The sequence below is a fragment of the Cryptomeria japonica genome, chromosome 8, assembly GCF_030272615.1.
Source record: "Cryptomeria japonica chromosome 8, Sugi_1.0, whole genome shotgun sequence".
Taxonomy (NCBI): Eukaryota; Viridiplantae; Streptophyta; class Pinopsida; order Cupressales; family Cupressaceae; genus Cryptomeria; species Cryptomeria japonica.
The window spans coordinates 672,783,166-672,927,344 of NC_081412.1; positions in this window are offsets into that span (position 1 = coordinate 672,783,166).

The window sequence follows — 144,179 nt, forward strand, 5'->3', positions numbered from 1 at the left end:
GAATACCTATGATGGTAGTGTTTAGAAGACTGAGTCAGCCTTTAGAGCATCTGTTGCACCATCCAGAAAAAGAAAAGAAATTAGTACCAGTTATAAATCCAGACAATGCAGAGATATGGATGATGAAGAGATTCTGATGGAGTTTGAAGCTCTTCTTTCTAAAAGACTTCCAAAGGGAACTGGAAAATATAGAGGTAAAATTCCTTTGCAATGTTTTTCTTGCAACAAGATAGGACATATAGCTATTAATTGTCCTAACAATAACAATAAGGATAAAACAGAGAGGTTTAGAAAGTATAAAGGAGGAAATAGAAGAAATTGTCTTGTTGATGTTGATGAAGGTGTCACTAATGAAGAATCAGAGGATGAAGAGAGTGAAGATATAGTGTTTGTAGATATAAAGGAAGAAGTGTCAGATAAGAAAGCACTTGTCTCTCACATTAACAACTCTAATTAGTGGATAATTGATTGTGGTTGCTCTGACCACATGATTGGTGACTAGAGAAAGTTTTTGTCTCTGGAGGAATATGAAGGAGGTATTGCTAGATTTAGTAATGATGCACCATGCTTAATGAAAGGTAAAGGATCCATCTCACTAAATGGAAAGAGCAGTGCAGATGATGTCTACTAGGTAGATTTGAGTGTTGCTTAGCTAAATGACAAAGGACTCATTTTGGATTTCAAAGGTGTAGTCTGCAGTATAATTGGGAAGAGTGGTGAACTTATTGCCACTGATAAGAAGACTAGAGGTAACCTATTTTAGTTGAATGCCAAGATCAGTCGGTGTCTAATGGCTAAGTTTGATTTAAATTAGATATGGCATAGGAGACTCTGTCATATGAACTTTGACAATATTATTAAAGCTAGTAAGATCAAGGAGGTAAGAGGATTACCTTTGCTGAACAAACTAGAGAATTCATTGTGGAGAGAATGTCAACTTGGGAAAATGTCTTCCTCAACTTTCAAAGGTAAGTCTTTTTCAGTAGAGAACTTACTTGACCTTGTGCAACTAATTTGTGTGGTCTTATGCAAACTAGAAGTATTCAGGGAGATAGGTATTTTATGATTCTTATTGATGACTGCTCAAGAATGATGTGGGTTACATTCTTAAAAGACAAGTCTGAAGCATTTGCAAAGTTCAAAGCCTTCAGAGCATTAGTAGAGAAAGAAAGTGGTAAAAAGATAAAATGCCTAAGAACTGATCAAGAAGGAGAATTCACTTCTGATGAATTCAACAAGTATTGTGAAGATAGTAGTATCAAGAGGCAGTTTTGTACTCCAAGGACATCACAATAGAATGGCATAGTAGAAAGAAATAACAGGACTGTAGTTGAAGCAGCTAGAACAATGTTGATCCAAGGAAAGGTTGCTCACACTTTTTGGAGAGAAGTGGTGAGCACTGTAGTCTATACTATGAACCAGGTACTTATCAAGAAAGGCAAAGATGAAACCCCTTATGAGTATTGGACTGGGAAAACTCCCACTATGAGTTACTTTAAATGTTTGGTAGTAAGTGCTATATCAAGAGAAGTGAGCATTTGAGTAAATTTGATGCTAGAAGTGATGAAGAAATATTTCTGGGATATTCCACTAAGAGAAAAGCTCTCATGTTCTACAACAATAGAACATAGAAGATTCTTGAGAGTATCAATATCAGGGTTGATGAATCCCCTAAGGAACCTGAGGAAACCTGTAGCAAAGAAGTGGAAGATGAACCAGGTATAGCCTTTTCGGAACCAGTTGAGAAAGACACTTTTAAATATCTTGATGTTCCTGTACTTGTAGAAGCTACAGTAGGAGTAGAAGAAGAGGTAAGTGAAGGAGAAGAAGAAAAGCTAGCAGATCAGGCTAGATTCATTCCTAGATATGTGAAACTATATCATAATCCAAATCAAATCATAGGAGATAAAGATGTAGGGATACTCACAAGAAGAAAAGTGAAGGAGAACTCTTGTAGGATTTTTGAATTTGAACCCAAGAATTCTAGAGAAGCACTTACAGATGAAGACTGGATTAAAGAAATGGAAGAGGAGCTAGACCAGATACAAAAGAATGCAACATGGTCTTTGGTGCTTATACTAGAACATACAAATGTCATAGGTACCAAATGGGTCTTTAGGAATAAGTTGAATGAAGTAGGCACAGTTGTAAGGAACAAGGCTAGGCTTGTATGCAAGGGATACGCTGAGGAGGAGGGAGAAGACTATGGAGAAACCTTTGCTCCTATAGCTAGACTAGAAGGTGTCTAAATGCTACTTGCATTTGCAGCATTTAAGGGATCTAAGGTTTATCAGATGGATGTGAAGTCTTCATTTTTTAATGGAATCCTAGAAGAGGAAGTATATATTGAGAAACCAGAAGGGTTTGCCTTATCAGAAGATAGTGACATGGTATGTAGATTACACAAAGCCCTGTATGGATTGAAACAAGCACCTAGGGCATGGTATGAAAGGTTACTCTCTCATCTTGTGAAGATTGGATTTCAAAGAACAAGTGAGAATAGCAACATCTACTTAAAATCTGAAGGTGATTAGATTCTGATCTGTGAAGTATTTGTAGATAACATAATCTTTGGAGGAGATGATAAACTGAGTCATGTGTTTGTAGATCAAATGAAGAAAGAGTTTGAGATGTCTTTGATTGGAGAGATAAAGTTCTTCATTAGTTTACAGATTCAGTAAATGAAAGAGGGTATCTTTATTACCTAGTCAAAGTATGTCAAAGAGGTATTGAAGGCCTTTGGCATGGAGGAGAGAAAACCATTTGGTACATAGATGGTGATCAGTTGTAAACTGACTAAGGAAGATGATTCAGGACTGGTAAATGAAAAGGAGTACCAGTCAATGATTGGTAAGCTGCACTATGTGGTGCACAAGAGACTAGATATTGCTCATGCAATAGGTATTGTAGCTCATTTTTAGACAAGTCCAAGAGAATCCCACTTGGTAGCTGTCAAAAGGATTCTTAGATACTTGAAAGGAATAGTTGACTATGGATTGTGGTATCCATATAATGGTGACTATAACCTCAAAGTATATATCGATGTTGATTGCTTAGATAATGTGGATGACCGGAAGAGCACAACCAATGGAGCATTATTTTTTGCTAGAAGATTAGTATCATGGAAAAGTAAGAAGTAGAGTTGTACTTCCCAATCTATAGCTGAAGTAGAATATGTGGCAGCAATTATAAACTGCACTCAAGCAATCTAGATGAAACATGTATTGGAAGGTTTCAATGTACCTATATCTGAACGAGTGAATATATTTTGTGACAACACAAGTGCAATAAATATTTCCAAGAATCCGATATTACATGCTAGAACTAAGAACATCAAGCTTAAATATCACATCTTGAGAGAGAAAGTTTAGAATAAGGAGGTTGTACTTCAACATGTTTCCATTAAGGAGCAGCTAGCAGATAATAGTCAGCCCTTACCGAAGACTACATTTACCTATTTGAGAGGTGAATTAGAGGTTCTGCCCCTTCATGAAGTCAACTAAAGTTGTGTGCTTTGCATCAGTCAAACACTACAGTGATAAATCTTTTAGGATTGATGTGTTGAAGGATGCTACTCCATAGGGGAGAAACATAGTAGAGTATGGAAGATTGTGCCTCCACTTTGGAAATGTTGTCAAAGGGGGAGAAGATATCTGATGCATGGGGGAGAACATATTTGATGTATTGAGAAGAAGATATATGATGATGAAGATACACTGGTCTATGATGTTTTCAATTGCAATGTTACACTGAGTATTGCCATCAATGCCAAATGGGGAGATTGTTGGATATTGTTGGAACATGATGAATCCGCATGTTGATATGATGATAATGTATGTTGTCATTGATGTCAATAAGTACAAGTAAAATGGTATGAAAATTAAAAGAAGTTGGTGAACTGGTATAAAGAGGTATGAAGAGATGTAGTGAACCGGTGTCAAGGTTTCACTAAGTGTGACTACTAGTTGGTAGTCTCAATTCTAGGGTTTCCGGTTTTGCAATCCAACTTATGTGATGCAATCGATGAGTTAGCTAAGAGATGAGGATGAGATCGAGGTGCCATGTCAATTTTATGCACGTGAAGTATTTCCTTGAGGATCTTGCATGAGAAGATCGACTGCATTAAATGTCTACCTCAAGAATGAACATTCTTCTTGGCGGTATGAGAAGAAAGCGTGATGAGTTACTGATTCCCATGTGCCATGAAGAATGAACAATGTAGATTGTCTTGTGATCTATTTGAAATTTTATTACTCTGTGCAATGTGTTTGGATGGTAGGATTGGACCACCTATATTGTAAACCTAAGATGCTTAGGGTTTAGGGTTTATGCTACCAACCTAACTATTGTTTGTAAGGTCGATGATGTTTGTTATTGTAAGTTGTTGGAAAATATTGTGTGTGTGTGTGTATCCGAGTGATGAGATACTTTCTAGAATAGGAAAATAAAACTATAGAGTATGATTATAGAGTAGAGGAACTAAAAAGGATCTACCTTAGCATGTAGTGCTATTATCATATCAGAGTATTTTACCTATTGTCTTCTAACCATTTCATTAATTGGAAAATCCCTTTATCGGGTAGCTTTAACAAGCTTATTGTAAATCCTTTCACTGGGTGACTCAAGGTCATTGAGTTCTTCAAATCCTCTAGTGGGGTAACCTTTAATAGGGTATATAGCCATCCCTTAATCAAGTGATCTCTAATAGGATCGGTTCCTAGCAGAACCTTATTGTAAAGTCTTTAACTGGACTAGGATCCTAACAGAACGAGCCTCAAAAGAGTTCAAAAACAAGCTTGTGGGTATTCATCCCCACCATGGTTTTTTCCATTTGGATTTCCATGTGAAAAATATGTGTGTCATGAGTTTTGCATTTTTCATGTGATGATTATGTATTCTTTGTTTGAAAGATTATGCATACAGAGTTAATAGGTTATGGTATTACTGGTATACCATATGCATATGTTTATGGGTGAAGTTGTTATCAAGTATTGAATGTATTTTAACTATTCAAACTTATTAGTTTATGGTGTCTAAGGTCTTATTGTTTTTAACTGGTATTGCCATAGTTAACTTCAATAATGATGACAACCTATTGGTATTGCTTTAACTTGATAAGTTGTTGAGAAAGTTTTTGTCTTTACTGATTCACCCCCCTCTCATTACCAGGTAGGGTATCTACTATTCATCATTATTTATCAAACTTGTCATATTAAATCCTTTAACAGAGTGACTCCTAACAGGGTTTGCTCCTAACACGACATCATTGTAAACTCCTAATCGGGATAGGATCCTAACAAGGCACATTCTGAAAGAGTGCACAAATTTTGTGGGTACCAATTCCCACCGTGTTTTTTCACCATTTGGGTTTCCGTGTGAAAAACATGATGTTCATATGGTGAATATTTTTATGTGTTATTATATTCTATTTTCAATTAATGTATGGTTAATGAACACTTAATGTGTAGAATTGATACATTTGATTAGAAGATGATTATCAACAGATATTGGTACTGGTAAATGGTCTTGTTGTTGGTTATTGTTTTATTTGGTAAAAGTTTTATATGGTTGAGTTTCAGATTTGAATTTGTTGTTAATACTAATTCACCCCCCTCTAAGTATTAACTGGATCCTCTCAAATTAACAATTGGTATCAGAGACTTTGTCCTCTATGTGAAAAAAGCTTAACATCTTGAGGGAAAGATCCTGAAGAAAGATGATGAAGGAGGGTCCCAAGTTTACCAAGGACAACTACTAGATATGGAAAGACTAGATGGAGATATACATTAAACGATTGGGTGCTTAGTATTGGAATCATGTGGTAAACAAGTATGTTGCTCCTACTACTATCCCCTTGACACTAGATGAGATTAAAGAAAAACAAGAAAACATTCAAGCCTTGGAAGCAATTGTAAGTACTTTATCTAATTATGAGTATATAGATGTTCATGGATTTGAAACTGCATTTGAGGTATGGGATAAATTTAACTCAATTTATGGAGGAGATGAACATGTACAGAGAGCAAAGGAATAAAGTTTAAGAGGCAAATTTGATGATATGAAAATAGTTGATGGTGAGAACTTAACACAATATGGCCAAATGATTAAGGAAGTTGTAGGTGGTATTAAGACTACTAGAGGTAAGATAGATGATGATTTTGTTGTTAGTAAAATGCTTAGAACTCTCCTACCACAATATGCTATTAGAGTTTTTTCAATTCAAAAACCGAGATCTATTTCTAAAGATAAAGTCACTCTTGATTCTCTTATTGGAAAGTTGATTGCATTTTAGTTAAATAGATTTGATAATAGTGTTTCAAAACCGTATGAATATGTTAGATACAATGTATCACTAAGAGGGGAGTGAATTAGTGGCTCTCAAACTTTTGTGTTTAATTGTCCTATGTGAGTATACTGGTTATTAGGTCTAACTCAATGTAGACTTACCGATTAGATGGGAGACCAACACAAATTCAATCACACACAAAGGATACATCACATAACACCAACATATACAAGGAAAACTCAAGATGGGAAAAACCTCTATGAGAAATGTTGCTGGAGTCTACTGCTCCAATCCAGCCTCACAATGAATCTCTGATTACAATGTTTAGGGCACCAACCCAAGGAGCTACAACCCCTCATTTTAGGGCACCAACTCAAGGAGCTACAACCCCTACACAAAGCTACAACTCAGTGATTACATAAACATGTTTTATACCAAAGTTATCTTCTTGTTACAAATGGATTTTGTAACTCTTCTGCAAATCTCTCTACTATATCTTCCATCTAGTTCACTGTCAGTTCTCTCTCTCACCCTCTCATTGCTGCAACCTTACTCTCTACTGCACCTACATTGGATCAACCTCTTCTTCTTCTCTACTGGTTCTTCTCTATGTCGGTTCATCTCTTTGTCGGTTCTCTTTTCTCTTTGCTACTCTCTACCATGGGTCTTGATAACTTAGTCAGATGTCTACCACTTGATACCTATTGGTTCTCAGCTTCCCTTCTCTATAATCTCCTATGGCTCTTCTCTACCAATTTGGTCACCACTGGTTTCCTCCTCTAACAGACTTAATGGCTGACTACTGGTTTCCTCACTTTTGTCAGTTCAACTCTTCAATCAATTTCTCTCACACACACTTAGTCTCTTTTTTGATACTCGTTGAGTACTTGATTGATTTTCTCTCACATGCAACATAACTCTATCATTCAACAACAACAACAATATCTTTGGCTTGCATACTTATAGCCAGATTTTCCCACCAAGATGTGAGTTTGAACATTGACACAGTTAGGGTTTCCACCACACACTAAATCTACATCCGAACTGATCTCTGATCATCATGACATATCAAATCCAATCTAAAATCATTTCCTTGATCAATGTTCAACACTCAATCAATGAGCATCACTCATATATCTACCCTGTGAAACATGTCTTCTCTCTTTAGCTGTTTGTAGAATATACCTTGGACCTATTTGCCAGTAATAGCAAATATGCAAATGTGAATATACCAATAACCAATTCTCCAAGACAAGATGTCAAAATGATGTATTTGACATTACCAAGTGTTTTCCATGCCATTCCAAGTGTTGGTGGTCATTATATCCTATCGGTGTACCATATACCGGTGACTGTGCAAAAGTCACTTGCTTGCCAGTGAATGTTGTTGGATCTCCAAAGTGCTAGAGTTTTAGTAGGTGTTGACATCAATGACAAAACCATACCAAAATACCAAAAATCTCCCCCTTTGGAATTGATGGCAAAATAAGATGGAAAAACCATCAAAGTGCCAAATACCAATAACCAATAATTTCCCAAAAGAAATTATAACCAGAATTCAGATATGAATAGTCTCTCCTTAAAATAACAGTTTCTCCCCTTGAGAGTAACATGTATATTTCTTGTGTTTTTCCATACCAATCTCTCCCCCTTTGACATCAAATGCCAAAGTAAGAAAATTTACAGAAAAACCAAGTTCTTATACAAAATACCAACCAATTAAATATACCAACTACTCCCCCTGAGAAGTAGCTTCCTCATCAAAGACCGGAGTAAAAGATTTTCACTTGTTAATTCTGTCGGTTGATGACAATCATCAACTTCCTAAGTCTCTACCGGTGGGGGTATAACCCCAAGCTAATCTTTGAGATATTCAAAAGTTGCCTTAGGTAGAGGTTTAGTAAAAATATTTGCAATCTACTCTTTTGTATTCACATAAACCAATTTTATCTCTTTTGCCTCAACTTTCTCCCTTAGAAAATTCAGCTTTATAGAAACATGTTTGGTTTTAGAGTGTAATACTGGGTTCTTAGATATATCAATTGCTATAGTATTATCACAATAGATAATTATAGGTTCCTTGCATTTTACCTTTATGTCCTTCAACATTTGTTTGAGCCATAATACTTGTGTACAGTTTGTTGCTGCTGCAATATATTCTAATTTGGCTATTGATAAAGATGTAGAGCTTTGTTTCTTGCTTAACCAAGAAATTAGTCTATTTCCAAGAAAAAATGCTCCACCTATGGTGCTTTTCCTATCATCCACATCTCCTGCCCAATTTACATCTATGTATGCATATAATTCAAAGTTTTCATCTCTAGGATACTATAATCCAAGATTTGTAGTGCCTTGTAAGTACCAGAAAATCCTTTTTACTGCTGATTCATGATTTTCTCTAGGATTACTTTGAAATCTTGAAACAATACATACTGCATTCATGATATCAGGTCTTGTTTGTGTCAAATACAGTAGACCTCCTATCATAGATTTATACCTAGTTGGATTAATAGGTGTACATTCATGTCTTAGTGATAATTTGTCATTTGTAGTCATAGGTGTGCTTACCAGTTTAGAGTTTTCCATTCCATATTTCTTTAGTAATTCCTTCAAGTACTTAGATTGACTCAAGAATATACCTTTATTAGTTTGTGAGATCTACAATCCTAAAAGGAATTTTATTTCTCCAATCATAGACATTTCAAATTCTTGCTGCATTTCAATAGAAAAGTCTTCACATAATCCATTTTCTCCTCCAAAGATTATATCATCAACAAAAACTTCTATAACCAAGATGTCATCATTTTTTACTTTATAATATAAATTGCTGTTTGTAATACCTTTAGAAAAACCAATCTTTAAAAGATACTTATCTAACCTTGCTTACTAAGCTCTTGGAGCTTGCTTCAATCCATACAAGGCTTTCCTTAACCTACAAACCATATCTTTGTCATTTGTCAAAGAAAATCCATTAGGTTGTTCAATGTAAACTTCTTCTTCAAGATCTCCATTCATAAATGCACATTTAATATCCTTTTGATAAACTTTGTAATTCTTGAGTACTGCAAAAGCCAAGAATAATCTGGTTGCCTCTATTCTAGCTACTGATGCAAAGGTTTCATTATAATCAATTCCTTCTTTCTAAGAATATCCCTTACATACTAGTCTTGCTTTATTTCTAATAACCTTACCATCTTCATTAAGTTTGTTTCTGAATACCCAATTTGTTCCAATAACATTTTTATCTTTAGGCTAGGGGACTAATGTCCAAGTATTATTCCTCTCAATTTGTTCTAATTCTTCTTCCATAGCTTTAATCCAGTGTTTATCTTCACATGCTTCATTAATAGATGATGGTTCAATTTGAGAAATAAGACATCCCTCTTCATTTGCCAATCTTCCCCTTGTCATATCTCCTTTGTGCTTGTTTCCAATTATCTGATCTTCAGAGTGATTTAGTCTTACATACAGGGGTGTCTTTGTTTGTTGTTGTTCCTCAGTCATAGTGGAATTTTCAGATGATACCGATGTACCTAGATCTTCATTCTGTACCAGTGGATTTTGTATAGATTCATTTTTCAATATTTTTTTTATTGGTTCAGAGTCTGTGTACCTTGAAGTTTCACTGAATTATTCATCAATCTTTACATTTGTACTCTCAACAATTTTCTGCAATCTTTTGTTAAAGCATCTATATGCCTTGCTTTTAGATGAATAACCAAGAAATATTCTTTCATCACTTCTAGGATCAAATTTTACAATATACTCATCTCTTCTAATATATCATTTACTTCCAAATATTCTAAAATACTTAAGTGTAGGAGTAATACCAAACCATAGTTCATGAGGGGTCTTCTCAGTTTCACCTTTGATGTGAACTTTTTTGAATGTATAGACTGTTGTATTTAATCCCTCTCTCCAATATACATGTGGTAGATTTTCTTCTGATAACATACTTCTAGTTGTATCCAAGATAGTTCTATTTTTCCTTTCAATAACTCCATTCTATTGTGGTGTTTGGGGTGCTGATAGCTATCTTCTGATTCCATTCACTTCACAGAATGTATTAAATTCCTTAGATGTAAATTCTCCTCCTTGATACGATCTTAGACATTTGATTTTCTTATCGGTTTCATTTTCTACCATTTCTTTGAACAGTTTGAACTTTCTAAGTGCTTCTGATTTTTCTCTGAGAAAAGTAACCCAGCACATTCTAGAATAGTCATCAATGATTAGCATAAAATATCTATCTCCTTGTAAACTTTTAGTTCTAGCTGGACCACATAAATTAGTATGAATTAAGTCAAGAGCATTATTATATTTTTCTAGAATGCTTTTGAAAGTAGCTCTAACTTGTTTTCCAAATTGACATTCCTTACATACCAGGTTGTGAGGTTTAACAATCTTAGGTAGATCTCTAACTGCCTTAGTGGTACTGATCTTCACCATGCAATCAAAATTTAGATGATAGAGTCTCTTATGCCATAGCCAACTTTCATCAATATGTGCAATCAAAAATGTTTTTTCATTGTTATTCGGATGAAAGATGTTACCTCTAGTTTGATTGCTAGTTGCAATTTCCAAACCAGTTCTTTTCATAATTTTGCATTTACCATTTTTGAACTATAATTGAAATCCTTTTTCAACTGATTGACCAACACTCAAAATATTATGCTTTAAACCTTCAACATAGTAAACATTGTCAGTATTATGCTTACCATCAAGAGATATGGAACCCTTACCTTTGATTGAACAAGCTTTATCATCTCCAAATTTTACTAGACCTCCATTATACTCCTGAAAAGTTAGGAACTTACTCTTATCACCAGTCATATGATGTGAGCATCCTGAATCAATGATCCATTCATCCTTTACTTCAATTTTAGCTGACAAGGCCTACTCTACCAGTTGAACAGTAGGTGTTGGTTGATCTTCTGTTATAGCCACAAAAACCCATCCATTGTCTGTCGGATCCTCATCAGAATCATCAATCACTCCTTCATCAGCAATATAACAAGATTTGTCCTTATTCTTCTTGAATCTATATCTCTGATATTCAAGGTTAGGCTTGTATGTCCTTCTAGCTTCTTCTCTTAACCTAGCATGTCTATCAGGGCATCTTGAGGCCATATGACCAATCTTATTATAGTTGAAACATTTAAAGGGTTATTTACCTTCATACTTACTTCCAATTGGACCTTTAGGCATTTTTCTTGCAAATAGTGCTTCAAGTTCTTCAAGTTCTTCATTTTCTTTCCTGCTTTCCTCAAGTTCTCTTGCATAAAAGGCTTTCCAATCAGACTTGTCAAATGATTGTGTAGATGATGTTGATGCTTTAAAAGCTAAGTCAGTTTTTATAGTGGCAACATGACCAAATTCCTCAATTTCAAATGCTAAAAGTTTTCCAATCAATATATCCCTAGTTACTGATGTGTTAGGTATTATTCTTAGTTCATTTATAGTAGTAACTTTCATTTTATATGCTGGTGGAAATCCTCTTAAAACTTTTGAAGCAATTTCATCTTCACTCAAGGTTTGTCCACAACATTTAATACCCAAAACAATCTCATTTACTCTTTCCATAAAAGCATAAATTCTTTCATCTTCTTCCATTTTTAGATTTTCATACCTGACCGGGAAGCTTTCAAGTTTTGCAATTTTGACTATGGAATCCCCTTCATTCAATGTTTCCAAATTATCCCAAATAGCTTTAGTAGTAGACCTATTTGATATTACCATGATTTGCTGTTTTGATAATGCGCTCAGGAATGCTTCTCTTGCCTTGCAATCATTTTCTTCATCTTTAGCTAGATTTGGTGGATTAGGCTGACTAGTAGAAGGAGCAGTATATCAATTCTTTGTAACCTCCTAGATATCTTTTCCAATGCAGTTCAGATGTGTTTCCATCCTGATCTTCCATATCCCATAGTTCCATCAAGCTTAGGATTGTCCTTCCTGAAATAGTTGCTAGACATTGGATCTCCTCAAGCTGTTAAACTTCTGCAAAAAGAGGACTAGGCTCTGATACCAATTGTTAGGTCCCAGAGACAACAGAGAGGGGGGAGGGGGTGAATCAGTTGTCAAATAAATTTAAACCAGAAAAAACTTAACCAATTTATTGCTTAATACTGGTGAACCAGTCTGTTATACTGGTGGACAGTTTTATTAGATAATTGTAATACCGGTAAAGAATAATGCATGAAACAAAAAGACAAAGTCATCCACAACACATAACACCAATATTTATATGTGGAAACCTTGTAAGGGGAAAAACCACGGTGGAAAACCTTACCTACAATCAAATGATACTACTGCAGATAGTAAGTGTATACAAATGGGGTCTGCACATGCAGAAAGGCCAAGCGCCTAGAGCTCATTGCTCAGTGGGAGTCACATTGACTACAGTTGGATGGTTAAATCCAATAAGAATGTACAGATTAAAATAGCATCTTCATATGCTGGATTCAGTACAAGTGTAGTTCTGATTGTCTTCACAAAAACCTAGCTTCACCTTCAAATGATGTCTGCATGTATAGCTCTACTTAATCTCGCATATACCTTATGACAATTTCTTTTCACATTCCACACCTGATCATACATTTATACCATAACCTAAGATCAATTTTAGTAGGTTGGCTCTACAAGGTATTACAATAAACATTTTACAAACAATCTCCAATGCAATAACCGATTGAACATGTCAGCTTAATGAAATTACAATAATAATTAATCACCAAAGTGTGCCATGCTGATCTGGAAAAGATAAACCTGCTGGTGTATACCTTGGACCTATTTGTTGGTAATAGCAAATATGCAAATATGAATATAACAATAACCAATTCTCCAAGACAAGATGTCAAAATGATGTCATTGATATTACCAAGTGTTTTCCATGCCATTCGAAGTGCCAGTGGTCATTATATCCTGCCGATATACCATATACCGGTGACTGTGCAAAAGTCACTTGCTTGCCAATGAATGTTGTTGGATCTCCAAAGTGCTAGAGTTTTAGTAGGTATTGACATCAATGACAAAACCATACCAAAATACCAACACCGGTATTGCTAATTATTGGAGAATTGAACCAATAAACCCTACCATTTGATTTGATAAACCCTAACCGATTAATTTTGATATATTGGTTTTTGATCTGATGATGAGTGGTAATGATTATGACACATATGCCTATTGTATGAGAAGAATTTCAAGGTGGTTTTTATCTTGGGAATGAGCAAGTATATTACATGTAATGCAAAACATGTGATGAGTTACTAATTTCGGTGAAGCGGTGATCAAGGAGTGGTTGAGGCTATCTTGAATAATATGCATAGATTTGTATGTAATCCAATGATCATACTTGAACCCACTTGTTTATAATCTCTATGAGAGAATTAGGTTTTTTTTGTGTTACCAACCTATTATTTTTTTATAAGGTCAATGAGATGTTTTGTTTAGAGTTGGCAAAGTTCTAGTTGAGTGTGTGGTTGCTGAACAAGATGATATATCTGCAGTTTGTGTAAAGGTAGATAGGAGCATGAAAAGGATCTGAACAAGAAAGTCTAGTGATATTCAAACAAATCAGTGCACTCTTGTTGGTTTCTAACAATTACAATAGCAAAATTCCCTAACCAGGTAATCTCTAACAAGATTAGTGTTATTCAAATCATCTAACCAGGTGGTCCATTAGCTTGGATTTAAAATCCTCTACCGAGGTTACTCCTCATAGGGTATTGCTTCTAACAAGGCATTATAGTCAATCCCTTAACTGGGTGGTCCCTAACAAGATCTGTTCTCAACATGAATTTTTGTAAAAGCTTTAATAGGCTTGGATCCTAGTAGGGTGAACTTCAGAAGAGTTCAAAATACTTGTGGGTATTCATCCCCGCCCTGGTTTTTCCCATTTGGGTTTCCATGTTGAAAATATTGTGTCAAGTGGTGAATTTTTTTGTGGTTATGTTTACTAAATGGCTTAACTACTTAAATCTACTTTTGATATGTTATGTTAACCGACAACAATCTGAAATGAGGTTTTACTTATGTCAGTAAAGTATTTGGATGTTTGTGAGTTTCAAGTTGTTTAATGTTAATCTGTTGTAAGAGTCAACCGGTTTAACTTGACAATTTATCTTGAAAGTGATATTGCATTCGTAGTTCATATGGTTTAATTTGTCAGTTTATAGTTTACTTTGAGAGGTTGATTTTGAGATTGGTGAAAGTTTATTATTACTTTTTTTATCTACTAATTCACCCCCCCTCCCCCTCAGTAGTTGACCGAACCCTTGTTCTTTCATCATACCATCAAGGTAATATTAAAACACCTAATGAATTGTTGCATGGCAAGACTCCTAATTTGAGTTACTTTAAAAAATTTAGGAGTAGATGTTTCATTAAACATGATGATTTCACTCGAAAGTTTGATGCAAAGTGTGATGAAGGTTTATTTCTTCGCAATTCTACAAAGAGTAAGACATTCAAATGTTATAACAAGAGAACTGAAAGGATCATTAAGAGTACAAATATGAAGGTAGATTAATTCTCTAAGAAATATGATGAGACCAACAAAGCTAAACCTGAGAAAGATGAAGAAAAACTTATGTTTATTGAACCCGAAGTGCAAAAGAATGATTAGGAGGACGATGTAGAAATAGGTGCTCAACTGGTAAATAAAGAAAGCGATGAAGAAAATGAAAAACATGAAGCAAAAGGCACATCATCAGAACCTGTAATACCAAGATATTTCATACTGAATCATTCAGAAGACCAAATTATTGGAGATAAAAATGCTGGTGTACAAACAAGAAAGAAAATCAAAGAAAACTCCTATCTGATTTCAACTATAGAGCCTAAAATAGTGAGAGAGGCATTGAAGAATGATGATTGAATTAATTATATGAATGAGGAATTGAATTAGATAGAGAAAAACAAGACTTGGACACTTATTCTTAGACCAGAAGACAAGAACGTTATAGGTACAAAATGGTTTTTTAGAAACAAATTGAATGAAGAAGGAAAGGTTGTAAGGAATAAAGAAAGACTTGTATGCAAAGGATATGCACAAGAAGGAGAATATTATGGTAAAACCTTTGGACCAGTCTAAATATTGGAAGGTGTAAGAATGTTACTTTCTTATGTTTCTTTTAAGGGCTTTAAAGTCTATCTGATGGATGTCAAATCAACTTTTCTTGATGGTATCCTTGAGGAAGTGTACATAGAACAACCATACGGATTTTCTTTGTCTGAGGATAAAGATATGGGTTGTAAGTTATACAAGGCACTATATGAATTGAAGAAGGAACCAAGAGCATGGTATGAAAGATTGCATGCACACCTGATTAGGATAGGATTCCAGCATACCAGTGAGGATAGTAACATATATCTTAAGACTGATGGAGATAGAGTGTTGATAGCTAAAGTATTTGTAGATGATATAATTTTTGGAGGTGATGATGATTCTGTATGGCTTTTGTTGAGGAGATGAAGAATAATTTGAGATGTCTCTTATTGGTGAGATTAAGTTTTTCATTGGGTTTCAGGTCCAGCAATTGGATGGTCGAATATTTATCTGTTAGAGTAAGTATGTAAAGGAATTGTTGAAAACATTTGACATGGAGGATTCTAAATCAGTTGGTACTCTAATGGTGATAGGATGTAAATTGTCTAAACATGATGATTCACCCTTTGTTGATGAAAAAGAATACAAGTCCATGATTGGTAAGTTGTATTATGTTGTTCATAGTAGGCCTGATATTGCACATGATGTTGGTTTGGTTGCTAGATTTCAGAAGGATCCCAAGGAGATTCATTTGGTAGTGGTCAAAAGGATATTCTAGTACTTGAAATATACATTAGATTATGGTGGTATCCTTATAAAGGTGATTTTTCATTAAATGTGCTTATTGATATAGATTGGCCAGGAAATGTTAATGACTCAGAAAGCACTATCAATGGAGTTTTTCTTCTTAGAGATAGATTCATTTCTTGGAAAAGTAAGAAGAAAAATTGTGTATCATAGTCAACAACATAAGTAGAGTATGTTGCAGCATCAATGAATTGTACACAAGTAATCTAGATGAGGCATGTGCTAGAAGGTTTTAAATTTGATATGTCTGAACTGGTAACTATTTATTGTGATAATACAAGTGCAATTAATATTTCAAAAAATCTTGTATTACATGCAAGAACTAAACACAGAATTGAAATATCACTTTTAGAGGGAGAGAGTACAGAAAAAACAAGTCAGAATGGAGTATGTGATAAGCAAAGAGTAGCTATTAGACATTTTCACAAAACCATTACCGAAGACTACCTTTGAGTTCCTCAAAGGTAAAATAGGGGTCAGACCCCTACACAAGAAAAACTAGGATACAAGAGATGCATCAATCCAGTGTGCTTATTGAAAACTTTTCACTATGGATTGATGAAATGATGGCTACTTTGCAAGGGAAGCAACTTAGATGAGATATGTAGGAATGATGAAGACAACAACAATAGATTTGATAACCGATGATGCATATGCACCTTTGGCATTTATGTCAAAGGGGGAGGAGAAATATGATTGGGGAGAAGATATATATATTAGCCTAAGGAGGAGAAGATGTGCAATAGAAAGGGGGAGAAGTAATGAAGATTTAGTTTCAGATGGAGAAGAGAAGAACCGACAAAAGAGTGAAGCACAATAGAGAAGTTCTGAAACCGAGCAGCATGATTTCAATTGAATATGTTGGTGTTGCCATCAATGCCAAAGGGGGAGTATGTTGACATGATTGGCCAAACTAATGCAGATGAAGAATGATGACTGAACCAGTATAGGACTGTTTGTGAAGGCATTGTGATGAAGAGATTGGGATTGCATGATTGGATGACTTTGATTGGTTATTTGTGTTGTCATTGATGGAAATTGATGTTTACTATGTTGTATTTTGTCATATTAGACTTTTGGGTCTTCCAGAAAGAGCTTACCAGTAAAGAAACATGAAATTGAGAATTAGGACCTTAATTGGTAAATGACAAAATGTTTTGATTAGATCTAGCGATTGGTGATGATTGAAGTGTTACAGTTTGGAATGTGATTTTTCATCATTGTAATATGTATCTGATCGGAACCGCATCATGTTTTGGTTACTAGAAATCATGTTTATGTTTTTTGTTGTATTTTTGCCATGGTTTAAGAAGGGTTTAAGGACCGGTAAAAGAATTCTCTTAACCAATAATGATTTTTGGTTTGATGGTGATCTACATCAAATTCAAATGTTGGAGGTGACGTGGCACAACTCACATAGATGGATGAATTGCTATTTTGGTGCATTTGAAGATTGAATTTATTGGGAAGTAGTGAAGCACTTAGAAGAGTGTTATAAGGATTTGACTTTATATCAGATCGAGTTGCTGTGATGAGTTACGATCACTCAATGCTTGATATTGTCTTGTAAAATATTGTAATGATCTGTATGATAATCTGATATGATCTAAGATGATCTATATTGTAAATTTTTGATGTATCTCAGGTTTAGTAACTGACCTAGTTGTAAAGGTTATTTATGTTGGTTTAGATGATGTTTGTTGTCTCGGTAGTTTTGAGAAAAGTGTGAAGTCAAACTAGAGTGTGTAGGATCTGCCAAAGTATAGCAGATTTGGAGTAGAATAGGATCTAATCAAGCAAGCAATTAAGTGTTATACCTAGATCATTCATTATTGTTCCCTAATAGTTGTAGTAGTCAAAATACCTTAACCGAGTATGTCCTAATAGGCCTTACATTGTAATTCCCCTAACAGGGTAGCTCAACATCTGCTTCTTAAATCCTCTTGCGAGGTTGATCCTAATAGGTCAAAGCTCCTAACAGGGTTCATCATATTAAATCCCTTAACCGAGTGACTCCTAACATAGTTTGCTCCTAATAGGGTGTCATTGTAAGCTCCTAACTAGGCTAGACTCCTAGCATGGTGTATTCCAAAAGAGTGCACAAATTTTGTGGGGACCAATTCCCACCGTGGCTTTTCCCCATTTAGGTTTCCACGTGAAAAACATGGTGTTCATATGGTGAATGTTTTTATGTGTTATTATGTTTTTTTTTCAGTCAATGCATGGTTAATGAATACTTAATGTGTATAATTGATAAATCTTATTATCAGATGATTATCAACAAATATCGATACTGGTAAATGGTGTTGTTGGTTGTTATTGTTTGATTTTGTGAAAGTTTAATAGGGTTGAGTTTCAGATTTGAATTTGTTGTTAATATTGATTCACCCCCCTCTCAGATTAACAACCTAAGGGGTCATAAGATGTGATTAGGAGTTGTATGGTGTCCTAAGAGGCCATAAGACACCATATGACCCCTTAGGACATGATATGATTCCTAACAACACCTAAGGGTTCGTATGGTTTCCTAAGGGGTCATAGGACACCATATAACCCCTTAGGACACCATACAACCCCTAACAAAATGATATGACTCCTTAGGTCTCCTTAGGGATCCTATGGTGTCCTACGGGATCATATGGTGTCCTATGACCACTTAGGACTCCTTATGACCCCTAATGACACCATATGACCCCTTAGGTGTTGTTAGGAATCATATCATATCTTAAGGGGTCATATGGTGTCCTATGACCCCTAAGGACATCATATGATCCCTTAGGACACCATATGGTGCTTTTAGGGGTCGTAAGGTGTCCTAAGGGGTCATATGGTGTCCTACAACCTCTTAGGACATGATATGACTTGTTAGGACACCATACAACCCCTAACAACACCTAAGATATCATATGGAGTAGTTAGGGGTCATATAGAGTCCTAAGAGGTCATAGGACATCATATGACCCCTTAGCACACCATATGACTCCTAACAACACCATATAGTGTCCTAAGGGCTCATATAGTGTCCTAAGGGGTCATAGGACACCATAAGACCCCTTAGAATACAATATGACCCCTAATGACACCTAAGCGGTCATATGTTGTTGTTAGGGGTCTTATGATGTCCTAAGGGGTCATAGGACACCTTATGACCCTTTAGAACACCATACGACCCCTAACGACATAACATAGTGTTCTAATGATTCATATGGTGTCCTAAGGGGTCATAGAACACCATATGACCGCTTAGGACACCATACAACCCCTACTGACACCTAAAGTGTCATATGGTGTCCTAAGAGGTTGTAAGACACCATATGACCCCTTAGGATACCATACGACTGCTAACAATAGCATATGGCATCTTAAGGGCTCATATGGTGTCTTAAGGGGTCATAGGACACTATATGAGCTCTTAGGACACCATATGACCCCTTAGGATAGCATATGAGCGCTAACCACACCATATGCTATCCTATGGGGTGTCATTATGGGTGTTATGGTGTCCTAAGGGGTCATAGGACACCATATGATCTCTTAGGACACCATACTACCCCTAATGACATCATATGGTGTCCTACGGGCTCATATGGTGTCCTCAGGGGTCATAAGACACCATATGACCCCTTAGGATAAAATATGACTCCTAACGACACTTAAAGGGTCATATGGAGTCGTTAGTGGCCGTATGGTGTCCTAAAGGGTCATAAGATACCATGTGACCCTTTAGGACACCATATGACACCTTACATGTCCTTAGGGGTCATATGGTGTCCTAAGGGGTCATAGGACACCATATGACCCATTAAGACACAATACGACCCCTGACAACACCATATGGTGTATTAAGGGGTCATATGGTTTCCTATGGGGTCATAAGACACCATATGCCCCTTTAGAATACAATATGAGCCTAACAACACTTTGTTGGCATTTGCATGAAGATTGCATTAATGATATGTTATGTTGTCATTGATGTCAATTGAATCGGTAATGGTATTTATGATATTGCTAATATTATTGTTATTATTGATATGGTCTTGCAACCGGTAGGAAGATATTTTGAGGAAGATGTTGCAAACCGGTATGTAAATATGTGAGTTGAACTAGTAACCTGTGTATGATGATAAATCCTATCTATCCCATGTAACCGGTAAACCCTACCAGTTGTTTTTGTTAAACCCCAACCAGCTAAGTTTGTTGAAATGGTTATGTTGGTTTAAGATCTAATGATAAGTAGTAATGGTGGTGACACGTGTGGTCATTGTATGAAGATAAGTTCAAATTGTTTTGGCATGTTTGTTTGATTGTCTAGGGAATGAGCAAAGTGGATTTCATCTAATGCAAAGTGTGTGATGAGTTACAAAGACCGATGAAGCAGTGATCAAGGAGTGGTTGGAATTTTTTTGAATAATGTGTACAAATTGCTATGTAAATCCAACGATCACACTTGGACTGATTTGTTAGTAATTTATATGAGAGAATTAGGTTTTTATTGTGATACCGACCTAATGGATTTGTATTTAAGGTTGATGAAGTTGTTTTATAAAAGGTGTTGGCTGAAATCAGTTGAGTGTGTGGTTGCCTAACCAAACAATGAATCTGCAGTTTGTGTAAAGGTAGATTGAAGCTTAAAAGGATTTGATTAAGAAAATGTAGTGCTATTTAGACAGATCAAGAAAAACCTATTGTCTTCTAACAATTACAAAATAATTGAAATCCCCTAACTGGGTACGCTCTAACAAGATTGGTTACTTATTAAATCCTCTAACAAGGTGGTCCATTAGTTTGGATTCTCAAATCCTCTACCGAGGTTACTCCTAACAAGGTATTTTCTCTTTATCAAGGCATTTGTAAATCCCTTATCTGAGTAATTCCTAACAAGATCAGTTGTTAATAGGGCTTATTTTAAAAGATTTAATAGGCTTGGCTCCTAACAGGGTGAACTTCAAAAGATTTCATATAGCTATCTTGTGAGTCTCATGTCACCGTGGTTTTTACCTATTTGGGTTTTCCAAGTATAAAAATTTGTGTCATGTGGTGAATGTTTTTGTGGTTATGTTTATTGATTTGATTAACTACTTAACTATTCTGATAAGGCATGATAACTAGAAGTATTGAGAGATGGAGTATGTTGACATATGATTAAGCATTTGGATGTTTACAATATTAAAGTTGTTTACTATTAAATAGTCAACCGGTAATGTTATGAGTACTGATCTTGACAATGGTATTTTATTGATAAGTTTACTTTGTGTGATTAAGTTTGAGTTTTGGAAGTTTGTATTAGTTTTACAGTTTGCTGATTCACCCCCCCTCTTAGTAATCTACTAGATAATTATTCTTTCATCGTAACATCAATTGGTATCAGAGTGTGTCAGGTCCACTTAAATCTAAATCCTAATAGCTATAGGAAAAGATCTTGTAGATCAGCATGAAGAAGGATGGTCCAAAGTTAAATAGAGAGAACTATAGAGCTTGGAGCAACAAAATGAAGATTTACATCAAGAGTTTGGGAGGTTAGTATTGGGATCATGTAGAAACTAAGTATATTGTACCTACTGGAACTCTGACTGATGATCCAAAGAAAGAACAAGAAGAAAATCATCAACCATTGGAGGCTATTATCAGTTCCCTATCTGATCTTGAATATGTAGATGTTCATGGTCTTGAAAGTGCATATGAACTATAGAAAAAACTTGAAGAGATTTATAGCGGTAATGAACATGTTAATACTGCTAAAGAGGAGAGTCTAAGAGGAAAGTTTGATGAAATGAGAATGTCCTAAGGTGAGAATATCTAGTAGTATGGTCAAAGGATAAAAGAGATAGTTGGTGAAATAAATAGTGCAAGAGGGAAAGTGGAAGATGCCACAGTGATCAGTAAGGTACTGAGAACCCTGCTACCGATCTATGCTATCTTAGTTGCAGCTATTCAGCAGCTGAAGTCCATTAACAAAAATAACGTGACTCTTGACTCTATCATTGGAAAACTTACTGCTATTGAATTAAATGGCTATGATGGTAGTGTACAGAAATTAGAATCTGTTAAGTTCTAATACTAAATGTAAAGTATAGATGCCAAGCTAACAAGATGAGAGCGGGGGGTGAATCATACAAACTTAAACTTCCATAAAAACAGCAGATTCAACCTTGGTAGCTTTAATAGATATATGTAACCAAAACTGTAAAACATGAAAACTCATAAGCAGATAACATCACAACACTTATAACACCAGATTTAACATGGAAACCCAAATAGGGAAAAACCACTATGGGATTTCGGACCCACTAAGAAATATACTCTTCTAGAGTATGCTTGGTTAAAAGAAAATCCTGTTAAAGATTACAAAACACATTGATAGACGTGACCTGATTAAGGGATTTCCCTCAGATCTGTTAGGATCTTCACTTTGTTAGAAGTGACCTTGTCAAAGGCTTTCAAACACTCAACTAGAATGTTACCTTGCTAGAGGGTTTTATAAATAAGACTGTTAAGTCCACTCGGTTAAGAGATTTTCTATCACTTTACAAAATAACAGTAATAAGAATATATATGCAACTTTACATCTAAAATGCTAAAGAAGATTCTTATTTGCTCAATACTTCCGAGTCATAGAACTTATCTTGTCCCTCTACTGGGCTCTTTACTCTGTTATTCAAACAGGTCTTCAAGCTTCTGTGCTTGGTAATCACTATGTAGCATCCATGTTCTTACACTTGCCCACATACATTGTTTATCAATAATTCCTTATTTATAAACAATTTGCTAACCGCTAAATCTCCTTGATCACATTTCCCATGATCAATCATAGCCATCAGATCTTCAAACTTGACCAGGTTCAATGTATCGTTTGATCTGGAAATGTTTTATCTCACCTAGGAACTTGCATACATTTCTTGGAACTTGTGCTAGTGTATTGCGGTTCAATCTGAGCTGTAGATCTTCCTGTCGATCTTCCATTGCCATAGATCCTTAACAAACTTCATGCACAACATACCAATCATTTAATCGACTCCAACTCATCACCTTCCTTCATTAAATAACGCTTTTATTCATCCAATGCATTCTGTTACTGCTCGGTTGTAACTTGGTAAATACTAAACCTCACTCAGTAGACATTCCTCCTTCATTAACACGATAGTGATAACCTTAGGGTTTACTGACTAGGTTCTTTGTTCAGTGACATAGTATAGTATTAACCTTACAATCAACAACATATGTAGGATATTAAAACAATCTAAACATCATGATCTCATCATTGTCTAACTCGGTAATAGTTGCCCATTGAATAACTTATTTCTCCCCTTATTCATCACATTCTTTCTGTGTCTTTTATCGACATCTTTATATTCATCAAATCATACTTCTTAAGATATGGCAACATCATACTGAATTAGAAAATCAATTTCTTGACATCAATGATAAAATAATGTTATTAAGACAGTAAACATCCTTAATCAGTTATATCCATAATCATCAACAACCTTCTCAATATCCTTATTGAAATGCCAACAATCTCTTATTGTAATTGGAATGCCAACAATCTCCCCCTTTGGCATTGATGGCAAAACCAATTGATTTGACCTAATTGATTCGGATTCAGATTGTTGTGAGATTCTAAAATGCTCTCCCCCTATCATTAGTCTTCTCCCCCATACATTAGTCTTCTCCCCCTTTGACAACAATGCCAAAAAGTAAAAAAACTAAAAGATGATTTCTTCCTCTGAGAAGTGAATTCATTGCTATTATGTATCAACTCAGTCTCGGTTAGGGCATTTTGTCTTCAATTCCGGTTCTGTATTTGTTTTCTACACACCTTTAGAAAACCTCCTAAAGTGTGTAAATAAGAATCAATCCACACATAATATTCTATAGATTCATCGAATTGATGCTTTTACTGAACTTTGTCAGTGAGTAGAAGATAGGGGTAGGACCCCTAACTTGCTTCTAAGATACTCAAAAGTGTCCCTTGGCAGTGGCTTGGTGAAGATATCTGCTATTTGTTCCTTTGTGCTAATATACTCCAACACCACTTTCTTCTCTTTAACTTCTTCTCTAAGATAATGATACTTGATAGAGATGTGCTTTGTCTTAGAGTGCATTATAGGATTCTTTGAAATGTTAATGGCACTAGTATTATCACAGAATATAGTTACTGGCTCGGTAATTTTCTCATTTATGCCTTCCAATAGTTGTTTGATCCATGCTATATTGGTACAATTTGATGCTGCACCAACATATTCAGCTTCTGTTGTTGACTATGAAACACATCCTTGTTTCTTGCTAAGCCAACTTACTAGTCTTTCTCCCAAAAAGAAAGCTCCTCCACTTGTGCTTTTCCTATCATCAATGTTGCCTACCCAATCAGCATCAGTATACACTTTTAAATCAAAATCATTTATCTTTTCATATACTAAGCCATAATCTTCAGTGCCTCTCAAATATCTGAAAATTCTTTTGATTGCTATCATATGTGTTTCTTTGGGATCTGCAGAAAATCTTGCAACTATACCTACTACATGTGCTATATCTGGTCTGCTGTGAACAACATATTGTAACTTTCCAATCATGGATCAGTAAAGTGTCTCATCAACAGATGCAGATTCATCATTCTTTGATAATTTATAGTTGGTAGTCATAGGAGTACTTACTAGTTTTGAGTCGTCCATCCAAATTTCTTCAAGATTTCCTTTATGTACTTGGATTGAGTAATGAAAATCTCATCTTTAATTTGTAGTATCTGTAAACCTATAAAATACTTTATCTCATCGATTATTGACATCTCAAATTCTTTGCACATTTCATTACCAAAGTTTTTGCATAGAGAATCATTTCCACAAAATATAATGTCATCAACAAACATGGCTGAGATCAGTATTCCATTATCTTCATCATTCTTCATGTATATATTGTTGTTTTCACTTGTTCTTATAAAACCAATCTTGATCAAATAAGAGTGCAATCTCTCATACCATGCTCTAGGTGCTTGTTTCAAACCATATAAAGCTTTGTTCAATTTACATACTTGATCTTTATTCTTGTCTTCAACAAATCCTTCAGGTTGTTCAATATAAACTTCTTCTTCTAATATACCATTCAAAAATGTAGATTTGACATCCATTTGATATACTTTGAAATTTTTGAAAGTAGCATATGCCAATAATGTTCTTACTCCTTCAAGTCTTGCCATAGGTGCAAAGGTCTCACCATAATGAATTCCTTCTTCTTGAGCATATCCTTTGCAAACTAGTCTTGCTTTATTTCGAATGACCTCAACATTTTCATTTAGCTTGTTTCTGATAATCTACTTTGTACCGATTACATTTTTGTCCTTCAGTCTTGGGACCAATGTCCATGTGTCATTCTTCATGATTTGATCAATCTCTTCTATCATAGCATTTACCCAATCTTCACTATTAAATTCCTCTTTTACTATTCTCAGTTCAAATTCAGATATCAAACATGTGTTCTATCTCAGTTTGTTCCTTGTCATCACTGGATCATCCTTATCTCCTATAATTTGACTTGATGCATGATTCCTTCTGACATACTTGGCTAATATAGGCTCGGTAGGCTCTGTATGATCTTGTTCATCACTCAATAACTGGATATCCTCTTTATTTTCTTCAGTAACTCTCTCGGTAGGACTTGTCGGTTGAACATAGAAAAATTCTTCATAATCTTCTGGTTCCTTATAATTTCCTTCATCATTTCTTTCTGCAAATTCATCAATTTTCACATTTGCACTTTCTACTATTTTGTTAGATGATTTGATCAAACATTTAAATGTTTGCTTCTGTAAGAATAACCAAGAAATGGTCCTTCTTCACTTTTTTGATCAAACTTTCCATTTCTATCATCTTTGTGAACATTGCATCTACTTCCAAAGATTTTAAAGTAACTTACATTAGGTTTCTTGTCATACCAGATTTCATATGGTGTCTTCAAAGTTCCTTTCTTCAGTTGTACTCGGTTCAGGGTGTAAACTACTATGCTTATTTCTTCTCTCCAAAATGTTTGTGGCACTTTCTTTTCAATCATCAGGGTTCTGGCACAATCCATAATAGATCTGTTTCTTCTTTTAGCTATCCCATTTTGCTGTGGAATTCTCGGTGCAAAGACTTGTCTTTTTATACCATGATCATTGTAGAATAAGTTGAACTAATCAGAGGTGAACTCTCCTCCTCTATCAGATGTAAGACATTTCAGTTGTCTACCTATTTCATTTTCAACTCTTGCCTTGTACCATTTAAACATTTGAAAAGCTTCCGATTTTTCTTTTAAAAACATAACTGACATCATCCTTGAATAATCATCCACAAATAATATGAAATATTTGTCACCATAATAACTTTGAACTTTCATAGGACCACAAAGATCATTGTGCACAAGATCTAAAATTCTCTTAGAAGTGTAGGACTTACTTGTAAAGCTTGATCTTGTCATCTTACCCATCTGGCATCCTCGGCACATAGCATTCCTAGGTTTTTCCAAACTCGGTAGACCTCTTACTCGGTGCTTCCTACTTATTTTGATCAGATTATCAAAATTTCCATGACAAAACCTTTTATTCCACAACCAGGTATCATCTATCTTTGCATAAAGAGAATTATTCCAAGTTCAGTCAAGGTGAAATGTGTTACCTTTTGTTTGATTCCTAGTAGCTGCTAACTTTCCATGCTTGTCATGAACTTTGACAATCCCTTTCTAAAATTCTATTTGGTAACCTGTGTTGTTTAGTTGTGCTACACTCAACAAATTATATTTCAAACCTTTAACCCAATAAACATCATTGCATTTAGCATTGTCAAGAATTTTTATGGATCCTTTACCTTTTACGGACATGGTGCATCATTGCCAAACCTTACATAACCTCCATCATAATCTTCTAATTTAACAAACTTAAGTTTATCACCTATCATGTGATGTGAGCATCCACTATCTATGATCCAAGAATCATTAGTATTTATATGAGATATTAAATCTTTTTCTTCATACATTTCTTCATTTGATCCATCTTTGATAGCCACATAAACAACTTCCTCTCTATTAGTTTCATCAAATTTATCATCATTGGATTCCTCATCAGCAATTAGGCATGACTTTCTATCTCTTCTTTTGAAGTCTCGATATCCTTTGTAATGATTATCTTTTTGTCTATCATCTCGGTAATCTCTCTTTTTTAGTAGAATCTTTGTCAGGACAATTAGAAGCCATATGTCCTATCTTATCACAATTGAAACATTTCAGAGGTAGTTTTCCTTTATACTTACCTTTGCCTCTCGGTAACCTTCTGGCCAATAGTGCTTCAAACTCTTCTTGCTTTCTAATTTCCTCATACAGTTTGTGTACTTCCTCCATATTCTTATGAAATCTTTCACTTGCTCCACTATGATTCCCTTCAGAATACTTACTCATTCTATCATTGTAATCATTAGATTCACCAAGATGAAAAGAACTAAATGTAGATTCAACTTTATTTACCGAAGACCCACTGTTATCAAAATTACTTAACTCAAATGCATGTAGCTTACCAATAGTAGCATCTAAAGAAACTGGCATGTTAGGTACGAACCTTAATTCATTGATTGCAGAAACTCAGATTGCATAAGCAGGTAGAAGGGTTCTCAATAACTTACTTGTGACATCCTTTTCTTCAATAGTTCCTCCTGCTCCTTTGATTTGATTGACAATTTCCTTTAGTCTTGTACTATACTAAGTTATGTTCTCACCTTCATTAATCCTCATAGATTCAAGTTGTCCTCTTAGACTATCCACTTTTTCTCTTTGAACATGTTCATCTCCACCATACACAGATATGAGCTTGTCCCACATTGCTTGTACATCACTGCAGCCTTCTAGGTCATTAAACTCTAAGTCAATCAATGCTAATGATATTTCAATCATTGCTTGAGTGTGTTCTTGCTTTTCCTTTATCTCTTTCTTTGTCAATGGATAGGTGCTTGGTGTAATGAAATCATTCTCTAGATAATATGTTGCATATTCTCCAACTCCTAATAAGTGCACCTTCATCCTTTTTTGCCATGTAGAGAAACTAAACATGTTCAGCTTCGGTGCATCCCTCTTATACATCTTTGGATCTTTGCCTCAAGTACCTTTAAACTTTTTCTTTTGTGTCCAATGCTCTGATACCAATTGTTAAGTTTTGTTACTAAATGTAAAGTAGAAATGCCAAGATAACAAGATGAGAAGGGGGGGGGGGGGTGGGGGGTGAATCATACAAACTTAAACTTCCATAAAAACAACAGATTCAAACTCGGTAGCTTAACAGATACATGTAACCAAAACTGTAAAACATGCAAACTCATAAGCAGATAACATCACAACATTTATAACACCAGATTTAACATGGAAACCCAAATAGGGAAAAACCATTGTGGGATTTCAAACCCACTAAGAAATAAACTCTTCTAGAGTATGCTCGGTTAAAAGAAAATCCTATTAAAGATTACAAAACACATTGCTAGATGTGACCCAGTTAAGGGATTTTCCTCAGATCTGTTAGGATCTTCACTTTGTTAGAAGTGACCTTGTCAAAGGATTTCAAACACTCAACTAGAATGTTACCTTGCTAGAGGGTTTTATAAATAAGACTGTTAAGTCCACTCGACTAAGAGATTTTCTGTCACTTTACAAAATAATAGTAATAAGAATATATCTGCAACTTTACATCTAAAATGCTAAAGTAGATTCTTATTTGCTCAATACTTCCTAGTCATAGGACTTATCTTGTCCCTCTGCTGGGCTCTTTACTCTATTAGTCAAACAGGTCTTCAAGCTTTTGTGCTTGGTAATCACTATGTATCATCCCCGTGCTTACACTTTCCTGCATACATTGTTTATCAACAATTCCTTATTTATAAACAATTTGCTAACCATTGAATCTCCTTGATCACATTTCCCATGATCAATCATAGCCATTAGATCTTCAAACTTGACTAGGTTCAATGTATCCTTTGATCTGAAAATGTTTTACCTCACCTAGGAGCTTGCATACATTTCTTGGAACTTGTGCTAGGGTATTGCGGTTCAATCTAAGCTGTAGATCTTCCTGCTAATCTTCCATTGCCATAGATCCTTAACAAACTTCATGCATGAAATACCAATCATTTAATCAAATCCAGCTCATCAGCTTCCTTCATTAAATAATGCTTTTATTCATCTAATACATTATGTTACTACTCAGTTTTAACTCGGTAAATACTAAACTTCACTCAGTAGACATTCCTCCTTCATTAACCGATAGCGATAACCTTAGGGTTTACCGACTAAGTTCTTTTCTCGATGACCTAGTATAGTATTAACCTTACAATCAACAACATATGTAGGATATGAAAACAATCTAAACATCATGAAAAATAATCTAAACATCATGATCTCATCATTGTCTAACTCAGTAATAGTTTCCCATTGAATAACTTATTTCTCCCCTTATTCATCACATTCTTTCTATGTCTTTTATCAACATCTTTATATTCATCAAATCATACTTTTTAAGATATGGCAACATCATAATAAATTAGAAAATCAATTTCTTGAAATCAATGACAAAATAATGTTATTAAGACAATAAGCATCCTTAATCAGTTATATCCATAATCATTAACAACCTTCTCAATATTCTTATTGAAATGCCAACAATCTCTCATTGTAATTGGAATGCCAACAGAATCTACATTCAAAGATTTTGTCTCTAACCCATCTGTGAGAAAAAGTAGAGATACTAGTCATGTCTATGAATCCAGATCCAGTAGAGATGCTGATGATGAAGATAGATTAGTGGAGCTTGAAGCATTGTTGGCAAAACAACTGCCTAGAGGCACTAGCAAATACAGAGGTAAGCTACCTTTAAATTATTTTGCATACAAAAAGATTGGTCATATAGTAGCTAATTGCCCTAATGGTGAAAATGAACACAAGAGAGACAAATTCAAGAAGTATTAGGGTAAAGGCAAGAGAGATTGTCTTATAGCTATTGATATAGGTATCATAGATGAAGAATCTAATGATGATGCTAGTGAAGATATTGTGTTTGTAGCTATTGAGGAAGAGATATCAAACCAGAAGGCACTGGTGTCTAGGATGGATAACTCTAATGATTGGATCATTGATAGTGGTTGTTAACATCATATGATCAGTGATTGGAGAAAATTTCTTTCCTTAACGGAATTTGATGGTGGTGTTGTCAGATTTGGCAATTGTTAGGATTAATGATAGTCCCAAAGATACTAAGAGGGGGAAGGGTGAATCAGTATCTAACCGGTTAACAAAATTTTTGACCTTATTAAGTATTTTGCATTCCAAAACAATGTGCCAGTAAATATGAATTAATGTAGTAAATATGAACAATAAAGACTACATAGAAAGCACACCATAACACAAGATTTTTGGCAAGGAAACTTAGTGTGGGAAAAACCTTGGTGGGATTTGTGGCCCACAATATTCACTCACTAGCCAATGAATAGATATTACTTACAATGAGGTGCTTGCACATGCATGAAGGCCAACTGCCTAGAGCTCACTACTCAAATACAAAAAGGAAGTCTCATTGACTTACAAAATGGATTATGAGAATCCAATATAATGTACTACTACCAAGCAACATCTGTTATGCTAGGTTCAGTACCACTTTAAGTTCATACTATAATCATAAAACCTTATACAAATTTTACCTTAATATTCGCTTATCATTTTTGCCATATTCATCTTCTATCCATGTCCTATCATATCTCAAAATGATTTACAAGATCTCATACTTATATGAGTCTTATTACAATATGTCATGTCAGATTAATAAAATATATTTCAATTAAATAAAATAAACAAAAGTTTGTTCCTGTTGGCTGGGGTGTCAGTGAACATTGTTGCCGGTGAAGTGCTTGTTGGTGCTAGTGCCTATCAGTTCCTGTGTCTACTGGTGGTTGTGCCTTCCAGTGGTATACCAGATGAATGCCTCAAGGTCCACAAAGTTTCCATCAATGACAACACCTTCAATCACCTTCAATTCTCAATAGAGTGTGCAATGCCAACAACAATGAGTCACCCTATATGGTTTAAGGTAAGGGAGTTATTTCTCTTAATAGGAAGAGTAGTGCTAACAATGTCTATTGGGTTGAAGTTCTAAAGCACAATCTTCTGAGTGTGTCACAACATAATGACAAAGGATACTCACTAGAGTTTAGAAATGGTATGTGCAAAATCTTTGACAACCAAGGTGAATTGATTGCACTCGAGAAACAAACTAGAGCTAATATATTTCATCTTAATCCTAAAGTTAGCAACTATTTGATTGCAAAGATAGATGATAGCTAGCTTTGGAATAGCAGATTTTGTCATATAAACTTTGATAACATTGTTAAAGTGAGTAAGTCCAAGACAGTGAGAGGTCTGCCTTAGCTAGACAAACTGGTTAATGCTCTTTGCAAAGAATGTTAGTTAGGAAAGATGGCTTCTTCAACTTTCAAGACAAAATCCTCAGCAGAGAACATGTTAAATTTGGTTCATATAGATCCATGTGGACCAATAAGAACAAGAAGTATTCAAGGTGACATATATTTCATGTTCTTCACTGATGATTGTTCAAGGATGATGTGGGTCACATTCTTGAAGGATAAGTTTGAAGCTTTTGGTAAGTTCAAGGCATTCAGGGACTTAGCTAAGAAAGAGAGTGGTAAAAAGATTAAATGTCTGAGAACAAATCAAGGTGGTGAATTTACTTCTTAGGAGTTCACTAAGTAATGTGATGAGAACGGTATCAAATGACAGCTTTTAGCACCAAGGACACCACAACATAATGGTATCATAGAGAGGAACAACCGGTCAGTGGTTGAAGCTGCTAGGACAATATTGATACAAGGAGGTGTAGCGAAAATATTTTGGAGAGAAGCTATCAGTATGGCTATCTACACAATGATCCAAGTTCTAGTGAAAAGAGGTAAGGACAAGACCCCTTATGAATATTGGTATGGAAGATCACCTGATGTTAGCTATTTTAAGATATTTGGTAGCAAATACTTTATTAAAAGAGGTGATTACATTAGCAAGTTTCAAGCTAAGAGTGATGAAGGCATATTTCTTGGCTATTCCACCAAGAGTAAGGCCTACAAATATTTCAACAACCAAACACAAAAAATTGTTGAGAGTGCTGATGTTCAAGTAGATGAATGTCCTAAAGTCTCAGAAGGAACAAGTTCAGAGAAAAATGATGAAGATCCTTGCATTTTGCTTTTGGAACCTAAAACTCTAAAATCAAAAACTAGTAAAACAAATTTTGATACACTTGTTCAATCGAAATAGATAAATTCAGAAGAAGAAGATGATGAAGAAGCTGAGCCTAAAGGTAATGATCATTTTAGTCCTAGATATGTGAGACTGAATCACAGTCCTGAACAAATTATTGGGGATAAGGATGCTAGAGTACTAACTAGAAGGAGAATAAGAAAGAACTCTTACATGATCTCCACCATTGAACCAAGAAGTGATAAGGAGGCATTTAATAATAATCATTGGGTTAAAGCTATGGAGGAGGAATTGGATCAAATTGAGAAGAACAACACTTGGACCCTAGTACCCTGACTGGTAAATAAGAATGTCATAGGTACTAAATGGGTATTCAGAAACAAGTTAAATGAAGATGGTGTTGCAATTCACAATATGGCTAGGTTGGTTTGAAAGGGTTATGCACAAGAAGAAGGAAAAGATTATGGTGAAAATTTTACACCAGTAGCAAGACTGGAAGGTATCAGAACTTTACTTGCATTTGCAGCCCATAAGAAGTTCAAGGTATACCAAATGGATGTTAAGTCTGCATTTTTGAATGGGATATTGGAAGAAGTTTACATAGAGTAGCCAGATGGTTATGCTTTGACAAATGAGAAAGACATGGTATGTAGATTGCATAAGGCTTTATATGGATTAAATCGGGCACCCAGAGCATGGTATAAAAGGCTTCATATACATCCGATGAAGATAGGCTTTGCAAGAACCAGTGATGATAGCAACATTTATCTCAAGTTTGAAAGAGATGAAATAATGGTTAGTGAAGTATTTTTTGATGACATTATATTTGGAGGTAATGATGTCATGAGAAATAGTTTTGCAGATGAAATAAGAAATGAGTTTGAAATGTCTTTAGTAGGGGAAATAAAAATTTCATAGGCTTGCAGATACAACAAATGAAGAATGGTATTTTCATTACACAATCTAAGTATGTGAAAGAGGTTTTGAAGACTTTTAGCATGAGTGACTGTAAACTAGTTGGAACACCAATGGTTATAGGTTATAAATTGTCCAAGGAAGATGAATCTAAGTATGTTGATGAAAAGGAATACAGGTCAATGATTGGAAAATTACACAATGTTGTTCATAGAAAACTGGATATAGCCCATGTGATTGGTATAGTTGCTAGATTCCAAAAGAATCCAAAGGAAGCACATGTGATAGCAACCAAGAGAATTTTTAGGTATCTGAAAGGTACAATTGACTATGGATTATGGTATCCATATGGAGGAAATTTTGATTTGAAGGTGTACACAGATGTTGATTGGACAGGAAATGTTGATGACCGGAAAAGCACTACCAGTGGAGCATTCTTTCTAGGAGGAAGGCTCGTTTCATGGAGTAGTAAGTGTATACAACTAAAAATGATCTGGAGATAATTAATTAAATAAGTAATTATTTAATTAATACCCCTTCCTAATTTAATTGAATTCATTAGGCAATTCGATTAAATTTATCCCTTTCATCTACTTATTAATAAATATAAGGATTTATTTAATAGGTTCATTTCAATAATCCCCTTTGATTAATTAATTCAAATTAATTAATCTTTCCCTCATTTCAATCAATTCTTCTAATCCCCTAATTAATTAAAATAAATCAATTTATGAGTTGTTGAAAATTAATTATTCTTTTCCTATTATTTGAATTTTTAAATTCAAATTACCCACATGCCTCCTAACTTCCATCCACCTAACCTAACCATCCCTCTAACCTAACCCATTCCACCTAACCTAGGGTTTAACTAACCCTATCCTATCTTGCACATTCTAACCTCCTTATCCTAACCTCCTATAGTGTGGATATTTTCTTCTTGAGACACATGGCACTTTGGCCACATGTCTCCTCTCTTGGACACTTGTCCTTTTATGAGCTAAGCTCCTTGACACTTGTCACCACAAAGATGACAAGTGTCTCTTCCTCTAACCTCTTCTCCAACCTCCTCCAATTTCACCCTTGATATCTTCAGACTCAATCTTGATCATTGATTCCTACCACCTCACCCCTAGCTTTGGAAATCCTATAAATATTCCCCATTTTGGAGCAATAAGGATCCCATCTCATTTCATCTTATGTATTGTTATTATAGTCAGATCCCATCTCATTATCAATTTAGGCATTGTTACTATAGGCATATCAATTGAGCATTATTGTTATCGGCAATTGCATCTTAGATCTAGCTTAATTTGATCATTTTCTAGCATAATTGTTGAATCATGTAGCTTAATCAATATCTTTTCTAGCTTAATTGCATCATCATCATAGCTTAATAATGCATATCATTAGCTTAATCAATCTCTTGGATCAATATAGCATAATCAATCTCACCTTTGCATATCATTATCATTTCAAATCCTCCATCTAGGTGTAGTCAAGTTACTAGGATTGCTTATCTAGATCTGAGAGTAAAATTCATACTCGCATCTCTTAGGAGGTGATGGGTCACTTTGTCATGGTTCATCTTTGTTTGCTTATTATTTTCTAACCATGCTTGTAATGATCTATTGAGTGTTTTGTGTTCCAGCTGCAGGTATGACACTTCAGAGGCATGATAGTAAGAAGTAGAGTTGTGCTTCACAATCTACTACTCAAGCTGAGTATGTTGTAGCTTATATGAATTGCACATAGGCTATTTGGATGAGGCACATTTTGGAAGGTTTTAAGATGAAGATCTCTGAAACTATAAATATCTTATGTGATAATACAAGTACCATAAATATTTCTAAGAATCTTGTTCTGCACACATGAACCAAGCATGTTGAATTGAAGTATCATTTATTGAGGGAAAAATTTCAAAGCAAAGATTTTATCTTAGAGAATGTTTCTACAAAGGAGCAGCTTGTAGATATCTTTACCAAACCTCTTCCTAAGACTACATTTGAGTGTCTTAGAAGAAAACTAGGGGTTGTACCCCTTCATGAGGTCAATTGAGCATGATGTTGATTGCATCAGTCCTTGAAACACTTGTAGAATTTTACATAGATTGATGTAGAAGTGGATGTATTCCACAGGGGGAGCATCAAGTTGTAGTATGTTGTTGATGCACAGTGAATATTTGCAATTACATGTTTTATTTTCAATTTGGCATTTATGTCAAAGGGGGAGAAGAATTATGTGTGTTAGTCTCAAATTCTGATTTCCCTCCTATCCTCCTGTAAGAAAATGAATAACTTTGTCTGCATATGAAGAGATCAGGGAAAAATAACCTTAGAGTAATATATAACAAGGTTTGAGAACCTTCTACACTTTTAACTTATCCAAAGTTCAGGCGGGTGTACCTTTTGTGAATACTTTCACACTTTAAACTAAGATCCACAATAAACCAGTGTCAAAAACTAGTGGATTTCCTCACCTCAACATAAACTGAAATATTAGGATAAAAACTTGTATACTTCTTCAGTATTGATCTTCAAAAAAATTAGAAAGAATCCCACAACAAGTACCAATGCCTTATCCAGGCCATAGAGTCACCTAAATCAAGCAATAATTTTCAAAACTAAACATTTTGATACACCTCATCATCTCAACTTTCATAAACCTCATACATGCCTAACATATACATAAGTCCTCTCCCATTTAACTAAAATAATTCATCATATTCATAACAATAAACAATAGATTTGTTGACAAAAATATTCCTTGCACATTTAATCTCTCTCCTAAAGAGAAAAGCCAGAAATAACATCTATAAGATTGCCTTACAATCCATGCTCATTCGAACAACCCTAGATTATCCAAATGAAACCAACAAACTAAATAATGCACACTAGAAGACAAAAGAAATTTTAGGCCTAAAACTTTGAGTTGTATATTCATATTCATTCTTGAAATAATATTACATTACTCAAAGCAATCTCCTTGAAACCAGAAAAAACCCTAAATGTATTTTGCTAGAGTTTCTTTACAAAATTCTTGTGATCTTTTTTCACTAATCCTGGTATCCATTTATAACATCATGGATGCATACAAGCTTCGGACATTCCTAGAAAGGTTTGTTACAAACTGCAATATTCTCCAAGAAATAGTTACAAGTCTTTTTCAATATCAACGGCCTCTTCCATTTGTTGTTCTGCTGCAACTTCTTCTACATGTTCTGGAATATCTTCTTTTTGTCTGATATATTTGTCCTTCCACTCCTAGAACACGTCATCACTTGGCCAAACAAATCTAATAATCTTTTGTTTCATCCCTTCTAGCCTTTTCCAAGTGACCCTCAACTTCCTAATTTCTATATCTATGAAACCATAATGTGATTTCACCTTTTCAATCTCTTCAATTGTTTGGACAAATAAGGATGTGTCATTAGTGTTAATAATTTCATTAACCCTTTGGGACAATTTGTGGTCCCGCTCTTCTAGCCATTCCTTCTCCTCTTTTAACTGAATTGGACCAACAAAACCCCCTGGAAATAATTTATATTTGTGATTTGAATATTCTTTTCTATATAGTTGGGCTTTTCTTTTTACACTTGCCCTTTCTTCTAACAGTATATTCATTTCTTTTATGAACTCACTAGTGGACCTAAGATTGTCATTTGCCTCTGCATCTACATGGGATGAACACATGAGCTCTAACTCCTTACCTCTAGGCATCCACTTATTAAAAATTGGTTCCAAGGTGGTTTCATCCTCTCTTAATTCAATCAGAATATTCAAGATCCTCTTCATAGAAATGTGTACAACAGAGGCCTTGACCAAATTAGCAAACTTCAAAATTGTGGTTTTTACCTTTTCTTCATATTTGCTTGCAAACAGGGCTTGAGCCTATTTTAACTTCTCCAGCTCATGTTGAACAATTTTGGCTAACTGGAAACTAGAAGGCATAGGAGAAGGAGGATATTATATAATGGGACTTATAGGTGGAGGTCTTGTTGGAGAGGAGGCTATCATGAGAGTAGAGGATTCACCCTGATGGTGCTGACCTGCCAACTGACTCTGAAGTCTAGCAATAATATTGTCTCTGTTGGCTACTCCTTCTTTGGCCTCATTGTAAGCCTTTAAGATTGTTTCCAATTTTAATTGGAGATTAGCCTTCTCTTTTGCCTCCTTTTCTGCTACTGCTACACTGAAATTTGCAGTTTCCAAGACTATGCTTGCAGCTTCCACCACCCCTGTATCTTGGACTCTTTTTACAATCACGCCTCCTAGGAGACTAGAATCTGATACATCTTTCCTTCTTTTATTTTCATCCTTCTTCAGTGACCACATGACTAGAGAAGCATTATCTTTGTTGAAGGTCACTCCTTCCATGGGTTTAGAACCAGAGAATCAGCTATATCCCATTCAGAGAGGATTAAAACACCAACCTTAGATACCATCTCTCTTCCCTTCTTAGGAGTAATGGTCTTAAACTCTTCAATCATTTCTTGCTTCACCTCTTCCTCCACCTAAGTTACATCTCTATGAGGCTTCTCACTCTTCCTTTTCTCACATCTAGCTTTGAATTGTTCCATATTTTGCTTCCATACAAATTGCATGAAATCCCCTATTGTAAAAAAATTTCTGTTAGCTAGGAACTCCTCACTAGCTTGCATGATAGTTGGGTCTAATTCTTTACCTATAAGCTCACTTTCAGTCAATTTCATTTCAGCACTAGGAGGCTCTTCTGGCATCCCCTCTTGTGTCTCCTCATATGTATAGGCAATCTCCCCAAGACTCCCTAACTAAAACAACTGCTTGTCCACTGCTTGCTCATCTCCTATATGAATAGGGGATTGAGATGGAGAATAGAGAGGTTCACCAGTTTACACTTCCTTCCCCACTCTTTTCCTTTTAGGGGAATCTTGGATGTTAATGACATCTTCAATTACTCTTTTCCCTCTTGAAGTGGAAGGCTCACATGTCACTAGCATCATCACACTATACTTTGATTTCTTATGCATCACATAATCACCAGGTGGGATAGCCTTAGTAAAGGCAGGCTTAGCTAGAACCAATTTAACCCTGTCAGGATCATTTTTCATTATAGCCTCTCTTTTTTCTTTCAAGGTTTGCATGAGGTCTTCAAAATAAAGAATCAAGAATTTGATTTTGTCCTCAAAAGGATTGAAGCTTGAAAGAGGGTCATAACTACTATCAAATTGATGAATAAAGTCACCCACTTCTCTTTCCTCAGTTCCTTCTCATCCAAATTGAATTCATTCCTAATTAAATCTTGAGGGAACTGAAATTGGTGAGGCCTACCTTTACACACTGCTCTCTTTCTAAACATGTCATTGAAAAAGTCCTCAGGGTTTGCAAATCTTGAAACTGTAGTTGACAACCTATATGGTTTAAATATTTCCAGCCACCTTTAGTAATCACAAAGTGATGAGCCATGGTAATGGTTGGGAAAATAGTCCCTTTACCCCTATTTGTTAGCTCTACCTCTTGTACACCTGCAATTTGCCTCAAGACTTCTGCAATCCTTATCTTCAGTGGGACCTGATAGGGAAATAGATATGAAGTACCTCTAAAACCATATACTCTAAAAATGGTAGAAAAAGGGTACAAATACATATCTCCCCAATTATGAACAATCTTAATATCCTCAACAAACTCTTTAGGCCTAAGGAATTCCAAGAGAGCCTTAGGAATCCTAGGGTTCTCTGTGTACAAAAGAATCCTAATCTTAGATGCAAAGCATCTATAAAACTTTAGATAACTAGCATCCTCTCTATCCCAGGATAAAATGTTGCTCCAAAGTTGAACAAGCATCTCTTCTTTTTCTTTCACCTTAACCAAATCCATTTCCTTTACAAAATAGTCAGCACCCTTGAACAAAAACATGTGCATTAAAAGAGAGTACCATCCAAATGGTCTATCCACCTTACCATTTTTTATCCCTACCAGCCCGGTATGAATTGTATCAATTAGATAGGGTGCATAATCAAATGTTATTTCCAGAGAGGGGCTTAGAATCTGTGCAATCATCAACATGTAATGGGTTGGCATGTTTTTCTTAGCATCCTCTCCAAAAATCTAACAAAGTGCACAATACATGCCCTTAGCTCTTAGAGTAAATAGATTCAGGGAGAAAGGTTTCATGGTACTAGGGCCTACAACAGTTAACCCTCCTATCTTAACAAAGAACTCTTTCAATGGGCCACTCCTAAGGTGATCCCTTTGTGCATTATAAACCTGGGCCAATGATTCAAAATCAATAGGCTTTAACAAATTTGAAGCTTCACTGAGCTTAAACACACTTCTGAATTCATCATCATTAATTCCAATAAGGGCTGATCCCTTCACATTTCTGATACATCTAACTACAAGGTCATAATTCTGTGAAATCAAAGTCAATAGATCTACATCCATGAAGACCCCAAGGACTATAAGTTTCCCCACATCCAATTCCCATATACTATTTAAGGGGGCAAGGGAGTGTCTCTGACCAAAACCTACTTTGAACAATCCTAAACCTAGCATCCCTATTTGTGGATCCCTTAACCAATTACCTTTGTCATATAGGCCATCCCCAATTCTTAGATGAGGGTTCTTTGGTACCAATTCTTTAGCCTTGGCCCCGACATTGGTAGACATAGTTAATTGTTCCAAAAAATCATCACAAATATTCCTATCCTGGTAATTTAATTTTCCTATTAACTCCCTTCTCGATGCCATCTTGTTAATGCAACTATATCAATTGAAATTTGCACAGAACTCTAATGAAACAATTCATACAACAATCACTGACTTTTAGATTGGAATTAGCAAGAAAAAGCACAAAAACTTGTTATTCACCTGAAGAAATCTGCTCTGCACCAATTCCTCTACAAAAGACTCGTTGAAATGATGCAAACATTCAAGTTGATGTGGACCCTAATATGACAAGTTGACATTGAATTTTAGAAATTAATCTCGCATGCTTTGGCCATCACCTCAGAATTGAATTCACAAATCGAATTCAAAAACGGGCTCCAATGGATCATAAATTTTCTGAGTATTTCCTTTGTTTCGTTGTTTCGCTATTTCACAAAGCTTAAAACCTCTGCACTTTTCTTTCGCAAAGCAATGACAACCATTGGATCATGAGAACTTGCACTACCTTTACTCCATCCCATCTTTCTGTGTTAGTGATGGACCCTACCTTCTTTTCGCTACTTCGTGGGCCTTAAACCTTGTGCACTTTTCTTTCATGGAGCAATGCCAGCCATTAGATCATCATCTACCTACTTGGTCTTTATTTCCTACAATGACCATCAGTCTTATTAACTAACCGTGCACCACCTTGATAGCTAATGGTTTTTTGCCACTTCGTGAATGTTAGACTACAGGCATCTTTGGGCTGCAAAACAATGACAACCATTAGATCAATCTCAAGATGTACACTATTTAACATACTCACACCTTTAAGTGTGGGCCCTTTAACTCGGAGACCACTTTCTCTATCTAATCATCGATTATCAAATGCCACATGGCAGTCGACCATTTACTCTAGAAGTTCTCAACATAACTGCCACGTGCTTTACTTTACCATTCTCAACATAACTGCTGGTTGAACCAAGGCGGGCCCTCAACTACCCTCTAGAGCCATGTGCACTTGACAGGGCACCATTACATTCCACGGGACAACATCTATCCTGCCATGTCATCCATCATGTGATTGTGACATCATTTTGCTATTTCATGAACATTAATCTCTATTTGACTTGAGCTGTGAATCCTTGACAACCGTCCGATCAACTCTTACTTAATCAGCCTTTAAAACTTATGACCTGCCTATTGCTTGGGCCCACCACCTTTTCGCTATTTTAGAGAGCTTAAATCTCAGGTTACTTATCTTCGCGAAGTAGCGATATCTGTTGGATCTTAACAACTTGCTCATTAATTACCCTTGCCATGACCACCTTGCCTAGGCCCACCACCTTTTCGCTACTTCGCGAAAGGTAGAACGCATGCATCTTTCGGCTGTGAAACAACGCAAACCGTTGATCTTTTCTAAATTGATCATCCTTTAACCAAAGGATTTGCTCACCTCTGGGAACTGCCAACTCTTTCACAACTTTGCAGAAGGTAAACCACATGCATCATGGGCTAGCGAATCAATGCGAGCCATTGGATTCAAAACAAGATGCATTTTTTTAATCTAACAGTTGATCCTCTGGTCGGGCCCACCTAGCCTTTTCGCTATTTCATGAACATTAACCTGTCGACATTTCTGTCTAGTGAAGCAATGACAACCATAGGATTAACAATGAGTTGCACAATAATTAAGGGGCCCGACAAACATTAAAATGAGATATAGGTAAAGGCACATAGATTTAAAAAATTAAGGGACCACCTAATGGGGGGACACTTTCATGATAAACCGACCCTTCTTTAAGTGGCAAAAGTAACATAGAAATAGAACACAAGGGTTTTTTTTCGTAGCATAAGAAAAAGTTAAAACTCAAAAACCTTAAACCCTCTTCTAACCCAAGAAATTTAGAGGCAACAAGGCCATGCTAAACACTTTGTTTTGCAAACTTCTAGTCAACTATGAGACAAGAATACCCAATTTTGAACAGTGATAACAATGTGATTGGTAAGGTGAACTAGTATCAAGATGATGACAAATAGAGAATGATGAATACTTGGTATGTAAACCAGGATTTCTATTAACTAATCACAACAGTAATCAGAGGCATTGATATTTGTATTGCTGTCAATGCCAAAGGGGGAGATTGTTGGCATTTGCATGAAGATTGCATTAATGATATGTTATGTTGCCATCGATGTCAATTGAACCAGTAATGGTATTTATGATATTGATAATATTATTATTATTATTCATATTGTCTTATAACATGTAGGAAGAGCTTTGAGGAAGATGTTTTAAACCGGTATGTAAATATGTGAGTTGAACTGGTAACCAGTGTATGAGGATAAATCCTATCTATGCAATGTAACCGGTAAAACCTACCAGTTATTTTTGTTAAATCCTAACTGACTAAGTTTGTTGAAATGGTTATACTGGTTTAAGATCTGATGATGAGTGGTAATGATGGTGACACGTGTGGTCACTGTATGAAGATAAGTTTAAATTTTTTTGGCACGTTTGTTTGATTATCTGGGGAATGAGCAAAGTGGATTGCATCTAATGCAAAGTATGTGATGAGTTACAAAAACCGATGAAGTGGTGATCAAGGAGGGATTGGAATTTTCTTGAATAATGTGTACAGGTTTCTATGTAAATCCAACGGTCACACTTGAACCGATTTGTTTGTAATCTCTATGAGAGAATTAGGTTTTTGTTGTGTTACCAACCTAATTGATTTGTATTTAAGGTCAATGAAGTTGTTTTGTAAAAGGTGTTGGCAGAAATCAGCTGAGTGTGTGGTTTCCTAACCCGAGAATGAATATGCAGTTTGTGTAAAGGCAGATTGAAGCTTAAAAGGATCTAATGAAATAAATGTAGTTCTATTCAGACAGATCAAGAAAAACCTGTTGTCTTCTAACAATTACAATAGAATTGAAATCCTCTAATCGGGTAAGCTGTAACAAGCTTGGTTACTTCTTAAATCCTCTAACAAGGTGGTCCATTAGTTTGGATTCTCAAATCCTCTACCGAGGTTACTCCTAACAGGGTATTTTCTTTTTTTCAAGGCATTTGTAAATCCCTTAACTAGGTGATTCCTAATAGGATCCATTCTTAACAGGACTTATTGTAAAATATTTTACAGGCTTGGCTCCTAAGAGGGAAAACTTTAGAAGAGTTCAGATAGCTATCTTGTGAGTCTCATGTCACTGTGGTTTTTACCTATTTGGGTTTTCCAGGTATAAACATTTGTGTCATGTGGTGAATGTTTTTGTGGTTATGATCTTATTTGTTGATTTGATTAACTACTTAACTATTCCGATGAGGCATGTTAACTGGAAGCATTGAGAGATGAAGTATGTTGACATATTATTAAGCATTTGGATGTTTACAAGATTAAAGTTGTTTACTATTAAACAATCAACCGGTAATCTTATGAGTATTGATCTTGACAGTGGTATTTTATTGATAATGTTACTTTGTGTGATTAAGTTTGAGTTTGGGAAGTTTGTATCAGTTTTTTCAGTTTACTGATTCACCCCCTCCTCTCAGTAATCTACTAGATACTTATTTTTTCATCATACCATCACACTTAAGGTGTCATATGGTGTCTTTAGGGGTCTTATGGTTTCCTAACATATCATAGGACACAATATGACACCTTAGGATACCATATGAATCCTAACAACACCTAAGGTTTCATACATGGTTTTTGTATGGGTTGTATGGTGTCCTAAGAGGTCATAGGACACCATATGTCCCCTTAGGACACCATACAACCCCTAACAACACTATATGATCCCTTATGTGACCCCTTAGAACACCATATGACCCCTAACAACATTATATGGTGTTTGAAGGGTTCGTATGGAGTCCTAAGGGGTCATAGGACATCATATGACCCCTTAGGACACCATACAACCCCTAACAACACTGTATAGTCTCCTAAGGGGTCATAGGATACCTTATGACCCCTTAGGAAACAATATGACCCCTAGCAACACCTAAGGGGTCATATGGTGTCATTAGCAATCTTATGATGTCCTAAGGGGTCACGAGACACCATATGACCCTTTAGGACACCATACAACCCCTAACAACACCATATGGTGTCCTAAGGGCATATATGATGTCTTGAGGGGGCATAAGATACCGTATGACCCTTTAGGACAACATATGACCCCTAACAATACCTAAGATGTCATATGGCATTTTTAGGGGTCGTATGGTGTCTTAAGAGATCATAAGACACCATATGACACCTTAGCAAACCATACAATCCCTAACGACACCATATGGTATCCTTAGGGCTCATATGGTGTCCTAAATGGTCATAGGAGACCATATGACCCCTTAGGATACACTATGACCCCTAACGACACCTACGGGGTTATATGGTATCGTTAGAGGTTTTATAATGTCCTAAAGGGTCATAGGGCACCATATGACCCTTTAGGACACCATAAGACCCCTAACAACAACATATGGTGTCTTAAGGGTTCATATGGTGTCCTAAGGTGTCATAGGACACCATATGACCCCTAGCAACACTTAAGGGGTCATATGTTGTCTTTAGGGTTTGTATGGTGTCCTAAGGGGTCATAAGACACCATATGACCCCTTAGGACACCATACAACCCCTAATGACACCTAAGGTGTCATATGGTGTCATTAGGGGTTATATGATGTCCTAAGGGGTCATAAGACACAATGTGACCCCTTAGGATACCATATGACCCCTAATGACACCATATGGTGTCCTAAGGGGTCATAAGACACCATATGACCCCTTAGGACATGATACAACCCCTAAGAACACCAAAGGGATCATTGGGTACCATATGACCCCTTAGGACATAGTACGACCTCTAACAACACTTAAGGGGTCATATGGTATCCTGAGGGATTATAGGACACCATATGACCCCTTAAGACACCATACGACCCCTAACGACACCTAAGGTGTCATATGGTGTCATTAGGGGTCGTCTAGAGTCCTAAGGGGTCATAGGACACCATATCACCCCTAGGTGAACTCAAAAAGTTGGTTCCCACTTTTTCCAATGAAGGAAATTGGTGAAAGTGGAGAATTTCATTTAGAGGGGGTTCGAGCGAAGTGGGGGTGTTCAAACGGACTACCCTTTGGGGTTCGAGCGAAGCCTCCACTTCCCTCGAACCCACTCTTTCAAGAGAACCACCTTTAATGCTTCATTATGTCATTTTTAAATTATATAGGGGGGGTTCGATCGAACCCCCCTGAAAATGGGGGGTTTGCTCGAACCCCCTTTTGTTCGAACCCCTTTTTTAACACTTCTCTAGAGCTTTTTACATTTTTTTGCAGATTTTTGGCCTTCAAACCTTTGGTTGAAGGCTCAAATGGAATGATCTTGACAACCCAAAATGTAATATTGTAGTCCTTAAAGCAAGCTTTCCAATGAATATAATATTATTACATATTGAGTTTATTATGAACTTGTTTTTTTAATTTTACCAAACATAGGTTTTTCACCAAACATGAACTTCTCTGTTCAACACATTGGGAAAAATAGGAAACTAATTCAAAAAAATTCTGAAAAATATCTAAGCCCTAAGTATTGATGTCTTCTTTCCAACAAAAAAAAAATATTGAATTTTGATATATATAGAACAAGTTATGTGTTCAAACTTAAACCTATGTCGGAATTATGACTAGTCAGACTTCAAAACTTAATAAAATGAAAAATATTGAACATATCACTATCAAACCAACTCCAAGCCCTAGATATTGATGTTACAAACCAAAATTTGAAAGAATTGAGTTTTTATCATTTATAGAAAAAAAATTATGCATTTCGGGAGGCACAACACTCTTAAAAAATGTAGTTTGTTGTAAAAAACTACTTTTCGAGGGAGATGGAATTTTTTTTTAAAATTCCTTCAAAAAATTTTTTAAAAAATATATATAGAATCTAGAGACAAAATGCTAAAAATCACTAATTTACATCATCTTCAAATTATTTATATTTTAAAAGTTATAGTTGTCGTAAGTTGAAGATTATTTTAAAAGTGTTCATCTCAGTGTCAAAAGTGGCAAAAAAGTGGAAACTATTATTGTGAGTTCACCCCCCTTAGGACAACATATCACTGCTAAGGACACCAAAGGGGTCATATGGTGTCCTAAGGGGTTGTATGGTGTCCTAAGGGGTCATATTGTGTACTAAGGTGGGAAGATGAACCATTATTAAAATATAAAAAGTAGTGCCAATACTTCACAAAATAAGTTCAGATCACCCCATGAGAGAGAGCATGAGATTCAAAGATGAAAATAATAAAATAGTATATGCTCCCCTTCTCTCCCTTCCTCATCCCTTTCCCTTCCCCCGCATCCCACTCTCTCTCTCTCCCTCTCTCCTCCCTCACTATTCCTCTATCCCTTGCTCAGTCTCACTCTCTCTTTCCCTATGTCCTCTTATCTCTCCCCCTCTCCCTTCTCTATTCATCGTTTACTCTCCCTCTCTCTCCCTCTCTCCCCTTCTCCCTCTCCCTCTCTCTCTCCTACCCCCTTCTCTATCCCTTTATCTCACTCACATACTCTCTCTCTCTCTCTTCCCTTGCCCCCTTCTCTCTATCTCTCTATCCCTTTCCCCTTCCCCCTCTATCTCCCTTTCTCCTTCTCTCCCCCTCTATCTCTCTCTCTCCATCTCCCCTTCTCTGTCTTTCTCTCCCTCTCCTCTTCTCTCTCTCTCTCTCTCTCTCTCTCTCTCTCTCTCTCTCTCTCTGTCTCTCTCTGTCTCTGTCTCTCTCTCTCTCTCTCCCCATCCCTTTCCCCTTCCCCCCTCTATCTCCCTTTCTCCTTCGCTCTCCCCTCTATCTCTCTCTCTCTCTCCCCCTCTCCCCTTCTCTATCTTTCTCTCTCTCTCCCCTTCTCTCTCTCTCTCTCTCTCTCTCTCTCTCTCTCTCTCTCTCTCTCTCTCTCTCCCTTTCCCCTTCTACCCCCACATCTCTCTATCTTTCTCTTTCACTATTCCTCAAGTATCTCTCACTTTTCTTACATGTCAAGAAATTGAATATCGGATATAATTTGATATCTGATTTGTATGCATTAGCGCACCAGTGTTTAAAAAATGGGCGCCAATGATAATTTTTTGTAGGGCTAGAGAAAAATATGTAAAAAAATTGGATATCCCATTTTTGCACCATACAAAAATAGGCTTGTGGGTCATTTTGTGCATTCCAACAGCCAACACATTCTTTTTGCAGACGACATTCATGGGTTTTAGATAGAAAGTGCCAGATTAAAACTTTTAAGAGATTCTTATGAACAAATTTGATATTATCAATCATTTAGGAACATCTTTCTGGAGGTATAATGGGGAGAAATAGTCATTGAAAGCATAAACATAAAAGAAAGCTTTAAAATGACCAAATAGAAGTGTATAGACAAAGAGATAGAGAAGGTCATAGAAGGAGAAGATAAGGTATGTCAAATAGTGGTTAAGAATTTGAAAATGTTGAACAAGTTATTGAAAATGAAACTGAAAATGTAGATTTTGATATTGAAAATGTTGAACATGATATTCAAAGTGGGAATGACAATGTTGAAATAGATATTGAAAATGCTCAACATGATATTGAATTTACGAATGAAAATGTGGTAATTGACAATGAAGGTGAAAATGTGGCTATTGACATTGAAGGTGAAAATTTGGGAATTGACATTGGAGGTGACCATCTGGGAAATCTTGACATTGAAAGTGGAATTGTTCAACCAAGTGGTTTATATGTAGCACTGAATTACATGAGAAATGAAGACCCTCTCATGGATGAAAGAAAAATTTGAAATCCAAGACCTTCAAGGACCCCAAAATGGTTACTTGAAATTGATGAGAACATTATTGCCAATCTTGAATGCAAGAGGTCAACAAGAGCCATTTGATTGTGGGCTACACAACTTTTCAACCAATATTTTAGCAATAAGACATTGATTGAGCAATGCCAACTTTTTTTTCAATTGCTAAAGATGCAAAAGATGAAACCATTTCTAGCCAAATTAAAGATTTGTATGAACAAGAAGATGGAGAAAAATTCTCTTATTGTAAAAAATCCTTTTGATGCTCTCAAATCTATTGAAAACAATAAAAATGAATAAGATAAGGGAGTCATTTGAAGAGTGATTACAACCTCCTTAGTAATCCATCAGTTGAGGAAGGCTCTTTTTATGAGACAAACTTGTATTGATTTGAACATAAACCATAACACTTTGAATAGAGCACTTGCAAGAAGACAAAGACTCGATGATCCCCTTCAACATGATACATGAGCTTTTTATGGGAGGCTTCCACCTGTTGATAGAAACTTAACCGACAATGTGAAGGATTAAATTCAGCAATTTTGACACTCTAATTCTAGAGTATCCCCTAATGTAAAGGATGTTTTGAAATTAAGAATCAGTAATCAAGACTGTACACCACATCCCAAACATTTCTTAGAATCAAGCCAAACAATGTTGTACAATTTTGTTTTGTGAAGAACATCCAACTTTGCAAATATCACAAAGGGCCTTTGAATCTTTGAAGCCAATTTATTATCTACCCATTAAGATTAGTAATACTTGATGTTGCAAATACCATGTGGAGTTTTCAATGTACCATGAAATTTAATATTATATTCATTTTACGATGCATCCTAATGATATGTTGTAGGAGTGCAGTGCAATGCAATTTTTGAGATCATCAAGAGACTTGCTATTTTTGTGTCACGGAGATGATGGATTCTTTTTCTATAGAAATGATTGTTTGAATGAGAAGTGCTCACAATGTGGTGGGTTGTCAAAGTTTGTTTCATTTTTTCATGAGGGAAATGAACACAAGTTTGGAAATAATATTGTTGAGAAAAAAAGATATGAGATAGTGAAATATATGTTGAAGAGTGGAGGTGAAGGTTCTAGATGCGAGTTGGTCTCTAAAGAAGTTAATGTTGCTGATTTTATTTTGGATTTTAATGAAAATATTTTCTACAAGTATGCAAGGCACACCCATAGGTCTTATTAGTTGGATCAACAATTTAGGATGTGTGAGAACTCTTTCCTGATTGGCACTATTATATCGGTGGTTGATTTTGCTGAAAACTATACATTGCAACCAAAAAATGAGGTACAGTCTTAGTAATACAATTAAATCTAGATTGCTATTTTTTGCACATAACATATAGACATGCCTCTAATAGTACATAAAAGGACAGGAAGATAATTAGGGAGTGGAAGAACTCACAATGTCGGTTCACACTTTTTTGTACATCTTGATTTTTGCTCAAATCATACATTTTTTAGAAAATAAATGATTAAAGATTTAATAGGTCCCATTTGAACTAATTAATTGAAGAGAGTTAGATAAAAGGCTCTTAGATCAAAATTTATTGGATATAACCTCTCTACTTCTAAATCATACTTGTAATGGAGTCTCCTTTCCAGCTTTCAAATGTTGATAAAAAACCAATTTTACATTAGCTTTTGGGGGGTCAAATGAATCTATTTAGAAGTTTTATTTTTTTAAGTATTTAGCTCTTATTATAAGCTTTCCACATAGTATAATTTTTAATATATTTAATTGCATTGATATATTTATATTTTATTTATTATGAATGTAGGGTTTTCACCGTACATGAACTTCTTTGTTAAATGCTAATGGAAAAATAGTAAATGTCACCCAAAAAATTATGAAAAATATTTATGCACTAGGTATTGAATTCCTCTTTCCAACAAAAAAAAAAAGATTTGTGTTACATATACAAGTTATGTAATATCAAATTGACATATGTCAAAATTATAGTTTACTCGACTTCAAATCTTAATAAAATATGAAATATTGAAGATAATGTTACAAAAGCAATTGCAAACACTAGATATGTTACAAAACAAAATTTGAAAGAATGGCGCTCATACCTATTGTAGAAATTTTTTTTGCTATGTAGAATAAGTATCACTCTTTGAAAATGTTGTTTTTTTGAAAAAGAAACTAGTTTTCAAGGGAGATAGAAAAATGGAAGTAAACTGATTCCAAAAATTATCAAAAAAATATTTTTAGAGTCTACATCCAAAATGACATAAATCACTAGTTCATATCATCTACAAATTCCTTATGGTTTAGAAGTAATAGGTGTTTGAATCTAAAGTTGTTGTTTTTTTTAAAATGAATATTGCAGTGTCAAAGTTGGCAAAAAAGTGTAACCCACTATTGTGGGTTCACTTGAGTATCATTTTTATATGAGTGATGATATATCACACTCCTCCAAGTATGTGCAATATTTTTTTGAGAAATTTTTTAACTTCTTGTAGGAGAAAGGTATTGCAATTAATCGTCATTTTATATGGTCAGATAATTGCATGGGTCAATTCAAGATTTCTCACATGTTTGAAGAGAGATCTAGTTAAGGAGAAATTGACAATTTCAGATGCAAAATTCTTTGATGCACATTCTATTATTTATTGGTGTACTTCAACATTGTCATAGGGATGGAAACTTTATTCAGTAGTGCACAGATTGTTTTGATTGGTTGAGGAGAGCATGGTGTGAGATAGATTGGATTGTCAAACAATTAAAGATTCTTTTAAGATGCATTCATTTCATAGCTCATATACCAGTACATGGACCATTTGGACATGAGAATTGGCCTATTTTTGTCAAAGTTGTGTTCAGTATGATTAGGATCAGTGTGATTCAAGTGAGTGGGCTGATACGTGGTTTACACAATATCTTACTCCTTTATCCATCCATGTCAAATGATGATATGGAAAGTTCAGTTGAGTATGACCATCTTTCAGATCTTCTACAACCAGGACATTTTTTTGCAGTGGTTTCACCATAGGGGAATGAGGAGAGATCAAACTATTGGTTATCACAGTGTGTACAGGGAAAGAAGAAGCTAACACAGTTGGTGATAGATGATGATGGGTTCACATATCCTACAAGTTTGGTTGTTTTTGCAGGAACTTGGTTGCGAACATACATGATTAGAAAGAATGGCATCCCTGCATTTGAGGACTATGAGAGACACAAAACCATTCATGTATTCACACCTTATAGTAGTTACAAATGTCAAGTTGTTGAAGCATCAAGCAAGACCGAAGACCAAAGAGTTGTGGATACTGAGTAGTGTTGATCATAAAATAATACTGGATAGACTTAAGCAAAGAGATGACCCTTCAGGCACACTTGAGTAGTATATCTTTACTATCTCTTATTTTTACCATGCATTTCATATAAAATAATGATCATAAAATATTAATGTTCAATTTTTGTTATGTGTATATTAAGAATGTGTTAAAAATGTAGGTTTACTTTGATGAACATTACTATTGCATCATGACTTTTACATGCACGTAGTGGGTACACTCGATATAGTTTGCATAATCCTACCTCTTTGTTAATATGACATCTTCATTTATTATCATGCATTTAATTTCAAATAATGATCATAAAACTTTTATGCAAATGCAATTCTTTTTGAATCATTACAACACCATTGCAATACAGTTTTTGTATCAATGTAGTGGGTACACTCGATATAATCCCATCTCTCCATTTAACATTATGTTTTTTATGTGTTTATGAATAAGTCTTGAAAATTTAGGTCATTTTGATGTTCATGTTGCTTATGTAGGTTTTCATTTATATACAGGCATTGATCTACATAATCTTTGCTCTCAGAACATGAGGATGTCTGATGCATATGAAGTGGGATGTTGTATTTATATATGAGTACATTGATGTAACTTTGTTATGATGATATATGATGTATTTGGACATGAATACAAATATATACAATGTATTGACATATGAGCACATTGGTGTAGTTGTATTGTTGATATATAATGTATTGTACATGAGTAAACTGATTTAATTGTATTGATGATATACATTTCTATAGTTTTATTATTTTGTTCACCTCAATTTGGAGGGCTATCCATTATTAATTGAGAAAATAAATTCCTTGAATCTACAAATTCTTTATTATATTATGATAATGGGATTGTTCTTAACCTCTCACTTAAACCCCAACTCAACTCACTCTCCATTCATCTTCTCCGTATATCCTCGTCATTATTAATTCAATGTGATAGATTTGTATTTCAATTGTTGCTTCAAGAATATGGGGACACTAAAAGATGTGACATATTGTCTTTCATCTTCTCTATATATCCTTATCATGCTTAATTCAATGTGACAATTATTTTTCCCAACTAAAAAATTGCTATCCTAAAAATATCACTTTGAATCTTGTAAATGCAAGATAGGATTTTGTAGGAATCCCTCACAAGACCTCGTAGGTTCAAATAGACCACTCACAAGTACCACAAATTCTGGGATACGACCTATCAAATTTGGATATTTTTTCACACTTAAGGCACTCAAAGGATGATGCTGGTAGGGTATGGCCCTAAGCGTTTGACCGAGTGGCCGAGGTAAGACAGGAGCATGCCTAGGGTAAGAATACCTAAATGGATGTGTTGGGACTAGCAATTTTCACCCATGACATGCAGAATGAGAAATTAGCCCCCTAGCAACTTTTCATTGAATGAAACTGACAATTTTTTTGCCAACCGATAAAACACTACCCTAAGAAGACCGTTTCAAATCTTGAAAATCTCAAAGAGGATTTTGTAGGAAGCTATCACACAACCCTATAGGTTCAAATAGATCATTTGGAGGTGTCATGAATTCCAAGATATAATTTGTCAAAGTTTGATAATTTTTTGCACTTAGGGTGCTCATGAGATAGCGTCGGTAGGGTATGGCTCTGAGAATTCAAATGAGTGGGGGGGTAAAATAGGAGCATGACTAGGAAAATAATGCCTAACTAAACATACTGAGACTGATGATCCCAAGATGTGCAGAACAAGAAATTCTCCAAGTGGCAACATTTCATTGAATGAAACTGACAATTTTTTTCTCAACTAAAAAATCATTGTCCTAAAAATACTGCTCCAAATATTGTAAATACAAGATAGGATTTTGTAGACAACCCTCATGCGACCCTATAGGTGGAAATCTGCTTGTATGTTTAATATTGTACATCACTAAGAAAGTACTCGGTATTGGTAGAAAAGATTTTGGCTTTGATATACCGTTAGGAAAGAAACTATTGGATCTATTAAACAACATGGGAGAAAACAGAGAGAAGAATATAAATGAAAATTTTCAAGCACTAAAGGCTCGAATGAAGACAAGAATAAGACTGTCATAGGCAATTGTAGATAAATATTAGAAGGAATATGCTTTGTAATTAAAAGGATGAAATTTGGATGGAGGTAGTTGTCCCTAGGACTATCTGGGTAACTAAAATGGGATATGAAATAGATGATAACATTATTGAAACCTATGCAAAAGCCCTCCTTGAAGCACCAAAGGAACCCTCTGAGAAAGTCTTTGGTAGTGCAGAAACAATAGAAAGTGGAATTTAGTCTAGGAAAAGGGTTAAGAAAGTTGAACAAACAGTAAGGAAAGGAACTAGACAGGAAAAAGCACTTAAGAAAGATGTATTGAAGCAAACTAGTATCAAACAAAGTGAGTTGGAAGGACTTCAATCAGAAACTCATCTTTCACTCGTTGCAACTTCCTTTAAGATTGATATACTAGTGGTATTCAAAAGGGTAGAAAGGAAAAGAAAACCCTCACCGGTACCCTCAACCACTCCTAGAAAAACAAGACAAAAGCAACAGGAAGTGATGCCTCTAGTTAAGAAATTAACTCCTAAGAAGAAGAAGAAGGTAAAAAAAGACATTGCTCCACTAGATAAACTTCTTAGTGAAATAATAGAAGATGGAAAGCTGAAAAACATTAGAAAACTATACAACACACTCTCTGTTGATGACAAAGAAAGCATAGAAAATAGTGTAATTTTACACTTGGATATATCCAAGAAATTTTTTATGGAAATTGTTGATGAAATACCCAATGATTTGTATATAAGACTAGAAGCTAGAAGGGTAGCCATTGTTGAGATGGACAAGAAGATAAAAAAAAATTACTTGCAGTGCATCTAGTAAACTCACTTGATGAGATAGACAAATTAATCAGTGAGGCCAACCAGATATTATTTTCAACTGCTCACCGACATGTAGCACTGATGGCAGGGAGAGTGAATGAGATAATAGAAGAAATTGTAGACCAATGGGACATATTCTTTATCAAAAAAGAGAAACAAGAAGAGCTACTAAGACCTAAGACCATTAGGGTATACCAAAAGGACAAGGATAAGGGGAAAGGTAAGGTAGGTGGACCTCCAAGCCTAAAGATTACTAAAAACTTACCCCAACCTCCTTCAGATACTCCACTTGTAGAAACTACAAACAATTAACTGGCTATAGAGAGTATGGAGACTCATCAAGAGGATACAAATCCTGAGTCCAAAATTTTGTACACTATGAATATAGATACACAAGAGGTAAATGTTTTGGTTGATAGAGAAACCACTGAGGATAAAAGGAAAGATGTGGCTACTAAGCCACTCACTATAGATGTTGAGGTTAATCACACTATAAACATAAGCACAAAAAACCCTACCCAAATAGAGCAATCGGTAGAGGATACCACTGGTAAAACATTAGAAGAACCAGTAGATAAAACTAAAACATAATCAGGAGAACTGGCAATGGATAGTATAGAGGTACAAACAGAGAAACCAGAAGTGCATATAGAGAATACACCTAAGAAACTGGCTGTTGAGAGCTGAGAGAAACCTTCTGAGACACAGATGGAGAAACTAGAACAGAAACAAGTTGAGACACAAATTCAGATAGAGATAGTGCCTCTGGCTAAAATTGAAAAGCCCAAACCTTTGCTAATAGAAATGCAAACACAAAATGACCTACCAGAGGTCGAGATAAGCAAAGTTATTACTACAACCAGTAGCATGGAGATTGGGCAAATAGTTGGGCAGACATCTGGTACTTCTATAGCAGAATTCTAGCCTACAAATGTAACAGAAGTCCTACTAGACTCAATTAAGACAATCACAGAGTATAATACACAAGCCTATAAGGCTATTGATGATACAGTCCCCATTCTTAAATTAATTTCACCCAAGTGCATTGTGGATAATAAAGATTCTTTAGGTCAACTAGGCAAATTGTCTAAATACATCACCAACAACATTTTGACAGTTGATTGAATAAATGAGGACATATTTAAGGAGAAAATAAATAAGGAGAAAGAGAAATTATTTGATGAAACAATAAATAAGTGCATGGGACACATTGGCATCCTTTTACTGGCACTAAGAAAAACAATAATGAAGTTTAAGGAACTCTATAGAGATACATGCAAGACAAATGTTCTAACAATAGATATAGATAAGGAAATAAGTAAGGTACAAAAGGAGATCAACAATATAGCTGATAACCTGATTGGTTCATCTGAACCATTATCTGATACAAAGAAGAAGTTACATAGTCTTGAGGAAAAACTTGAGAAATTTGAAAAAGAGAAAGATAAAATAAAAGGGAAGGCAAAAGACCTTAAATGTAAACTCAACCCCAAATTGGACTACCTCATCTCTTTGAGAAAATAGATCTATGAGGCACTTGTTCAAGGACTGAAGACACCGGAGGAACAAATGCATCACCTCACTAATACTATTCAAAGGACAAAGGCTGCACTAAAAGATAGTAAAAAGTTCACTAAAAGACTAAATTTGGTATTAGAAGAACTCTTTCAGATTGTAACCCACAATATACAAGGATCCAGGCAGGAAACACACTCCACTAACACTGAATGACCACCTTTGTCATTGATGTCAAATGGGGAGTAGTGTGATGAGAAAAATGATTAGAACAAGACATCATCAGCTCAAGGGGAGCATACATTTTTGGCACATAGTTTGGGTAAGACAATTTTGGTAGATTCTTTTTGGACATCATTTTGGACACTTTTTGATCTTTCTCATGAGTGTTGTCATCAATGTCAAAGGGGGAGATTGTTGGCAAATGCACACTCCAATGAGAAATTGTAGCTGATCAAGTTATTGTCATTGATGGCAACCTTACAATCATGTGATACTGACAAGCTGACCTAGGCATCGACATCGACAAACTCTACACCGACACACAGATCACTGGCACCAAAAAAGAAGATTACCAGCTCCATGACCAACAAGAATTTTGTATAAATATATTTTATAATTAATTGTAAAATCTTTTGAAAGCCGACATGGCAAATTGTAATATGACGCATATATGTATAAGATCATTTTGTAGTGAAATATGAAAGGAATGTAAGATACCTAATGTGTGAACTACTAGGATAAGGGTGTATGTATATTGCAAAGCTTAAACTGGTACTGAATCTAGCATAGTAGATGCTAATCTGAAGTAGTAGAAGACATTGGATTTGCATAATCCAATTTTGTAAGTCAGTGTGACTTCTTTTGTATCTGAGCAGTGAGCTCTAGGCACTTGGCCTTCCTGCATGTGTAGGCCCCTATTGTAAATAGTAATATTCTCTTATTGGCCAGTAAGTGAATATTGTGGGTCACAAATCCCACCAAGGTTTTTCCCCCACCAGGTTTCCTTGTTTAAATATTATGTTATGGCAAGATTTTTATGTTGTGGTTGTTCTTATTTGCTGCATTATTTCTGGTTTAGCAGTACAGAGTTTTGATATGCTTTTCATGTTATAAGTTAAGAAAATTAACATACCAGTAAGATACTGATTCACCCCCCCCCTCTGAGTATCTTTGGGAATCCTAACAGTGGCAACTTTTCATTGAATGGAACTGATAATTTTTTTGCCAACTAACAAAATGTTGCCCTTAGAAGACTATTAAGAATCTTGAAAATATAAGAGAGGATTTTATAGGTATTTCTCACATGACCTTGTGGGTTCAAATGGATCATTCACAGGTGTCACGGATTCCAAGATAGAACTTGTCAAAGTTTAACAATTTTTTGCACTTAGGGACTCAAGGGACAATGTTTGTAGGGTATGGCCCTCAGCATTCAAATGGTTGGGGGGACAAAATAGGATAATTCCTAGGGTAATAATGCCTAAATGGACGTGCTAGGACTGACAGTTCATGCTCATGATGTGCAGTATGAGAAATTATCCCCGTGGCAACATTTCATTGAATGAACCTGATGAATTTTTCACCAATTAAAAAATTGTTGTCCTAAAAATACTACTCCAAATCTTGTAAATTCGAGAAAGAATTTTGTAGGAAGCCCTCATGCAACCCTATAGGTTCAAATAGATCATTCATAGTATTCATGTATTCCAAGATATGACCTGTCAAATTTTAACAACATTTTACAGTTAGGGTGCTCAAGGGACGATGCCAGTAGGGTATGGCCCTGAGTTTTCATGAGAATGCTTATTGTAAGACTTCTTAACTAGACATAATGTGACCAATGGTTCATGCCCACAACATGAAGAATGCGAAATTCTCCCCATGGCAACATTTCATTGAATGAAACTGACAATTTTTTCACCAACTGAAAAAATTGCTATCCTAAAAAGACCACTTTGAATCTTGTAAATCTGAGACAGGATTTTGTAGGCATCCCTCATGCGACCCTATAGGTTCAAAAAAATCAACAGAAGGTGGCATGGATTTTGGGATATGGCTCTCAAATTTTGACAATTTTTTACACTTAGGGCGCTTAAGGGACAAGACCGGTAGGGTATGGCCCTGAGCGTTCGATTGAGGGGGGAGGGGTAAAATATGTTAGGAACTAGGAAGGAGAATTGAGAGGGGGGGGTGAATCAGTTGTCAATAAATTATAACCCAAAACAAATTATTCCAACTTAAAACTCAGTGTCGGTAAAATAGATTAACAATTACAGTATTACTAGTACAACATAATGCATGAAACAGAAATAGAAACAACATACACAATGCATGACACAAAGGTTTTGATGTGGAAACCCTATAAGGGAAAAAAATATGGTGGTAAACCTTACCCACAATCAGATGATACTACTGCAGATAGTAAATGAATACAATAATGGGGTTTGCACATGCAGAAAGGCCAACCACCTAGAGCTCACTGCTTAATCACAAAATAGGAGTCACACTAACTACACAGTTGGATGGTTAAATCCAATAATTTAATTTAATTTAATTTAAATCCAAAAATATGAGTCACAATGACTGTTGCTTCAATTTAGCATCTTCAATGCTGGATTCAGTACCGGTTTAAGCTTTGCACATGAGGACCAAACACCTTCATAACCTTTAACAACCTTCCTTCAACCTTTAGATGATATCTGTGTGATTCACACAAGGATCTACTTGTTTTTGCTCTTCACAATGATCTTCAATATTTGCACACACTTACACATCTCTTCCAAATAAGATCCTACAATTATTTATACAAAACCTAAGACCTAAGCATTAGGTCAACTCCCAAAAGATATTACATTTAAATCAATAATAAGTCTTGGTGTAATACAATACGTTGGCCTCAATACATTTACACATTATCCAATCAATAAATCATTTCCAAATCATGCCATGCAGACCTGGAACATGTTTTCCTATGCCGATTCATAACCTAGACCTATCTACTGGTTAAGGCAAATATGTGAACCTGATTAGACCAATATGAAAATTGCCAAATGCAAACTTCCAATCCATGTCTTCAACATAACCAAATGATCTCCAGATGATAACAAGTCATTACCAACTTCTTGAGTTGCTGGTGACACATATACCGGTAACTGTGCATAAGCCAATATCCATGTCGGGACCACAATGTGTCAGTTTATCAACAAACCAATATAACCAGAGTGCCAAATCAACAATATAGACCTCTAGAAAGATAAGTGTTGACATCAATTAAAAAACCAATGCAACACAAGACGAAGTCATCCATAATACCAACAAAATAGGAGCATTCCTAGGGTAAGAATGCCTAACAAAATGTTCCAGGATTGACGGTTCACACGCATGATGTGCAGAATGAGAAATTCTCCCCGTGGTAACATTTCATTGAATGAAACTGATAATTTTTTTTCCAACTGAAAAATCATTGTCCTAAAAATACCGCTCCAAATCTTGTAAATCCGAGAAAGGATTTTGTAGGCAGCCCTCACTCAAACCTATAGGCTCAAACAAATCATTCATAGGTACCATGGATTCTGGGATACAGTTTGTTAAATTTTGACAATTTTTCACACTTAGGGTGCTCAAGGTATGACATTGGTAGGGTGTGGCCCTGAGTGTTCACCTGAGTCAGGGGGGGGTTAAAAAAGAGCATGCCTAGGGTAATAATACCTAACTGTATGTACAAGAACCAACTATTTGTGGTCACGATGGAAAAAATGAGAAATTGGCCTCGTGGAAACTTTTCATTGAATGAAACTGACAATTTTTTCACCAACTGACAAAACGCTGCCCTAAGAAGACCACTAAGAATCTTGAAAATTTGAGAGAGGCTTTTGTAGGAAGCTCTCACATGACCCTGTAGGTTCAAAAAATTCATTCGCACGTTTCATGGATTTTGAGATACAACTTGTCAAAGTTTGACAATTTTTCACACTTAGCATGCTCAAGGGATGATGTTGGTAAGGTATGGCCCTAAGCATTCAAATGAGTGGGGGGTAAAAAAGGAGATAGTGTATCTTTTAGTAGCTAAATGACAATCAAAACAAGTTGAATTTTAGAGTTCATATATTCAAATCTTAAATATAATGGGCAATATGTGGAAGTGGACCTCTTCATAGTATCTCCCTGTTGAGACAAATTTAATGATGGCAGATTGTTGCTAAATGTAACTGATCGATTATGGAAAAATTGCATTCCACTGTAGAAGATTCTTTGCTACTTTTTATTTTTCATTACTAAGTACATCCATATTATCATTATTAAAAAAACTAATATGGTCATTAAATTTGGTGACGTTTCCAAAGGCAACCAAATTTAACACTTCGGATTTAGATGAAATAAATTATATACAATATCAAGGCTATACAAACAAGAAATGTGCATGCCCAGTCTGCCTAGGGCATCAAATATCTTCCAAAATAGAAATCCATTTGATATGAAATAAAATCCATATGAAAGCCCCTTTAATCTACTCTCAAAATAACTAAGATTTATATTTTTCCCATGGTTAAAAGTTGCAATATGGTCAAACCCTTGCGCACACCTCTATAAATGAGGGTTTACAAACTGTTTTTACAAAAACTAACATAACTCATTCATTGCTTCATAAAAAAACACCAAACCAAAGCCAAAAGAAAGTTAACTCATTGCCCTAACTTTTCATAATAATTATACACCATTTCCAGGTCTTACATGGTCATGCAAGGCCTGGAAAGAGAGAAGATAACTATTTTATGACTGCAAAACAAAGGTTTTTGAATTCCCAATTTCAATCAAAATATACTCCTTCTTTCTCTTCAGTTTGGATCAACATTACATCATTTAAATAGTGATTCCCATCCTTGGGAACTCTCATAACTACCCTTTAACCAATTTAGAACTCCTCATTTATGCATTTTACATCCTTATTACCCTTATTTGGGTCTTTCAACACATTTTGGAACATTTCAACCTCACGAGGACCTTTTTGGATAATTTATGAAAAATGGCTTACATAGCCTTACAATATGATTTACAATGACTCAAATAGACCTTATAAGCTCAAAAATTATTTAAATTACTCATGAAATCACTTTTGACCTCATGGAACCTCTTGAAACTAGGTGCTCTTGCACCATACTGCTGACCTTGAAATCTTTCCAAGTCCCTTGGAAACAACCTGCAAGAAAATTTTGTATCTTGGACTGAAACTTTGTCTTTATCTTCATCTTTATCTCTGCCTCTTCCTTTCATCATTCTCTCATTATCCTCATGCTGCTGCTACCAACTTCAAAAAGGTAATCGTCCTCTTAACTACTCACATCCATGGAGTATCCCATCACTACTCAAAGAGTGAATAACTGATATGTATATGATGTTGCCTCAACAATGATATCTGGATGTTGCACTAGAGGTGGGGGACCAATAGGAGGAGGGTGGACATATGGGCCCTATACTACTCAAACTACCTTAGGTCTATATTAAGGAAACCCTAAACCCACACCCTGGAAAAAGGCTTGATGCTAGAGTAGTTGACATGCTTGCCCAAAATAAACTCAACATACAATTTTTTAATGAAATAAAAAGGGACATTGAGATTGTTGTTGGGTGGTTTATCAGAAACCATCCACCAATGATCCCAAAATTTATTCACCATATCATCATTTGTACACCATTTTATGGAAAGTTTTATTTTTTTCACATCTATGAGTTCTCCAGTGCGAGGATTGACAAACAATGCTACAATATCAACTTTCAAAATCACAAGCTCCTTGACCTGATCATAGGTCAAGTCACTCCCATATCTAGCCCTCATGGAGTCTCACCACAAAAGAGTGACATTGTTCTCCTCAATGATGGTTTGTACATTGTTTATTATAGCTTTGAGAGGATCTAACATTAGGACTAGACTAGGTATATTACTATAAACATCTGCAATACCTCTCAATTGGTTCAAATTTTGGGCAATTAAATCTTGAATTGAAGGGGGGTTTGCTACAAGAGGTTTTGGTGGTTGTGGCAGTTTTGGTTGTTCACGATTTTCATTGTTATCCCCCAATTAACCTAATTGAATTTTAAAATTTTAATTTAATCAACAAATTTGAAATAAAATTGTATTTCAATTTAAAAAACCTAGTTTCAATGAAAAAAATAAAAAATAAATAAAAAATGTGAAAAAATTGATAAAAAACAACAAAATGGCATGAGATCATACCTAAGATGAGAAAATCACAATTTTTTATGCCCAAAACTAGATATCCACTATTATCTGATATCAAATTTCTCTCCTTTGGCGCATCCCATGGGTGAAAATGACCCATGGGTTGTCACATTGGGTATAAAAATACCCACAAAAATCAGATATCCAATTTTTTTTGGTTTTTGCATTTTAAATATTATATAATATATAATATAAAATATATTATATTATATATTATGTCATATATAATATAATATTTATATATTTAATATAATATCCCATTACTATTAGATATCTAATATTATCGGATATCCGATTTGCTTGGGTTTTTGCCATGGCAAGATGTACTGACATCCAAGCCAACCAAAAAGTCAACATGGATTTTTTGCATTTTTAGGTGAGTGGAGAAGGATAATTTTTTTCATATCACCATTTTTTGGCACACCATGATCATTCACATACCCACCTTAACTCCTGTCTTAGTCTCAACTTTTGCTTTGAATATCTTGAATTTATCTAATGGTTCTCATTTTTCCTTCAAAAAGACAACCCACGTCATTATAGAATAATCATCAATCAGTAACATAAACTATTTGTCACCTTGCACACTTCTAACGTTTGTGGGTCCACATAGGTCAGTATGCATAAGATCTAGCCATCCACCATATGTATACTACTTACTCTTGAAAGAAATTCTTGTTCGCTTACCCATTTGACATTCCTTGCATACTGGATTAGTAGGCTTAACAATGTTAGGCAAATCTCTAACAGTTTGAGTAGAACCGATCTTAATCATTTAATCAAAATTAACATGACACATTCTCCTATGACACAACCAAATTTCATCAATATGAGCAATCAAACAACTTTTCTCACCAACATTTAAATGAAAGATATTAACTTCAGTCTTAGTTCCAGATGCAATCTCTATACCAGAGGTGTTGGCATTATGGATGAATTGATTATGTGTTGCCTTGATGTTTTCTCATTGATGTCAACACTAGCTATTATGGTTACTGGTAGAAGATCTAGTGTGTTACTGCATCATTTATTCCTCATGGTAAGAGTGAGTCATCCTTTCAATTTTTCTGTTGGAATCCTAATTCTTGCTATAATACCTTGGTTCAAGTTCTTAGTGCATCTATAAATCCTTTTTCTTGTCATTTAAGTCAGGTTTAGATAATTGGTTGAACTCTATGAACATGTCAAACTATTTTGAACTGGGTTCAACTGGTTCATTTAGGTTCCATAGGTTCCAAGGTGTTTGGGAAAGGTTTTTCATACTAATGTTTTCTCTGAAGTGTCTTGCAGTGGCTCTTCTAAAAAGTTCCTTGTTCGATGATATAACACTTTATTTTTCATCGGGTGTTGAACTTATTGAACTAAGTTCAAGGGGTTCAAATATGTTCAACATGTTCATTGTAGCTCAAGTGGTTGGCAGTTTGGAGCAGCGTACATCTTGAACCATTTGAACACTCATGAAGTTTGTTCAGGATGTTCATATGTGTTCAATATTGGTGAGTCCTGTGGGTTTTAATGATTTGATAATGCATTCATTGCCAAATATGAAGAGGCAGAATGATATCTTAAGTGATCTCACTCCATGGTTTTTTGAAGTAAGTAATCATTTTGGGAATTGGCAGTTACTTCAAAAATGCTGCCATGCATTCAATGCATGCGTGCGAGGTCTAATCCACAAACTTGCCACACTCAGACTGAAAATTTGAAATTATTGCATTTAATGTATTCATATCATTGCCTTCCCTAATAAGTTGTGAAGAATAGTTAGTATTTCGCATTTGTTCCTTGCTATTGTATCTTTGTGTGTTTTTCCTGGATAGGAGTCTTTCTTGCTGCTAACCATCGTCTGATTGTTCAACTGTGAAGGTGAGTCTTTCCTTTTTCTCCACAGTTGTTTTCCTTGCATTTTCCCTCGTACAGAAGGTTTTTCTTTAATCAATTTAGGTTTATTGTTTGAAATTATGAAGTCCACACTGCATTTGGTTCGAAACATTTTTAGTCTGGCATCCACAGAACCCATAGTTAGTGATATTGATCTAAAAGGGGAAAACCTTGAAGTGTTGAAAGAAAGGGTGTTCAAGGGGATTGATAAGTCTTTTGGTGTGAAGATTCTGAGTAGTGGTCTTGTAAAAGCCACAGCCTTTCCCCCAACAATTCCTTGTCCAAAGTTGATTCAAGAATGTATTGCTAGATATGACCCAGTGTCTGAAACCATTAGGAGATATAATGGCGAAACCCTTCTTGCCATTAATCATGAGGTAATTTCTTTAGTCTTTAAGATACCCGAGTACCAGTTCTCCAACTTTTCTCCCGCTCAGTCAATCACCGAGTTCAATGCTGACAGAGTCGGGCATTGAAACAATGTAGCAAAATTCTAGTTGAAGGTTCCTCAAAGAGGTGGTTCAAGGTTACCCAAGAATCCTAATAAGAACCACATGTTGCCACATATTCATGACGTGATGATTTTGTTGTATCGAGCCAGAGGTTCTGCTGAGGCTTATAGCTTCGATGACTAGATTTATTGTTATGTGCAACTGGTTCTAGAAGGGAAGCAATATTTGGATCGGGCTAAATTGATCACTGATTCAATGAGAGAGTAGCTGAGTCTGGCTAAGCAATTCCAACAAAACTTCTTTATGTCCTCATATCTCTTGTATTGTTTGGCTTGTGTTAAAGAGTTAATTGGTATACCAAAACAACTCACTGAGGAAGATGTCCCCGTATATGAGTTTTATCCTATGCTGCAGAAAGATAAAACTTTACAAGATTTCAGAAGGGTACACAATGTTTTCCTGGGTGATATGTGTCATGAATTGAAGAGTACAAAATCTAAAAGGATTTATGATGACGCACAAACTTTGATAAAGAGGTTTGGTAGTTTTTACATCTAGTTCTCACACTTTTTTTATATATGGGTAGGAGGTTTTGAAGAGGAACCCTTCAAGCTTCCTCACTTCTGTTTTGATTGTTTTGTTCTAGCAGAAGTGTGCAGGCAACTAACCTCTGTAATCAAAATGGCACAGCCTAAGGACAAATGGGAAGGTCATTTTCCAGTACAATTGGGTGTGTTGTCTTGCAGTTCAATGTCTGATGCCCTGAGTATAGGAGCAGACCTCAGGAATTTTAATTTTTCTCTATATTCTGAAAGAAAAGGTTTTGATAACAAAGGATTTTCCCAAAGCCTTGGCCTAATGCATTATCTCCCCATGCCATAGAAGATTTCTAGGAAGATTGTATAGATGAACTTGAAATTTTTAAGAGTGAAAACATGAGATTAGTGTTAGAACAAGTTGTCTCTTTGTAGATAAAGTTAGATATAAAAGGGGTCAAAGAGGATTATCTTGAATAATTTGAGCTAGTGTATTTGGCTCTTTCAGAGACTGAAATGCCTCCAATTAACTGGGATGAGGAGGAGAATGATGATATACAATTGAGGACCAAAGGAGTTCTAGAAAGAACCACAACATGGGTGGCTAATAAGAAAGAAATGAAGTCAGGCATTAAGTCTCATTCTGCAAGAAGTAATAAGGATCCTGTATCTTCACCAAAGTGTCTTTTGAATAGTGCTCCTATTCGTGTAGGTAAGGATAATAAGTCTCCCCAGCTTAGACATAGGTCTAGTCTAACTTTGGATTTTCGTACTCCTCGGCATACTTGGTCATGAAGTGCCACCCAAAAGAAAGATGGATCAGACAAAGGATATGGGTGTAAAGGATGCTGTGCTCAATGCTCAAATATTTGAAATTGAAGATTTGGATAGCGAAGTTGCTAGTCCTCTGGATTCTCAAACAGTGACTATGGCTATGACCCCACCTTCAAAGATGATCAAAGGAACTACTATTCCAGTGTAACCCCTAAGTGGTTGACTACCTCAGTGAACAAGAAAAGGAGTTTTCTTCCTATGACCATTCCAATTCAAGAAATGGTTGTTAAATACATAGAGAAGAATCCAAAGCTGAAAAGGTTCAAGACTATCGCTCACCTAAACGATGATGAGGAAACTAGAAAATGGGTTGCTGAGATCGCCTCATATAAACCTAAGGATGAAAACAAGGTGGTTGGCCCTAATGATTTTGAGATCACAAAGGTGGAGTTGGGAAAAATGAGCAGAGATATAGACAACCACTTTTTCCAAGTGTCGGCAAAGAAAATGCTTACTAGGTCAGAGAAGGATGGGCGAGAGAAGAGAGAACTAAAGCAACACATAAGTGTTTTAGCTCAGTTCATCGATAGTATTGGTTGCCTTGGGGCACTTCCAATATCTCATGCTAATGAGAATTTCAACCCAACTTCATCGGAAAACAAAAGGTTAATGAACCAAGTTCAAAGGGCCAAGAGCATTACTGAAGCTATGGAGAAATGGATTGAACGAATAATCAAAGATGGCGAGAAGTACATTACTAACTCCTAGAGATTATGTGATGAAATACAGGGTCTTATTTTTGAGGTTCAAAACCAGCTTGTGTCATGGGAGAAGGAAGAGCACAAATGGTAGAATGTCCTACCTCTATTTGCCAAAATAGAAGAATATGGAACTACTAGGTTTTTGACAGAAGACTCAATTAAGCTGGTGGCTAATGAATGTCAAATTTTTGTGCTAAATAAAACCATAATGTGGCAAGTTCTTACCTTCAAATCTGTGATCACCGATGAAAAGACCTCTATTTACAAACTCCAAGATCTTCAAAGTAGCATAGTCAATGATAATAAGGTGGTTAATCTTAAGCATGACTAGCAGTTGGGAATTTGCGGTTTGAGCACACAAGATGCAATCAGATCCTTCTGGATGAACATGGAGAAGATCAGAGCCAAGGGTAGTTTCACGCCAGAAGATATAACCAGGGTAGCTAGGATTGAATCTATGACTTTCATTGGGAATGATCAATTGCCGAAACATTCTGAGAAGATGGTGCAACACGGGTGGAACAAAGAGGTGGTGAAGGTGAAGCTCAATGCAATGAAAGTTCCGATCCAATCCATGGTTCAAGAACTTACAACTGCTCACAACGCCCATGAAAGTGGAGAGGATGATGATGATGGAAATATGCAATAATGTAGTAATTTAGGGCTAGTTTCCTTTATTTTTGTAAATTCTCATGGTTATGCAAAGGCTTCGGGACATCTATCCCAAAATACTTCTTGTTGGTTTCGTAACTGTTTACGGGGGGTCGTCGAGTTTTCAGGGAGACCTCCCCTATTTTAAACTATAAATTAAGTAAAAGTAGGGGGTAAAGGGGTTAGATTTAGTGACTAATTCTGGGAGTTTTTCGCTCCATTTTTTGGATATTTTTATGTTTTATCAAAGGAAGAATCAGACTATTAGAACGTGCAATGGAAGAAGATTTGTAGATGTATTTTTGTGTCTTTGTCGCATAAGGATATATATATATATATGAAATCTGATCATATTGTTTTTGGGAGAAGGAAAATCTATGTATTTTGAATCCGAATAGATGCATGTCTTTGCATATGTTTATCTAATCAAATAACAGTAATGATCTTTCCATTACAGTAACTTATTATTCCTCTGATGTTCTTTCCTTTGAATGTTTTGTTTATTTTAGAAAAGATTCATGATCGAGAGCAGATTTATTTTTCTTTAAATCTGTTCATCCTTTATTAGATCTGCAAAAGAAGTATATTGATCTTTGTTTTAGTTATTGTGGTTACATACATTGAAAAGTTAGGAAAATGGTTTTTTTTTGTCTTTTTGAAACATGTGAAGAATTTCAGCCTTTCATCCAAGAATGAAATAGGCGGCCTTACATGCTTTCGGGTTAAAAGCTTCTATTTAGAAATAAAAAGTTTAGCACATTCCTTGAAAAACTAAGATAGGGAGTTGTACCTATGTAAAATTTTAGAGGGAAGTGATTGGAACAACACTTACCCAACTATTTAGTGAAACACTTGTTCTTAGAATAAGGTAACAAAGTTCAAGATTAATCATCTAAAAAAAAAGAGCAAATTTGTTCACTAATAGTTATTGGCAACTCTACTGGGGAAATTGAAACAAAGAGAAAACCAAGTTCCTAGTAGACTGGTATGCCGTAGACATAAGAAAATTAAGCCCGTAATTGGCAGAATTGTTCAGAGTTCACTTTGTAGAAGAAATAGTTTAATAATTCAAGAAACTGTTGAGATTGAGTCTCACTTGAAAGATCTTAGTATTCCTAAGAGTGATAACACTGGATTCTCATCCATATACTAGAGCACAAAGGAGAGAAGGAATAGTTGATAATTGTTTTGAAGAATTACAAGGCCTACCATTTGCCACAAACTTTACTCCTAAAAGTAAAGGAAAGAGCAGACCTTCTTCTCCTATCAGAGTTAATCCTATACCTTCTTCTTCTCCTTGGCAAGCACTAACGCTTACTAGAGTTCAAGCTCCTCCTCTTGTAACCATTTACCCTATGTTCATTATGGCTCAAACCTGGGGTGCAGCTGTTGGACCTCTTGCCCTTGCAGCTCATAATCCACTTCCAAAAGGTGCAAGGGATGTTTTACCCAAATATAATGGGGACAAAAAAGTCTCAATTGAAGAGCACTTGAATTCTTTTAATGTGGCCACTGGAATCCTAGTAGTCCAATATGAGAATGTGGCTGTTAGGCTTTTTGACCAAACTCTCACTGAAGGGGTAGCAGAATGGTTTAGCCATCTACGAGCAGGATCCATAACTGACTGGCAAACAATGAAAATCACTTTTGAGAAAAGGTTCAAAAGTGTTGATGATGAACATTTGCTACTAGCTCAACTCACACAAATGAAAAAGGAGATTCATGAACCAATGAGGGATTATGTAGCAAGGTATAATAAAATTATCCATAGAATTCCTCAAGCCAAAAGACTGACTGTAGATAATCAACAATGTTTCTTCATAAATTCCATGCCACCTGACGTGGGTTTTCACCTTAGAAGAAGTAGCCCGACTGATCTAGAGACTGCACAAAATGAGGCTATAAAGCTTGAGGACGATCTAATAATAGCTAGAAAATGGAGGAAAGATATACAAACTCCTCAGGGCCAATCTTAGGCTTCTACATCTTCCACTGATCCAGTTGTTCAGCGGCTTGTCAATGATATAATTGCTCTGAAGAGGTAGATACCTAAGCCTAGAAGCTCTTATCCACAATCTTATCAGGCTATAAGAAGGAAAACTTCAAATCAATATAATTATGGATTACCGTTGCAATTGTCTACTGTTCCACAAACATTACAAATAGAGGCACCTCTTGACAGAGGTGTCATGTCTTCATTCCATCTTGCCACTGATCATGATGGGGTTTCTTGTCCTGATATGATAAGACACGTTCAGATGCAAAACACAAAAGATGAATTAGGAGAGTTCATTGAAGCAGAAAGAATTCAAGAGGTACCAGGCGACTCTGGAACATTCTACCTTGAGTATGAGTCAAATTCGGAAAAAAGGTAGTAACATTTTGGAAACTCTTGAAGGTCCTTCATGTGCGATTCTAACAAGGAATCAACAAACTTCCTAGGCTTCTTCTTTTGTGAATCCTTCTGGAAGCAATTTCAAAGGCAAAGATCTCCCAAGTAATAGTTTTTCAAAGGTCCCTAAAGTTAGGATTTTGCAAAGGAACCATGAAGATAATAATAGCAATTCCTCTTCCTCCTCCTTTAATATCATTGAGTTCTGTAAGGCCTCTACTGTTCAACTTCCTACCACTAAGTATTTGAATTTGAACCCAAAAGAATTGGATAAACTGGTCAAATATGTTAAGGGAGATTCCTCTTCGGAGTCCCAGGTACACGGATGTGTGGAGAATAGTGATTTAGCTGTTGCAGAAAGGTCTTCATCTACCCCATGCTCATTAGCTAACCTGGCTGATCCCTGTGCTTTTCATGATGTAAAATTTGGGCTTGAGGTTGAGATTTCGAAGCCTGAACCTTTCTATATATTCCTTCTCTTGAATGGTTAGAAACTTAGCAATTGCATAATAGATTCAGGGGCATCAGACAACATAATGCCTTCGCCTATGGCTAAATCTCTAGGTTTGACCCTCACTAAAACATTTGGGAGATGTTTTTCAATGGATGGAAAATAGGTTCCTCTTATTGGATAGGTAAAAAATGTCTAGGCAGTGTTGGCAGCATGCCCTAAAAAGAGAGTAAGATTAACTATTCTAGTTGCTGATATTCCAGCAAGTTACATAATTCTTTTGAGTAGAATGTTTTGCAAGGACCTTGGAGGTGAAATCAAAATGGATTGGTCTGAGGCCATCATTCCCCTTGGAAAATAGAAAATCAAGCTTGAACCTGAGCCTAAAAATAAGTACACTATTTTTCCTTCAAATAACCCCAAAGCCCAGATTTTGTTTCAAGAATGTGAGTTTGGAAACTATCTCATTCTTGCACCTAGTGAAAGGGAACCAGTCGAGGTTGTTGATGAACTTGATGGGCTATGGCAGATGGAATTTGATGGAAGTTGCACCAATTCCGGTTCAGAGTAGGCATGGTTTTGCTGTCACCCACTAGTAAAATTTTCCCATTTTCTTTCAAGTTAGATTTTAAGAATACTAATAATATTGTAGAGTATGAGGCATTATTATTAGGATTAAGTGAAGCTAGATGTAAAGGTATCAAATTTCTTAAAGCTAAAGGTGATGTAGAGTTGATTGTCAGATAGGTGAGAAATGTTTATACAGTTAAGAATGATAGGTTGAGACATTACAGGAATAGGGTTTGGGATGAGTTAGAATTATTTGATGCTTTCTTGATTGAAGCCATTTTGAGGGAGCAAAATAGTAGGGCAGATTCATTGGCCATTTCAGCCTCACTTTTATTACCACATCCAAACTTTAAAGATAACTCATATAGGATTGAAATGATCTATAGGCCCAGTGTCCCTGATAATGTAAATCATTGGCAAGTTTTTGATGCGGATGCATAGATCAGAGATTTCCTAGAATATGCTCAATCATTTTCTTAGTCATATTTTGAAGGTTCTGAGAATGTCTGCAAAGAGTTTAGTCCAGACCCAGAGGTAGATCCTACAAATAGTTTTATTCAGCTCAAAGGTAACAAAATTCCAAAGGGACTAGTGACTCTAGAGAGGTTTTTTCATCAAAGATGATGCATTCATAGGTAAGAAAGTTCCCAAGGATGACGGAAGAGGAAATTGTGAGAAAATAAATCTGGGTAATGAATCCGACCCAAAAGAAGTAACAATTGGCAAGTGTTGTTCTATGGAGGAAAAGTGAGCACTTGGCACACTGCTTAAAGAATACATTGATGTCTTTTCTTGGTCCTATGATGACCTGAAGGAGTTTAGAAATGGGCATTTCCAGCATCAGATTCTGTTGAAGCCAGGTGCTTCTCCATTTAGACAAAAATTGAAGAATTTTAACCCCATTATGGTAGATGCAATTTTTAAGGAAGTTGATAAAATGCTTAAGGCCAGAATCATATATCCAATTCATCATTCTACCTGGGTAGCCAACATTGTGCCCATAAGAAAGAAGAATGGGGAAATTTGTATTTGTGTTGATTTTCAAAATTTGAATCAGGCGAGTCTGAAGGACAACTACGCTTTACTTAATATGGACCACATTTTGCAGATGGTGTCCTGGTCAGAGATGATGTCAATGTTGGATGATTTTTCTGGTTACAATTAGATTAGTGTAGCAGAGCATGAACAACACAAGACAACATTTATTACTCCATGGGGAACATTTGCATATAACCACATGCCATTTGGTTTAATAAATGCTAGGGCCACTTTTCAAAGGGCTATGGATTCCTCTTTTAAGGATTTTCGAGATAGAATTATTGTTGTTTACCTAGATGATCTCATAGTGTTTTCAAAAGAAAGGAAAAATCATTTTAGAGACTTGAGTGCAGTACTGCAACGTTGTCGTGAGCACGAAGTCTCTTCAAATCCAAAGAAATTAGTTTTCTGTGTCACAGAGGGCAAATTGTTAGGACACATTGTCTCAAAGGAAGGAGTCAAGATCGATCCCGAGAGGGTTAATGCAATTCAACGTCTTAGTTTACCTTCTAACCAGACGGGAGTAAGATCGTTCTTTGGTCAAGTGAATTTCTTAAGAAGATTTGTTCCAGAGTTTGCAGAGACCAAAAAACACATCATTAGCTTGTTAAGTGAGCAACATCCTTTCAAGTGGACTGAAGAGGCCAAAGATGCTTTCGAAAGAATTAAAGGTTTAGTTGCAAATGCACCTACTCTTATCAATTCAGATTTCACAAAGGACTTCATTTTGTATTGTTATGCATCAGAGCATATGATGTCAGGGATTCTATTATAGTTGGATGAAAATGGAGCTGAAGCACCTATAGCGTTCATGAGTAGTCCGCTCTAGAAGCATGAGCTTAAGTATTCACTTTTGGAGAAACATGCCTATGCTGTAGTAAAAGCCATGAAATAGCTTCGGTACTATATTTTGCATTCTCACTCTTTAGTTTTTGTCCCAGATTCGGCAGTAAAAAGCATTTTAACTCAACAAGAGGTTGGACTAAATAAGAGAGAAACTTGGGTAACAAAAATTTAGGATTATGACTTAGATATTCACCCTACGAAGAAAGTCAAAGGACAAGGCTTATGCATGTTGATAGTGGAAAATAAGGTGGAAACTGAAGCCGAGTTTCCATTAACTCTTTTTGTTGGATTGTCGGATACTTGGTTCTCTGATGTGGCCTATTATTTAACTTATGGTAGCTGCCCAAGCCATTTGTCAGCAAAAGAACAAAGGAATTTAAAGTTAAAAGCTGCTAAGTATGTAATTTGGTGGGATGTTTTATACAAAAAGGGTTTAGATGGAACATATTTAAGGTGTGTAGATAAACCTCAACAACAAAAGCTCCTGGAGGCCTATCATGGTGAAGCTTGTGGTGGACACTTCTCATCATCTGTTACTACTTTCAAAATTCCGAGGAATTGTTTTTATTGGCCCAACATGTTTAGAGATGCATATATTTATGTTAAAGAGTGTGAGAAATGTCAACTCTTTTCTGGAAAGCCACATTTGGTAGCTTTGCCTCTAAGGCCCATAGTAATAGATGAACATTTCAAGTAATGGGGCATTGATTTCATAGGCCCAATAAACCCTCATTCTAGTGCTAGTCATACGTATATTTTGATAGTAACTAACTACTTTACCAAGCGGGTAGAAGCCATTCCTACTAAAAAGGCGAACTTAGAGGTTTTGTGTAGTTTTCTCAAGGATTACATCCTAGTTCATTTTGGGGTTCCCCAAAAGATTGTGGCAGATAATGCATCATATTTCTCCTCTAAAGAGTTGACTATGTTTTGCTATGATCATCAGATTACTATCTCGCATTCCTCTGATTACTTTCCACAGGGTAATGGGTTGGTAGAATCTAGCATCAAGAACTTGATAGCCATCATTAAGAAGTTAGTTGATGAAAGTGCTCGGAATTGGCATAAGAAGATATATGAGGCTTTGTGGGTAGATAGAACCATGCCCAAGAGGGCCATTGGAATGGCACCTTTTGAACTTGTGTATGGCATAGGAGCAAAACTTTCTTTGCCTCTGGAATTATCAGCAGCCAAGCTGCAAATAGTAGTGGAAGATTCCTTCTTTCAAAATGCTTTGGAGATAAGAATTATGTATCTAACGAAGTTGGAAGAGGAGAGAGAGCTGCTGGTAGATAGAATTTTAGAACATTAGAACCGAGTGAAGAGGATTTTTGACATGTGAGCTTGACCAAGAGGTTTCCTAATAGGGGATGAGGTGCTGTTATGGGATAAAAGGAGAGAGCCAAAAGGTGCTCACAACAAGTTTGATTCATTATGGAAAGGCCCTTTCAAGATCTATGAAGCAGTTGGGACAAAATGCTTTCAGACTTAGCTACACTAACAAAATGATTATGCCCTATACCTACAATGGGCAAGATCTCAAGCTCTACAAATTGTAAATCCTATGATCAAGATTTTTGTATATAGTAGCTTAGGTGTTCTTGGTTGTGTGTCCCCTTTTTGTTTTAGTCTTGTAAAACCAGAGTCTATGAGTTCTTTGCATTTTCCTTTGAAAAATACAATCCCCACTCAGAGCCAATGTTACTGCGTCATTTATTCCTCATGGTAAGAGTGAGTCATCCTTTCAATTTTTCTATTGGAATCCTAATTCATGCTATAATACCTTGGTTCAAGTTCTTAATGCATCTATAAATCCTTTTTCTTGTCATTTAAGTTAGGTTCAGATAATTGGTTGAACTCTATGAACACGTTGAACCATTTTGAACTGGGTTTGAACCATTTTGAACTGGGTTCAACAGGTTCATTTAGGTTCCATAGGTTCCAAGGTGTTCGAGAAAGGTTTTTCATACTAATGTTTTCTCTAAAGTGTCTTGCAGTGGCTCTTCTAAAAAGTTCCTTATTCGGTGATATAACACTTTATTTTTCATCGGGTGTTGAACTTACTGAAATAAGTTCAAGGGGTTCAAATATGTTCAACATGTTCATTGTAACTCAAGTGGTTAGCAGTTTGGAGTGGTGTACATCTTAAACCATTCGAACACTCATGAAGTTTGTTCAGGATGTTCATATGTGTTCAATATTGGTGAGTCCCATGGGTTTTAATTATTTGATAGTACATTCATTGCCAAATACGAAGAGGCAGAACCATATCTTAAGTGATGTCACTCCTTGATTTTTTGAAGTAAGTAATCATTTTGGGAACTAGCAGTTACTTAAAAAATGTCGCCATGCATTCAATGCATGCATGCAAGGTCTAATCCACAAACTTGCCACACTCAGACTAAAATTTTGAAATTATTGCATTTAATGTATTTGTATCATTGCTTTCCCTAATAAGGTGTGAAGAATTGTTAGTATTCGGCTTTTGTTCCTTGCTACTGTATCTTTGTGTGTTTTTCCTAGATAGGAGTCTTTCTTGCTGCTAGTCATCGTCTGATTGTTCAACTATGAAGGTGAGTCTTTCCTTTTTCTCCCCAGTGGTTTTCCTTGCATTTTCCCTCATACAAAAGGTTTTTCTATAATCAATTTAGGTTTATTGTTTGAAATTATGAAGTCCACAATGCATTTGTTTGGAAATGTTTTTAGCCTGGCATCCACAAAACCCATAGTTAGTGATACTGATCTAAAAGGGGAAAACCTTGAAGTGTTGAAAGAAAGGGTGTTCAAGAGGATTGATAAGTCTTTTGGTGTGGAGATTTTGAGTAGTGGTCTTGTAGAAGCCGCAACCGTTCCCCCAACAATTCCTTGTCTAGAGTTGATTCGAGAATGTATTTCTAGATATGACACAGTGTCTGAAACCATTAGGAGAGATAATGGAAAAACCCTTCTTGCCATTAATCGTGAGGTAATTTCTTCAGTCTTTAAGATACCTAAGTACTAGTTCTCCAACTTTTCTCCCACTCAATCAATCACCGAGTTCAATGCTGACAGAGTCGGGCATTGAAACAATGTAGTGAAATTCTGGTTGAAGGTTCCTCAAAGAGGTGGTTCAAGGTTACCCAAGAATCCTAATAAGAACCACATGCTACCATATATTCATGATGTGATGCTTTTGTTGCACCGAGCCAGAGGTTCTACTAAGGCTTATAGCTTCAATGACTGGATTTATTGTTATGTGCAACTGGTTCTAGAAGGGAAGCAATATTTGGATTGGGCTGAATTGATTGCCAATTCAATGAGAGAGCACATGAGTCTGGCTAAGTAGTTCCAACAAAACTTCTTTATTTCCTCATATCTCTTGTATTGTTTGGCTTGTGTTGAAGAGTTAACTGGTATACCAGAACAACTCACTGAGGAAGATGTCCTTGTATATGAGTTTTATCCTTTGTTGCAAAAAGATAAATCTTTGCAAGATTTCAGAAGGGTAAACAATGTTTTCCTGGGTGATACGTGTCATGAATTGAAGAGTGCAAAAGCTAAAAGGATTTTTGATGATGCACAAACTTTGATAAAGAGGTTTGGTAGTTTCTACATCCAGTTCTCATGCTTTTGTTATATACGGGTAGGAGGTTTTGAAGAGGAACCCTTCAAGCTTCCTCACTTTTATTCTGATTGTTTTTTTCTAGGAGAAGTGTGCAGGTAACTAACCTCTATAATCAAAATGGCACAGCCTAAGGACAAATGGGAAGGTCATTTTCCAATACAATTAGGTGTGTTGTCTTGCAGTTCAATGTCTGATGCCCTGAGTATAGGAGCAGACCTCAAGAATTTTAATTTTTCTCTATATTCTGAAAGAAAAGGTTTTGATAACAAAGGATTTTCCCGAAGCCTTGGCCTAATGCCTTATCTCCGCATGCCACTATTAGAAGATTTCTGGGAAGATTGTATAGATGAACTTGAAGTTTTTAAGAGGGAAAACATGAGATTGGTGTTAGAACAAGTTGTCTCTTTGCAAATAAAGTTAGATACTAAAGGGATCGAAGAGGATTATCTTGAATTATTCAAGCCAAGGTATTTGGTTCATGCAGAGACTGAAATGTCTCCAATTAACTGGGATGAGGAGGAGAATGATGATATACAATTGAGGACCAAAGGAGTTCTAGAAAGAACCATGACATGGGTGGCTAATAAGAAAGCAATGAAGTCAACCATTAAGTCTCATTCTACAAGAAGTAATAAGGATCATCTATCTTCACCAAAGTGTCTTTCTAACAGTGCTCCTATTCGTGCAGGTAAGGATAACAAGTCACCCCAGCTTAGACACAGGTCTAGTTCAACTTTGGATTTTCGTACTCCTCGGCATACTCGGTCATGAAGTGCCGTCCAAAGAAAGATGGATCAGACAAAGGATATGGGGGTAAAGGATGCTATGCTCGATGCTCAGATATTTGAAATTGAAGATTTGGACGGTGAAGTTGCTAGTGCTCTGGATTCTCAAATAGTGACTGTGGCTATGACCCCACCTTCAGAGATGATCAAAGGAACTACTCATTCCGGTGCAACCCCTAAGTGGTTGACTACCTCAGTGAACAACAAAAGGAGTTTTCTTCCTATGAGCATTCCAATTCAGGAAATGGTTGTTAAATACATAGAGAAGAATCCAAAGCCGAAAAGGTTCAAGACTGTCACTCACCTAAATGATGATGAGGAAACTGGAAAATGGGTTGCTGAGATCGCCTCATATAAACCTAAGGATAAAAACAAGGTGGTTGGCCCTAATGATTTTGAGATCACAAAGGTGGAGTTGGGAAAAATGAGCAGAGATATAGACAACCACTTTTTCCAAGTGTCGGCAAAGAAAATGCTTACTAGGTCAGAGAAGGATGGGCGAGAGAAGAGAGAACTAAAGCGACACATAAGTGTTTTAGCTCAGTTCATCGATAGTATTGGTTGCCTTGGGGCATTTCCAATATCTCATGCTAATGAGAATTTCGACCCAACTTCATCGAAAAACAAAAGGTTAATGAACCAAGTTCAAAGGGCCAAGAGCATTGCTGAATCTATGGAGAAATGGATTGAACGGATAATCAAAGATGGCGAGAAGTACATTACTAACTCCCAAAGATTATGTGATGAAATACAGGGTCTTATTTCTGAGGTTCAAAACTAGCATGTGTCATGGGAGAAGGAAGAGCACAAATGGCAGAATGTCCTGCCTCTGTTTGCCAAAATAGAAGAATATGGAGCTACCAGGTTTTTGACAAGACACTCAATTAAGCTGGTGGCCGATGAATGTCATCTTTTTGTGCTGAAGAAAACCATAATGTGGCAAGTGCTTAGCTTCAAATTTGTGATTACCGATGCAAAGACCTCTGTTTATGAACTCTAGGATCTTCAAAGTAGCATAGTCAATGATAATAAGGTGGTTAATCCTGATCATGATTGGTAGTTGGGAATTTGCGGTTTGAGCACACAAGATGCAATCAAATCCTTTTGGATGAACATGGAGAAGATCAGAGCCAAGGGTAGTTTCACGCCAGAAGATATAACCAGGGTGGATTGGATTGAATCTATGACTTTCATTGGGAATGAGCAATTACCGAAACATTCTGAGAAGATGGTGCAACACAGGTGGAACAAAGAGGTGGCGAAGGCAAAGCTCAATGAAATGAAAGTTCTGAGCCAATCCATGGTTCAAGAACTTACAACTGCTCACGATGCCCATGAAAGTGGAGAGGATGATGATGATGGAAATATGGCATAATGCATTAATTTAGGGCTAGTTTCCTTTATTTTTGTAAATTCTCATGGTTATGCAAAGACTTTGGGACATCTGTCCCAAAATACTTCTTTTTGGTTTCGTAACTATTTATGGGGGGTGGTCGAGTTTTTAGGGAGACCTCCCCTATTTTAAACTATAAATTAAGTAAAGGTAGGGGATAAAGGGGTTAGATTTAGTGACTAATTCTAGGAGTTTTTTGCTCCATTTTTTGGATATTTTTCTATTTTATCAAAGGAAGAATTAGACTGTTAGAACCTGGAATGGAAGAAGATTTGTAGATGTATTTTTGTGTCTTTGTCACATAAGGATATATATATATGAAATCTGATCATATTATTTTTGGGAGAAGGAAAATCTGTGTATTTTGAATCTGAATAGATGCATGTCTTTGCATATGTTTATCTGATGAAGTAATAGTAATGATCTTTGCATATGTTTATCTGATGAAGTAACAGTAATGATCTTTCCATTATAGTAACTTATTATTCCTCTAATGTTCTTTCCTTTGAATGTTTTGTTTATTTTAGAAAAGATTCATGATCAGGAGCAGATTTATTTTTCTTTAAATCTGTTCATCCTTTATTAGATCTGCGAAAGAAGTATATTGAACTTTGTTTCAGTTGTTGTGGTTACATACATTGAAAAGTCAAGAAAATGGTTTTTTTTTTTTGTCTTTTTTAAACATGTGAAGAATTTCAGCCTTTCATCCAAGAATGAAATAGGTGGCCTTACATGCTTTTGGGTTAAGAGCTTCTATTTAGAAATAAAAAGTTTAGCACATTCCTTGAAAAACTAAGATAGGGAGCTGTACCTATGCAAAAATTCAGAGGGAAGTGATTTGAACAACACTTACCCAACTATTTGGTGAAACACTTGTTCTTAGAATAAGGTAACAGAGTTCAAGATTAATCATCTAAAAAAAAGAGCAAATTTTTTCACTAACATAGTGTTAACAACAAAAGACACTATCTGTTGGACACTTTCGGCATGTTTGGATCAATGAAGAATGTTTGATTTTATGTGTTACATGCTCTTGGGACATGTTTTGGTTAGTTGGTATTGACTTGGTAATCGGATGCTATCATACACTCTTGTAAACCTTTACCGACATTGGTTTAAGGTTTTACTGGCAGAGCTTTCACTAAGGAATCTTGATAGGATGCATAAGTGGTGTTGGTGTGGCTTCTAGATGGATTTCAAGATGTTGAAGATGTTCTTTGTTCATGCTTCAACTACTTGAAGACATTTCTTTGGCATGGTGGACCTAGGATAGGTCCAGTGCCTATCTAGGTTATGGACCGATATTATGTTAACGTGTACTCTACACGTTACTGAGATTTTTTGGGATGTTTTATGGATTGGTTATTCTTGTTTTGGTGTTAATCCGACATGGCATATCATTGTAATATGGATTTATGTAATGATCTTATTGTAATATCTTTTAGGTCACCGACCTAATTGGTTTAGGCCTTATGGTTGATATAAAATAATGTAAGATCTCATTGTACATCAATGGTATGGAATGTAATGTGCTAATATTGTAATATCATTCAGGAAGAGGATTAGATCGATCATAGGTGATCAAATTGGGATTAAGGAAGAGGTCAAAGGCCTTTGTTATTGAGCTTAATCGGGACTATAATCAGGCATGGTAGATTCTATCTCTCACAGTTCATTATTCTAGATTATTGTCCATTTATCTTGAGATGGTTGTTGCCTCTCTATAGTCAATGACACTCTTTTGTAATGAGGAGTACACTCTAGGAAGTGTGCCTTCCTGCATGTGTAGGCCCCTCATTATATCACATGCTTTCTGTAGAAGTATCATCTGACTGTGGGTAGGCTTCCCACCATGGTTTTTCCCTTTCTGAGTTTTTCGCATACAAATCATGGTGTTATGTGGTATGGTTTCTTTTCATTGATTATCTGTTTAATTGTTAAGTTGTATTGTTTTCCAATATCTATTTTTTCTTTACCGATACTTAATCTGGCTAAAGGTTATTAAGTGGATTAAATGTTATAATCTATTAAAAACTAATTCACCCCCCCCACCCCTCTTAGTTGTTCACCAGTTATCCTAACAATTGGTATCAGAGCCTTGGTCCTCTTTTGTAGAAGCTTAACCTCTTGAGGTAGATCCTATGGTAGCTAACACTTCAAATCCACAGACAACTATTTTCAGAAGAGAAATCCCTAAGCTTGATGAAACAAATTATGAGATATGGAAAATTCAAATGGAGACTCATCTTAGATGTCTTGGCAAGGATATTTGGGAGATTACTAAGAAAGGATACACACCTTATGATCTGGCATCTGGCTATCCTGCTCCTCTAGACTTGGATAAAAATATTGAGAATGATTGTAGAGCTAGAGAAGCCCTCTTGTGTGCACTTACTGATCAGAAGATCAGGGGATTGACTGATAAGTCATCAACAAAGGCTATGTGGGACAAATTGAAAACTTTGAATGAAGGTGATCCTATTGTAAAAATTGCTAAACTTGATGGTTACCGGGTAAGATATGAAAACTTGAAAGTGTAAGATAATGAAAGAGTAAATGAGATTGTGATGGGAATTCAATGTTATGGAGGATTTTTGAGTGAAGATGAAATAGTTTCCAAAGTATTGAGATCCCTTCCACCGACTTAAAAGATGAAGGCAAATGCAATTAATGAGTTGAGAACAATGGAAAACACTTCAGTTAATAGAGACATTCTGATTGAGAAATTATCTGCCTTTGAGCTTGAAGAATTTGGATCTTCTGGAGCTGTAAAGTTTGAAACAACTTTTCATGCATCATCATCATCATCATCTACCAGAAAAATTAATTGGAAAGTTCTATATGCATAAGAATTGAAAGAAATGAGGATAAAGGATGAAGAATTTGAGTAACTTGAAGCCTTATTTGCTAGAAGATTACCTAAAGGTTCGACAGGAAGTAAGTAAGAAGGAAAATCACCTTTTAAATGTTTTGCATGTAATAAGATTAGTCATTTTGCATTTAGATGTGTTGAAAGGAATGCAAGGTTTGAGAAAAGAGTTAAGAAATGATTTAAGCCTAACAAAAATAAATATAGATTCAAGAAAAGTAAACAATTCTACATAGCAGATGAGGAAGGAGTAATTGATGACTCTGGAGATGAACCAACAGAAGACTCTACTAGTGGATCCGACAATGGAAAGGAATGGGTGTTCTATTCTTTAAAGGAAGATGAACTGAAACGAGCTATCAAAATGAAGAAAAGGACCTGGCAGAAAAAATTTAAGATAAGGATGAATGGGTAATTGATAGTGGATGCTCACATCATATGACTGGAGATAAAAGGAAATTTATGTCCATGCAAGAATACAATGGTGGTCAAGTTAGATTTGGAGATGATAAAGCATGTATGATCAAAGGTAGAGGTATTATTTCTCTGGATGGTAAACATAATACTAATAATATCTATTATGTAGAAGGTTTAAAGCATAATCTTTTGAGTGCTGATCAATTGGTGGATAAGGGTTTCCAACTTTAGTTCAAAGATAGAAAATGCAAAATCATTAACAAGACTGGTTTGGAGATTGCAACTGGTATTTAGACTAGAGTTAATATATTTCACTTGAACACTGGTAATAAGATATGTTTGATTTCTCATATTGATGAGTGTTGGTTATGGCATAAGACGTTGTGTCATGTTGATTTTGATTGTATTGTTAAGATCAGTTGAACTAAGGCAATTAGAGATATACCTAAGATTTTGATGCCTCATAATTTGGTATGTAAGGAATGTTAATTGGGAAAGAAAGTTATAAGTTCTTTTAAGAGAATACATGATAAATCTAATGATGTACTTGATTTGATTCACATTGACTTATGTGGTCCAACAAGGACTAGAAGATTTCAAGGTGATGGATATTTCATGCTGATTATTGATGACTATTCTAGGATGATGTGGGTGACTTTTCTAAGGCAGAAGTTTGAAGCCTACGATAAATTCAAGATCTTTAAAGAAAAAGTAGAAACTGAAACTGGATTGAAAATAAAATGTCTAAGATCAGATCAAGGCGGTGAGTTCACTTCTGATGAATTTAATAGTTATTGTGAGACAAATGGAATTAGGAGACAAATATTTGCACTTAGGACTCCTCAATAGAATGGAGTAATGGAAAGAAAGAACAGAACCATTTTGGATGTAGCAAGATCTAGGATGATGGAAGCCAAATTGCCTCATATCTACTAGAGAGAAGCAATGAGTACAACAATATACACATTCAATAGAGTTCACATCAAAGGTGAAACTAGTAAGACCCCTTATGAACTATGGTTTGGACATACACCTACTGTTAAGTATTTTAGAATTTTTGAAAGTACATGCTATATCAAAAGAAATGATTCAATTGGAAAGTTTGATCCTAGATGTGATGAAGGGATATTTCCTGGTTACTCAATTCAAAGAAAAGCATATAGATGTTATAACAAAATATTGTAGAGAAATTGTGGAGAATGCTAATGTGAAAGTGGATGAGTAGTACAAAAATTATTGTATATCATATGATAGGGAACCGATAGTGGAAATAATCATAACTAAACTGGGAATGCTTCAACCGGTATAGGAAGTTGAGACAGTTACACCGACACAATAAAAAAAATCAACTATGACTGATGATCAGAGTAGTGAACTTGAAGTTCAGAAGACACCAAGGTATGTAAGATTAAATTATTCTAAAGATCAAATCATTAGAGATAGGAACAAGGGAGTTATGACTAGAAGAATGTTGGCATTTTGATGATGTTGTGATTGTCATTGATGGACACACACTTGCTTTGAGATCACTTTTTGTATGTATGAGTTATGCTCAACCGGTATTTGTTCCAACTGGTATTATGAATTATAGTCTTTAGACTATCTGTGTTTTGCAAAAGGTTTTTACCAGTCACAAAGCAGTATGAAGACCCAAAGTGGTATGAAGACCTCAAGCGGTTTGAGGATCCCAAAGCGGTTGTTAACATTTTTCCAATCTTCATTTTGACAATCGGTGATCAGTTAAATGTATCAATCGGTATTACTCTGTGATGAGTTATCATCCACCAACACTTTGGCAGTCATTTTGTGTCATGTTACCAAATGTGTCTAGATACACTGAAGTTAGGAACTTGCAATGTAATCCTATTGGACCGACATGAAATTAGATTCCTTTATAAGGACATCATGTCTAGGGTCTTAGTAGTTGATAGAGTTTTAGAAGTGCATAAGGTTTTTGTATGTGCGATCATAGAAGAGAATATTAGGTCTGTGTGAAGAAACATAGTGTGGAGATACTGAAGACTGAAGTAATGTTAAATGTGCATTAACAATGATCTACCAAGGATCTGACCAAGCATACTGTGCTAGTATATAGATCACTCACTTGTTGATTGCTCACACCTTCGACAAGTCTGAAACCCTTAACCGGGTAGGCCTGACAAAGCCTTTGTAAATCCTCTAACAAGGTGGTTCACAACTGTGGATCAGAAAGCCTCTCGCAAGATAGTCTTTAATAGGACTTATCTCCTAACAGAGATCTAGATTCCTAATAGGATCTGTTCTAGTGAAGAACATTGTATGACCTTAATCAGACTGACCTTAATAGGTCTAGTTACTATTCTGCAGATAGTTACTTGTGAGTTTCATCTCATCGTGGTTTTTCCTATTTGGGCTTCCATGTCAAAACCTCTTGTGTTATGGTGATTGTGCTCTTGTGGGTGAATGCTTTATTTGTTGTTTGGTTTGCATTTGTCTTAACCGGTTTGTTAGTAAATCTATTATACCAGTTAATTGCTAAACTGTTTAAGAGTTTAAGTTTAGTAATTTTTGGTATACTAATTCACCCCCCTCTTAGTATTCATCAATTGGTATCAGAGCCAACCTTCTTATAAGTTTAACCACTTGGAAGGAGATATGGGTGAAAACACTGTGAGGGAGCTTACTCATCGTCTCACTCAGATTGAGAAAGCCTTTGATGAACTTAAAGTCAAGTATAAAGCCTATCTAGCAAAGAGAAGAGAGCATGCTAAGAAACTGATGGAACTTACTGAAAATAGTTCTTCTGATGAAGCAGACATGGAAGCCCTAGTTGAAGAAGTTGAAAAACTGAATGAATCTAATGCTAACCTAAGAAGGGAACTGGAAGGACTGACTAGCAGAATGTGCCAAGAGCTTGAGAACTAGAGGGAAGCTGAAGACCTGGTAAAAGACAAAGATGATGAGATCTCCAAGATGAAGCAAGAAATCAGTGCCCTTACAGCTTATCTCCAAGTGAGTAAAGTGGAAAAAGAAGAAATGTAAGGTGAACTAAACATGGCTATTTCTTAGAATGCAACCTTGAAGGAATCCAATGCTGCTATTTCCAAGGAACTCACTCAGTCAAAGGAAATACTTGCCAAATTCAATAAGAGCACTATTAAGCTAGAACAAAAGCTTGAACCAGCAAAATTGGTAAAGTGTTGATTAAGATGAGAGGGGGGGGGGTGAATCATAAAAAACTCACTAAGTAATATATTTATTAGATTCAACCTTGGTAGCCTTTACTGATATGCAACTATGATTATAAATCATTCAAATAGATAAACATGAAACATCAAAACACATTTAACACCATATTTAACATGTAAACCCAAATAGGGAAAAACCACTATAGGATTTCAGACCCACTAAGAAATATACCTTTCTAGAGTATGCTCGGTTAAAAGCTAATCCAGTTATAGATTACAAACACATTGCTAGATGTGACCCAGTTAAGGGATTTTCCTTAGACTTGTTAGAGTCTTGCACTTTGTTAGAAGTGACCTTGTCAAAGGATTTCAAACACTCATTTAGAATGTTACCTTGCTAGAGGGTTTACAAATAAGACTGTTAAGTCCACTCTGTTAAGAGATTTCCTGTCACTTATAAGATAAACAACAATAATAAAAATATATCTACAACTTCACATCTAAAATGCTAAAGCAGATTCTATTTGCTCAAAACAATCTTGTCATTCTTGTCCCTTGTTGGGCTTGCTAGGCTTCTCAATCTATTCTTCAATCAGATCTTCAAGCTTCTGTCCTAGGTAAACATTATTGTAGCATCATTGTGCATACATTTTCCCACTTCCATTGTTCATCAACAATTCCTTATTTATAAACAGTTCCCAACCGCTTAATCTCCTTCATCACATTTCCCATGATCAATCTTAGCAATCAGATTTTCAAACTTGACTAGGTTCATTGTATCCTTCAATCTAAAAATATTTTACCATGTCTTGGAACTTGCATTCCTTCCTTGGAACTTGTGCAAGGTTATTGTGGTTCAATCTGTGTTGTAGATCTTCCTCTTGATTTTCCATGTCGACGATCCTCAACAAACTTCATGCAAGGCATACCAATCATTTATTCTTCTCCAGCTCATCAGCATCCTTCATTAAATCATGCTTTTATCCATCCAATGGGATCTATTATAACTCAGTTGTTACTCGGTAAATATTGAACCTTACTTGGTTTACATTCTACATTCTTTAACCGATAGCAATAACCTTAGGGTTTACTGACTAGGTTCTTAGCTCGGTTACAATGTACAATATTTAAACTTATAATCAACAACATATGTAGGATATCAAAGCAATCAAAACAATATGATCTCATCATTGTCTAACTCGGTAATAGTTTCCCATTGAATAACTTATTATTCCCCTTCTTTATCACATTCTTTCTATGTCACTTACCAACCTCTTAATACTCATCAAAATATTCTTCTCAAGATATGGCAACATCATAATGAATCAGAAAATCAATTGGTTGACATCAATGACAAAATAATATAATTAAGATAGAAATCATCCTTCTTCAGTTATATCAATGATCTCCAACAACCTTCTCAATATCCTCTTGGAATGCTAACAATCTCCTTTCCATTGTAATGCCAACAATCTCCCCCTTTGGCATTGATGGAAAAACCAACTTGATTTGTTTCAATTGATTTGGATTCTAATTGTTGTATCAACTTCGACAGTTGTGTAGATTCCTTCCTGAAGTCTTCTCTATTTAGTCTTCTGTCCCATTCATTAGTCTTCTCCCCCTTTGACAACAATGCCAAAAAAAGAAAAAAACTAATTCATGATTTCTTCCTTTGAAGTAATTTCCTTGCAATCTCATTCACGATCAGATCATCTTTGTCTTCAATCACCTGTAATTGTAAAACTTTAGGCGGCCTCCTAAATTGTAAAGCAGCATCAACTTCATAGATAGTTATTCTTTTAGATTCATAGAATTGATGCTTTCACTGAACTCTAATAGTGAGTACTAGAAAGGGGTAGGACCCCTAACTGACTTCTGAGATACTCAAAAGTGTCCCTTGGCAGTGGCTTTGTGAAGATGTCTGCTATTTGTTCCTTTGAACTGATATATTCTAGCATAAATTTCTTCTCTTGAACTTCTTCTTTGAGATAATGATACTTTATAGAGATATGCTTTGTCTTAGAGTGCATTACTGGATTTTTTGAAATGTTAATGGCACTAGTATTATCACAGAATATAGTTACTGGCTTGGTTACTTTCTCATTCATACCTTCCAACAGTTGTTTGATCCATGCTATATTGGTACAATTTAATGCTTCTGTGACATATTCAACTTCAACTGTTGACTGTCAAATGCATCCTTGTTTCTTGCTAAGCCAACTTACTAGTCTGTTTCCCAAAAAGAAAGCTCCACCCCTTGTGCTTTTCCTATCATCAATTTTTCCTACCATATCGGCATCACTATTGACTTTTAAGTCAAAAACATTCCCTTTTTGATATACTAAGCCATAATCTTCAATGCCTTTCAGGTATCTAAAAATTCTTTTGATTGCTATCATATGGGTTTCCTTGGGATCTGCAGAAAATCTTGCAACTATACCTACTGCATGTGCTATATCCAGCCTACTATGAACCACATATTACAACTTTCCAATCATAGATCAGTAAAGTGTCTCATCAATAGATGCAGATTCATCATTCTTTGATAGTTTACAGTTGGTAGTCATAGGAGTACTTACAAGTCTAGAATCCTCCATTCCAAATTTCTTTAGGATTTCCTTTATATATATGGATTGAGTAATGAAAATCTCATTTTTCATTTGCAGTATCTGTAAACCTATAAAATACTTTGTTTCACCGATTAATGACATCTCAAATTCTTTGCAAATTTCATTTCCAAAGTTCTTGCATAGGGAGTCAAATCCACAAAAAATAATATCATCAACAAATATGGCTGAAAGCAGTATACCATTGTTCTCATCATTCTTCATATACATGTTGTTGTTTTCACTTGTCCTTATAAATCCAATTTTGATCAAATGAGAGTGCAGTCTTTCATACCATGCTCTAGGTGCTTGCTTTAGACCATATAATGCTTTGTTCAACTTACATACCTGATCTTTATTCTTGTCTTCAATAAATCCTTAAGGCTATTCAATATAAACTTCCTCTTCTAATATACCATTTAAAAATGCAGATTTAATATTCATTTGATATATCTTGAAATTTTTGTAAGTAGCACATGCCAACAATGTTCTCACTCCTTCAAGTCTTGCCACAGGTGAAAAAGTCTCACCATAATCAATTCCTTCTTCTTGAGCATAACCTTTGTAAACTAGTCTTGCTTTATTTCGAACGACCTGTCATTTTTCATTTAGCTTGTTTCTGAAAATCCACTTTGTACCGATTATATTTTTCTCTTTTGGTCTTGGGACCAGTGTCCATGTTTCATTATTCTTGATTTGTTTAATTTCTTATGTCATAGCCTTTATCCAATCTTCATTACTAAATGCCTCTTTTACTATTCTCAGTTCAAATTCAGATATTAGACATGTGCTCTATCTCAGGTTGTTTCTTGTCATTACTGGATCATCCTTATCTCCTATAATTTGACTTGAAGCATGATTTCTTCTGACATATTTGGCTAATATAGGCTCGGTAGGCTCTGTATGATCTTCTTCATCACTTGGTAACTGAGTGTTCTCTTCATTTTCTTCATGAACTTTCTTGGTAGAATTTCTCTGTTGAACATAAACAAACTCTTCATAATCTTCTAGTTCTTTAGAATCTCCTTCATCATTTCTGTCTGCAAATTGATCAATTTTCACATTTGCACTTCCCACTATTTTGTTAGATGATTTGATCAAACATTTAAATGCTTTACTTCTAGAAGAATAACCAAGAAATGTTCCTTCTTCACTTTTCTGATCAAACTTTCCATTTCTGTCATCTTTATGAACATAACATCTACTCCCAAATATTTTAAAATAGCTTATATTGGGTTTCTTATCATACAATATTTTATATGGTGTCTTCAAAGTTCTTTTCTGCAGTTGTACTCGGTTCAGGGTGTAAACTATGTGCTGATTGCTTCTCTCCAAAATGTTTGAGGTACCCTCTTTTCTATCATCAGGGTTATGGCACAATCTACAATTTATCTATTTCTTCTTTCCACTATTCCATTTTGCTGAGGTGTTCTCAGTGCAGACACTTGTCTCTTTATACCATGATCATTGCAAAATAGGTTAAATTCATCAGAGATGAATTCTCCTCCTCTATCAGATCTTAGACATTTCAACTATCTTCCTGTTTCCTTTTCAACTCTAGCCTTCTGCCATTTGAACATTTGAAAGGCTTCTAATTTCTCTTTTAAAAACATAGCTAACATCATTCTTGAGTAATCATCCACAAATAATATGAAGTATCTATCTCCATAATAACTTTGAACTTTCATAGGACCACAAAGATTAGTGTGTACAAGATCTAAGATTCTTTTAGAAGTGTAGGACTTACTTGTAAAGCTTGACCTTGTCATCTTGCCCATCTGGCATGCTTGACATATTGCATTCTCAAGTTTTTCCAAGCTCGCTAGACCTCTTACTCAGTGCTTCTTGCTTATTTTGATTAGGTTATCAAAATTTACATGACAAAACCTTTTGTGCCATAACCAGGTATCTTCTATTTTAGGATACAGACAATTGTTTGTAGTTGAGTCAAGATGAAATGTATTACCCTTTTTTTGTGTCCCGGTAGCAGCCATCTTTTCATGTTAGTCATGAACTTTGACACATCCCTTCTAAAATTCTATTCGGTATCCTATATTGTTTATCTGTGCTACACCAAACAAATTGTATTTCAGACCTTCAACCTAGTATACATAATCACATTTAGCATTGTCAAGAATTTTAATGGATCCTTTACATTTTAATGGACATGGAGCATCATTACCAAATCTTACATAACCTCCATTGTAATCTTCTAATCTCACAAACTTGTGTTTATCACCTATCATGTGATGTGAGCATCCACTATCTATGATCCAAGAATCATTTTTATTTATATGAGATATTAGGGCTTTTTCCACATACCTTTCTTCATCTGATCTATATTTGATACCCACATAAACAACTTCCTCAGTCTCAGCCTCATCAAATTTATCATCGTTGGATTCCTCATAAGCTATTAGGCATGTCTTTCTATCTCTCCTTCTAAAGTCTCAGTGTCCTCTGTATTGGTTGTCTTTCTGTCTATCATCTCGGTAGTCTCTCTTTTCAGTAGATTCCTTGTCAAGATAGTTAGAGGCCATATGTCCTATTCTATCACAGTTAAAACATTTTAAAGGTAACTTTCCTTTGTACTTACCTTTTCCTCTCGGTAACCTTCTGGCTAATAATGCTTCAAACTCTTATTGCTTACTAATTTCCTCATATAGTTTGTGTACCTCTTCCATGTTTTTGTGAAATCTTTCACTTGCTCCATCGTAATTTCCTGCACTATACTTATACATTCTATCATTGCAATCATCAGATTCACCAATATGTAAAGAACTGAATGCAAATTAAACTTTATTAACTAAAGACCCACTGTTATCAAAATTACTTAACTCAAATGCATGTAGCTTATCGATAGTAGCATCTAAAGAAAATGGTATATTTGGTACAAACCTTAGTTCATTGATTGTAGAGACTCGAATGGCATAAGCAGGTAGAAGTGTTCTAAGCAACTTACTTGTTACATCCTTTTCTTCAATAGTTCCTCCTACTCCTTTGATTTAATTGATAGTCTCCTTTAACCTTGTACTATATTGGGTTATGTTCTCACCTTCATTCATTCTCATGGATTCAAGTTGACCTCTTAGACTATCTACTTTTTCTCTCTAAACATGTTCATCACCACCATACATAGATATGAGCTTGGTCCACATCGCTTTGGCATCATTGCAGCCTTCTAGGTCATTAAACTGTGAGATGGTTAATGCTAATGTTATTTCAATCATTGCTTGAATATGTTCTTGCTTTGCCTTTATCTCTTCAATTGTGATTGGGTAGGTGGTAGGTGCAATGTAATCATTCTCTAGATAATATGTTGCATATTCTCCAATTTCTGATAAGTGCAGCTTCATCCTTTTCTGCCATGTGGAGAAACTTGACTTGTTCAGCTTTGGTGTATCCCTTTTATACATCTTTGGATACTTTCCTCAAGTGCCTTTAAATTTTTCTTCCGGAGTCCAAAGCTCTGATACCAATTGTTGATTAAGATGAGAGGCGGGGGGTGAATCATAAAAACACACTAAGTAATATATTTATGAGATTCAACCTTGGTAGCCTTTACTGCTATGCAACTATGACTATAAATCATTCAAACAAATAAACATGAAACATCAAAATACACTTAACACTAGATTTAACGTGGAAAACCAAATAAGGAAAAACCACTATGGGATTTCAAACCCACTAAGAAATATACCCTTCTAGAGTATGCTCGGTTAAAAGCTAATCTAGTTATAGATTACAAACACATTGCTAGATGTGACCCCGTTAAGGGATTTCCCTCAGACTTGTTAGAGTCTTGCACTTTGTTAGAAGTGACCTTGTGAAAGGATTTCAAACACTCATTTAGAATGTTACCTTGCTAGAGGATTAACAAATAAGACTATTAAGTCCACTCTGTTAAGAGATTTCCTATCACTTAAAAGATAAACAATAGTAATAAAAATATATTTGCAACTTCACATCTGAAATGCTAAAGCATATTCTATTTTCTCAAAACAATCTTGTCATACGACTTATCTTGTCCCTTGTTGGGCTTGCTGGGCTTCTCAATTTGTTCTTCAATCAGACCTTCAAGATTATGTGCTCGATAAACATTACTGTAGCATCATTGTGCATACATTTGCCCACATCCATTATTCATCAACAATTCTTTATTTATAAACAGTTCCCAACCGCTTAATCTCCTTGATCACATTTCCCATGATCAATCTTAGCCATCAGATCTTCAAACTTGACTAGGATCATTGTATCATTCAATTTGTAAACATTTTACCTCACCTTGGAACTTGCATTCCTTCCTTGAAACTTGTGCAAGGTTATTGCGGTTCAATCTACACTGTAGATCTTCCTCTTGATTTTCCATATCGACGATCCTCAACAAACTTCATGCACGACATATCAATTATTTATTCTTCTTCAGCTCATTAGCATCCTTCATTAAATAATTCTTTTATCCATCCAATGCAATCTATTATAACTCAGTTGTTACTCGGTAAATACTGAATCTTACTCAGTTTACATTCTGCCTTCTTTAACCGATAGCGATAACCTTAGGGTTTACCGACTAGGTTCTTAGCTCAGTTACAATGTACAATATTTAAACTTATAATCAACAACATATGTAGAATATCAAAACAATAAAAACAACATGATCTCATCATTGTCTAGCTCGGTAATAGTTGCCCATTGAATAACTTATTATTCCCCTTCTTTATCACATTCTTTCTGTGTCACTTACCGACCTCTTAATACTCATCAAAATATTCTTCTCAAGATATGGCAACATCATACTGAATCAGAAAATCAATTGGTTGAAATCAATGACAAAATAATATTATTAAGATAGAAATCATCCTTCTTCAGTTATATCAATGATCTCCAACAACCTTCTCAATATCCTCTTGGAATGCTAACAATCTCCTTTCCATTGTAATGCCAACAATCTCCCCCTTTGGCATTGATGGCAAAACCAACTTTATTTTTTTCAATTGATTTGGATTCTGATTGTTGTATCAACTTTGACAGTTTTGTAGATTCCTTCCTGAAGTCTTCTCTATTTAGTCTTCTCCCCCTTTGACAACAATGCCAAGAAAAGAAAAAAACTAATTCATGATTTCTTCCTTTGAACTAATTTCCTTCCAGTCTCATTCACAGTCTTGTAATTGTACAACTTTAGGCAGCCTCCTAAATTGTAAAGCAACATCAACTTCATAGATAGTTATTCTTTTAGATTCATATAATTGATGCTTTCACTAAACTCTGACAGTGAGTACTAGATAGGGGTAGGACCCCTAACTGACTTCTGAGATACTCAAAAGTGTCCCTTGGCAGTGGCTTTGTGAAGATGTCTGCTGTTTGTTCCTTTGAACTGATATATTCCAGCATAACATTCTTTCTTAAACTTCTTCTTTGAGATAATGATACTTTATAGAGATATGCTCTGTCTTAGAGTGCATTTCTGAATTTTTTGAAATGTTAATGGCACTAGTATTATCACAGAATATAGTTACTTTCTCGGTTACTTTCTCATTCATACCTTCCAATAGTTGTTTGATCCATGGTATATTGGTGCAATTTAATGTTGTTGTGACATATTCAGCTTTAGCTGTTGACTATGAAATGCATCCTTGTTTCTTGCTAAGCCAACTTACTAGTCTGTCTCCCAAAAGAAAGCTCCACCCCTTGTGCTTTTCGTATCATCAATGTTTCTTGCCCAATCGACATTAGTATATACTTTTAAGTAAAAAACATTCCCTTTTTGATATACTAAGCCATAATCTTCAGTGCCTTTCAGGTATCTGAAAATTCTTTTGATTGCTGTCATATGGGTTTCCTTGGGATCTGCAGAAAATCTTGCAACTATACCTACTGCATGTGCTATATCCAGCCTACTATGAACCATATATTGCAACTTTCCAATCATAGATCGGTAAAGTGTCTCATCAACAGATGCAGATTCATCATTCTTTGATAGTTTATAGTTGGTAGTCATAGGAGTACTTACAGGTTTAGAATCCTCCATTCCAAATTTCTTCAAGATTTCCTTTATATATTTGGATTGATTAATGAAAATGTCATTTTTCATTTGCAGTATCTGTAAACCTATAAAATATTTAATCTCACAGATTAATGACATCTCAAATTCTTTTCAAATTTCATTTCCAAAGTTCTTGCATAGGGAGTCATTTCCACAAAAAATAATATCATCAACAAAATGGCTGAAAGCAATATACCATTGTTGTCATCATTCTTCATATACATGTTGTTGTTTTCACTTGTCCTTATAGATCCAATTTTGATCAAATGAGAGTGCAGTCTTTCATACCATGCTCTAGGTGCTTGCTTTAGACCAGATAATGCTTTGTTCAACTTACATACCTGATCTTTATTCTTGTCTTCAATAAATCCTTAAGGTTGTTCAATATGAACTTCCTCTTCTAATATAACATTTAAAAATGTAGATTTAACATCCATTTGATATACCTTGAAATATTTGTAAGCAGCATATGCCAACAATGTTCTCACTCCTTCAAGTCTTGCCACAGGTGCAAAAGTCTCACCATACTCAATTCCTTCTTCTTGAGCATAACCTTTGCAAACTAGTCTCTCTTTATTCCGAATGACCTCTCCTTTTTCATTTAGCTTGTTTCTGAAAATCCACTTTGTACTGATTTCATTTTTCTCTTTTGGTCTTGGGACCAGTGTCCATGTTTCATTCTTCTTGATTTGTTCAATTTCTTCTGCCATAGCATTTATCCAATCTTCATTACTAAATGCCTCTTTTACTATTCTTGGTTCAAATTCAGATATCAGACATGTGTTTTGTCTCAGTTTGTTTCTTCACATTACTGGATCATCCTTATCTCCTATAATTTGACTTGAAGCATGATTTCTTCTAACATATTTGGCTAATATAGGCTTGTTAGGCTCTGTATGATCTTCTTCATCACTTGTTAACTGAGTATTCTCTTCATTTTCTTCATGAACTTTCTTGGTAGAATTTCTTAGTTGAACATAAACAAACTCTTCATAATCTTCTGGTTCTTTGGAATCTCCATCATTTCTTTCTGCAAATTCTTCAATTTTCACACTTGCACTTTCCACTATTTTGTTAGATGATTCGATAAAACATTTAAATGCTTTACTTCTAGAAGAATAACTAAGAAATGTTTCTTCTTCACTTTTCTAATCAAACTTTCCATTTCTGTCATCTTTGTGAACATAACATCTTGAAGAGGGGAAAATAGATTTGAAGGTGAAATGATCAAAACATAATGAAATAAACATGCAGAATGCTAAAATATCATTAAAAGACCATTTCACCTTGCTATTTTTTCTTCTCCTTCGGATTGAGCTTGATGAAGTGAAGGTGCCCCTTGATAATGCTCCGCTTGATGTGCTCCTTTGATTGCTGGATGTGGATGGCTCTCCAATATTGTGCACAAATGGAATGGATCTGAAAAATGATAAGGATGAGATGATCAAGTTGCCAAGATGATTTCCTGGGCTCAAAAGGGCAACATAAGCTTACTCGATTTCAAGATGTTTTGAATGAAGGGATGGAGCCCTATTTTATAGGAAGAGGAGAGGAAAACGGATGACTAGGATGAATTCGAGATGAAGGGCTAAGATTTACTTGTGAGCTGACACAAGGTCCAAGAGAGGGTGTGGAGACCAAGAAATATGCCTTAAAGCATTTTGTATCTCCACACTCCACAAGATGCATCAGAGGAATTAAAAATTCTTCAAAAAAGGATATCATGGGGACTGGAGGAATAAAAAAGAATTAAAAATTCCTTGGGAGAGGGGATGCCTAGAGGAATGTGTGATTTCAAAAAATTTACATTCACCTAGGAAAAGAGCATTTAAAGCTAGTGGCTGGATGAAAAGGACAAAGAGTTGACTTTGTGGCTAATCATGATGATTAACCATTAACGACTCATTAGGAGGGGGATTAGAGGAAATGTTAGGTGGGATTAATATTTGTGGGAGAATTTGACTAGGAGAGAGAATGAGTGGAGGAAATAAAAAATTAGAAGAATAATGTTAAGTGAGTTTAGGAAGTTTCTAGAAGAATGAATTAAGAAGATGATTTGTAGGAATCATGTAGGTTAACTAATTAATTGAAATTAATTAGCTAAGAGGAAGATTTGTGAGGATTTGATTTTTTTAGAAGAATAAAGAAAGGGATTGATTTATTAAATAAATAAATCATATGCTATAGTGACAATATTAATTATATTTAATTAATATTGAGAGGAATTTGAATTAACATAATTAATTAATTAATTATGTGAGGAATTAAAAATAATTAAAATAATTATTTTTAAGTGTCTACATTTTGCCCCTCTTTGAAGCGAGGTGTGATGACACATTGATTCAAAGAATAATCTTGTTTTGATGTTGATATTGGTTTGATAGGATGCCCCGGCTCTTGATTGATAGATCATGGTATGGTGATTCCCCCTCGGGAGATCAATTGAGGTATTTGATCTTTGGTGATTTGCAAAATTGATATCCCGATAGATTTGATTTGATTCGATTGATAAGATCTAGATTAAGTCTGGTTTCAAGAAGAGTTCATCCTATATAAGAGAAAGATGATCAAAGTGTCTGGTTTCAGGAAAGATTCATCCTGTATAAGACATGATTGATCACAATATCTGGTTTCAGGAAGGATTCATCCTATATAAGACATGATCGGAGTGTTTGGTTTCAGGAAGGATACATCCTATATAAGTTATGATCAGATCACAATGTCTGGTTTCAGGAAGGATTCATCCTATATAAGACATGATTGATCACAACATCTAGTTTCAGGAAGAAATCATCCTATATAAGACATGATCAGATCACAATGTCTAGTTTCAAGAAGGATTCATCATGTATAAGACATGATTTATCACAACATCTAGTTTCAAGAAGGATTCATCCTATATAAGACATGATCGAAGTGTCTGGTTTCAAGAAGGATACATCCTGTATAAGACATAATTGATCACAATGTCTGGTTTCAGAAAGGAATCATCCTGTATAAGACATGATCAGACCACAACATCTAGTTTCAAGAAGGATTCATCCTATATAAGACATGATCAGAGCATCTGGTTTCAGGAAGGATACATCTTGTATAAGACATGAATCAGAATTAGAATTGATTATGTGAGGAAAAAATAAAAAATAAAGGAAGAAAAATTAGGGTGGAAGGGATAAATGAGGAAGATATATGAAGTAGTTGTGAGGTATTTGGAAAGAAGAATAAGAGATGGAAGACCGCAGAGGAAAATGGGGGTAGTTGAGAACTCCATGGGATTATTGAGTTTAGGATTTGATAGAATGATGGTGAGATTTTGTGCACAACAAATGTGGAGAGCCAACCTAGTTTGATGTTTCTATGAGTGACTTGCACCATTGATTATAGAAATCAGGATGCCATGAGAAACCTAGGGCATGGACTGACTCTGTAGACAAACGGGAATTGCTTGCACACAATAATGCAAGTGTTAAGAAACACTAATACAAAATTGTGGGTTCATGCAAGGAAACCCTCAAACACATCGATACCTCTTGTACACGAGAAGGTAAGTGTTGATAAACACTAGTACTAGGTCACCGATTTATACAAGAAGGATCCAAAACATGCCATACTATGAAATATGCCCTAGTCTGTACCTATCATAACATACCCGGATATGGAAGAACCCAGGCAGTCATAAATAGTGGCAGTCATAGGGCAAAAGATGCAAGCCTATATGAAAAGATCTAACAAAATCTAACAAGTCTCTTCCTTGCGACCACATGATACCTCTTGTCATAAGAGGGATAGCCTCTACCCACTTGGTGAAGTATTCGGTGGTGATGATAATAAATTTATGTCTGTTGGAAGATGAAGGGTGGATTTTCCTAATGAGATTGAGCCCCCACTACGAGAAGGGCCATGGTGTAATGAATGGCTGCAATTCTTGTGATGGTGCATGAATCTTGTCACCATGCTACTGGCAAGGGATTCATTTCTTCACATAATTTTATGCATCTTCTTTCATTTTAGGCCAATAGTATCTTGTTCTCAAAAGTTTTTTAGCCAACGTGAGTCCACTTGAGTGTGCCCCATAGATACCCTCGTGTACTTTGCGTAATGCCCATTCTACTTCTTGTTTATCTAAACACCTTAGGAGGGAACCATCAAAATGCCTTCTAAACAAGGTGCCTTCAAGGATGGTGTAACGGGCACATCGGCGGATGAAGGTTTGCTGTTGGGCTTTGGTGAGGTGTGGGGGAATGGTGTTGTCTTTGAGGAAAGTGAAGGTTTCTTGGTACCAAGGGGACTCAAGACCAATGAGAACACACACCATTTCGGACTTTGGTTGGCCATATGCTAGTATAAATAATTGCTCGACCAAGAACTCACATTTTTGATTGTGTGTTGGCATTTGAAGGAGGGAGCCAATGGTGGCCATTGCATCTACAACCCTGTTGTTTGTTCATGGGATTTGGTCAAATTTGATTGCCATGAAATGTTTCTTAAGATCTTCAACCATGGTATGGTAGGGAAGGAGTTTATCATCTTTTGTCTGGTATTCATCATTGACTTGTTTTATGATGAGTTGGGAATCGCCATAGACATGTAATTCCTTTATTTTCCAATGGATAGCCAAGTGTAAACTTTTGATGAGGGCCTCGTATTCTGCTATGTTATTGGTACATGCAAAGGCTATCTTGTATGATTTGGGGATGCCATCTCCTTGAGGTATGACCAATAATATTTCTGCCCCCGATCCATTTTGAGTGTAGTAGCCATCAAAATACAATTTCCATGTGGAGGATATGGTAATAGTCATAATGAACTCATCTGGTAATTCCGTGAGAATAGGATGGTCGCCTGGAAGTGGAGCTTCAACCAACTGATCTGCAATGACTTGTCCCTTGATTGCCTTTCTATCCACATATTCAATGTCAAACTCGCTTAAGAGCATGACCCATTTAGCCGTTCGCCCAGTGAGAGAAGGCTTGGACAAGAGATATTTAAGTGGATCGATTTTAGCAATTTGTTTTGTTTTGTTGTTTAGCATATAATGTCAGAGTTTTTGTGTGCGAAACACCAATGCCAAGCATTCTCTTTGAATGGGGGTGTAATTGAGTTCATATCCTACCAATGTCCGACTGATGTAGTAAATGGTGTGTTCCTTCCCTTGATCATCTGTTTGCACCAGTAATGCCCCCAATGCCACTGTAGTATCACATATATACAAAATAAGGGGTTTTCCAGGAGCAGGAGGCATCAATACAAGAGGTGATGCTAGATATTCTTTTAATTTCTCAAAGACCTTTTGACATAGGCAATCCCATTTAAATTTTGTGTCTTTATGCAATAGGTGTGCAAATGGATGGCACTTGTCTGCTAGCTGTGAAATGAAACACCTGATAGACTGGAGTTTTCCCTGGAGACTGCTTAGTTGTCTGAGAGTTTTTGGTAGGGGCATTTCCATAATATCTTTTACCTTTGCAGGATCAACCTCGATGCCTCTGCGGGAAACAATGAATCCTAGTAGTTCTCCCGATGTGATGCCAAACACACACTTTTTGGGATTTAGGTGCAACTTGTATTTTTCCAATCTTTCGAAGATCTGTTTTAGAAAGGGGATGTGATCTTGTCTTGTCTTAGTTTTTCCTAGCAGATCATCCACGTAGTCCTCCATAATTTTGTGCAAGAGGTCATGAAAAATTGTTGTCATTGCCCGTTGATACGTAGCTCTAGCATTTTTAAGGCCAAAAGGCATGACCCGATAACAGAAGGTACCCCATGGTGTTGTGAATGTAGTTTTATGCTGATCCTCATTTGCTATCCTGATTTGGTTGTATCTAGAAAACCCATCCATTAGCGATAACATTTCATGTCTTGCTGTAAGGTCCACAATTATGTATATATTGGGGAGCGGGAAATCATCTTTAGGACAAGCTATATTTAGATCTTGAAAATCTATGTAGATGTGGATGCCCCCAATAGGTTTGCCGATAGGTACAATGTTGGAGACCCATTCAGCACAATCTAATGGTTTGATAAATTCTACATCTAACAACTTTTGGAGTTCTACCTTGACTAGGAGTGCAATATGTGGGTGCATTTTGTACAATTTTTGTTTTACAGGTTTTGCATCTGGGTGGATGGCGAGATTGTGAACCACCAAGGCAGGGTCCAACCCTAGCATATCAAAATAGGACCATGCAAAATTGATTTTTACCTCTGTCAGGAAGTTGATGAAGTCTTGTTTCTCGATTTCTGTGAGGGATTTGGCAATGAGCACATTTTTCGGAATGACCTCAGTGCCCATGTTGATGTTGTCTATTTCTTCTATCAACAAATTTGATTTGTCCTGTGGAAGGTAACCAATGGTAGGGAGGTTAAATCCCTTATCGTCAAGTGCCTTTTCTAGGTTTTCACTTTTAGATATGCCCTTTGTTTTTATTTTGTGTTCATCTAAAGGCGCCTCAGGGAGGTTTTCACCTAGGGAATCATATCTTTTTCTTTTATTATCTTTTTTGTGGCTAAGGGCATTGACTTGACTACCAAAGTATCCCCTTTTAGTGTAGTTGAATACCCTCGATTCTGTAACAATCTTCCATATTTTGCGTTGTTAGGAGAGCAATGAGAGCATTATCGTTGGTGCAGATATCTAAAGTGGGTTTGTCTCATTGGCCCCAATCAATGAGTTCAGGATGGACAAGATGTAGCTCATGTGAAGTGGGAGGGGTTACGGGGGTGATGTTATTGATGTAAGCGTCCAAGAAGATATCTTTCTCATATTCATAAGGCATTTCATGGAATTCCTCTTCGTTAGCGCTTTTGATATCTGAAGAAGGACTAGAAGGGGCACCAACAATAGTAATCTTAGGCACCGGGGTGTACCCCAAGCCTCTATTGTATCTGTAGGAGATAGGATTTATGGGTGTTTTTCTTCCTTTCTCCTCTAGTCCCAGGCTGTGTCCTTTGTAACCCATTTTTTCAACTATGGCAGATGCTTTTGGGTACATTTCTTTGGATATTCTTGTTGGATCTTCATTTTCTTCCTAGTACAGCCATGAAGAGATATCTACTTCGAGGCTCTCATTATCAAGTGGGCCCCATTGTTGGAAGGTAGTGTTTTGGCATTGCATGACTGATTTTGGGTCCTTTTTTATCTCTTTTGGTTTGCCAAATGACTTAGGAGAGAGAGGGAGGTTGCCTATTAATAAGACGTCCTCCAATTTTTACTCTCCATAGCCATTGTCCAGGATCTTGATTTGATTATCTGGTTGGGATGATGTGGAGAAAACATTTGATGTGTCAGATGGAGGCGTTGGCGAGGGTCTATTTAGTGGGCAATGATACGAATGCTTCCCTTCTAATAGTTTGCAATATTGAAAAGGTTGGGGATCACCTTTGATAGTGATCACTCTTCCATTATAGGGGAATTTGATGCATTGGTGATAGGTGTAGGGTACGACCTACAAGGAATGAATCCATGGCCTCCCGAGGAGAATGTTGTAGGGGAGATCAAGATCTAGTACTTGGCAAGGGGTTTCAATTGTAATGGGGCCCACTTGAAGAGGTAAGGTGATCATGCCCTTTGAAATTCTTTCTGCATCATCATATGCCTTTATTGTGATCCTTCCTGATGTGTCTATCAGATCCTCAAAAAGTACCCAATTGTTTTATTAATTTGTATGTACACAGATTAAGCTTGGATCCACCATCTATCAGGATACATTTGACCTTGTGTTTGTAGATGAGAGCTTCGATGTGCAAAGGTTTGTTATGGTCTTCATCTGTGGGAGCATCTTTGGAGTTAAATACAATGTGCTACTGGGCAGCAAGGTTTCCAATGAGGGCTTGGAATTGGGTGGCGTTGATGTTATCTAGAACACATGATTGGAGAAGGGTTTGTTCCAAAATTTCTTTATGGATTGGGGAGGTCTTGAGAAGTTCCAAAATGGAGATCTGTGCAGGTGTCTTCCCAAGTTGATCAAGGAGGTCATATCGGCGGGTGGAAGACATGGGTGGGGGAATTGGTTGGGGAGGAACTCCCTGGATGGTGACTTTTCCTTGGCATGTAGTTGCATTGCAGTCATTCTAGAAATGGGAAGTGGAAGGCGTGGCACCTTGAATGACTATCCTAGCAGGATTTGGTCTGCTTTGGGAAGAAGGAGAATTGACTCCTTGGATGGTTATGACATTGACATGATTGTCTGTAGGTTCAATGCGACCTACTAAAAAATCAAAACCGGTTATGTGATTAGCGTAGTCATAATCCATTGTGTTAGATGATGAGCCTTTTCCTTTATCATGATTCAGGAAGGGTTCCTAGTACATTTTGAGTTTGTGATTGTTATTACCAGGTTTTGCATTTGCTACTTCAATCTCACCTCTATCAATGAGATCTTGTATGTAGATCTTCAGTTTCATACACTTTCATGTATCATGTCCCTTGATACGATGGTATTCAGAATACTCATTTTCATTATACCATCTCGGTTTAGGTTGATTGGGGTCAAATGGGCGAGTGATTGGAAAAACCACTACACCTGCTTGGACAAGTTTTTGAAACACTACTTCAATAGGCTCAGCCAGAGGAGTGAAATCTCTTGGAGTCCTATTATTCTATCGGGGTGGTCGTCCCTGGATTGAGACATTGTTGTAAGGTTTTTTGGATTGATTTGGATTGTCTCGATTATTTAATTGATGATTATTGGTGGTGGATTTTGGGGGAGCGGCCACGGTTTGGACTTGCTTTCCATCAGTTATACCATCATTGACCATAATTTTATTTTTGGACCAGAATTTTGGCTTGTCGTTATAATAAGAGGAAGAACCTTGTGTTGATTTTTGGTAATGTTTCAAGGTTCCTTCCTCCAACAAGACACGTTTGAGGGCGAGGCCCTTATCTATCAATTTTTGGAAGGATTTGATACATTGAGATATTAAAGGTCTTGAAAGTTCAGGCACCAAGTTCTTTTGGAATAGTTCAATTTGATGTTGTTCTGGCATGTCCCACTAGAATTTCTTGATAAGATGTCACCATCTTTGTAGGAAATTGGTGAAGGTTTCTTCGAGCCTTTGTTTTGTATTACATAATTCCATCATAGAAACATCATTACCCATGTTGTATGCATAGTGGGCCACAAATGTTTTTGCCAAGTCTGGAAAAGAGACAATGGAACCTCATGGTAAAGATGAGAACCATGCCAAGGCATCTCCCGTGAGACTCTTGGGAAAGAGTCTCTGAAGATAAAGGTCACTATAGGAGACTTCTTGGCATAAGATGTGGAATTCTCGAACATGATCGCGGGGGTCTCCTTTGCCTTCATACTTGGTGAATTTAGGAATCTCAAATCCCAGGGGATATGGTGCAACTGATATAGACGGATCATAAGGACAAGGGAAAAACTCTTCGAATGAGTAAATTTTCCTTTTATTAGTCCCCTATTTCATGTCCTTGATGATATTCTTCTTGTCTTGAATTTCCTTGATGAGATCTTGTTGGGGACTTTGATATTGATGAATTGTATTTGCCCCAAGAATTGGATGAACCAAAGAAGGTACACCACCACCAATATATTGATATGATGAGGAGGTGGGAATGTGGGATGTGATGACCGATGTCACTGGGGTTAGAGGGACAGTTGGTTGTGGTCCACCAACTGTTGTGATGGGATTGAATACGGCCCGGATAAAATTTGCGACATTGTTGGGAGGAAGGTAAGTTTGTGGAATAGAAATTTGTGGTTGAATAGAAGGAGGTGGTATAGAAGTTTTTTAGAGAATGGATGAGATTAGATTTGATAGTGGTATGGATGGTAAGGGGGAAGAAGGTGGGATGGAGACCACAGTGGGAGGTATCACGGGTGGCATTGATTGAACCTGGATGATTGATGGGGCTACAATTGATTGAGTTTGAATAGTAGGTGCAACACTTTGTGTGGGAGCGAGGTCTCCTTGTGGTTGTTGGGTGAGAGTGGATCTATTAAATTCAGGCAGAAGTTGAGCTCCATGTTCAAGGAGAGTTTTCAAAAGTGTAGTAGGATTGTGTTTAATAAACTTTTCCATCATCTCTTGGTTATACGAATCCGCTAGGAAAGTTTGCACTTCTGGACAAAGTTCATCTTGGTTAACCATGTCAAGATTTTGACTTTGATCTTGATCGCTAGGTTGCCCACTTTATGTATGATCTTGCATGGGATCTTCATATAGGACACCAATGTCTGGCATGCCATATTGTTGTTTATCCATCTTTTTCTTTTGGGATTGAGTTGTGACCATACACGATATTTGTGATGAAAAGACTTAGGAAAAATGTGATGAAAGGACTTAAGAAATTTCTAATGAAAGGATTTAAGAAATTTGTGATGAAAGGATTTTAGAAATTTGAGGATGAAAAGATTTGAGAAATTTGTGATGAAAGGATTTAAGAAATTTTGAGGATGAAAAGACTTGAGAAATTTGTGATGAAAGGATTTGAGAAATTTTAGGATGAAAAGACTTGAGAAATTTGTGATGAAAGGATTTAAGAAATTTGTGATGAAAGGACTTAAGAAATTTGTGATGAAAGGATTTAAGAAAATTGAGGATGAAAGGATTTAAGAAATTTGACGATGATTGATGGAGGAGTTATAGTAGTGATGGTTTAGAAGAATTTTGATGACTAGGTTGTCTTTGGTATGAACATGAAGGATCGATTCAAATGGCAAGTTGTATGAAGGGATACAACCACCCTGATTTGGACAATAGTTGGTGTTTTAAAGGACAAACTTGAATGTTGATGGAGATGACGGACTCTTAGCTTCTCTCTTAGGCTTATGAAAAATGGGACGGACAAAGTTTTGATGCAATTTTGGACTTTGTGTGGGTAATGACTTGGACAATTGTTTGTGTCTTGACAAGTATTTTTGCAAGGTGTTTGGGGATAGTGATGTGTTTTTAGTCTTCTCTTGGCAAGTATGTATCAAACAAAGCAAACACAATGATAAAATGCATATTATCTCAAAGACACTAATGCTCATATACAACATTCTAAGGCTAGCAAGGACAGTAGTCATTGAATCCCAACTGGTTTCCTATCTATGCTTACCTAGAGTGGACACTTAGATGCTTGACCCCACTGGCTCCCCTCCATGACACTCACTTCTCGGGGAAGCCAAGCATCAATTCCCATGAAAACTCCTCATGGTGAACTTTGTGTCTCTACTAAGGGTCATAAGAATATGGGCTGCTTTAGAGGTCTGACCTCCTACACCAATGACTAGAAGGTTTTTGGCCACTATGAACAAGGTGTTTAGTAAGTCTTCCCATTAGGAGCTACCCTACGAAGTTGCGCAAGTGCAATTGAGGCCTATAGCCCAATGAAGCACCAAGAACTTAGTAGTCACACAAGCATGATTGAGATCTCTAGGATCCTACTAAGCAAATGTGAAAGTGAACTCTCATATAGCCCCAACCATTAACCGTTTTGTAGTCAATAGCCTATTTATTATAGTGAGTTGGGAACCCCAGGTCCGGGTGTACTCACTTGGGTCATTCCCCTCTTACCTTCTCAAAGAGCAAGTTGGGAGGACAGGCCCGCTAAGGGTAAACACACAATCAAACAAGAAAAGGTTGGAGGGTCTGGATTTCTGATCGTCTAGTAAGACGAGAGCATACTTTCCTACCTTTACGCTTTTCTTAAAGACACATAAGACAATGGTTCATTCCATTTTAATTAATATCTAGGTGCCTAGTTTAAATAAATGCATAATATTTGGTTGAATCAGCTAGGCAACCTACAAAACCACTTGATTAGTAGTTTGAAAAATGGAGTCTTCAAAAAGTGTCCTACAAAACAACTTGATTAGTAGTTTGGAAAAACAAAGTCTTCAACAAGCGTCCTACAAAAAACAACAAAATGACAAAAATATTAATTTTTTTGATTTTTTGGGAATGAATGACAAATGTGGATTTGAAGAAAGCTTTGATGGGTAAATGGGGTTTGACTAGGTTTTTGCCACTTTCCAAGGGATAGGCAAGCGAAAAATGGGGATTTTGGAGGAGAGATGAAGGAATGGAAAAATTTGTCCAAGAGGGACAAAGAAGCAAAAGTTGGAGATGGATAATATGAGAAAAATTTGGAGGTGATTGGATAAAAGGGGAAGGAGTTATGACAAACCCTAAAAATAGAAAAATATGGGATTTTGGGCTTCAAAAAGTGGATTTTTGGGATAAGGCCTCCAAGGAAGGAAATGTGGAAAATGGCAATGCGAAGAATCTAGTGAAGTTTGGAGGAAAATGGAGTCGAGATAAAGAAGATATGGCAAAAAAAAAGAAAAAATTTAACCTTCAATTTAATAGAGTAGATAGAAACCCTAGATTTAACAGAGCAGAAACCCTAAAATTAACAGAATAAAAAAAATGTCAAAGGTCCAGATTTCTGATTGTCTAGATAGACAAGAGTATAATCTCCTACTTTCACACTTTCCAGCGGTCAGACAGATTATCTTTAAACAGAGTAGATAATAGGAAATGAAAAAAAAAAAATGCAGACTACAGTTAGCGCCTAAAAATTTCAGACAGATTAACAGAGTAGATAGTAGCACTAAACAGATAGAAAAGTGTCAAAGGTCTAGATTTTTGATTGTCTAGATAGACAAGAGCATACTCTCCTATTTTTACACTTTCCTATGGTCAGAGCATACAGTCGTGCTAAACAAAATAGAAAAGTGAAAGGTCTAGATTTTTGATTGTCTATATAGACAAGAGCATACTCTCCTACTTTCACATAGATTATAATTAAATAGAGCAGATAACAGAGCAAATAACAGATCGGATAATAGGAATTCAAATTCCCACAAAAACGCTCATGCTAATCTCAAAGCTATCGTGCTGAAAATGAAATAGAAATAGAAAAAGAACAAAAACAAAAATGAAACAGAAACAGAAAAGAAGTTGTTGCGCAGAAATACAAAGCCTCTATTTTGGAACCTGTAAAAATGATTTTTTTTTTTCTGCAGTCATGCTATTCTAGAACCTGCGTCTCACAACTCACAAAAACCTAAAAAAAAAAACATTAGTTCTTAGGAATGTGGGTCCCACCGGACGTGCCAAAATGAAGAGAGGAAAATAGATTTGAAGGTGAAATGGTCCAAAAATATTGAAATAAACATGTAGAATGCTAAAATATCATTAAAAGACCATTTTGCTTTGCTATTTTACCTTCTCCTTTGGATTGAGCTTGATGAAGTGAAGGCGCCCCTTGATAATGCTCCACTTGATGTGCTCCTTTGATTGCTAGATGTGGATGGCTCTCCAATGTTGTGCACAAATGGAATGGATTTGAAAAATTATAAGGATGAGATGATCAAGTTGCCAAGATGATTTCCAGGGCTCAAAAGGGCAGCATAAGCTTACTGGATTTCAAGATGTTTTGAATGAAGGGATGGAGCCCTATTTTATAGGAAGAGCAGAGGAAAATGGATGGCTAGGATGAATTTGAGATGAAGGGCTAAGATTTACTTGTGAGCTGACACAAGGTCCAAGAGAGGGTGTGGAGACCAAGAAATATGCCTTAAAGGCATTTCGTATCTCCACACTCCTTAAGATGTATCGGAGGAATTAAAAATTCTCCAAAAAAGATATCATGGGGATTGGAGGAATAAAAAAGAATTAAAAATTCCTTGGGAGAGGGGATGCCTAGAGGAATGTGTGATTTCAAAATCTTACATTCACCTAGAAAAAGAGAATTTAAAGCTAGTGGCTAGATGAAAAGGACAAAGAGTTGACTTTGTGGCTAATCATGATGATTAACCATTAATGACTCATTAGGAGGGGGATTAGAGGAAATGTTAGGTGGGATTAATATTTGTGGGAGAATTTGACTAGGAGAGAGAATGAGTGGAGGAAATAAAAAATTAGAAGAGTAATGTTAAGTGAGTTTAGGAAGTTTCTAGAAGAATGAATTAAGAAGATGATTTGTAGGAATCATGTAGGTTAACTAATTAATTGAACTTAATTATCTAAGAGGAAGATTTGTGAGGATTTGACATTTTTAGAAGAATAAAGAAAGGGATTGATTTATTAAATAAATCAATCATATGCTATAGTGACAATATTAATTATATTTAATTAATATTGAGAGGAATTTGAATTAACATAATTAATTAATTAATTATGTGAGAAATTAAAAATAATTAAAATAATTATTTTTACGTGTCTACACATCTACTCCCAAATATTTTAAAATAGCTTACATTGGGTTTCTTATCATACAATATCTTATATGGTGTCTTCAATGTTCTTTTCTTCAGTTGTACTCGGTTCAGGGTGTAAACTGTGTGCTGATTGTTTCTCTCCAAAATGTTTGAGGTACCCTCTTTTCTATCATCAGGGTTCTGGCACAATCTACAATTGATATGTTTCTTCTTTCAGCTATTTCATTTTGCTGAGGTGTTCTCAGTGCATACAATTGTCTCCTTATACCATGATCATTGCAAAATAGGTTAAATTCATCAGAGATGAATTCTCCTCCTCTATTAGATCTTAGACATTTCAATTGTCTTCCTATTTATATTTCAACTCTAGCCTTATGCCATTTGAACATTTGAAAGGCTTCTAATTTCTCTTTTAAAAACATAACTGACATCATTCTTGAGTAATCATCCACAAATAATATGATGTATCTATCTCCATAATAACTTTGAACTTTCATAGGACTACAAAGATCAGTGTGTACAAGATCTAAAATTCCTTTAGAAGTGTAGGACTTACTTGTAAAGCTTGACCTTGTCATCTTACCCATCTAGCATCCTCGACATATTGCATTCTCAAATTTTTCCAAGCTTGATAGACCTCTTACTCGGTGCTTCTTGCTTATTTTGATCAGGTTATCAAAATTCACATGACAAAACGTTTTATGCCATAACCAGGTATCTTCTATTTTAGCATATAGATAATTGTTCCTAGTTGAGTCAAGATGAAATGTATAACCTTTTTTTGTGTCCTGATAGGAGCCAACTTTTCATGTTTGTCATGAACTTTGACACATCCCTTCTGAAATTCTATTTGGTATCTTGTATTGTTTAGCTGTGCTACACCAAACAAATTGTATTTCAAACCTTCAACCCAGTATACATCATCACATTTAGCATTGTCAAGAAGTGTTATGGATCCTTTACCTTTTACTGGACATGGAGCATCATTACCGAATCTTACATAACCTCCATCATAATCTTCTACTCTCACAGAATTGTGTTTATCACCTGTCATGTGATGTGAGCATCCACTATCTATGAGCCAAGAATCATTTTTATTTATATGAGATATTAGGGCTTTTTCCACATACCTTTCTTCATCTGATCCATCTTTGATAGCCACATAAACAACTTCCTCAGTCTCAGTCTCATCAGATTTATCATCATTGGATTCCGCATCAGCTATTAGGCATGTCTTTCTATCTCTCCTTCTAAAGTCTCAATGTCCTCTATATTGGTTGTCTTTCTCTTTGTCATCTCGGTAGTCTCTCTTTTCACTAGATTCCTTGTCAGGACAGTTAGAGGCCATATGTCATATTCCATCATAGTTAAAACAATTTAAAGGTAACTTTCCTTTGTACTTACCTTTGCCTCTTGGTAACCTTCTGGCTAGTAATGCTTCAAACTCTTCTTGCTTTCTAATTTCCTCATATAGTTTGTGTACCTGTTCCATGTTTTTGCAAAATATTTCACTTGTTCCAATGTGATTTCCTTCAGTATACTTATACATTCTATCATTGTAATCATCAAATTCAGAAATACGTAAAGAAATGAATGCAGATTCAAATTTATTAACTGAAGACCCACTGTTATGAAAATTACTTAACTCAAATGCATGTAGCTTACCGATAGTAGCATCCAAAGAAACTAGCATATTTGGTACAAACCTTAGTTCATTGATTGCAGAGACTCGAATGGCATAAGCAGGTAGAAGTGTTCTAAGCAACTTACTTGTTACATCCTTTTCTTCAATAGTTCCTCCTACTCCTTTGATTTGATTGACAGTCTCCTTTAACCTTATAATATATTGGGTTATGTTCTCACCTTCATTCATTCTCATGGATTTGAGTTTATCTCTTAGACTATCTACTTTTTCTATTTGAACATGTTCATCACCACCATACACAGATATGAGCTTGGTCCACATCTCTTTGGCATCATTGTAGCCTTCTAGGTCATTAAACTCTAAGTTGGTTAATGCTGATGTTATTTCAATCATTGCTTGAATATGGTCTTTCTTTGCCTTTATCTCTTCCATTGTCATTGGGTTGGTGCTAGGTGCAATGTAATCATTCTCCAGATAATATATTACATATTCTCCAATTCCTAATTAGTGCAGCTTCATCCTTTTCTGCCATGTGGAGAAACTTGACTTGTTCAGCTTTGGTGCATCCCTTTTATACATCTTTGGATCTTTGCCTCAAGTGCCTTTAAAATTTTCTTCTAGAGTCCAAAGCTCTGATACCAGTTGTTGATTAAGATGAGAAGGGGGGGGGTGAATCATAAAAACTCACTAAGTAATATATTTATGAGATTCAACCTCGATAGCCTTTACTGCTATGCAACTATGACTATAAATCATTCAAACAGATAAACATGAAACATCAAAACACATTTAACACCAGATTTAATGTCAAAACCCAAATAGGGAAAAATCACTGTGGGATTTCGAACCCACTAAGAAATATACCCTTTTAGAGTATGCTCGGTTAAAGGCTAATCCAGTTATAGATTACAAACACATTGCTAGATGTGACCTAGTTAAGGGATTTCCTCAGACTTTTTAGAGTCTTCCACTTTGTTAGAAGTGACCTTGTCAAAGGATTTCAAACACTCATTTAGAATATTACCTTGCTAGAGGGTTTACAAATAAGACTCTTAAGTCCTCTCTGTTAAGAGATTTCTTGTCACTTAAAAGAGAAACACTAGTAATAAAAATATATCTGCAACTTCACATCTGAAATGCTAAAGCAGATTCTATTTCCTCAAAACAATCTTGTCATATGACTTATCTTGTCCCTTGTTGGGCTTGCTAGGCTTCTCAATTTGTTCTTGAATCAGATCTGCAAGCTTCTATGCCCGGTAAACATTACTGTAGCATCATTGTGCATACATTTGTCCACATCCATTGTTCATCAACAATTCCTTATTTATAGACAGTTCCCAACCGCTTAATCTCCTTGATCACATTTCCCATGATCAATCTTAGCCATCAGATCTTCAAACTTGACTAGGTTCATTGTATCCTTCAATCTGAAAATGTTTTACCTCGCCTTGGAACTTGCATTCCTTCCTTGGAACTAGTGCAAGGTTATTGTGGTTCAATCTACACTGTAGATCTTCCTCTTGATTTTCCATGTCGATGATCCTCAGCAAATTTCATGCATGGCATACCAATCATTTATTCTTCTCCAGCTCATCAACATCCTTCATTAAATAATGCTTTTATCCATCCAATGCAATCTATTAACTTTGTTGTTACTCGGTAAATATTGGACCTTACTCAATTTACATTCTGCCTTCTTTAACCGATAGCAATAACCTTAGGGTTTACCAACTAGGTTCTTAGCTCGATTACAACATACAATATTTAAACTTCTAATCAACAACATATGTAGGATATCAAAACAATCAAAACAACATGATCTCATCACTGTCTAACTTGGTAATAGTTGCCCATTGAATAACTTATTATTCCCCTTCTTTATCATATTCTTTCTGTGTCACTTACCGACCTCTTAATACTCATCAAAATATTCTTCTCAAGATATGACAACATCATACTAAATCAGAAAATCAATTGCTTGACATAAATGACAAAAAAATATTATTAAAATAGAAATCATCCTTCTTCAGTTATATCAATGATCTCCAACAACCTTCTCAATATCCTCTTGGAATGCTAACAATCTCCTTTCCATTGTAATGCCAACAATCTCCCCCTTTGGCATTGATAGCAAAACCAACTTGATTTGTTTCAATTGATTTGGATTCTGATTGTTGCATCAACTTCTCCAATTGTGTAGATTCCTTCCTGAAGTCTTCTCTATTTAGTCTTCTCCCCCTTTGACAACAATGCCAAAAAAAGAAAAAAACTAATTCATGATTTCTTCCTTTGAAGTAATTTCCTTGCAGTCTCATTCACGGTCAGATCATCTTTGTCTTCAATCACTTGTAATTGTACAACTTTAGGCAGCCTCCTAAATTGTAAAGTAGCATCAACTTGACAGATAGTTATTCTTTTAGATTCATATAATTGATGCTTTCACTAAACTCTGACAGTGAGTACTAGATAGGGGTAGGACCCCTAATTGACTTCTGAGATACTTAAAAGTGTCCCTTGGCAATGGTTTTGTGAAGATGTCTGCTGTTTGTTCCTTTGAACTGATATATTTCAGCATAACTTTCTTCTCTTGAACTTCTTCTTTGAGATAATGATACTTTATAGAGATATGCTTTGTCTTAGAGTGCATTACCGGATTTTTTGAAATGTTAATGGCACTAGTATTATCACAGAATATAGTTACTAGCTTGGTTACTTTCTCATTCATACCTTCCAATAGTTGTTTGATCCATGCTATATTGCTACAATTTAATGCTGCTGCGACATATTCAGCTTCAACTGTTGACTATGAAATGTATCCTTGTTTCTTGCCAAGCCAACTTACTAGTCTGTCTCCCAAAAAGAAAGCTCCACCCCTTGTGCTTTTCATATCATCAATGTTTCTTGCCCAATTGTCATCAGTATAGACTTTTAAGTCAAAAACATTCCCTTTTTGATATACTAAGCCATAATCTTCAGTGCCTTTTACGTATCTGAAAATTATTTTGATTGCTATTATATGGGTTTCATTGGGATCTACAAAAAATCTTGCAACTATACCTACTGCATGTGCTATATCCAACCTGCTATGAACCACATATTGCAACTTTTCAATCATAGATCGGTAAAGTGTCTCATCAACAAATGCAGATTCATCATTCTTTGATAGTTTACAATTGGTAGTCATAGGAGTACTTATAGGTTTAGAATCCTTCATTCCAAATTTCTTCAAGATTTCTTTTATATATTTGGATTGAGTAATGAAAATCTCATTTTTCATTTGCAGTATCTGTAAACCTATAAAATACTTTATTGTACTAATTAATGACATCTCAAATTCTTTGCAAATTTCATTTCCAAAGTTCTTGCATAGGGAGTCATTTCCACAAAAAATAATATCATCAACAAATATGACTGAAAGTAGTATACCATTGTTCTCATCATTCTTCATATACATGTTGTTGTTTTCACTTGTCCTTATAAATCCAATTTTGATCAAATGAGAGTGCATTCTTTCATACCATGCTCTAGATGCTTGTTTTAGACCATATAATGCTTTGTTCTAATTAATAGGAAAAACAGGTTTTAAGGACCCGAAAACATTAACAAAGGAGATTAAATAGGATCATCAAAGAGAATCCAAACCAAGAAAGAACAACTAACACAATGACTGGAAATAAAGCCAGTAAATAGAAAGGACAACAGTGGACAAAATCAACAAAATGAAGAAACCAGAGAAAACACTGCACAATTATAAAGCCTTCAGGAGGTCCTCCTCCTTAATCATCAGCTAGTCGTAATTGGCCAGAGCTGCTTTAAGTTCATCCAAGTCCTTATTTGGCTTATTATCATTCTTTTTTCCACTAGTTCTTGTTCTGGGTCCTTGAAAATCTCCCGTTCCTTCAGTGTCAGGGTTAATTTCTAGGGTATCCTTCTCCTCCTCCAAATTGCTGATGAGGGTTTTGCTTTTTCCAGCAGAGGCTTTCAAAATGTTTAAGCTTTTCTCTATGATAATTTTAAGCCATTCCTCAATTTTGGTAACTTTATTGACAGTTTCCACCATTGTTTGATCCATAGCATTGGCATTTGCTTTCCTCTCAATCAGGTCTTTCTCAATTTGCTCAAGTCTGGGGTTGAAGGAGTCTCTCATATTTTTAGCTCTAGCAATAGTTTTGGTCAAATCCTCCACATAATCTACTGTTGACTTCCCTTCGCCAATGCTGATAGTTTCCAGAATTTGAATTTTGTTGATAATTTCCAGAATCTGGATTCTGCTGATAGTTTCCAGAAACTGGGTTCTGCTGATAGTTTCCAGAATCTAGAAACTAGTGCTGACAATATTAGAAAATATTGAAGCACTCCTATTAATTTGTTTCATTGTTATTTTGTCTATTAATGATCTTTGGGGTGCTATTGTATCGATCCTTAAAAATGATTAATCTGGCATCTTCTTGGAGGCCCTGTTCTCCCTTTCAAGTAATCATTTCATCTTGATTGATAGCCACATTGGCTACCCAATCAGTAGAACCATTAGCTTCATGGTAAATATGAGATATGAAACTTTTCTCAAAAGTGTTAATGAGGTCTCTATCAGCTGTTATACAGTTATTGATAGACCATGAGGGCTTAGAGGTCCCCTTGAGGCATTTAATGATGTTGTTAGAGTCCCTTTCAATCCATAGGTAGGGGAAATTCCATATTTTTGTGAGGAGAATGCCTTGGAGAGCTGCCATTACTTCTACCTTGTGGTTTGTTTGGCTTCCTATTGGAATAGCAATCATTTCCTTACATATACCTTTATCATCTCTAACAATAGCTCCACATCCCGTAGGGCCCGGATTACCTTTTGCAGCACTGTCAAAATTGACTTTGAACCAACCATGAGAGGGAGTTTGCCATCTCGCTTCTAATCTTTTGTTTTGTTTGGGATCAAAACTGTCAGCATTCTTAAAACTCCAGGAACTTAAAATGTGAGATTCTAAAGGTCTGGCCAAAAAGTAGGGGGCCCCAATGATCCCAATGTTCTCCACAATAGCCCATTTTATTTTCTAGAAAACAATATCCTGAGTAAGAGAACTGTCCCTGAAAATATGATTGTTTCTTTCTTTCCATAACCCCCATAGAATGTGAGGGAGAGATAGCTGCCATAGGGTTCTCAAAAAGGAGTTAGACCAATGATAATTCTAGGAGTAAAACAAATCACTGATAGTGTTAGGAAACACCCAATCAATGCAAAAACTCTTAATAAATCTTTCCTAGATAGAAGCAAAATAGGAATAGTGGATTGCCAGATGGTCTACAGACTCTTCCTCCTCAAGACACAGAGCACATCTATTAGGGAAAGCAAAACCTCTGCCCTTGAGATTATCTAAGGTCAAGATTTTATTTTGAAGAATAGTCCAATAGAAAAAAATGATTTTAGGGATCAGTCCCTTTATCCAAGCTTTAGACCATAAAGGATTTTCAGAAGGGGCAGTGGAGAGAACACCATACATAGAAGAGACAGTAATATTGCCTTTAAGTTCATATTTCCAAATGAGGGAGTCTTCGTCTTCATTCAACCAGACCGATGAAAGATGGTTTTTAAGCTTAATAAGGTTTGGGTGGATACTTTCAATGTTCTGCCATTTATTACCTATCCAATACCCTTCAACTAAAGGACCAAAAGTTCTAATATAGGAGGAGGCATAAGGGGCCCATTCTGGGATATTAGTCAAAGATTTATCAAAAACCCAGGGATCTTCCTAGAATTTAATTTTCCTACCATTGCCAACTTTCCATATAACCCCTTTAGCAATGTTGTCTCTACACTTAGAGGCATGATTCCAGATATGGGACCCATTCATACTAATATTAGAATTGATAAAAGAGGAAAGAGAAGAGGACAGAAGAGAATACTTACTTCTCCAGATTTTACACCATTCACTATCTGAGTGGAACATTCTCCAAACCTGTTTAGACAAAAGAGCTTCATTTAGGGTCTGGATTCTTCTCAGGCCCAGACCACCTTTACTTTTCGGTCTGCATACCTAATCCCAAGCCACAAGAGACATTCTTTTCTTTTCCTCAACCCCTGACTAGAGAAAATTTCTTTGAATTTTCTCAATAGCATCAGCATACTTTACTGGAATTTTGAAAAGGCTGAGGGCATAGATAGGTATGCTTTGAAGAGAAGCCTTTAGAAGTTGAAGCTTTCCAGCCTGACTTAAAAGGGCTCCTTTCCATCCATCTAGCTTTTTATGAAATTTGTCCACCAAAGAGCTCCAAAAATAATCAGGAGGTGCAATGCCCAATGGGAGGCCAAGATAAGTGGCAGGAAGATCAGCAATCTGACATTCCAGAATTCTGCTAATTCTATGTTGTCTTCTCTCTGGAGTATTAATGAAAAAAACTTTTCTTTTGACCCAATTAATGAGCTGACCAGATGCAGAGGAAAACTTACAAAGAGTGTCCTTCAGGGTTCTAGCTTCTGAGATACTTGATTCCCCCATGACAATGGTATCGTCCACAAATTGTTGGTGAGAACATGTATGATCAGCTCAAGAAGGTTGAAGTCCCTTAAAAGATCCTTGCATCACCATGCTTTCCATATACCTACCAAAACATTTAGCCATAATAATGAAGAGGATAGGGGAAATGGGATCCCCTTGCCTCAATCCTCTTGATGCTTGGAAGAAGGGGGATGGTGATCCATTGACAAGAATAGCAAAAGAGGCTGAGGTAATAAGATGACTAAAGAGGTCAACACATTTGGAGGAGAAGCCATAAGCCACAAGAACCTTCACAAGAAAAGACCAATCAACCCCGTCATAGGCCTTAGAGAGATCAAGCTTAAGGATGAGACCCTACTTCTTGCCCCTTATGAGAGAATGAATATTCCCATGGATAGTAATAATGGAGTCAAGAATTTGTCTTCCTGGGACAAAACCATTTTGCTGATGATTAATCAAAGAGGGAAGGATAGTCAGGATTCTGGTAGTAAGAACCTTGGAGATAATCTTATAAAAAGAGTTACATAAGCTTATTGGTCTGAACTTGTCCATGGAGTTAGCACATTGGATTTTGGGAATAAGTGCAATGTAAGTGCCATTAATTTCTTTCAAAAGTCTTCTAGCCCCAAAAAATTCCTTGACCCCATTGGAAACATCTTGACCTACAATGTCCCAGAAATCTTGGAAGAAGAACATGGGGAAGCCATCTAGATCGGGAGCTTTATTACCATCAAAAGAACCATATAATGCTTTGTTCAACTTACATACCTGATCTTTATTCTTGTCTTCAATAAATCCTTAAGGTTGTTCAATATAAACTTCCTCTTCTAATATATCATTTAAAAATGCAGATTTAACATCCATTTGATATACCTTGAAATTTTTGTAAGCAACATATGCCAACAATGTTCTCTCTCCTTCAAGTCTTCCCACAGGTGCAAAAGTCTCACCATAATCAATTCCTTCTTCTTGATCATAACCTTTGCAAACTAGTCTTGCTTTATTCTGAATGACCTCTCCTTTTTCATTTAGCTTGTTTCTGAAAATCCACTTTGTACCGATTACATTTTTCTCTTTTGGTCTTGGGACCAGTGTTCATGTTTCATTCTTCTTGATTTGTTCAATTTCTTCTGTCATAGCATTTATCCAATCTTCATTACTAAATGTCTCTTTTACTATTCTTGGTTCAAATTTAGATATCAGACATGTGTTTTGTCTTAGTTTGTTTCTTGTCATTACTGGATCATCCTTATCTCCTATAATTTGACTTGAAGCATGATTTCTTTTGACATATTTGCCTAATATAGGCTTGGTAGGCTCTGTATGATCTTCTTCATCACTTGGTAGCTGAGTATTCTCTTCATTTTCTTCATCAACTTTCTCAGTAGAATTTCTCGGTTGAACATAAACAAACTCTTCATAATCTTCTGGTTATTTGGAATCTCCTTCATCATTTCTTTCTACAAATTCATCAATTTTCACATTTGCACTTTCCACTATTTTGTTAGATGATTTGATCAAACATTTAAATGCTTTACTTCTAGAAGAATAACTAAGAAATGTTCCTTCTTCAATTTTCTAATCAAACTTTCCATTTCTGTCATCTTTGTGAACATAACATCTACTCCCAAATATTTGAAAATAGCTTACATTGGGCTTCTTATCATACAATATTTCATATGGTGTCTTCAAAGTTCTTTTCTTCAGTTGTACTCGGTTCAGGGTGTAAACTATGTGCTGATTGCTTCTCTCAAAAATGTTTGAGGTACCCTCTATTCTATCATCAGGGTTTTGGCGCAATCTACAATTGATATGTTTCTTCTTTCAGCTATTCCATTTTGCTGAGGTGTTCTCGATGCAGACACTTGTCTCTTTATATCATGAACATTGCAAAATAGGTTAAATTCATCAGAGATGAATTCTCCTCTTGTATTAGATCTTAGACATTTCAACTGTCTTCCTGTTTCTTTTTCAACTCTAGCCTTATGCCATTTGAACATTTGAAAGTCTTTTGATTTCTCTTTTAAAAACATAACTGACATCATTCTTGAGTAATCATCCACAAATAATATGAACTATCTATCTCCATAATAACTTTGAACTTTCATAGGACCACAAAGATCAGTGTGTACAAGATCTAAAATTTCTTTAGAAGTGTAGGACTTACTTGTAAAGCTTGACCTTGTCATCTTACCCATCTGGAATCCTCGACATATTGCATTCTCAGGTTTTTCCAAGCTCAGTAGACCTCTTAATTGGTGCTTCTTGCTTATTTTGATCAGGTTATCAAAATTTACATTACAAAACCTTTTATTCCATAACTAGGTATCTTCTATTTAGCATACAGACAATTGTTCCTAGTTGAGTCAAGATGAAATGTATTAACTTTTTTTTGTGTCTTGGTAGCAGCCATCTTTTCATGTTTGTCATGAACTTTGACACATCCCTTATGAAATTCTATTCGGTATCCTATATTGTTTAGCTCTACTACACCTAACAAATTGTATTTCAGACCTTCAACTCAGTATACATCATCACATTTAGCATTATCAAGAAGTGTTATGGATCCTTTACCTTTTACTGGACATGGAGCATCATTACCAAATCTTACATAACCTGTATCATAATCTTCTAATCTCACAGAATTGTGTTTATCACCTGTCATGTGATGTGAGCATCCACTATCTATGATCCAAGAATCATTTTTATTTATATGAGATATTAGGGCTTTTTCCACATACCTTTCTTCATTTGATCCATCTTTGATAGCCACACAAACAACTTCCTCTATCTCAGTCTCATCAGATTTATGATCATTAGATTCCTCATCAGCTATTAGGCATGTCTTTTTATCTATCCTTCTAAATTCTCAGTGTCCTCTATATTGGTTGTCTTTCTGTCTTTCATCTCGGTAGTCTCACTTTTCACTAGATTCCTTGTCAGGATAGTTAGAGGCCATATGTCCTATTCTATCATAGTTAAAATATTTTAAAGGTAACTTTCCTTTGTACTTACCTTTGCCTCTCAGTAACTTTTTGGCTAATAATGCTTCAAACTCTTCTTGCTTTTTGATTTCCTCATATAGTTTGTGTACCTCTTCCATGTTTTTGCAAAATATTTCACTTGCTCCACTATGATTTCCTTCAGTATACTTATACATTCTATCATTGTAATCATCAGATTCACCAATATGTAAAGAACTGAATGCAAATTCAACTTTATTAACTGAAGACCCATTGTTATCAAAATCACTTAACTCAAATGCATGTAGCTTATCGAGAGTAGCATCCAAAGAAAGTGACATATTTGGTACAAACCCTAGTTCATTGATTGCAGAGACTCGAATGGCATAAGCAGGTAGAAGTGTTCTAAGCAACTTACTTGTTACATCCTTTTCTTCTATAGTTCCTCCTGGTCCTTTGATTTGATTGACTGTCTCCTTTAACCTTGTACTATATTGGGTTCTATTCTCACCTTCATTAATTCTCATGGATTCAAGTTGACCTCTTAAACTATCTACTTTTTCTCTCTAAACATATTCATCACCAACATACATAGATATGAGATTGGTCCACATCACTTTGGCATCATTGCATCCTTCTAGGTCATTAAACTTTGAGTCGGTTAATGTTGATGTTATTTAAATCATTGCTTGAATATGTTCTTTCTTTGCCTTTATCTTTTCCATTGTAATTGGGTAGGTGCTAGGTGCAATGTAATCATTCTCTAGATAATATGTTGCATATTCTCCAATTCTTGACAAGTGCAGCTTCATCCTTTTCTACCATGTGGAGAAACTTGACTTGTTCAGCTTTGGTGCATCCCTTTTATACATCTTTGGATCTTTGCCTCAAGTACCTTTAAAGTTTTCTTCCAAAGTCCAAAGCTCTGATACCAATTGTTGATTAGGATGAGAGGGGGGGGTGAATCATAAAAACTCACTAAGTAATATATTTATGAGATTCAACCTCAATAGCCTTTACTGCTATACAACTATGGCTATAAATCATTCAAACAGATAAACATGAAACATCAAAACACATTTAACACCAGATTTAATGTGGAAACCCAAATAGGGAAAAACCACTGTGGGATTTCGAACCCACTAAGAAATATACCCTTTTAGAGTATGCTCAGTTAAAAGGTAATCCAATTATAGATTACAAACACATTGCTAGATGTGACCCGATTAAGGGATTTCCCTCAAACTTGTTAGAGTCTTGCACTTCTTTAGAAGTGACCTTGTCAAAGGATTTCAAACACTCATTTAGAATGTTACCTTGCTAGAGGGTTTACAAATAAGACTGTTAAGTCCACTCTGTTAAGAGATTTCCTGTCACTTAAAAGATAGACAATAGTAATAAAAATATATCTGCAACTTCACATTTGAAATGCTAAAGTAGATTCTATTTGCTCAAAATAATCTTGCCATACGACTTATCTTGTCCCTTGTTGGGCTTGCTAGGCTTCTCAATCTGTTCTTCAATTAGATCTTCAAGCTTCTGTGCTCGGTAAACATTACTATAGCATCATTGTGTATACATTTGCCTGCATCCATTGTTCATCAACAATTCCTTATTTATAAATAGTTCCCAACCACTTAATCTGCTTGAACACATTTCCCATGATCAATCTTAGCCATCAGATCTTCAAACTTGACTAGGTTCATTGTATCCTTCAATCTGAAAATGTTTTACCTTGCCTTGGAACTTGCATTCCTTCCTTGGAACTTGTACAAGGTTATTGCAGTTCAATCTGTGTTGTAGATCTTCCTCTTGATTTTCCATGTCGATGATCCTCAACAAACTTCATGCGCGACATGCCAATCATTTATTCTTCTCCAGCTCATCAGCATCCTTCATTAAATAATGCTTTTATCCATCCAATGCAATCTATTATAACTCGATTGTTACTCAGTAAATACTGAACCTTACTTGGTTTACATTCTGCTTTCTTTAACTAATAGCAATAACCTTAGGGTTTACCGACTAGGTTCTTAGCTTGGTTACAATGTATAATATTTAATCTTATAATCAACAACATATGTAGGATATCAAAACAATCAAAACAACATGATTTCATCATTGTCTAACTTGGTAATAGTTTCCCATTGAATAACTTATTATTCCTCTTTTTTATCACATTCTTTCTGTGTCACTTACCGACCTCTTAATACTCATCAAAATATTCTTCTCAAGATATGGCAACATCATACTAAATTAGAAAATCAATTGCTTGACATCAATGACAAAATAATATTATTAAGATAGAAATCATCCTTCTTCAGTTATATCAATGATCTCCAACAACCTTCTTAATATCCTCTTGGAATGCTAACAATCTCCTTTCCATTATAATGCCAACATAAAGAATACCACTAGACTTGGTTTTTCTGGTTATGAGGAAGGTGAGACCTCTAGAACGAAAGATGGAGCATCAAAGAAGCAACCGATACCAAAGGATAAAGGTAAGCAAAAGTTTAAACCTATTTGCTTTAATTGTCTCAAGGAAGGACATACTGCTAATGTGTGTAGAAATAAGGCCTACAATAATTTTCCTTATTTTGCAAACAATAAGCCTAAATCCAATAGATTCAATGGTAGTTGTTATGCATGCAACAAGTTTGGGCATAAAGAATTTGAATGTAGGTCTATTATGCACAACACTGGGAGATATCCTTAAAGGACTCAAGGAGTTTTTCCTAAGTCCTCTGTGAAATGGAATCCTATTCAGTATAATTCCTATAACCATCAGTTAGGTGGTGGTGGCTATCAAGCGGCAACCAGTTGGAGAGCAACCTATTTGATTTTCCATGGTAGCGGTCACACTGCTGCAACATGGAGGAGGAAGAATGGTAGAATGAACAATGAACCATGGAGAACACTTGGAATGGTATGCTATCATTGCAACAAACTAGGACACCCTACCAGAACCCGCAGAATGAGAAAGAACCTATCATATGACATTCTGGTCACTCCAGAAGGGAAGATTGATGTTGAAACCATTCAAGCAGGAATGAAAAAAACATGGAAAAAGAAACCTGAAGAGGTGTCATAAGATGAACTAGTTTCTGCACCTAGTGTGGAAGTCATTGAACTGGTAAACTGAGCTTTAGAAAAGCTTAGGGGAACAAATCAATGAAATAATTTGAACCCCCAGTTTACACTAATAAAAGACCTTAACTGGTATATGTGTTACCTATCAATTGGTAGAAGACCAGAAATGGTAAAAGGCAAATTAGGGTTTGTGCCTTAGCGGTGGAGAATTTATTATGGTAGGTGAAGAATTCATTTAAAAGGGATTTTCAAGTCATTTTCACTTATTAGTTTTCTATGAAGAATTTTTTTCAAGAGCAGAGTGACAAAGGCGATTCGATTAAGAGAGATTTCAAATCTTTGTAGCAGAATCTGGAGATAGTGTCAATAAATCAAGTGAAGAACAAAAAACAATAATCCAGCAACTGAAGTGGTGTGAAGTGAAGCTAAATTTGCAAACCCTAAATTTTGAAATTCTGAAGGTATTTATCAAAATTATTGTTTATTAGTTAATCATGGCTTCTGCATCGTACTCCAATTCTAGTGCACCTGTTGATTTAGCATATTTTATCCAACAGAAGATGAAATACAATGCCCTATCCTAGATACCTGCTGAAGTCATAGTGGAAGATGATATTTTAGGGTACATTGATTGTAAATTGGAAGACCTAGGATCTCTAATGATCCATTCCCAGTTAGGTCTATTCTGTGGGGATGACACAAAGATCAAACCAGAATACAACATCCTGGAGAGGAAGAAACTTCACAATGTGGTGTACTTTGTTGAAGAATTTATGGAAGATCACATCCACAACATCCCAAGTAGAGTGCATGGTGGCAAGATGTATCTCAAAAGGAAACATGACATTATTCCTAAAGACATTCATGCCATTACTGATTTCTGCAACACTGGTGAGGTGCTAGCCCTAAGAAAAGTCATCAAGACTAAAATGACTAAGCTCACTAGTTCTGTGAGCGACCAACAGGGAATGACCATCAACACCATCAAGGATGATTTGGTCAAGTATGCTTGCATGGTGATCGGATACCAAACGTTCTATGCTAGTAGAATAAACTCTGTCTCTGCTGCTGTGGTGAATGCCACCTACAGAATGATCATGGAAGATGCATAATTTGATCTATGCATCTATATGCAGAAGCAACTTATAATAAACTTGAAGTCTATCAAATAGGATAGTGCCCTAAGATTCAAATTTGGACAACTCTTGGTAGGTCTATTTTTCTACTTTCAAGGCTATTTTTTGGGAGTCGGTGATATTCAATGGTCTGCTGACCAACCGGTTATCAAACAAATCAGGGAAAGTCTCCAAGTGGTAGGAATTAGATATCCTAAAGTCTTGAATAAATATTTTGATGAATTCAAGTGGAAGATGAGCCAGCGGATGATGATATCTGGCAAAATTGTTAAGAAGTATGAAGACGACATCTTCTTTACCATCAAAGTAGATGAGTGTATAATAGAGGCGGTGGAGCCCAGAAAAGAAAAAGTTGAACCCATGGGATATGAGGTGATGTATGACATGCTAGATGGGTATGCCTCTACCCTACTTGCCTCACCTCTTGATCCAAAGAAGAAGAGAACCGACACCTACTTGGAAAGGATAAAACTGGTTGAAGTACCTTCAGTGAAGAAGGGAAAGGTAGTGCCATTGGTATCGGCACTAGTTACCTCTGCAAGTCCTAAAGTGACCAAGCGGTCACTTGCCAAGAAGAAACCTGAAGTTGCTCCCACTAAAGTTTTTGAAAGGAAGCAGAAGACCAAGAGAAACTCACCAGATTCTGAGGATACAGAACCTGAAGTGCAGCCTAAGAAGACTAGGCAAACTAGGAAGGTGGCAAAGACAACCAACAATGAATCAACATCATCAGCACTGGTAAATATAGTCATTTCCTCTTACAAACCATTGACACATTGTCAAAGGACTATCAAGAACATTAGGAGAAAAGTGCTAAGTGATTTAATAGATCACTTTGATGATTTTAATGATAATGAAAAAGAGGAAGTTGAACAAGAAGTCATTCAATATTTATGTATTAATGACTGGTCACCATAAAAAATTAGATCAGTGACATCAGATTCTTTATACAATTCTTTAGATAACAAATGGCACATTGCCATTGAAAAAGAACAGGAAATGAGAGGAAATCTTTGAACAATATTTTCCTAATGTGTCAAATTTTGAGCTCTATGAAATCATGGATAAGTATAAAGGCCTCTTCTTCATGAGAAGAAGAAGACTCTTGTTATTGTAAGGCAAAGTCTCTGAAGTGGTGAAAGATACACACTACCATGCCAAAGCCACTCCGAGATTGCATCAAGTGTCTGAAGCCAACAAGAAGGCTGAACAGGAACTAGAAACTAGAAAATCAGATGAGGTACATGATAGTGAAGGAGAACTAGTTACTGAATAGGTGGACACTATTGATGTTGATGCTTTGGGTGGTGAAGATGTCACTCCAGACTCAACAAAGGAAAACCCTGATAAAGAAAAGGCAGCAAGGAAAAGCAGGATAAAGAAAAAGAAGAAAAGCAAAAGCTAGACAAGGAAAAGGCTGACAAAGAGAAAGTGGAAAAAGAAGAAAAGAGAAAAGAAGATGAGAAAAGGAAAGAGGAAGAGAAGAGGAAACAAGAAGAAGAGAAGAGAAAAGAAGAGGAAAAGAGGAAAGAAGAAGAAAATAAGAAAGAGGAGGAGAAGAAGAAAGAGGTAGAGGAAAGGAAAGAAGAAGAGAAGAGGAAAGAAGAAGAGAAGCAGAAAGAAGAGGAGGAGAGAAAACAAAATGAGGAGAAGTAGAAGGAAGAAGAAAGGAAGAAGGAAGAAGAGAAGAAAAAGAAGGCAAAAGAGGAAAAGCAAAGAGTCGAAGAGAAGAAGGAAGTGGGAAAGAGCACACAAGTGGATATCCCAAAGGTAACTGATGGTCAAGCCAAACTGATTGACATCACTAGTCCTATTGATCTCCAATCTACAAATGAATAGGAGCTACTCCAAAGCATTAAGCTTGCACAAGAGCAACTAGAAACATTAAGGATGAAAAAGGAACAAGATGTCATTCAAAATGTGATTGACACTCTTACTAGTCTAATTTCTAGTACCAACCTCCCTGGTACTGATTCCTCTCTAGGCAAATTGAAACTTCTATGTATAGTTGTGGAGGACTAGGTACAATGTCGAGAAGAGGTTGTTGAAGCTAATGTATAGAAGAAGCATCAAAAGGCACTAAACACTACCTTGGTGAAGAAACTGAACAAGCTCCGATCTGAAATTTTGAAATAGCAAAAGAACATAATAGATACTATGGATGAGGGAAAGCTAATGTTAAGAAAAATCAGCCAACCCCATCTATTTTGTGATGATGTGCTTGCACAAAAGGATAAACTGCAATCTGATTTGCAGGCATACATAAGCACCTTTAAGACACCTATGTTTCTTTTACTACATATGGGCAAATTATTCACCAGTTTTAGCTCCAGTCGGCCAGAATTGAAGTGGAGATTAGCAATTGGACTAGAGATTTGCAGGAACTTCAACTGGTTTTACTACCCAGACTACAAATTCTTCAGAAGTGTTTTCTTAATTTGGAAGCATTAATAGTCACTCAAGAGATGAGCACAATTGACGCCATGGAATAACAAATCTCTCAAATGTAGATAGAAAGTGAGGTTGCTACCTCATTAATTGAGTCATGGTCTTTAGCCATGAAGACTTTTATATAGGATTTTAAATCGGTTTTTGATAAGTTTCACTCATTATTGTCATAAAAATTTATTATTTTAATGATAATGAGAAACAAGGGTTATTCTACAGTACTTTGTCATTGTTGGCAAAGGGGGAGTAGTATTTTGTATTTAAAATTTTGATGAATGTTATGTATACTTTCATGTTATCTCTTTAAGGGAGTAATATACATTGTCATTTCTGCAAAAGGGATAGAGTATATGCTTAGGGGGAGTAATCTTGATTATGAGATATCTTTTTGTTGTAAAACACTTAGATGTCAAAATTTTCCTAAGTGTTGCCATCAATGCTAAAGGGAGAGATTATTGGCATTTTGATGATGTTGTGATTGTCATTGATGGACACACACTTTCTTTGAGATCACTTTTGGTATGTATGAGTTATGCTCAACCGGTATTTGTTCCAACTGGTATTATGAATTATAGTCTTTAGACTATTGGTGTTTTGCAGAAGGTGTTTACCAATCACAAAGCGGTATGAAGACCCAAAGTGGTATGAAGACCTCAAGTGGTTTGAGGATCCCAAAGTAGTACAAAGGAACAAAGTGATTGTTAACATTTTTCTAGTCTTCATTTTGACAACCGGTAATCGGTTAAATGTATGAACTGGTATTACTCTGTGATGAGTTACCAACCAGTATTTCTATGATGAGTTATCATCCACCAAGACTTTGGTGGTGATTTTGTGTCGTGTTACCAAATGTGTCTAGATACACTGAACCTAGGAACTTGCAATGTAATCCTATCGGACCGACATGAAATCATATTCTTTTATAAGGACATCATGTCTAAGGTTGTAGTAGTTGATAGAGTGTTAGAAGTGCATAAGGTTTTTGTATGTGTGATCATAGAAGAGAAGATTATGTCTGTGTGAAGAAATAGAGTGTGGAGATACTGAAGACTGAAGGAATGTTAAATGTGCATTAACAATGAGATATCAAGGATCTAACCAGGCATACTATGCTAGTATATATATCACTCACTTGTTGATTACTCACATCTTTGACAAGTCTAAAACCCTTAACCAGGTAGGCCTAGCAAAGCCTTTGTAAATCCTCTAACAAGGTGGTTCACAACTGTGGATATGAAATCCTCTCACAAGGTAGTCTTTAACAGGACTTATCTCCTAACAGAGATCTAGATTCCTAACAGGATCTGTTCTGGTCAAGAACATTGTATGACCTTAACCAGTCTGACCTTAACTGGTCTGGTTACTATTCTACAGATAGTTACTTGTGAGTTTCATCTCACCATGGTTTTTCACATTTGGGTTTCCACGTCAAGACCTCTTATGTTATGGTGATTGTGCTCTTGTGGGTGAATTCTTTATTTGTTGTTTGGTTTGCATTTGTCTTAACCGGTTTGTTAGTAAATCTATTATACCGGTTAACTGCTAAACTGTTTAAGAGTTTAAGTTCAATAATTTTTGGTATACTAATTCACCCCCCCTCTTAGTATTCATCAAAGAAGACTCTCAAATGAAGAGGTATGTCTTACTTCTCAATTTGAACTGACAACTGTTATTGAATTTTGTAAAGATAAACATTGGTTTTAGTCTATGGAAGATGAATTATATCAACTAGAGAAGAATGAAACTTGGACTTTAGTTCCCTGACCTAAAAATAAGAATGTTATTGGAACTAAATGGGTTTTTAGGAATAAAATGAATGAGGATGGTCAATTTGTAAGAAACAAGGCTAGATTGGTTTGTAAGGGATATTCTCAAATGGAAGGAATTGATTATGGGGAGATATTTGCACTTGTAGCTAGAATTGAAGCTATTAGACTATTTCTTGCCTATGCAACTTATGAGAACTATAAGGTTTATCAAATGGATGTTAAATGTGCATTTTTGAATGATGAACTTGAGGAAGAAGTATACATTGAGCAACCTAATGGATTTTCACTGATAGATGATAAAGATATGGTTTGCAGATTGAAGAAAGCTTTATATGGTTTGTAAGAAGCTCTTCGAGCTTGGTATGCAAGGTTGGATAAATATCTTTTGAAGCTTGGTTTTACTAAAGGAAGTGCTCACACTAATTTATATTACAAAATTACTAATGATGATATTCTTATTATTGAAGTATTTGTTGATGATATCATTTCTGAAGGAGAAGATAAATTGTGCATGGATTTTTCTAACAATATGAAGAATGAATTTGAAATATCCATGACTGGTGAGATGAAATTTTTCTTTATCTACTGCAAAAGTTAAGTATGTTACAGCAGCAACTAATTGTACTCAAGTCTTGTGGATGAAGCAAATGTTGAAGGATATCAAGGTAAGTTGTAGCAAACTGGTAGTTATCTAGTGTGATAACTTTGCAGTTATTGACATGTCTAAAAATCTAGTATTTCACTCTAAGACTAAGCATATATAAAAAATGTATAACTTTCTAAAGGACAAGGTAGAAGGAAAGGAAGTCAAATTGGTTTATGTGAACACTAAAGAATAGATTGCAGATATATTCACTAAACCACTATCTAAGGAATCATTTGAGCATTTGAGAGATAGGTTAGGGGTTTCTATCCCTTCGACAGAGACTTGACTCATGCAGTTTATCATTAGTCCAACATGAATTATCAATAATATTATTCATTCTAGTATTGGTGAGTGGTGCTACTACTCAAGGGGAGTAGTCAGCTTTGAGATTAAGAGGTTTACATTATTGGTTTGATATTTTTGTCAGATTTCTAGCATTGATGTCAAAGGGAGAGAGATATTGATATGAAAAATTAAAAGTTGTATACATTAGGGGGATAGATATATTTAGAACTTTACAAAGATATCATTCACACAAGGAGAGTTACTGATATTCGAGAGATTGTTGGTTGTCTTCCACAAGGGGAGACTTGTTTGGCATTTCTTGGTACTTAGATGTTTTTCACATCTAGTGTTTCCATCAATGCCAAAGGGGGAGATTGTTGGCATTATGGATTAATTAATTATGTATTGCATTGATGTTTTGTCATTGATGTCAACACTAGCTATTATCGTGGGTTACCTGCAGATGGGTTTTGGTTACCGATAGAAGATCTAGTGTTACCAGTAGAAGAGAATATCTGTTGGACACTTCTGACATGTTTGGATCAATGGAGAATGTTTGATTTTATTTGCTACATGCTCTTGGGAAATGTTTTGGTCATTTGGTATTGACTTGGTAATCAGATGCTATCATACACTCTTGTAAACCCTTACCGGCATTGGTTTAAGGTTTTACCAGTAGAGATTTCACTAAGGAATCTTAACAGGGTGCATAAGAGGTGTTGGTGCGGCTCTATATGGATTTTAGGATGTTGAAGATTTTCTTTGGTCATGCTTGAATTGCTTCAAGACATTGCTTTGGTGTGGTGGACCTAGGATAACTTTGGTGCCTATCTAGGTTATGGACCGATATCATGTTAATGTGTACTCTACACATTACTAGTATGTTTCAAGATGTTTTATGGATTGGTTATTGTTATTTTGGTCTTAAGCCAACATGGCATATCATTGTAATATGGATTTATGTAATGATCTTATTGTAATATCTTTTAGATGGCTGACCTAATTCATTTACACCTTAGGGTTGATATAAAATGATGTAAGATCTCATTGTAGATCAGTGGTATGGAGTGTAATGTGCGAATGTTGTAATATCATTCAAGAAGAGGATTCAGAAGATCATAGGTGATCAAATTGGGATTAAGGAAGAGGTCAAAGGCCTCTAGTATTGAGCTTAACTGAGACTATAATCAAGCATGGTAGATACTATCTTTGGCATTTTATTATTCTGGATTGTTGTCCATTTATCTTGAGATGGTTGTTGCCTCTCTATAGTCAATGAGACTCTTTTGTAATGAGTAGTAAGATCTAGGCAGTGTGCCTTCCTGCATGTGTAGGCCTCTCATTGTATCACATACTTTCTATAGAAGTATCATCTGACTATGGGTAGCCTTCCCACCATGGTTTTTCACTTTTTGGATTTTCCACGTACAAATAATGGTGTTATATGGTATGGTTGCTTTGCATTGATTATTTATTTAATTGTAAAGTTGTATTGTTTACCAGTATCTGTTTCTGCTTTACCGATACTTAATCTGGTTAAAGGTTATTAAGTTGATTAAATGTTATAATCTATTAACAACTAATTCACCCCCCCCTCTCAGTTGTTCATTGGTTATCCTAACAAGAGGCATTTAGGATCTTGCATTTTCCATTCTTGAATTGTAAACTATAACCTTTGTCAACAATCTATCCAACACTTAAAGGATTATGATTCAAACCTTCAACATACAAGACACCATTAGTTTTATGCTTACCATAAGAGGAAATAGAACCTTTACCACGGATCACACTAGATTTTTCATCTCCAAATCTTACTATTCCACCATCATATCTTTTCATACTCACAAATTTTCTTTTATTAGTAATCATATGTTGTGAACAACTATTGTCAATCACTCATTCAACTCTCTCTTCTACTTTAGTAGCTAAAGTTTTCTCAATAATAGTGTAGCTTGTGGAATCAATAGGTGCCAGACCATCTTCTTTTATAGCAATAAACACAACTTCATCTTCTTTTGATTCTTCATTTGTAACACCTTCATCAACAACATAATAGAAGTTCTTCTGATGCTTATTGTAGACACCTAAAATTGTCTTATCTAATTAAATAAATATTTTTATTTATTTAATTAATTAATTAATCCTCTTCTAAGTCTTTCCTCATTTAAATAAATACTTTTATTTATTGAAATTCTCTTTTTTCTAAATTAAATAAATATTTTATTTATTTAATTGTCCCACTTCCTCTATTAATTAAATAAATCTTTATTTATTTAAGTAATTCATTAGTCTTTTCTACCCATGACACATGTCATTCATCTTACATTTCCTCTACCTACCCTTTAATCCTAGCTGACCATTTATCTTTACACCTCTCAATTTTATCCCTGCATTTCTTATAGTACCTTCTATATAAGAGGATATTCTCCTTCCTAATCACCTAATCATCTAATTGTCAAATGTCTTATGTAATCAAGCCTTCTTGCGACCAAGCTATCAACCACATTTTCATTATTTGTTGAGCTCTTGTGCATACATAAAATCTGAGAGCAAATATATCAAACAAAATCAATGGAGATAAGAATAAATGGAGATTGAAACCCTACTAGACATGTGAATGGTAATATTGCTTTATTTTGTTGATTTGCATTATCTTAGGTATCTTCATTTGTGTATGGTGGATGTTTTTCATTGTTAGGCTAGGGTTTTATTGTCAATCCTTCTTAGTCTTTTAATATTCTTATTTTCATTGTCCATTTTCATCTATACATTTTGGCAGGCCCGTTGGGACCCTTATCCCTTTTTATTTTGACATCTTGTTTGCAAATTTTGTGTTTTTAAAAGTTGCAAGTTCGACATTGCAACAATTCTGCATTTTTCTGCATCTGTGATGGATCTAATTGTGTCTATGTTTTGTTTCTGTTTCTGTGACTACTCTTTCTGTGTATCTATTTTTCTATTTTTTTTGTAGATCTATTATCCAAGAGTCACGTTTGTGACACATTTAATTGTGTTTTTGATTTATTTTTGTGTCTATGTTGCATCTTGTCACATTTTTGTTTGCAGGTTTTTTGAGTCACATTTTGTACATTGTAGGTTTTTGGAATCACGCCTGTAAGTTTTGTTTTCACATTTGTGCCTAGATCTCATGTCTGTGCATGTTTCTGTCATGTTTGCATTCTACTATATATTTTATAGGTCTTAGATATGGAAATTGTGTCTATGTTCTATCATTCTATGTTCGTGATATGTTTCTGCATTTGCGTCTGGTATAGTGATGTCTATATTTTTTAGTTTTGCATTTTTTGCTTTCATTTAGGGTTTTTGGATTTGGTTTTTGGAGCTAACCTCTTTTAATCTGACTAATGAAGTGGTGTAGTAGTTTAAAAAGGAGAAAAATTTCTTATCAAAGGCCCCTATTTCACAAAGTCTTTTGGGATTTTTAAAATTTACCTAACTTGTGTGCTTGCAGGTTATTTCACAACTACTAACAAGTTTGGTGTAGGACCTTTGGAAAAGATTTGATTTTGAATTTTCTTGCTTTGTCTTCTTTAGTCTAGAAAAACACTTTAATTGGTGCTCTAAAATTAACAAGTGTCTTTTTTGTTTTGAGCAATAGGGTCTTTTTGTTTTATCTTTTCGAAGGCCTGCCTCCTAAGTAGCCCATAAGGCCAAGTGAGAGGGAATGACCCAAGTGGTAACAGGCTAAAGCCAAGCTCTTCCAAGCCACTATAAATAAAAGATTTTGTGATGAAAGTTACAAGCAACAAGTGTTACATGCTACTATAATGATGTTATTAATCCCCATAAATCCTATAGAGTGCAACCTTTATAGGCTGGAAGGCCTTCCATTTAGCAGAGTGTAACTCACTATTGATTATAGCCTCCCAAATAGATGCCCTTACTAGACACCTTTTCTGTTAGAATCCAAAGACCTTCTAGTTGTTGGTGCAAGAGGTTGGACCTCTGAAGCAGCTCACATTAATACAGTTCTTAGTAGAGATATAAAGATCACCATGGAGAGTTTTCATGGGGAATGGTGCATGGCTGCCCTAGAGAAGTGCGTGTCGAGGGTGGAGCCAATTGGGTCAAGCATATAAGTATCTACTTTGAATTGTGTAGCTCAAAGTAACCCCCCAAGTGAGATTCAACAACTATTATCTTGACCAACCCTAGATTTGTGCTTTCATGATAAAAAACACTCAAAACATTTTCAAGAAAAACAAATAAACATTCTGTCTACCATGTTTTCAAGTGTATACAAAATAATTTATTATATTTCATATTTGGAAACATTTTTTATCCTTTTGACAAAAACACTATCAAACATTGAGTCTTCACTGTTATTGTGTCCTCTTTCTACAAAAAGAGTAAAAAACATTGAGATTTGGTCACATTGAACAACTTCACAACTAGAAAAAGTTTCACAAAGTATCAAAAAATGCGTGTGACTATCGAAACCACAACTATGTTCATAAATTGTGTCTTTGCAATACAAACTTGCATCTGTGTCCTACAATAGAATCTCCACAAGAAATTGTCACATTTTCAAAAACAGCATCTGTATCAGATCTAACCATGTTTTTGGTTGAAAATCATATCCTTGTCGGACAACATTGCATCTATGTTTTATACAATTTGTCATTGTCATAATTTATAGGAAACATGTATGTTTCTACTATAACTGTGTTTTTGCTGAAAAATCACATCTAGATTCATTTAAACTATGTGTGTTCACAACTAAGAAATTGTAAAAGACTTGTCAATATATAAAGGACTTAAGTTTTCAGATCTAAAGAGCTTCTAAGGCTGCTTCCTACAGGGATTAATTATTCAGTCAACCTATCTTGGTCACATATAGTCAATCATTTTTCTTCATTTGCATTTCCCTCATACATATTTTCCAAATTTGAGTCAAATGGTTGCTTTTCTTTTCCTCATCAAACTTTGTAAACATACCACAACACAACACTAGGTCATTCCCATATCAAGATCTATCATCTTAGGGTCTCATTTGATCTTCTTAAGTCAAGGTCAACTTGTACCTCATCAAGAGATCCATCATCTCCTTGGAACACACACCTTACTCTAAAAACATAAATAATTTGAGATTACACTCTTGGACATTTCATGCTTACCCTAGATTAATCTACACTTCATACACCTCATGGTCTTCCATAGTATTTGGATTTTCATACTACCTTTCATTTTGGTCAGGACTTTAGTTCATGGTTGAAACCTGTTCACAAAGGTCTAGAAGGGAAGTCGAAGAAGCTTTAAGGTATTTAAACATGAGTACCTATGATTTTGATGCAGACAAATTTTATAATCCATTTGACAATCACTGTAATATACCAAAAAATGACAACAATAACAACAATGGAAATAATATACCTATAAGAATTGGACCAATCACAAAGGATGTGATTTTTCAATTCCTTGATCTAGATCTCACATACAATACACTCTTGGCACACCCATGGATTCATGAAATGAGAGTTATTCCTTTTACATATCATCAATCTATCAAGTTTGCACATAATGGAGTTGAAGTGACCATTAATGGTGATTGGATTCCATTCATATATTGCAATAACCTATGGACAAAATTGCAAACAATAATACCAATTAATAGAGAAGCAACTCCACCATCAACATATGTCGATCCTGAATCATTAAAATCTTCTACATCAAAACAAGAAGAGCTAAATGAAAAATTCAAGGTTAAAGACATGGGATGTGGTGAGTATATCTTCCATGTTGATAAACTCCCACTATCTCTTAAGACATCTAGTCGATAGGAACAACCTACAAATAATTTGCAATATCAAGGAATTGGGTATGAACTACCTAGTGTTGTGGCTACTAATTCTGAATGCAAATCTCCTCTAGTGGTGCAAGAAGCCATTGATATCAATAGTCCAAAGAGTGGTTCCAAAAAGAATATGTTGAATATATTGCCAACCCTCTTGAGAACTCATATAGCCTTACTATTTCATCTACTCATTCCATTTCCACTCCTCTCCTAGAGGTGGATCAACAAGAATAACAAAAGCCCTTACTTATTCAGGATAAAAAATCAATCTCTGAAAAGAAAAAACTAAAAGTCAAAAATAAAGAAAAGTCCTTTAGTCCAAATCAAAATGAAAAGCAATTGGACTCTGCAAAAATCAAAGTGAAGGATACAAACGCTACAAAAGAAAATGAATAAGAGTTGATTCTGTAGAAGTTGAGGAAACTATCATGGATCCCCATTTTAATAGATTGGTTTAAGAAATTATGAAGATGGATAGACAATATTTCCTACAAGTTATGGCACAAAGTGGAACAAGACTACCCCGTGATTTTGATGATGATTAATGATGAGCAACAGATACCCTAACTGGTACTAAGAGTGGGGGGTGAATTAGTGCAGACAAAAACTTTCTCAACAACTTATCAAGTTAAAACAATACCAATTGGTTGTCTTCATCACTAAACTTAAGCATGGAAATACTGGTTAAACACAGTAAGACTTTAGACAACATAAACGAATAAGTATGAACACTTCAAATACATTCAATACTTGATAACAACTTCACCTATAGACATATGCATGTGGTATACCAACAATACCATAACCTATTAGCTTTGCATGCATAATCACTCAAACAAAGAATACTTAATCATCACATAAAAAATGCACAACTCATGGTACACAAATTTTTCACGTGGAAACCCAAATGAGACAAACAATGGTGGGGATGAATACCCACAAGCTTGTTTTGAACTCTTTTAAAGCTCGCTCTGTTAGGAGCCTAGTCTAGTTAAAGTCTTTACAATAAGGTTCTGTTAAGAACTGATCCTATTAAAGATCACCTAGTTAAGGGATTGCTATATACCCTATTAAAGGTTGAAACCCTATTAAAGGCTACCCTGCTAGAGGATTTGAAGAACTCAATGATCTTGAGTCACCCAGTTAAAGGATTTACAACATGCATGTTAAAGCTACGTAGTAAAGGGATTTTTCGACTGTTGAAATGGTTAGAAGACAATAGGTAAAAACTTTGATCTGATAACAACACTACATGCCAAGGTAGATCCATTTCATTTCCTCTATTGTGCAATCACACTCTGTAGTTTTCCTCTTATTGGTCTAGCAAGTATCTCATCACTCGGATACACACACACAACATTTGCCTACACAAAAAACAACAAACATCATCGACCTTATAGACAAAAATTAGATCGGTAGCATAAACCCTAAACCCTAAGCATTTAGGTTTACAATACAAGCGATCCAATCCTGATCATCCAAACACTTTGCATAGAGAAATACAATCTCAAACATATCACAAGACAATTTGCATCATCCATTCTTTAACGCACATGGGAATCAATAACTCATCATGTTTTCTTCTCATACTGCTAAGAAGAATGATCATTCCCAAGGTAGAAATTTAATGCAGTCGATCTTCACATGCAAGATCCTCAAGGAAATCCCTCATGCACACAAAACTAACATGGCACCTCGATCTCATCTTCATCTCTTAGCTAACTCACCACAGGATGTCCCTAGAGTTGAGAGTACCAACTGGTAGTCCAACTTAGTGAAACCCTGACACCGGTTAACTACATCTCTTCATACCACTTCATAATGATTCACCAACTTCTTTTAATCTACATACCAGTTCACTTACACTTATTGACATCAATGACAACATGCATTATCATCATATCAACATGATGGTAAATCATATGCCAATAATCTCCCCCTTTGGCATTGATGGCAATACTTATTGTAGAATTTCAATTATAAACATCATAGACCAGTGTATCATCATCATAAGATATCTTCTCCTCCATACATCAGATATCTTCTCCCCCTTGGACAACAATGCCAAAGTGGAAGCACAAGCTTCCATACTCCACTATGCTGCTCCCCCTTTGGAGTAGCATCCTTCAACACATCAATCCTGAAAGATTTGTCACTATAGTACCTGACTGATGTGGAGCACACAACTTTAGCTTACTTCATGAAGGGGAAGAACCCCTAATTCACCTCTCAAATATGTAAATGCGGTCTTCGGTAAGGGCTTAGTGAATATGTCTGCTAACTGCTCCTTATTGGAAACATGTTGTAGTACAACCTCCTTATTCTGAACTTTCTCTCTCAAGAAGTGATATTTAAGCTCAATGTGCTTAGTTCTAGCATGCAATATTGGATTCTTGGAAATATTTATTGCACTTGTGTTGTCACAAAATATATTCACTGGTTTAGATACAAGTACTTTGAAACCTTCCAATACATGTTTCATCCAGATTGCTTGAGTGCAGTTCATAAATGCTGCCACATATTCTTCTTCAACTATAGACTGGGAAATACATCTCTACTTCTTACTCATCCATGATACTAATCTTCCACCAAGAAAGAACGCTCCATTAGTTGTTCTCTTCCGATCGTCCACATTACCTTCCCAATCAACATCGACATATACTTTGAGGTTATAGTCACCATTATATGGACACCATAATCTATAGTCAACTATTCCTTTCAGATATCTAAGAATCCTCTTGATAGCTTCCAAGTGGGATTCTCTAGGACATTACTGAAAACAAGCCACTATGCCCACTGCATGAGCAATATCTAGTCTGTTGTGCACCACATAGTGCATCTTATCGATCATTGACTGGTACTCTTTCTCATTCACCAATGTTGAATCATCTTCCTTAGTCAATTTGTAGTCGGTCACTATCGATGTACCAACCAGTTTGCTCTCCTCCATGCCCAAAGTCTTAAATACCTCTTTGACATACTTGGACTGGGTAATAAAAACACCCTCTTTCATTTGCTGAATTTGTAGAGCAATGAAGAATTTTATCTCCCCAATCAGAGACAACTCAAACTCTTTCTTCATTACATCTACAAATGCATGGCTCATTTCATCATCTCCTCCAAAGATTATGTCATGTACAAACACTTCACATATTAGAATCTGATCATCATCTGATTTCAAGTAGATGTTGATATCTTCACTTGTTCTCTCAAATCCAATCTTCACAAGATGAAAGTGTAATCATTCATACCATGCCCTTGGTGCTTGTTTTAATCTATATAAGGCCTTGTGTAATCTACACACCATTTCACTATCTTCTGATAGGGAAAACCCATCCAGTTTCTCTATATATACTTCCTCTTCAAGGATTCCATTCAATAATGCAGACTTCACATCCATCTGATATACCTTGAATCTCTTAAATGCTGCAAATGAAAGTAGCCTTTGAAATCCTTCTAGTATAGCCACAGGGGAAAAGGTTTCTCCATAGTCTTCTCCCTCCTCCTGAGTGTATCCCTTGCATACAAGCCTAGCCTTGTTACTTATTTCTGAAGACCCATTTGGTACCAATGACATTTTTATTTTCAAGTCTGGGTACCAAAGACCATGTTGCATTCTTTTCAATCTGATTTAGCTCCTCTTCCATTGCCTTAGTCCAGTCTTTATCTATAAGCATCTCTCCAATAGTCTTAGGCTCCAATTCAGAGATCATGCAAGAGTTCTCCTTCACCTTTATTCTCATGAGTATCCCTGCTGTAGACACCCAAAATTGTCATGTCTAATTAAATAAATATTTTATTTATTTAATTATCTAAGCTTAATTCTTCTATTAATTAAATAAATATTTATTTATTTAATTAATTCATTTATCCTCTTCTAGCCTTATTTCTCATTTAAATAAATACATTTATTTATTTAAATTATCCTTTTCCTAAATTAAATAAATATTTTATTTATTTAATTATCCCACTTCTTCTATAAATTAAATAAATCTTTATTTATTTAATTAATTCATTAGCCTTTTCTACACATGACACATGTCATTCATCTCTTAATTCCTACACTACCTACCTCTTTCATTATATTGGTATTTCTTTTACCTACCCTCTAATCCTAGCCGACCTCTCTTTTTACACCTCTCAATCTTATCCCTCCATTTCATATAGTGTCTTCTATTTAAGGAGATTCCTTCTTCATTGTCAAGCCCTAATGAATCACCCTAATGACTACCCTAACAACTTGATCAATTGGCTACACTACGATCTTACTTGCAACCACATTCCGTTCTTTGTTGAGCTCTTGTGCACATAAAAATCTGAGAGCAAATATATCAAGCAAGATCAATGGAGATAGGAAGAATGGAGATCAAAACCCTATTGGACATGTGATGGTATAATCTTTGTGATTTGGTTTTATTTGCATTGTCTTAGGTAATCTTCATATGTTATGGTGGATCTTTGTTATTGTTAGGCTAGGGTTTTGTGGTTGGATTCATTTAGCCTTTCAATATTGTTATTATTGTTATCCATTTTCACAATAAACACCTACATCTTTATCTCCTATGATCTTCTTAGGATCATGATATAGTTTCACATATCTAGGAATGACTCTAGTTGGTTCTTCTTGCTTCTTCTTCTTCTTCTTCTTCTTCTTCTTCTTCTTCTTCTTCTCCATCTTCTTCTTCTTCACCTACCACAGCTTCTATTGGTACAAGAACACTGAGATCTTTTCTTGATTCTTTTGTAACCGGTTCCTAGAAAGTTATACCCGATTCACCTTCCACTTGCTCACTACTGGTTCCCTCAGATTTCTCCGGAGATTCATCAACCTTAACATTGATGCTCTCAACAATATTTTGAGTTCTATTATTGTAGAACTTGAGGACTTTTCTCTTAGTGGAATATCCCAGAAATATTCCTTCTTCACATTTAGCATCAAATTTTCTCAAATGCTCACCTCTCTTGATATATCACCTATTAGGTCCCGGGGACAACTAAGAGGGAGGGGGGGTGAATCAGTTGTCTTAATAATATTAACCAAAAACAACTTAATCATATTATTGCTTAATATTAGTGAGATAGTCTGTTATACCGGTGGACAATTTTAACTGATAAATGCAATACCAGTAAAGATTAATGCATGAAATTTAAAAGACAAAGTCATCCACAACACATAACACCAATTCTTGTACATGGAAACCCTATAAGGGGAAAAACCACAGTGAGAAACCTTACCCATAATCAGATGATACTACTGCAGATAGTAAGTGTACATAAATGGGGTCTGAACATGCAAAAAGTCCAAGCACCTAGATCTCACTACTCAAACACAAAAGGGAAGTCACACTGACTTAAAGTTGGATGGTTAAATCCAATAATAATGTACTGCAAAAAATAGCATCTTCATATGTTGGATTCAGTACAGGTGTAGTTCTATATGCTTTCACAAAAACCTAGCTTCATCTTCAAATGATGTCTGTGTGTGTAGCTCTACTTAATCTCACATATACCTTCACACAAAACCTTTTTCGCATTCCCACTTTGATCTTACAATTAAGACCATACATTTATACCATAACCTAAGACCAATTTTAGTAGGTTGGCTCTACAAGATATTACAATAAAATATTTTATGAACAAAACAAATATCTAATGCAACAACCGATTGAACATGTCGGCTTAATGCATTTACAACAATAATTAATCATCTCCATAGTGTGCCATGCTGATCTAGAAAAGATAAACCTGTCAGTGTAACCCTGGACCTATTTGCCAGTAACAACAAATATGCAAATATGAATATTCCAATAAACAATTCTCTAAGATAAGATTTCTAAACAATGTCTTCAACATTACCAAGTGTTTTCCAAGTCATTCCAAGTGCCGGTGATCATTATTTCCTGCCGGTGAACCATATACTAGTGACTGTGCAAAAGTCACTTGCTTGCCGGGGAATGTTGCTGGATCTTCAAAGTGCTAAAGTTTTAGTAGGTGTTGACATCAATGACAAAACCATACCAAAATACCAACAATCTTCCCCTTTGGAATTGATGGCAACACAAGATGGAAAAACCATCAAAGTGCCAAAATAGAAATGCCAAGTATAAAAACCAATAATCTCCAAAGTAACAATCTCTCCCCTTGAGAGTAATATGAGTTTCTTTATGTTTTTTTGTACCAATCTTTTCCAAAAGATAGTGTATAATGTGTTTTTCAATATATTTTTCCAATAGATATCTCTCCCCCTTTGATATCAAATGCCAAAGTTACAAAATAGTATACAAAATACCAACCAATTACAATATACCAACTAATTACAATAAACCAACTACTCCCCCTAAGAAGTAGCTTCCTTATCAAAGCCAGAGTAAAAGATTTCTTCTGTTAGATCTGCCAGTTGATGACAATCATCAACTGTCTAAGTATCTACAGGTGGGGGTATGTCCCCAAGCTGATCTCTTAGATATTCAAAAGTCTCCTTAGGTAGAGGTTTAGTGAAAATATTTGCAATTTTCTCTTTAGTATTCACATAAACCATTTTGACTATTTTTTCTTCAACATTTTATTTCAGAAAGTTCAATTTGATAGAAACATGTTTAGTTTTAGAATGTTGTACCCGATTCTTGGATATATCAATTGCTATAGTGTTATCACAGTAGATAGTTATTGGTTCCTTGCAATTTACCTTTATGTCTTTTAACATTTGTTTAAGCCATAATACCTTTGTATAGTTTGTTGTTGTTGCAACATATTCTAATTCTGCTATTGATAAAGATGTAAAACTTTGTTTCTTACTTAACCAAGAATTTAATTTGCTTCCAAGGAAAAATACTCTGTTGGTGGTGCTTTTCCTGTCATCTACATCTCCTACCCAATTTGCATCTGTGTATGCACATAATTCAAAGTTTTCATCTCTAGGATACCATAAACCAAGATTTGTAATGCCTTGTAAGTATCAAAAAATACTTTTTACTACTGATTCATGATTTTCTCTAGGATTACTTTGAAATCTTGAAACAATACATACTACATTCATAATATCTGGTCTTGTTTGTATTAAATACAGTAAACCTCCTATCATAGATTTGTACCTAGTTGGATTAACAGGTGTTGATTCATCTCTTAGTGATAATTTGTCATTTGTAGTCATAGGTGTACTTACCGGTTTAGAGTTCTCCATCCCAAATTTCTTTAGTAGCTCTTTTAAGTATTTTGATTCACTCAAGAATATACCTTTGTTAGTCTGTGAGATCTGAAATCCTAAAAAGAATTTTACTTCTCCAATCATAGACATTTCAAATTCTTGTTGCATTTTGATAGAGAAATCCTTACATAATCCATCTTCTCCTCCAAATATTATATCATCAACAAAAACTTCTATAACCAAGATGTCATCATTAGTCACTTTATAGTATAAATTATTGTCTGCATTTCCTTTAGAGAAAGCAATCTTCAAAAGATACTTATCTAATCTTGCATACCAAGCTCTTGGAGCTTGCTTTAACCCATATAAATCTTTCTTTAACCTGCAAACCATATCTTTGTCTTCTATCAAAGAAAATCCATCAGGTTGTTCAATGTAAACTTCTTCTTCAAGAATTCCATTAAAAAATGCACATTTAATATCCATCTGATATACTTTATAGTTCTTATGAGCTGCAAAAGCCAAGAATAATTTAACTGCCTCAATTCTGGCTACTGGTGCAAAGGTTTCATTGTAATCAATTCCTTCTTTCTGAAAATATCCCTTACACACTAGTCTTGCTTTGTTTCTGATTACTTCACCATTTTCATTAAGTTTGTTTCTAAATACCCATTTGGTTCCAATAACATTTTTATCTTTAGGCCAAGGAACTAATGTCCATGTGTCATTCTTTTCAATCTGTTCTAATTCTTCTTCCATAGCTTTAATCCAAAATTTATCTTCACATGCCTCATTAATTGATGATGGTTCAATTTGAGAAATAAGACATACCTCTTCATTTGCCAATCTTCCTCTTGTCATAACTCCTCTATATTTGTTTCCTATTATCTGATCTTCAAAATGATTCAATCTTACATATTGGGGTGTCTTTGTTTGTTGTTATTCCTTTATTATTATGGAACTTTCAAATGATACCGGTGTAACTAGATCTTTACTCTATACCGGTGGATTCAGTGTAGGTTCATTTGTCAGAATTTATATTGCTGGTTCAAAATCCATATACCTTGAAGTTCCTCTAAATTGTTCATCAATATTTGCATTTGTGCTTTGAACAATTTTCTGCAATCTCTTGTTAAAACATATATATGCTTTACTCTTAGATGAATACACCAACCAAAAATGGCATGCAACAACAAATCAAGGATTTTCAAAAGAAAGTGGCAAATATGAATACAACAAAGCAACAATATACAATGAAGGACATATGTCCTTACCCATTTTATAGAAGCATTCCAATGCCTCCATTCCCTCCACATTTTGTGACACCAAAAATTGATAAGTGCAAAGGAAAAGGGGATCCTAAAGTACACATAAGACATTTTTTCACAACTTGCATCTTGGTAGTAGGAGAAGAAACGTACTTGATGAGATTGTTTCCACAAAGCTTAGGTGAACAAGAAATGGAATAGTTCTCCCAACTTCTATCTAGAATTAAGTCATGGAGTGATTTATAAAAGGCTTTCATACAACATTTCTCATACAACATTAAAATAGATGTGTCAGTAGCTACCTTATACAATACTAAGCAAAAAAATGGGGAATCTGTGAGGCCCTACCCCAACCCATCCTATCTCTTCAGTTATTTTCATTTTGGAACTATTTTGGATGCTAGTTTGGACACACTATGGATATGGAACTTTTCATGATTCCGCATTTTGGTAACATTGATATATGTGGATGCTTCATTTCTATGCCTTGTGGATTATAGAATATTATATGATTCTAGATTAGGGTAATGTTGTGATGATGCAGGTTATTATCTGAATTTTAGGATTTGATATAATGTTAGGAAAATGTTTGCATATATTGTAGATGGATCAAATTTTGAGGATTATGAGGAAATTGCTTTGATTTGTGACAAATCATATTTCATAATGTCAAGTCTTTGCAGAATGAATGTATTGTATTCTGATTATGTGATTTTATATATTATATGAGGCTATTTGGGAAGTACTAATGTTTAAATTGAGATGTGCAGGAAAATATCCATGTGACCATGGAAATATTAGGGAGAATCAAGCCTAGGCCAATGTGCGTTAGTAAAACCAGGGGTTGTCTATTTGGAGAGACAACACCCCGTATGTACTGTATTTTATTCGTAAATGTAAAATGTTGCATGAGTGTAATTTGTATTTATTGGATTCATTAAATTGTTTAAGGGACAATTGCCATGTGGTTATTGTGATGTGGAATTATTTTGTAGTGTCACTTGACACCTATGTAGTATGTTGTGTTGGCAATTGTCATGTCACCTTTTTGAAAGTTTTATTTTTGTTAATGGTTATATCCCCTAATTATCCTTGAAGGAACCAAGAAATCTAGGTTAGAGAGCCACAAGGAAGGTCAACTCAGAGTTGACCCGTAGGTTAACTTCAGGTGGACTTTCTGAAGGTCAAATCAACTCCTAGAGTCAATTTTAGAGCTTTTCTATTAGGCCTCATGGGGTACCTATGGGTGAAGGCCAAAATTGGCCATGTGTCTTTCCCTTAGGACTTGTTTAACCACCCAAAAAAGTGGTTTTCCCAAGATGGACGAATTCCATCTATAGGAGTGCCATCCTTGGAAGGAGAACCTTCTTGGAGATAGTAATCCCTCTTCCCCATTCCATTTCCCTTCTCTAGGCACCTAGGTTAGGGAGTGTGTAAGACCTAGGGAAGACCAACCCAATGGGAGATCACTCACTCTATCCAAGAGGTTGGAAGGAGTGAGAGAGGCCTTCTTAGGCTAAGAATGGAAGCTTAGTGAGCTAATCACCCACTCTCCATTCTTGGAGATTTTTGGAGAAACTTGGAAGAAAAAAAAAAAAAAAAACCAGTTTTAGGAATTAGAGGAATTTGGGGGCCAAGGATTGCAAAAAGTTGTGTGGATTGGGCAGCTCATCTCCAACTAAGTTTAGCATACCTATTGGCAGAATAAGGTTGGTTGTTATCTCCTCTTGGTTTTGTTGTTTATGTTAGTTATGTTGTTTTGTTGAAGGAAAGAAATGCTTGTAAAGAAAGTGTGTATGTAAATTGTTGTTGAAGAAAATAATGTGTAGTTTCATTTCTATGTTTTTCTGTTTTGTGTTCTTGTTTTGGGAGTGTCCAAGATCTTCTACTCTTGGGAGAGTAGGATGATCTTGGGGTGGAAGAAGCATGACAACCTTGGGTGAGAGGCTCTCCTTAAGGAGAGTGATCTCAAGGGTGTCCTTTGTGACCCTTGCTGCATAGCCTTGTGTATGCATTTGGGGGTCATAAGGGGAGAGAAATGGCTTTGAGCCTTTGGGGGGCATAAGGTGGTTGGGATGAATTCTGTTGAGTATTTTGTGTTGCCATGAGGTGGCTTGTGTTATATTTTTGGCTGCAGTCTCCCCAATGGTACTTGGTCCACTTCCACCCATAGATTGATCTCCACAAATGTGGTGATAGTGTAGCTTGGGATGGGAAAGTGTATGTGTTGTGTGTTTTCCCTATTGTTGTGTTGTATTGCCTGATTGTAACCCATCTAGGTCTTGATTCTCCTAGCTCGGGGGTGGCTTCTGGTAAGCCTAGGCTGGGAGGTGAGCATCCCATGGTCACA